The sequence below is a fragment of the Oncorhynchus tshawytscha genome, linkage group LG18, assembly GCF_018296145.1.
Source record: "Oncorhynchus tshawytscha isolate Ot180627B linkage group LG18, Otsh_v2.0, whole genome shotgun sequence".
NCBI lineage: Eukaryota > Metazoa > Chordata > Actinopteri > Salmoniformes > Salmonidae > Oncorhynchus > Oncorhynchus tshawytscha.
The window spans coordinates 21,609,794-21,753,135 of NC_056446.1; the positions used below are offsets into that span (position 1 = coordinate 21,609,794).

Consider the following 143,342-nt stretch of genomic DNA (forward strand, 5'->3'; position numbering starts at 1 on the left):
AAACCAAGATTGAGCTCTTGGGCCTGAATGCAAAGTACTGAGACAACCTTGTTGAAAACCTGCTCCATAGTGCTCAGAACCTCAGACTGGGGTTCACCTTCCAACAGAACGAGCCTGGACTTGAACATCTCTGGAGAGACCTGAAAATAGCTATGCAGCGACGCTGTGCTTCAACACAGTACTGAGTAAAGGGTCTGAATACTTATATAAATGCCATAGTTCCGTTTTTATATATATATATAGATATATATATATATATACACACACACACATTTGCAAAAATGTCTAAATCCGTTTTTGCCTTGTCATTATGGGGTATTGAGTGTAGATTGATGGGGAATGAAAAACAATTTTTTAAATAATTTTAGAACAAGGCTGTAACATAACAAAATGTGGAAAAAGAGAAGGGGACTGAATACTTTCCGAATGCACTGTATGTTCCCTTAGTGGGCAGTTGTTTTGGAAAGCGAGGGTCATGAAATGCAACATTCTCATTCAGTCTATATAGGACTAGAGACATGAGAACAATACAACCTTCAGTGAATGCAAACCTCTTCTCTTTGTAAACAATTACTCCTATATTTAAAGTGGGTTTGGGGCAAATGTGTGTGTTAGAGAAATGAGTCTCAAAAGCACTACCTAAAACTTCTTCCCTTTCACATCAGTTCCTAATATCTCAGGGAAATCAGATTATTCTGGTTGATAACAAAAAGGAGCAATCTGATTGGCGAGAATTGATGGTTGTTTATTCAATTCACCAGATGCCTTATTCCCTTTTGATGGGCATTGTACCCACTATTAGACACTTCCCTAATACAAAAATCTCACAATGAATTGTTTTAGTATTGTGGTTTACAGTCACCTATGACGGATTTCATTAGCAAGGACAATTGCATCAGAATCGCCTCTGATCCTCCAGGAACTTGAGTCACTCTACTTCTCCCCTTCCGAGTGGGTAGAAGTTGAGTTGTGCAGGCAGGCTGCATGCTGGGATAGCTGTGGCGTGGTAGGTATAAAAAGGTGCCTGCATACTAGATTCGGTTTGCTCCTAGCAGAACTCAGCTAGACGCACATCTGTGCCTCACATACTCCCTTAAATGACTGCTTGAAAATGAAGAAAAAAAGCGGCAATATTATGTTTTGTCCCTCTTGAGACGCCGTAGCAACATAGTCAATAAACACTTCCTCAAAATAGTTTGAATAAATCAGCGAAATTAACAAATGTGTAGTTATTTTTAGTTTTTGTCGAGGTCTTCGTCACGCAATTTTACATCTAGCTAAGATGTTTGGTGCAGTATTTTAAGTGAATAAATGTGCATGAAAAGTTGTCGTCTCTCGTTGAATGACAAACACTTCATTGAAGAATCCCTACTTTTGACCAATCACTGACAAAGGCGAGTAGACTTCGGCTAGTGAACTTAAAAACTTGTCTCAAGAAAACAAATGTGTGTGAACAGCTGGAAAAAACCCTGCCAAACACCAAAAAATCTTGTCATAATAAATGCGTAAACCAGCGCGCCACATTTCGACTAGGAAGCATGCGAGAACCTTAAGGCAGCAAATAGAGAGAAAGGGAAATACACCAGCCACAGCTTTTCACACCTCCGCCACACTCAGGACAAACCAGGTTCCAACCACATCAAACCGGCTGGCATAAACCATGACATACACCATCTGAAATCGTCAGCTCCGCATTCTGATAAAGGGGTGGGCGTTGAAGCTAGGTCTAGGTTCCCATAAGTGTGGGTGGGGTTTGGCGGAGACTGGAGGTGGAGGGAAGCTACTCGAAGGCCCAGACCTCCACACTGTGGATGGTGAAGTCCTTCTGGGTGGCGAGGGGCTGGTTGTGGAAGGTGGCACAGCTGGAGGTGGTGCCGTGGTACAGGTCAGCGTCCACCCACAGCCCTATCTGACCTCTAGGGAGAGAGACAGGAAAAAAGGTCAGACAAACTCATAACGACATGGCAACTACAAGTTGACTTCAACAGAGAGCAGGTCACACAAAGACGCTTACATGGCTTTTTGTCAAGCAAAGCATGACAGCGAGGGTACAACGCTGCGTACAGAAATATGAGGCAGAGATGGGCTACATCATCATGGTTCAGAAGAGGGTGAGTAAAGATGGAAACGTAAAGGGAGGTGGAGTGTGAGCAGTAGCTACATAGTGTGCATAAAATAACACATGCGCAGAACATGATCTGGATCCTTAGCTTTCAGAAAGAGGTTTCCGTAGGGGCGGGGGCTAAAACTTAGTAGCCACAGCCTATAATTTAATAGGCTAGCTATTTCAGGTGATACACAGACATCAAAATATCTGTCATGCCATTTCCTAACCTGATCACCAGAGCTTTTGTGTATATAAGCTGCCATTTGTTGTCATTCTTATAAGGCCCAGTGCAGTCAAAAACGAGTTTTGTATGAACAAAAATAAACGCAACAATTCCAAAGATTTTACTGAATTACAATTCATATAAGGAAATCAGTCAATTGAAATAAATTGATTAGGCCCTAATCGATTGATTGCACATGACTGGGAAAACATATGTATCTGTTAGTCACAGATGCATTTTTTTGTTTCTAAAAAGGTAGTGGCGTGGATCAGAACACCAGTCAGTATCTGGTATGACCCCCATTTGCCTCATGCAGCATCTCCTTCACATAGAGTTGATCAGGCTGTTGATTGTGGCCTGTGGAATGTTGTCCCACTCCTCTTCAATGGCTGTGCGAAGTTTCTGGATATTGAGTTTCTGGATATTGACAGGAACTGGAACACGCTGTTGTTTATGTCAAAATATGTGATGGCAGCGGATGAACGGCATGACAATGGGCCTCAGGATCTCGTCATGGTATCTCTGTGCATTCAAATTGCAATTGTGTTCGTTTACCGTAGCTTACTCCTGCCAATACCGTAACCCCACCGCTACCATGGGTCACTGCAGACCGCTCGCCCACACGAAGCCAAACATGTGGTCTGCAGTTGTGAGGCCGGTTGGACGTACTGCCAAATTCTCAAAAACAAATGAGGTGGCTTATGGTAATGAAATGAACATTGAATTATCTGCCAACAGTCTGGTGGACATTTCTGCAGTCAGCATGCCAGTTGCACGCTTCCTCACATTGCTCAAATACACTCACCCTCCTCCTCCCATCTGAAGAGAATCTATGTTGCCTTTAACAAAGTAGGAGTTCTCCCCAGTCCAGCAGTACATCTGAGCAAAGGAAAAGCAACACATTGGAAGTCCGGGAGCAAAGCAATGGCATTCAGCTCATATAAAGCATTAAACTTGAACATGGCTATAAGGATAACACACAGAGTATAATATGACTATGTCTGACCTTGATCTCAGGGCAGAAGCTGAAGAGGAAGGTCTCTCCCGTGCCATAGCAATGCTCACTTACTCTGAAAGGATGGGTAGAGTATCCCCCAAACAACTAATGGGAGGGAGAGAATTTTTAAAAACTCAAGGTTCCAATACAAATTGGGCACCATTGTCAGTGTTTGTGTACCTGGTTGTCCATGTCTTTGATGACCAGTAGCACAGGGCTGTCCACATCCAATAAGCTCCTGTACAGGGTCTTTAAGCTGGTCCCGTGTTCTGCCGTACTGTAAACCAGTCTCCATGGATACCCCTGCACCCGCGCCGGCAGCCGACACGCAAGCTGTGGGGAGAGAGAAAACCAAATTCTGGGAAGTGTGTGTCGATGTGCATTTCTGCATAGGTTGTGTAGGTGAAGTCACATGTTTGTTTTCTTGATTGAAAGTGTTGTGAGTCATGGCGTGTGTGTACCTTCTCTATGTGTGTGTCCTGTAACAGAGTGCTAGGGTCACTGAGCATGGGCAGTAGATCCCCCGAAGGCTCCTCCCCTTCGTAACTGCCAAAAGTCTGCCTGCGCGTCGCCTCGTTGATGGTGATGATCTACGAACACAACCATGTACTGTTAGATACCTTAACCGTACAGTCAAAACATACTTAACCAATAAAACTCATAGTCCAAACATACTTAACCAATAAAACTCATAGTCCAAACATTGAAGACAGCTTGGTCCACACACAACCACACAATACTTGACCACAATGTTAACATAACATCACAGTCAAAATGCACTCATCCGAGGGATCATGCCGTTTGAACTCACCTCCCAGCTGTGAGGGGTCACGGGGTCACTGAAGAAGTTATCGATCATGTTGAGCTCGTCCTTCTCCACGACCACGAAGCCCTGCTCCCTGGCCACCTTACCGTACACGTCAGGAGACCATTGGACAAAAAACGCATATAGGTGGTCCACCCTGAAACACACCACACTTTTATGTTTCAGAATATTTATTGAAAGTTAATAAAATTGTGAACACACACCAGTTGTCATCGTTCTGGCTGTGGTCTCATTGGTTGACCTCTCACCTCTCCTGGGGCACAGCAAACCAGTATTCCGGCTGCTTTCCTCTCGTGTGAGCGGGGCTGGATGACCGGCTAAAGACGAAGGACTTCCTCATGGGCTTGCCCACCTTGAGGCAAAGGAACATGGGAGGGGTCTTACTCTTCCTCTCCGTGGACAGAAGCGTGTCTGCAGAGATTTTTGAAAAATTTGAAACAATGCAATACAAGAAATGACACAAAATGCTTGAAGTGTTTGTGAACACTCACTTTGGATGGGCGCCTGCATCCGCTCCAGCAGCCAGGACTTCACCTCCGCTTTGTTGCTCCTCTTCCGCTTCTCTTCTTCACTCAGCCCCTCTATCATTGGTCCGTTCTGCAGCTCGCCTGCAGGGCTGGGTTCCCAATAAATACATTTTCCCGGAGCCTCAGCGGTCTCACTGAAGCTCAGCTTCCTGTTTTGGTCCATTGCGGATTCTGATTGTTCTCTAATGCTAATAACACTGTTCACTAGTTGCCCTGTAGAGTTGTCGTCTTGGCCTTGGCCTGTGGCTAGGCTAGCAGGCTTCTCCTTCAAGAGTTCACCGTCTTTCTCAGTCTCTGATGAGACGGGCAGTGATTCTGTCATGTCCTCAATGGATCTGTTCTGTACCAGTCCTTCATCCTCCTCCTCCCCTCTCTGCGAGGTCAGTGGGACTGAGTCAGAGGGGGACTGGTCCCGGGACTTTGCCCGTTTAGGGGTATTAGATCCTGGAGGCTCTCCTTGCTGGTCCGAGCTTGTAGCACTGGCAGGTGGTCTGGATCCGCTCTTCGGTTCCTCTGCGCTCCATTTCAATGGAAGCTCCAGCTCTGTGAAACACTCATCTGATGGAGACTTGTCCGCTGGATCACACTCTGCTCTCGCTATGACTGGGATATAAGAAACCATGCTGTTTTATTAAATTGACCACATGGATCAAAATATTGCTAAATTATTATTATGCACAAGCTAATTTGTTTTTAACTTGATGTGTATAATGATTCATTTTGATTTGCCATGATTCACCCTGATCCAATACAAGTCATTATGTGTTATCTCCCAGTCATACCAGTCTCTGACAGGGCAGAGTTGATGTCGTCCAGGACGATGGGTCGTTTGGGGTCCAGCGCCTCGTAGCGGCTAAAGGGGTTAAGGTCGCGCTCTGAAGGCAGCTCCTCCCACTCCCCGGGCCTGTACAGAGGACACAGATCCTGGGGTGGGTCTCTGTATAGTGTCAGGGGGCACACCACAAAGCAGGATGGGAAAATAAAAATAATTAAATAAACAAAAAGAAAATGCAACTGAAAAACAGAACAGAAATAAAAAGGGATTTCAAAAGGCAAAATAATACTACAAATAATAGTAACCGAGACAATGAACCAGTTCAAAATAAAATATAATAGATTATTCAAAAACTAAAGACAAAAACGAATCCGAGTCGTCTGCCCTTAGAATCTGGTACCGGAAATCAGTTTCCACCTCAGAGAGGGAGGAGAAAGAGCAAGTGAGAGAGAGAGGAGTGCAGAAAGAGGTAGAAATAACAAGAAGAAAAAGTGTGACGCTTGAAGAGTCAGTAAGAAAAGCAAGGTTAAGATAAGACCAAGAAAGAGCTAAAAGGGCTAGTTTAAATAGGGAAAGATGGACAGTGTGAAAGAGCTTCTCAAGATGGCAGGGTGGGTTCTTACAACGGCAACGCGTCCTTGAGCTTCATGTGGGAGATGTCGTCGTAGAGGGCCACAGACACCACCTCCTCCATGGGGCAGAGCAGGCCGTACTCCTCACAGCCGTGCTCAATCACCAGGGGGTCAGACTTGTGAGGGTCAAACATGATGTTGTTGGGCGTCACGATCATCACCCCTCCCACCACACCCTGGGAGACAATAAAATACATCAGTTTGAGTCTGCTGTGGTGGTCTTTAATGCAAAATGGCCTACGGTTTGGCCACTTACCATTCCATCAGTAAAGTACTTGCAGCTCATCTTAATGAACTTGACCGTGGCAGGGCTCTTGTCCTCGGACGGGGGTGACAGCACCCGTCGTAATGGTCTTACTGACCTGCCGCTGGAGTCTCCATCCTGAAACATATCGCCAGGCAGCAGGGACAAGCACAGAACCAGGATCAAACATTACTCTAGTATGGGTCATCTTAAAAAGGAGAACTGACTTACCTGTAACACCTTCTCTGATAGGCCGCTGGGGAAGGCGGGGTCAGAAGAACCCACAGACTGAGAGTCGGCACCCGATTGGCCCACGTCAGGAACAAACAGCTTCTGCAAGGGTGAAATACAGGCATGTTAGCCAGGATTTACAGCATGAAGTGGTGTGTAATGTGCTAAAACCTCACCTGTCCAGGATAGATACTACGGCAGAAGAGACGGTTGAGCTGCACCAGTTTGTTCGGGGTGATGTTAAACTTCAGAGCAATGCTGCTTAGAGATTCCTGGAGTCCCACCTGTAACATGAAGTTAAATCCTTGGTTATTTTTGATTACCAAAAGTATGAACCTACCCAAAGCAAAATGGAGCATGAGACTAAATCTACAGAAATCTTGCAAAGCATACAACTGGGGTGTCTTCATTAAGCCGATTTTGTCGCAAAACGTTTTGCAACAGAAACTGTTTACTCCAAAACGGAAAACATTTTGCCATGAAAATTAGTTTCTATTGGACAAATTCAGGTAGGTCCCTCTGTTCGTTCATTCAGTTTGCTTCCATTTGGCTCTTTAAAAAATGGAAAACGGTTTCCATTGCTAGACGTAATGAATACACCCCTGTATTTTCTGAAGAAAATGTTTGAGGTTTATTGTCCACATTGCTTTCCTAAGCTAGAGTCTTTGAAGTCAGAACCCCATGGGTTTATGGGAGTTGTAGTGTGAGAGAGTGGAGTTAGTGAGGCATCACGGAGGCAGCCTGTACTAACGGTATACTCCACTGTCCCGGGGGGCCTCTTCTCTCTCTTGGCCTGGCTGCTCCTGTTGCCATCTGAAAGACAGCCACAGGTCACTGACACGGTATAGAGAGATGACCGCCTTAGAGCAGCTCAATCAGAAACAAAAGCATGTATGCACAAACACAATAGTGCTTTAAAATTGAGCTATATTGGAATCTCTCACTAATTGCCAGACAGTTTATTAAAAACACCCTCCCACTATGTCCTCTACTCCAGCTCCTACAGAAACAGTGGAGGGATGACTCAGCATTGTACAGCTGTGAGGAGTCCAGCCGTGGGTCACTGTACATTCAGAGATCACCTTTGGTACAGAGCTGTCACTTATTCACTACTGCATAGTGACTGGTAGCTTTATCAGATCAAGAAATAGTCATAAGATATGTTTGTTTTCTTTCTGTGTCCTGTTGTAGCTCTGAGTGAATGCCGTATAGGACTGAATAGACTCATTGGTCAGTAACTGCATACCTAGGATTATGGGGATATCTGTTCTGATTGAATTTCATTGTTTGTAAAGCCAATATGCAACAACCTTCTAAATTAAAAGGCTGCACACGGTAAAAGGCCTTAGCTTGAATCCTTTATAACCAGGCTTGGAGAAGACAGACAGACACAGCAATAACACAGATATCCGTCTGTCCTTCAGTGAGTTGTCTGTCAGGGTTATGTGGGTTCTTTTGTCTAGATGCCCACACTGGGCTGGAGAGAAAAATTACCGGGTTTAATTAGATTACTGACAGCAGTTTACACAGCTGGCCTGGTACTGACAGTACTGTGGCTAGTAGATTAACACGGGGTTAATGAAAGGTCTCTAAGCTTTACAGACTACAGGCCTCGACAACAACGCTCGTCTGGGACAAGAAAGAAAATTGTTCTGACAAAAATAGATTTACAGTAAATTGTCCGAAAAACTATATCAAACCATTACTCCAATCAGAATTGGATCAACATTGGCGTAATATTAAAATCTATTTTTCATGTACACAAATAAAAAAAATCCTACATGTCAAAGTGTAGGTGATATGCATATTGGCTACAGCCTCATGTCCAAACATGATGACATGAGGAAGGTGAAGTATATGTAGTCAAACTTTAATGAGACTTTTAATTACATCAATATAGTGCATTTGGAAAGTATTCAGACCTTCACTTTTTCCACTTTGTTACATTACTACCGTATTTAAAATTGACTACACCCCTCCCTCCCACACTAAAACAGCAAATTTATTCAACAAAAAAATATCTAAAATATTACATTTACATAAGCATTCAGACCATTTACTTAGTACTTTGTTGAACCACCTTTGGCAGCGATTGCAGCCTCGAGTCTTCTTGGGTTTGACGCTGCAAGCGTGGCACACCTGTATTTGGGGGGGTTTCTCCTACTCTTCTCTGTAGATCGACTCAAGCTCTGTCAGGTTGGATGGGAAGTGTCGCTGCAAAGCCATCTTCAGGTCTCTCCAGATATGTTCGATTGGGTTCAAGTTCTGGCTGGGCCACTCAAGGTGCCTCCAAACTCCAAGCAGGCTGCCATGTGCCTTTTACTTTAGAGTGGCTTCAGTCTGGCCACTACCATAAAGGCCTGATTGGTGGAGTGCTGCAGAGATGGGAGAACCTTCCAGAAGGACAACCATCTCCACAGAGGAACCCTGGAGCTCTGTCAGAGTGATCTTAGGATTCTTGGTCACCTCCCTGACCCTGGCCCTTCCCCCCAGAGTGCTCAGTTTGGCCGGGCGGCCAGCTCTAGGAAGAGTCGTCCAAACTTCTTCCATTTAAGAATGATGGAGGCCACTGTTCTTTGGGACCTTCCATGCTGCAGAAATGTTTTGGTACCCTTCCCCAGATCTGTGCCACGACAGAATCCTGTCTCGGAGCTCTACAGACAATTCTGTCGACCTCATGGCTTAGTTATTGCTCTGACAATCTCTGTCAACTGTGGGACCTTATATAGACAGGTGTGTGCCTTTCCAAATCATGTCCAATCAATTGAATTTACAACAGGTGGACTCCAATCAAGTTGTAGAATTAACAAGGATGATCAATGGAAACAGGATGCACTTGAGCTCAATTTCGAGTCCCAAAGCAAAGAGATTGAATACTTATGTAAATATGTTTTAGTTTTAATAAAATGTGCAAACATTTTCAAAACCTGTTTGCAATTCGTCATTATGGGGTATTGTGTGTAGATTGATGAAGACATGTTTTTATTTAATCCATTTTAGAATAAGGCTGTAACGTAACAAAGTGTGGGAAAAGTGAAGGGGTCTGAATACTTTCCCAATGCATTAAATAGGCTAAATCCAGTAATGTTTGACAAATAAAAGGAAGTATAATTAACATTCATGTCTAAAGGTTTGATTCTGTCAACATACGAGACACTGGCTTGTTCAGATCAAATTGTCACAAGACCGGACAGGACAGTGCCTGTTGCGCACCGCACATCACTAGAGGTCGACCGAATATGATTTTTCAACGCCGATACCGATTATTGGAGGACCAAAAAGAGCCGATACCGATTAAAATCGGCTGATTATTTTTTTTTAAGTATTTGTAAAAATGACAATTACAACAATACTGAATGAACACTTATTTTAACTTAATATAATACAGCAATACAAATCCATTTAGCCTCAAATAATGAAACATGTTCAATTTGGTTTAAATAATGCAAAATCAAGTGCAATATGTGCCATGTAAAAAAAGCTAACGTTTAAGTTCCTTGCTCAGAACATATGAAAGTTGGTTCCTTTTAACATGAGACTTCAATATTCCAAGGTAAAAGGTTTTAGGTTGTAGTTAACATAGTCCTATAAATACTATTTCTCTCTATACCATTTGTATTTCATATAACTTTGACTATTGGATGTTCTTATAGGCACTTTAGTATTGCCAGTGTAACAGTATAGCATCCGTCCCTCTCCTCGCTCCTACCTGGGCTCGAACCAGGAACACGTCGACAACAGCTACCCTCGAAGCAGCGTTACCCATGCAGAGCAAGGGGAACAACTACTCCAAGTCTCAGAGCGAGTGACGTTTGAAACGCTAATAGCGCGAATCCGGAAACTGTTTATTATTTCAGTGAAATACGGAACCGTTCCGTATTTTATCTAACGGGTGGCATCCATAAGTCTACATATTCCCGTTACGTTGCACAACCTTCATGTTGTGTCATAATTACGTAAAATTTTGGCAAATTAGTTCGCAACGAGCCAGGCGGCCCAAGCTAAAAAGGTCTGATCGGTTGCATCAGACTCACTGCTTATACAATATATACAGTTGAAGTTCACATACACCTTAGCCAAATACATTTCAACTCTGGTTTCACAATTCCTGACATTGAATCCTAGTAAAAATTCCCTGTCTTAGGTCAGTTAGAATCAACAACTTATTTTAAGAATGTGAAATGTCAAACAAAAGGAGAGAGAATGATTTCAGCTTTTATTTCCTTCATCACATACCCAGTGGGTCAGAAGTTTACATACACTCAATTAGTATTTGGTAACATTGCCTTAAAATGTTTAACTTGGATCAAACTTTTTGGGTAGCCTTCCACAAGCTTCCCACAACAAGTTGGGCAAATTTTGGCTCATTCCTCCTGACAGAGCTGGTGTAACTGAATCAGGATTGTAGGCCTACTTGCTCACACACGCTTTCTCAGTTCTGCCCACAAATATTCTATAGGATTGAGGTCAGGGCTTTGTGAAGGCCACTCCAATACCTTGACTGTTGTCCTTAAGCCATTTTGCCACAAGTTTGGAAGTATGCTTGGGGTCAGTGTCCATTTGGAAGACTCCATTTGCGACCAAGCTTTAACTTCCTGACTGATGTCTTGAGATGTTGCTTCAATATATCCACATAATTTTCCATCCTCATGATGCCATCTATTTTGTGATGTGCACCAGTCCCTCCTGCAGCAAAGCACCCCCACAACATGATGCTGCCAGCCCTGTGCTTCACAGTTGGGATGGTGTTCTTCTGCTTGCAAGCCTCCCCCCTTTTCCTCCATAATGGGTAAACAGTTCCATTTTTGTTTCATCAGACCAAAGGACTTATCGCCAAAAAGTACAATCTTTGTCCCCATGTGCAGTTGCAAACCGTTGTCTGGCTTTATTATGGCGGTTTTGGAGCAGTGGCTTCTTTCTTGCTGAACGGCCTTTCAGGTTGTGTCGATACAGGACTCGTTATACTGTGGATATAGATACTTTTGTACCTGTTTCCTCCAGCATCTTCACAAGGTCCTATGCTGTTGTTCTGGGATGGATTTGCACTTTTCGCACCAAAGTATGTTCATCTCTAGGAGACAGAACGAGTCTCCTTCCTGAGCGGTATGACGGCTACGTGGTCCCATGGTGTTTATACTTGCGTACTATTGTTTGTACAGATGAACGTGGTACATTCAGGCATTTGGAAATTGCTCCCAAGGATGAACCAGACCTGTGGAGGTCTACATTTCCCCCCCCCCTGAGGTCTTGCCTGATTTATTTTGATTTTCCCATGATGTCAAGCAAAGATGCAGTGAGTTTGAAGGTAGGCCTTGAAATACATACACAGGTATACATCCAATTGACTCATATTAGGCTAATTGACATATCAGAAGCTTCTAAAGCCATTACATAATTTTCTGGAATTTTCCAAGCTGTTAAAGGCACAGTCAACTTGGTGTATGTAAACTTCTGAGCCACTGGAATTGTGATACAGTGAATTATAAATTAAATAATCTGTCTGTAAACAATTGTTGGGAAAATGACTTGTGTCATGCGCAAAGAAGATGTCCTAACCGACTTGTCAAAACTATAGTTTGTTAACAAGAAATTTGGGGAGTGGTTGAAAAATGAGTTTTAATGACTCCGACCTAAGTGTATGTAAACTTCCGACTTCAACTATATACAGTGGGGCAAAAAAGTATTTAGTCAGCCACCAATTGTGCAAGTTCTCCCACTTAAAAAGATGACGCCTGTAATTTTCATCATAGGTACACTTCAACTATGACAGACAAAATGAGAAAAAAAATCCAGAAAATCCCATTGTAGGATTTTATGAATTTATTTGCAAATTATGGTGGAAAATAAGTATTTGGTCACCTACAAACAAGCAAGATTTCTGGCTCTCACAGACCTGTAACTTCTTCTTTAAGAGGCTCCTCTGTCCTCCACTCGTTACCTGTATTAATGGCACCTGTTTGAACTTGTTATCAGTATAAATGACACCTGTCCACAACCTCAAACAGTCACACTCCAAACTCCACTATGGCCAAGACCAAAGAGCTGTCAAAGTACACCAGAAACTAAATTGTAGACCTGCACCAGGCTGGGAAGACTGAATCTGCAATAGGTAAGCAGCTTGGTTTGAAGAAATCAACTGTGGGAGCAATTATTAGGAAATGGAAGACATACAAGACCACTGATAATCTCCCTCGATCTGGGGCTCCACGCAAGATCTCACCCTGTGGGGTCAAAATGATCACAAGAACGGTGGGCAAAAATCCCAGAACCACACGGAGGGACCTAGTGAATGACCTGCAGAGAGCTGGGACCAAAGTAACAAAGCCTACCATCAGTAACACACTACGCCGCCAGGGACTCAAATCCTGCAGTGCCAGACGTGTTCCCCTGCTTAAGCCAGTACATGTCCAGGCCCGTCTGAAGTTTGCAAGAGAGCATTTGGATGATCCAGAAGAAGATTGGGAGAATGTCATATGGTCAGATGAAACCAAAATAGAACCTTTTGGTAAAAACTCAACTCGTCATGTTTGGAGGACAAAGAATGCTGAGTTGCATCCAAATAACACCATACCTACTGTGAAGCATGGGGGTGGAAACATCATGCTTTGGGGCTGTTTTTCTGCAAAAGGACCAGGATGACTGATCCGTGTAAAGGAAAGAATTTATGGGGCCATGTATCGTGATATTTTGAGTTGAAAACCTCCTTCCATCAGCAAGGGCATTGAAGATGAAACGTGGCTGGGTCTTTCAGCATTTTAATGATCCTAAACACACCGCCCGAGCAACGAAGGAGTGGCTGCGTAAGAAGCATTTCAAGGTCCTGGGTTGGCCTAGCCAGTCTCCAGATCTCAACCCCATAAAAAAATCTTTGGAGGGAGTTGAAAGTCAGTGTTGCCCAGCAACAGCCCCAAAACATCACTGCTCTAGAGGAGATCTGCATGGAGGAATGGGCCAAAATACCAGCAACAGTGTGTGAAAACAATGTGAAGACTTACAGAAAACGTTTGACCTCTGTCATTGCCAACAAAGGGTATATAACAAAGTATTGAGATAAAATAAGTATTTGGTCAATAACAAAAGTTTCCACCATAATTTGCAAATAAATTCATTAAAAATCCTACAATGTGATTTTCTGGAGAAAAAAAATGCTCAGTTTGTCTGGCATAGTTGAAGTGTACCTATGATGAAAATTACAGGCCTCTCATCTTTTTAAGTGGGAGAACTTGCACAATTGGTGGCTGACTAAACACTTTTTTGCCCCACTGTATATGCAGTCTATGAATTTTGACTGTCGTCACAGTCCCAGAGTGTTTTGAACTGTCCTAGATATTTTTTACGCCCTTCATTATTTAATAAAAAAAAAAAAAGTATTTGGTTGTAATTGTAATATTTTACAGGCTACCAAGGGTGGCCAGCCATCCTTCAGGATAGCTTTAAAGGGGCAGTGTTATATTTTGAGACAGGCTTGAATATGCAAAGAGTGGAGCCTACATGTTGGTCTGATTCTCTATGGTAAAAATGATCGTAATGCATTGTAAAGTGGTTCCTTGCATCATACAATGATTTATTTATTTTTTGACTGGTGACTTGAGCTTTCAGAGTTAGTTTTTTTTACGCTTTTTAAAAAATGTGGCTAACAAGTGGCAAAAAAGTTACAGGTCAAGGCCTAGACTAGCTATAGAAGACCTGTTGGCCATTGAAGGAGACTGCCATTTTAGTTCAAAAACAACACTGACAGAAATACTGTTAGATTAAAACAACATTCGATTAGATATATTAGTGTTGAATAAAGACACTAATTAGGCTACTTGTGACAGTAATATAGGTTCAAAAATGATTGATGTATGTTAGTTACTCCTTCTTATGCAGCACACTTCTAATGTTATCATGATAATGTGGTATGCCATATTGCAAAACATGGAAAATTCCACCTGCCAACTGGCTATTCCTCCATCCAACCACAGGAATCTGAAGGGAGAGCTGAGGATATTCATCACATTGTCCTAAAAGCTGCCAAAAACAACTGCCAAAACTAAAAACAGAAGAGAATCTAGTCAGTTATGAAACTTCCTTGATAAGATGATCATTCTGACCCTCTGTTCATAACAGGGGGTCATGTGCCTCAGTGCCTAGGGAAATATCCTGTGTGTGACTGAGTTTTACCTGAGACTCCAGGCAGGTTAGGTTTAATCCTCTCCAGGGGTTCAGAAAAAGCAGGGTCTGGGCAGGAGATGACGGGCATCTTTGCGGACAAATCCAACCGGTTCTGCTCAGCCACTGCCTTCCCTGATTGGCTCTGCTTGAGCTGTCTCCGCCTCTTCAGCCTGAGGTTATGGACAAAGAGGGCAATTTGTTTACTCAGGCTTATAAACATTTGATTTATTTTGCTTGCTCACTCTCTCTACTTCCCTCTGCTCTCCTTTTCCCTGATTAACCATTGATAGGTCAGGCGATGACGTCATGGCATCTTCCACCCCCGCCTAGGTTCATTAACAGGTGAAGCTAGAACAAAGCTAGTCACCCAGTGTACACAGGGATAGTGCTAGGCCTATGGGACTGACTGAAACAGGTTGTAAACAAGGCCCAGGCAGTGTAGGCACAGTATAGAAAGTTGGAAAGAGAGAGATGATAGGGAAGTCAACATTCAAGGAAAACCAATGCTGTACAGACAAAGGATGTGTGAAAATGAAGAAGCTGAGAGATAGAGAGCATCTCTAATGGAGGAGCACTTGGCAGTGGATCAATACATTTGGAGACACGAGACAAACGGATACAGCGCTGGTCTTTTATTAATAGCTTCTCTGCAATACGGATACTGCAGAGCAACCGACATCTAGTAAACGTTTCAGGATTTCACCAGCAAAATGCCAGACCACCATCCTGTTTCACAGAGACATTTCCACAAGCGGAATGTATAGATTTCCTTCGGCGCTCTACCATTTTGTCCCACTCTTCCTTTTTCTCTATCCTGGTTACAGAGAAATGTTTGGCCTGCCGGTGTACCAACTCAAGCACAACCACAGATAATGCAAAACAAACAACTCTTCCAAAAACAACAGCGACAGGACAGACAGAGCCAGGCTCTCGTGCTTCCATTATTACTACTGGGTTGCTCGTGCTTCCATTATTACTACTGGGTTCCTCGTGCTTCCATTATTACTACTGGGTTGCTCGTGCTTCCATTATTACTACTGGGTTCCTCGTGCTTCCATTATTACTACTGGGTTCCTCGTGCTTCCATTATTACTACTGGGTTCCTCGTGCTTCCATTATTACTACTGGGTTCCTCGTGCTTCCATTATTACTACTGGGTTCCTCGTGCTTCCATTATTACTACTGGGTTCCTCCTGCTTCCATTATTACTACTGGGTTGCTCGTGCTTCCATTATTACTACTGGGTTGCTCGTGCTTCCATTATTACTACTGGGTTGCTCGTGCTTCCATTATTACTACTGGGTTGCTCGTGCTTCCATTATTACTACTGGGTTGCTCGTGCTTCCATTATTACTACTGGGTTACTCGTGCTTCCATTATTACTACTGGGTTGCTCGTGCTTCCATTATTACTACTGGGTTGCTCGTGCTTCCATTATTACTACTGGGTTCCTCGTGCTTCCATTATTATTACTACTGGGTTCCTCGTGCTTCCATTATTATTACTACTGGGTTCCTCGTGCTTCCATTATTATTACTACTGGGTTCCTCGTGCTTCCATTATTACTACTGGGTTCCTCCTGCTTCCATTATTACTACTGGGTTCCTCCTGCTTCCATTATTACTACTGGGTTCCTCCTGCTTCCATTATTACTACTGGGTTCCTCCTGCTTCCATTATTACTACTGGGTTCCTCCTGCTTCCATTATTACTACTGGGTTCCTCCTGCTTCCATTATTACTACTGCGTTCCTCCTGCTTCCATTATTACTACTGCGTTCCTCCTGCTTCCATTATTACTACTGGGTTCCTCCTGCTTCCATTATTACTACTGGGTTCCTCCTGCTTCCATTATTACTACTGGGTTCCTCCTGCTTCCATTATTACTACTGGGTTCCTCGTGCTTCAGCTACTTACAGGGATAAAAAAAAACACGTTATAAACAATAGTAATAATGTCAAATAAACCGGGACCGGCTTTTGGGCCATCATGTGACTGTCCAAGTCCTGGAGGCCATATGACATAACAGGCAGCCATTTCACAGTGCCTCTTACAATCGCAAGCACTCCGCAATCCTGAATGGCCTTTGCACCCTGCTCAGTCGACAGGAAGAGAGGGAGAGCAGGAGATGCTAGCTGAGGCAGTGTGGTCAAAAGAAACAAGAGGTCCTTCCTCCCTTCCTCCCTGTTCCCGCTCCTCAGGCTATACAGTCTCCTCTCCATGCAATACTGAGGTTATTAGCCTAGCTCTAGTCTAAAAGGTATGGGATGCATCTCGGAGACACAGCAGAGGGATGTAACGAGTGCACCTATCAACGTGTTGTCAGCCTGCACTTGAGACTATGTACAGTTGAAGTCAGAAGTATATATACACACACATACCTTAGCCAAATACATTTAAACCCAGTTTCACAATTCCTGACGTTTAATCAGAGTAAAAATTCCCCGTCTTAGGTCAGTTAGGATCACCACTTTATTTCAAGAATGTGAAATGTCAGAATAATAGAGAATAATTTATTTCAGCTTTTATTTCTTTCATCACATTCCCAGTGGGTCAGACGTTTACATTAGAGGTCGACCGATTATGATTTTTCAACGCCGATACGGATTATTGAAGGGCCAAAAAAAGCCGATACCGATCAATCAGCCGATTTTTGAAATGTATTTATTTATTTGTAATAATGACAATTACAACAATACTGAATGAACACTTATAGTTTAACATAATACATCAATAAAATCAATTTAGCCTCAAATAAATAATCAAACATGTTCAATTTGGTTTAAATAATGCAAAAACAAAGTGTTGGAGAAGTAAAAGTGCAATATGTACCATGTAAGAAAGCTAACATTTAAATTCCTTGCTCAGAACATCAGAACATATGAAAGCTGGTGGTTCCTTTTAACATGAGTCTTCAATATTCCCAGGTAAGAAGTTTTAGGTTGTAGTTATTATAGGAATTATAGTACTATTTCTCTCTATACCATTTGTATTTCATATACCTTTGACTATTCTTATAGGCACTTTAGTATTGCCAGTGTAACAGTATCGCTTCTGTACCTCTCCTCGCCCCTACCTGGGCTCGAACCAGGAACACATCGACAACAGCTACCCTCGAAGCATCGTCATCCATCGCTCCACAAAAGCAGCGGCCATTGCAGAACAAGGGGAACAACTACTTCAAGGTCTCAGAACGAGTGACGTCACCGATTGAAACGCTTTTAGCGCGCACCCCGCTAACTAGCTCGGGAGTTGATAGGCTTTAAGTCATAAACAGCTCAATGCACAGCGAAGAGATGCTGGCAAACGCACAAAAGTGCTGTTTGAATGAATGCTTAAGAGCCTGCTGCTGCCTACCACCGCTCAGTCAGACTGCTCTATTGAATATTATAATTAAGTATATGATTTAACACAGAAATACGAGCCTTAGGTCATTAATATGGTCAAATCCGGAAACTATCATTTCAAAAACTAAACGTTTATTCTTTCAGTGAAATACGGAACCGTTCCGTATTTTATCTAACAGGTGGCATCCATCAGTCTACATATTCCTGTTACATTGCACAACCTTCAATGTTATAATTACGTAAAATTCTGGCAAATTAGTTCGCAATGAGCCAGGCGGCCCAAACTGTTGCATATACCCTGACTCTGCGTGCAATGAACGCAAGAGAAGTGACACAATTTCCCCAGTTTAATATTGCCTGCTAACCTGGATTTCTTTTAACTAAATATGCAGGTTTAATAATATATACAGTATATCACAAAAGCGAGTACATCCCTCACATTTTTGTAAATCTGAGTATATCTTTTCATGTGACAACACTGAAGAAATGGCACTTTGCTACATTGTAAAGTAGTGCGTGTACAGCTTGTATAACAGTGTAAATTTGCTGTCCCCTCAAAATAACTCAACACAACCATTAATGTCTAAACCGCTGGCAACAAGTGAGTACACCCCTAAGTGAAAATAGAGCAGTCGGTCTGTAAACAATTGTTGGGAAAATTACTTGTATCATGCACAAAGTAGATGTCCTAACCGACTTGCCAAAACTATAGTTTGTTAACAAGAAATTTGTGGAGGGGTTGAAAAACCGAGTTAATGACTCCAACCTAAGTGTATGTAAACCTCCGACTTAAACTGTGTGTATGGGTGTCATATTTCACCATGGTGCAGAAATCCAATTTGAATGTGCACAGCATCCCAGTCCGCTTGTCTGTGTGTGAGCGTTGACGGATGACTCCACTGCATCAGTGCAAGTATCAGGTGTACCCAGTGTAATGAGGGCCAGATGGCTACAGAGCACTACTCCGTGTTCACAACATCAGTCAGAGTACGCAGACAGAGAACAAGTAGACAGTGCGCAAGATAAGGAGAGGTCTGATTTCCGATTGTTATGAAAACTTGAAATCGGCCCTAATTATTTGGCCAATCGAAGTAAATCGGTTGACCTCTAGTGTGTGTACAGTACCAGTCAAAGGTTTGGACACACACTCATTCACTCATTCTTTATTTTTACTATTTTCTACCTACATTGTAGAATAATAGTGAAGACATCAAAACTATGAAATAACACATATTGTATCATGTAGTAACCAAAAATAGTGTTAAACACATCAAAATATATTTTAGGTTTTTCAAAGTAGCCACCCTTCGCCTTGACAGCTTTGCACACTCTTGGCATTCGCTCAACCAGATTAATGAGGTAGTCACCTGGAATACATGTCAATTAACAGGTGTGCCTTGTTAAAAGTTCATTTGTGGAATTTCTTTCCTTCAAAATGCGTTTGAGCCAATCAGTTGTGTTGTGACAAGGTAGAAGTGGAATACAGAAAATAGCCCCATTTGGTAAAATACCAAGTCCATATAATGGCAAGAACAGCTCAAATAAGCAAAGAGAAACGACAGTCCATCATTACTTTAAGACAATCCGGAACATTTCAAGAACTTTGAAAGTTTCAAGTGCAGCCGTAAAAACAATCATGCACTATGATGAAACTGGCTCTCATTAGGACCGCCACAGGATAGGAAGACCCAGAGTTACCTCTGCTGCAGAGGATAAATTCATTAGAGAGTTACCAGCTTCAGAAATTGCAGCCCAAATAAATTCTTCACAGAGTTCAAATAACAGACATCTCAACATCAACTGTTCAGAGGAGACTGCGTCAATCAGGCCTTCATGGTCGAATTGCTACAAAGAAACCACTACTAAAGGACACCGATAAAAAGAAACTTGCTTGGGCCAAGAAACACAAGCAATGGACATTAGACCGGTGTTAATCTGTCTTTTGGTCTGTCTTTTTGGTACAAATTAGATGTTTGGTTCCAACCGCTCTGTCTTTGTGAGATGGAGAGCAGGTGAACGGATGATCTCCGCATGTGTGGTTCCCACCGTGAAGCATGGAGGAGGTGTGATGGTGCTTTGCCTGTGACACTGCTGGTGATTGATTTAGAATTCAAGGCACACTTAACCAGCATTGTAACCACAGCATTCTGCAGCGATATGCCATTCCACCTGGTTTGCGCTTAGTGGGACTATCATTTGTTTTACAACAGGAACATGACCCAACACACCTCCAGGCTATGTAAGGGCTATTTGACCAAGAATGAAAGTGATGAAGTGCTGCATTAGATGACCTGGCCTCCATAATCACCAGACCTCAACCCAATTGAGATGGTTTGGGATGCGTTGGACCGCAGAGTGACGGAAAAGCAGCCAACAAGTGCTCAGCATATGTTGAAACTCCTTTAAGACTGTTGGAAAAGCATTCCAGGTGAAGCTGGTTGAGAGAATGCCAAGAGTGTGCAAAGCTGTCATCAAGGCAAAGGGTGGCTACTTCAAATAATCAAAAATATATTCTGATTTATTTAACACTGTCTATTTCATAGTGTTGCTGTCATCACTATTATTCTACAATGTAGAAAATAGTACAAATAAAGAAAAACGCTTGAATGGGGTAGGTGTCCAAACATTTGACGGGTACTATGTGTAATAATATATATAATACACACACAATTCTATCCTATGTATTCTACAGATATACTGCCCTATGTACATAGATATGGAACTCAGGTCACTTTAATAATGCTTACACTGTTTTACCCATTTCATATACTGTATTATAGGCCTATCCTAATCAACTATCCTACATATTTTTAAGATATACATATTCTATCCACATACTGTCTATACCTACCATTAAATACATACAGTTATACTCCGGACTCTGACATTGCTCATCCTAATATTTATATATTCCTTAATTCAATTATTTTACTTTTACGTGTGTGTACTGTTATGAATTGCTAGATATAACTGCACTGTTGGAGCTAGGAACACAAACATTTCTCTACACAAGCAAAAACATCTGCTAAATGTGTTTGCGACTAATACAAATGTAATCGAACACAACGTGACAAACAATGGCATAATGGGAGGTCAGTCAGTGCGGTCACGCTGTGCACACAGTGAAGGAAAACATAGTTGCCGCATCCTGGTAACACAGGCCGTCTCGGAAAACACAACGCTAAAAGAATTTGGCCTAAACACTGAAACAACTTTCACTTACCTGGAAAAGTATCCAGGCTTCCTCTCCCTCTTCTCCATCAGTGCAGTGGTCTACAGCTTCATGCACCCCAACATACACACACTGAGCAGAACTTGAAGACTATCCCTTCTCCGCTCCTTTCCTCTTCCTTATCCTAAGGGAGGAGAGAAATGAATGAAGAGAATTATCTGAGTTACTGCGTTGGCTGCAGCAGTGTACCAAATAGCAAGCAAACGACTCCCCCAGACTGTTAGAACAAGCTGAGTGATAGCTAATGCCACAAGCCCATCAGCTTAAGTGTAGAGCTGAAAGCATATCGAATGAGCATTTGGCAAATGAGCGCATGTGCCAATTGGATCTCTGATTACGTAGGCCTACATATCCAAATACTTATAAAGTATGGATTTCAGCAGACAAAAAGCGTACAAACAAGTACACGATAAGGGTTTAAGAATTTTTTAAGCATCGCCTGCGTAGTGACTTGGAGTCAGAGGTTTATTTCAAAAACGGGTCTGCGCTCTATTCCATGGAGGAGTTTAGGTACGGGCAGCAGGTAGCCTAGTGGTTTGAGCGTTGGACTAGTAACCGAAAGGTTGCAAGATCGAATCCCTGAGCTGGCAAGGTAAAACATCTGTCGTTCTGCTCCTGAATACGGCAGTTAACCCACTGTTCCTAGGCCATCATTGAAAATAAGAATTTGTTCTTAACTGACTTGCCTAGTAAAATAAAAAAATAACTTGACTTGGGTGAATCACTGCAACAGCTCACAATTACAACCTTGGCAAATGGCTTGTAGTAACTCTGAGCAACTGCATTTCTAAAACGGGCATCTCTGAATTATTCTGTAACCAACAATCCACTCCTTATGTCAAAGGTAAGGAGTGGCATGTAACGTTAACAGAATAGCAACTGAGAAAATCAGGTTGAGGGGTTGATGGAAAATGGCATCCCTTGAGAGGGCAAGAACAAGATGCAAGTCAGTAGAATTGTGGTATTATCATAAGGAGACATGTACTTGGATTACGGAGGAGGAATGGAGGGAGAAAGACAGGAGGTCAGAGGGAGGAAGAGGGTGAGATTGAATTGGTAAAAAATGGCAGAAAAAAAGGGAGATTGTGTAATAAAGAAGAAATGTCTGAAAGTATAAGCAGAGTGGGCTGTACACCGGCTCAAAGACAGGAGGAAACATTTGAGTGAGTGAGGGCGAAGTATCAGAGGTGGTAGGTGTAGTGAAGTTCTCGAAGCCCAAGGCTTGCACCGAGCATTGGTCACAAGCATTTCGCTACACTCGCATTAACATTGCTATGTGACCAATCAAATTTGATTTGAGATAAAAATGAGTCTGTGACAAGTGAAGTGGACTCTTGCCTTTTGGCTGATCCATTTGAGGTTTCAGTGTGGGTGAAACCAGAGTTGGGTGCTGTGGAATCGGTGAAAATAACCAGAAGTGGTCTTGTGATAATTGTTTGTGTTTCTGCTGGTCAGATGGAGCAGGTTCTCCGTGTTAAAACAAACGGGGACAAGAGCTGTGAATTGTTTTGCTCTCAAGAAGTGATTACTGGGGTAGCAGTAAATGTGAAAGTTGACCAACTGAAGGGGAAGATTCTCTGTTTGTGATGCTCGTCGTTTGGTGTGACGCAGACAGGGTGGCGTGAGCGGTGAACCAGAAGAGTCATTGTCTGTTCTTTTGAGTTTTGATGTTGAGTCTTTGCCTGACAAAAGTGATGTTTTGACTGCAAAGCTGTCATCAAGGCAAAGGGTGGCTACTTTGAAGAATCTCAAATATAAGATATATTTAGATTTGTTTAACACTTTTTTGGTTACTACATGATGATTCCATGTGTTATTTCATAGTTTGATGTCTTTACTTTTATTCCACAATGTAGAAAACAGAACAAAGAGAGAAAAACCCTGGAATGAGTAGGAGTGTCCAAACTTTGACTGGTACTGTATATGTTATCCCATACAAGCTTTTGTGCAGAATACATTTCGTTGTTACAGGTGTCAAGCACATGGGCATGTGGCAGCAGTGTGTATGAGGGAGGTTCCTAGATGTGAGAAGTGTGCAGAAGGGCATGAGACAAAGAAATGTGTAGCATTGGGGAAAGTAGTGGTATGTGTTAATTGTAGGCTTGCCCATGGCGTCCGTACGAGAGAGGCAGGTTGGGGTTTCCAGGGTTAGAGTAGTGCAGAAGTTGTCGTATGCTACAGTAAGATGGGATTGTTAGTGTTTATAGCAATGGTTATCAACTGTACTGCAGGGATGGAACTTAGGTCGCAGAATATTGAGGTTGTGGTGGCAACTGCAGAGAGGTATTTGGGTGTAGGAGACTTGAGGTCAAAAGAGTTATAGGGTGTGCTGAGTGGGTGTGTCTGTCCTTTCAGGCTTTTGGACTGAGGTAGGACTAGACCGATTGAAATAGTAGAGTAGGGTGGTGGAGTTAAGTAAGTGTAGGGTTAGGTGATGGGGTGTTTGTTTATTTACTCTCTTTTTTTTTGAGGGGGGGAGAAAGTATAAGGGAGGTATACTCCAGTCTAGTAGGTGGCGGTAATGCAACATTTATGCCAACTGCCGTTAAACCTCATCAACTGGGTACTGGACTTCTTGACGGGCCGCCCCCAGGTGGTGAGGGTAGGTAACAACATCTCCAACCCGCTGATCCTCAACACTGGGGGCCCCACAAGGGTGGCATTTCTAGTTGTGGAATTACTCGTTAGATTACTCGTTGGTTATTACTGCATTGTCGGAACTAGAAGCACAAGCATTTCGCTACACTCGCATTAACACCTGCTAACCACGTGTATGTGACAAATAAAATTTGATTTGAAGAACAGATTCGATTAACAGAGAAGGCAACCAGGGAATCTCTGAAAACCTTGAACTTTTATGTTATTTAACTAGGCAAGTCAGTTAAGAACAAATTATAATTTACAACGACGGTCAACACCGGCCAAAACTAGTTAACGTTAGGGACTTTACAATAACTGCATATCGATGTCTGTAACAGGTGCAGCAGAAATTAAACAGCCAACATTGATCCTTTCGATATCGGTAGACAAAAGAGATCTAACGTAAGACAAAGTTAAACAGCAACACAACAACAAAAAAGAGCTAGCTAATTTAGCTCTAATCTACCTTTCAATTAACCGTTAGCTAGCTTGTTGGGTTTATAATGAGAGCTAGTTATGTAGCTAGTCAATATATTTCGTAGTTAGTTCAGGCATGCTAAAGCTAGCTACTTAACGTTACCCACCTTTCTGAATCCTGCTTTTCTTGATTAACGTGTTCCTGGCAGTGATGCAGCAAAACTGAGATTTCCCGATGACTGGATGCAACCGGAGTCTGTGGTCTGTCTGCATGAACGTATGCTGTCTGCAAACCTGGAGAGTTATCTACGGAGACGGGACAAGGTCCACACAAGACAACACTGACAGCTGATGTCATTACAGACAGTTTGTTTATAGTGACAAAGGCGGAGGAAAAAAAAGATGGATTCAGTAGCGTGGTTGACAATGTTTACTTTTTTAACGTTAGTTACGACTTGCAAATAGTGGACATGCATAACACCATTAAAATATATTATCTAAGCTAACTATGTGCAACCATGCATTTTCATAATTCTAAATAACGCAAATACGACCAGTCCTGACAAATATGTTCTATAACAAAGGAAACGCACGTCCTCAGATGGGAGGCAGGTGAGCCCATGCTAGCCAATAAGACAGTAGATGTGTGTTACAACTTCGACTTAGTCGTTTATTTTCCTTCTCCATATTTGCCGAAATGCCACGTGCATCCACTTATGTCAGCGCATTAGTAACAACCTAACCAAATGAGGCTCACGTAGAAAATGAGCAATTACATTTTTGGGTACAAACCCTCTTCGATGAAGTTTAACCGCGGTTGGCATCCAAAACATGTTGTATTATCGCCACCTACTAGACTGGAGTATCTCCCTTATACTTTGCTATTTTTTATCAACAAAAAAAACACAGCCATTACCCAATCATCTAACACTACACTCAAATTATAATACATATCATACTCCACTATTTTAATCTATTTAGGCCTACTTCAGGCCAGCAGCCTGAAAGGATGGGACACCACTACTTTTTTACATGTATTTATTTATTATTTATTGAATATTCGAAAAACATACAATATACTTGCAGTGAAGCCGCTCAATAACTACATCATACCAGTCATCCAACAGATTCCCATTCAGAGCGACACACAGAAGCATCCAGGGTCAATGCCCTGCTCAAGGGCACGTTGACCAATATACCACCAGGCCAAAACCCGTGAACCAATAGCTGTCCCTCAATCATTCGAGATCTTTCAACTATGCTGTGAAGTTTAACATACACCTATCTAATCGAATAGAATCCACAGATTGCGAGTTGAAGATAAATACTTTTACTAAAAGTATTAGTATATTAGTAATTGACTGACCTGGTCTCTTCAGATCTCCTAACAGTACTATTCCTAGGGTCAATTTTAGATCAATGCTATGCATTTTCAGCCCTTCCTGAACCTGAGACCAGAAACAGGCTACCTGAGGGCAATACCAAAATAAATGGTCTATTGATTCTCTACCCTCACAACAAAATCTGCAGAGCTTTGATGATTTTATGCCCCAAATATTCAACATTTTGTTGGTGGCAAGAAATCTATATAATAATTTTTGCTGAAAAGCACAAAGTCTTGAATCTTGTGTTTTATTTATCAACTCATACAGCCTCTACCATGGAATCGGTACATCAAAAATATCAATATTAAACTGGTATACTTTCCTATTTATGCTATCTTCATTCCTCTGACAGTTTTGATCCTTTATATTGGGCAGACAGACCAGTTCCCTACCTCCTCCCGCTGCCACCTGCCTCCTCCAGTCATGATCCTTTATATTGGGCAGACAGACCAGTTCCCTACCTCCTCTATTTTGGGGGCAATGCTGTAATCAATTAGTTGTACTCTTGGATTGAGCAGACCTTTCCGTACAATTCTGATAACTCCATGAAGGACATAACTCTACCATGCCAATTTACAATATCATTTAAGAACAAAATACCCTTTTCAAACATCTTTCCCATAAATACAGGTATTTTATCAACCTGCACATTTGAGTTCAGCCATAATATTTGTTCTATCTTTTCAGGGGGATGAAATTGAAATTGTAGCCAGCTCTGCAATGCTTGCTTGAAAAAGAGAGTATCAAAGTATCATTTTCAATTAATCGAAAATGAGAAGTGGCAATCTGCACAAAGGCAAAAAGGCCATTTTAAACAATGAGCTTTTCTTAGTAATCTACTTGAGAACCATTTAGGGTTCAAATTAAACTTTTGAATGAATGAAGCTTTTAGAGAGAGAGGTTTAGTGCTTTTATATTTAATCATCTCAACCCACCCAATTCATATTCATTATATAGATAGGCACGTTTTATTTTGTCTGGTTTAAGCGTCCCAGATAAAGCTAAATATTTTTTGCTCAAATAATTTGAAAAACGAATCATTAGGAGTTGTGATTTTGTGATATGAATACCAGGTATGTCTACGTCACCATCAGCCCATTTTATAGGTTAACTGTAGGGTAATGTAAAAGTTGTAATGTTCAAGGATATTGTACACTTATAATAATTATTAACACCACTATTTAACTAATCTAAAGTTGCAGTTGTAAGTATCTTTCCCTGGTGGTCTAGTGGTTAGGATTCGGCGCTCTCACCGCCGCGGCCCGGGTTCGATTCCCGGTCAGGGAATATACGTTTTGGTAGTGCTGCTTATTGTAGAATTTCTCATCTTATCTTTTGACAGTGCTAGTACCATAACTAACACATACTTGAACATTGAAAAACGCGTACGATCCCCTTTACCCAGCGATGGATTTGGGTTCATTTTTTTGTCTCCTTTTCAGATTTCACCGTTAGATGGCGGTCTAATCACAGCAATTGCTACTCGGCTGAAATCAAAAGGCGTGGCGCTTGATGAGCTCATGAATTCAGTCATTATAAATGTCCCCTTGCTGTTATTCACAAACAGAAAGTTGCACAGTTGATATAATATGAAATATGACCCAGCTTTTGATGACAATGAGCGCCATGCTTTTACATTGGATTGTTGATTTTAAAACCCTGGAATATCTAGGCCAGGGATGGGCAACTGGCAGCCAGCAGGCTGCAAGTCCCCATTTAAGGCCGAATGATCAATCGCCCCCGACCCCAATTTTCTTTTTTATAATAATACATATAAAGTACCAGTCAGAAGTTTGGAAACACCTACTCATTCCAGGGTTTTCCTTTATTTTGACTATTTTCTACAGTGTAGAATAATAGTTAAGACATCACAACTATGAAATAACCCATATGGATTCATGTTGTAACCAAAAAAGTGTTAAACACATCAAAATATATTTTATATTTGAGATTCTTCAAAGTAGCCATCCTTTGCCTTGATGACAGCTTTGCACGCTCTTGGAATTCTCCCAACAAGCTGCACCTTGAATGCTTTTCCAACAGTCTTGAAGGAGTTGCCACATATTCTAAGCACTTGATGGCTGCTTTTCCTTCAATCTGCGGTTCATCTCATCCCAATCCATCTCAATTCGGTTGAGGTCAGGTGCTTATGGAGGCCAGCAAACCAGATGGGATGGCGTATTGCTGCAGAATGCTGTGGTAGCCATGCTGGTTAAGTGTTCCTTGAATTCTAAATAAATCACTGACAGTGTTAGGAAGTGAACCAAAGCTCGACAGAATCAATCCATATAAAGTGTATAGGTTAATTGACCATGATGACGAACTGAAAAATACTGATCTAACTGGTTTAGCGTCTGGATTTACACTGCTATGCTGCCCAAATGACAAAGATGGAAGATGGAGTGGTCCTGTGGACGCGGTTGGGCCATCATCAATAATACATGCCAAATTACAAGCAAAGCACCCCCACACCATTACACCTCCTCCTCCATGTTTCACAGTGGAAACCACACATGCGTAGATCATCCGTTCACATACAGTTCTCTGCGTCTCACAAAGACATGGCAGTTGGAACCAAAAATCTCAAATTTGGACTCATCAGACCAAAGGACAGATTTACACCGGTCTAATGTCCATTGCTTGTGTTTCTTGGCTCATGCAAGTCTCTTATTCTTATTGGTGTCCTTTAGTAGTGGTTTCTTGACAGCAATTCGACCATGAAGGCCTGATTCACGCAGTCTCCTCTGAACAGTTGATGTTGAGATTTGTCTGTTACCTGTGAAGCATTCATTTGGGCTGCAATTTCTGAGGCTGGTAACTCTAATGAACTTATCCTCTGCAGCAGAGGTAACTCTGGGTCTTCCTAGAGTTTCATCGTAGCGCTTGATGGTTTTTGCGACAACACTTGATGAAACTTTCAAAGTTCTTGACATTTGACTGACCTTCATGTCCTAAAGTAATGATGGACTGTTGTATCTCTTTGCTTATTTGAGTTGATCTTACCATAATATGGGCTTGGTCTATCTTCTGTATACCACCCCTACCTTTTCACAACACCACTGACTGGCTCAAATGCATTAACTTTTAACAAGGCACACCTGTTAATTGAAATGTATTCCAGGTGACTACCTTGTGAAGCTGGTTGAGAGAATTTCAACAGTGTACAAAGCTGTCATCAAGGCAAAGGGTGGATTTGATTTGTTTAACACTTTTTTGTTTACTACATGATTCCATATGTGTTATTTCGTAGTTGTGATGTCTTAACTATTACAGTTTTTCTCAATTGCTTAAACACTAAAACCCATTGGCTAAACAAAGTTCTCAGTTGCCTGGACTCATTTAGCTAATTATGCAGTCTGTTGTCAATACCTTAAACCATTTCACATGATAAAACACAATTTGCAGATCTCACTTAGACTTTTTAGCAAAACTCTGAACACATTCTCATTCTCAAAACACATTCTGCACTCTAATGCACATGTCATCCATACTGGTAAACACAAGTGGCAACAATCAAATACAAATAGAGAACATATGTCATTGATTGAACACAACCACTCAAAATTGATTTAACCTGTTTCAAATGATGCAACACAACCAATATAAGCCAGTTCAGAGAGCAAACAGGTTGTTGAAGGTGGGAAGGAGAAAGTCTGAGTATGGATACTGTAGTACAGTGCATTGTAGGCTGTATACTGTACAATGGATGAATTGTAAGGCCCTGAACATTGTTGTTTCCAATTATTAACAGTACTGACTGCTCAATAGATTTTGACTGGTTGCAGGTTCATATCAACAAAGAACAAGAATGACAGTGTCACAGAGACAAAGGACACGTTTGTGAGATGCAGGGTACAGTACTGTGAAAATAGGGGTACAAGGAGGAGGAAGAACAAAAAACAGAATTGCAAAGAGCAAAGCAGAGTAGTAATTTCTGATCAATTTTGAGCTACTATGATAGAACATGTTTTCGTTCATCAAAGGACAATGAGGGAAAAATTTGAATATTTTTTTTGATTAAAAATGTAATTCTCCCTGAGAATTGTGTGTTTTGAACAATGTGTTTTCCATTTTTCGGTGTATTGTTTACTGACTGCTTGAGAGTGTATATCATTTTGATCACTTTGTTTATGATTTGAGAGCAGTGTTTGATTTTGAACACAGGTAAAACTGTCAGTCAGAGGTTATGTAAATAGTGCTTGAAGATGAGGTTTTGTGTTTAATGTTTTCAGGAAATGGAGCAAGGTTTCAGAAATTGTGTTTTAGCAATTGAGAAAAACTGTAATCTACTATGTAGAAAATAGTACAAATAAAGAAAAACCTTTGAATGAGTAGGTGTGTCCAAACTTTAGATTGGTAAATGTATATTGTCATTTTTTGGGGAACTTAGTTGGTGTCTCAACTTACTGTTGAGAGTTACAATAGTACAATACAAAAGGTGTGATTTCAAAATGTGTTTGTGCATCAGCAGTTTTTATCTTGTTTACGTCAGTCACTGCCAGTCACACAATTAGCCCATGTCAGCTACATTTTTTTAGATTGGTAAATTAGTCTAGCCAGCTATCTAAACTTGTATCATGATCGAATTACCGAACTTTGTGGGATCCACTGAATTTGTTAGTCACTCTCAGCAAGATAAAATGGGGCTGACAAAGAGGGCTGCCTTGCTTCTAGTCCTTAGGAAACTTTGCAGTATTTTGTTTTTTAGTGTATTATTTATTACATTGTTGTCCCAGAAAATCTTAAGTGTTATTACATACACATACACAGTAAAGACTATTGGATATCAGAGCGGTGTCAATTTACCAGCGCTACGACCAGTATAGAGCAGCTGGTAGCCTAGCAGTTAACAGCATTGGGTCAGTAATTTAAAAAACTTCAAATATTTCTCTCCACCCTTTGGCAAGATTTGTAGAAGTGCAGGAAAAAAGCTGTACAACTTGACATTTTTCTCTCCGCCCCATGGCAAAATGATTAGAATTGCATGAAATTAGTTAAAAAGTCAAACAATGACAAACTCCTAAATCACTTCAATCTCTGAGTTTGAAATCATTGCCACAGCAGCAGTGTCTTCATTAGAGAGAGAGAGAGAGAGAGACCTAGGCCACAGTCAGTGAGAGAGTAGCCTTGAGACAGAGATTCCCTGTGTTTGTGGAACTTGGGTCTCAGAGCCCTCAGATTCTGGAGAGAGACAGAGACAGACAGTCGGCTGGCCATGCAGGTTTTAACCAGTTCCTGACTGCTATGTATCTTGGCAGTTATTTTGACAGCACTATCACAGAGGGGGGTGGGGGGGAGATAAGCTGTCTAAGGAATCGCCATGGCGCCGATGTGTCCCTTCCCCTTGCCGCTCAGACGGCCAGCCCCCTGACTGCAGTGGAGGTTTGTGGGGGATCGTGGTAGGGAGCAGGGTTTGTGTTGGCAAGACCCTAGGGCTCTGGGACTTTCTCTTCAAAAATCATACCATACACCCCTACCTCCCTTGCCTGTCCACACCCTACAATAACCCCACCCCCGCCACCCGCCACCCACACACACCACACCCCCAAAACCTCTCTATCCCTGCCACCTTGTCAAGATTTAATTAATAAATTAACTCTTGAAATGATCTCTCTCTGGCTGTTTATCTCATGGCTCCAAACATTTGAGCACCTTAGGGGCAATTGAACCATAGTTTGTCTGCATGGAGATAAAGATGAGAAGTAGGGAGAAAGAGAGAGCGAAAGCCAAACCAGAACATAGCCCAACTGCATTGTAAGCAAACAGTACTAAAAAGACAAGGATGAGCTCCTGTAAACTTTTGACTCTTTGCTGAGTAATGCCTTCAAGATGTGGCCCCTACAGATGTAGGATCTTAATTTGACCCAATTTGCTAAAGCATGAAAGAATCCTGCAACAACAGGAAATGTTAATCATTATGTGGACTATAATGAATGGATATGATACATTTTAGCTTAGGGCAAATCAAGTCTGACATTTTTAAGTGGAAATTACAAACTTACAAGCCTTTTTAAACCTTGAATACACTACAATTTTTAATTTCCTGCTTAGCAGAAAAATTCTCATCAACAAAAGAGTGTTCAAATTAAGATCCTACATCTGTATTCCGTTCAATAGTCCAAGCCCATCTCCCCTATAATCTCTCTCTGCCTCCCTAGTCTACACATGTCCACACACGGGTCATAAGAACAGTATACATACAGCTGGTCCTGTTGTGGGCTCTGATATTTGAATTTTACGGTACCATCCCACCAGGGCTCACAAACAGCTTGGTACCATTACAGAGCTAGCGTTTTAGGATTATTGCTTCGAAGGGAATACAGTATGAGATCAAAGCCATACATACACACACAGGAATTTATGTTGCAGGAGAGGAGTGGAGTTGAGTAAGGGGAGACAGGGGGACAAAAGGGCAAACGTAGCATCTTTTTAGAACTGAAAACAACGTTCTTTTATCATCTGGAATGATAGTTGATTGATAGAGGCATGTGATAATATAAAGGCACATTATGTTCTTTGGGGATTTTATTATGAAGCCATCACATTTCTTCAATAAAGGATAGACAGAGAGAGATAAATGATGGAGAGGATGGGAAGAGAGGAAGACTTCAAAGCTTCTGTGCTGCTGTACATGGTTTTGAGACAGTGGAAAACTACCCCTGACATCTAGGTCTCAATTCTGAAAATGACCTTTCTGCGAAGCATTATGTTATAGACACCAAGGTCTGGCCCAGGGAAGACAGACAGAAATGTTAACCTTGACAATCTTTAAAATAATTTTCCTCAGACGTCACACTCACAGAGCTTAGACTACAGCCACTGATAACTTCAAGTACATTGTGGCAACAAGAGGCCAAAAAAACCTAAACAGACCAAAAAGACATGTCACAAAGAGGACTGAGGTCACAATGTTACCATAATCATTCATACTCATAACCTCATTGCCAGTAGAGATTGTAGTAAAATGATTTAGTCTATGCATATTTCATAATATGCTTACAATCAGTATGTTGTGAATTGCTGTGAAATTATGTTTGTGTGAAATAAATCTATGAAAAAATTGCGTACTGATATGTATAATTAGTGTACTTTGTTTCTTGTACTTCTCCTAGGTAACACGCTACCCTAGTCAAGAGGGGATCAGGGAGAACCAATGATAAGGGTTTCTATTAAGACTGTTTGTGTGGCCCCACTTATCAACATAAACATACAACTGTGACAGATTTACTAGCGGTGTGTTCAGAGGTAATGAGATGTGATAGAGAGAGATGGAGTGAGATAAGAAGTCAAATACACAATATTGTAGACCCTCAGTGAGAAAGAGAGAACACACTGCTAGTAAATATGGCATTAGAGCTAGAAAGAGAGGGAGGGATAAATGGCTTGAATAGATCAGATAAAACATAGTGGAAGCACAGGCCTGAGTGACACATGTGGAAGCCCTCATGGTGGGTGGTGGGCCTTAGTGGTCTGTAGGGAGCCACAGTGGTTTGTGGTGGGTCAGAGTAGTGTGAGAGGTAGTCTGTGATTGACCATAGTGGTCTTTTTCCCCCGGTGGTCTGGGAGTGTCCTGTCTGATGTGCCTCTGACTGATAAAGAGGGGCATCTCCTGGGTCAGCAGGGGGTCAATGACCCCCCCCCCCCCACCACCACCACCAGACAGTCAGACTACCCACATAGATGTATAGAGAGAGAAGAACGAGGTGGGGAATATAGGCGGGTAAAGAGAGGGATGGCATAGATGGAGTGCATGGTAAAAGATAGAGATAGATAGGGAGATACCTAATCATAACAGATACAGATACAGCCTACTGTATCCTGACATGTGACACGACCCCAAACGTCAATCTGCCAATCAGCTGAAGCATTGCAGCATGTGACCTTTGACCCAGGAAGTAAACAATATTAATATATTAAATGTATATTGAATTCTACGCTGTACAGATTCCTTCCAGAGTGTAGTTTTTGAAGTCTACCACAGGTGAGTGAGACATATTGTAGGAACTGTTGTGATGGTTCCCCCCCTCTCAAATACAAAACATCAATATGAGGCGGAATTGTGGACTGTTGTGTTTAACTCTGGGTTCCGCTTCTAGTATTATTTGCTGAGTCATGTCTTGTATTTGTCTTGTATGATAACTGGCAATTCCCCGCCTGCACTTGAAAATATCCAGCCAAACACAGAGACAAAATAGGCACCCATAGGTAGACACACACACTCTCACACACCCATTGTCTCTGTATGTGTGTCAAGGCGTCTCGACGTGTCCCTCTGTGTTCTTGGTCACATGACGGTGGTGAAGCAATCAGAGCCATGCTGTTTACCCGGCTTATCAATGGTGTTGTAACAAGCATATGACACACAGACTCTGACCCCAGGATACACACACACACATACTTACCACAGTGCACGCAAGCGCATAGGCATGTACACACACTTGTGGTGTTGTTCGGTTTGTTTCATATTTGACTGGACTAAGTTGCCTACAGGTCAATGATTTTTTTTCAGTAGCTGGTTATGAAAATACCATATTTTCCAGTGTGACAAATACAGCCTGTAAACTCTGATGGCCCTAACCGTACAAACATCCTCAGGATCACGCTAGCTATCTGGCTAATGTGAATGATCTAAAGCTACCAGACCTCCGCATGTCACTAATGATGCGTAACCTCATCCCCCATTAAAAAAAAAGGACCCAGTTCCACGTTCACTTTCCAGGAGAAAAAGTCCTGTACATCTGAATTCAGGTGTAAAACTACAGACTTGTCAACTGCTGGCTAGTAAAATCACAGTCATAAATCCCTGCAGAGAAAATGAATTATCACTGGGTTTTGAATTTACTGCAGTACAATAATTAGTCTTTCCATGTAATGTAAAAGTAGTAGTTCAGGATTTGCAGGTAACATAAGTGTGTACTTACTGTTTGTCTGAGTGTCTACATGTGTGTATACCTGCGTATGTCTGTCAACTCCTTGTGTTTGTGTGTGTGTTTGTGTGTACCCCCCACTCACACACTCAGACTCTGGCTAGTCAATCCTAGCGCCACATCACTCCATCATCACAGATATGCTTTGTGGGTAGATAGCAGGTCTGCCGGCTTACAAGATGTTTTGTCCAGCCTGTCATGTTTACTTACAATGATAAGCTATGATGGATCCCCCGCTAGCTATAGACGCCACAGCCCCACAGGCACACACGGACCGCTAAAACACACACACACACATTACATATTGCAAGTCACCTCGTAGCCCAGAAGACACATTCAGAGAGGAATGTCTTTGACAATGTTACATAATCCACTATACATTTCAGAGAGACACCATGCACCACACACACTCGCACACACACCTTTGTTATAGTGGTTATGATGTTTGGATGTTGTACTCTGTGATCTGTTAGTTGGCCTGCGTAATGTCAGTTTACTTTAGATTGGCGTGAGGCCAGGCGGGTCCAGGATCTGGCCACAGACAGCCCATTCTAAATAAACCGACCAATTAAAAAGCCTAATGAGGCCCCTGCTTATCCTATCACACAGAGTGCATTGAGGGGGCACTTCAACAGGCCGAAAGAGGGTCTTAGAGGGTGGTGGATTCAGAGGTGACATCTTTATTCTTGTAATGCACACGTATCCCACGGATACCAAGTCGAGTTTATAAACATCTACTTGAGGATTTTGGGCAAAAGGAGACAAAAGGAGACAAAAGCAATGCACGTGTAAATACAATACCATGTAAGCCCTGTCAAATCGAAACGGATCCTTTAGATGTCTGTTGCTAGTCATCGCAACAGATACAGTAGAAATTGAGGCCCAACGCCTAGAAAAATGTCAGAAACAGAACAAGAGAAGAAAAGGAGGCTATTCTGCTCCTCCAGTTCACCTCTTCTCTCCTCCCTTGCTTCCTCTCCTATGGTTCCCTCCTCTCTTTCTCTCACTTCTTCTACAATTATTTACACCCAAGGCCGCGGTGGCCGCTGACAAAGAGAGTGAGAGAACAAGGTGGAGGTGGAGAAGAGGAAATGAGCAGCTCTGAGACACAACTCCTTCCCTCTCTCCCCCTCTCTTTCTCTACCTCCCTGTTACCTCTTTCCACCTCCACCCCCTTTCTGTTTCTTTATCAATTGCTGCCTTTCCTCTCTTTTACTCTGTATTTTGACCTTCCCTCCCTCCTTCTGCCTCCCCCTCTGTATATTCTCTCCCTCTCTCCGGCTAGCTGTTCAAGGCCACACTTCTCTTCCTCCTCCCTGTTTGTCTGAAAAGGTCAGAGGGACTGATACAGTACCAGGGCAACCGTTACAAATCTTCCCCCTTATCGAGGACAACACACAGATAACATTGTCTCCGTTCGCTCATCCGACAGATCCATCTCCGAAAACTTCTCCCGGACCCGAAGACCCGGACGGAGCTGGGCCTGAACATATGGAGAGACTGAGAGATTGATGTTCTCACTCCTTTCACTGAGGAGAAAGGAGTGTAATGATGGGAGACAGAAAATACTGTGAGGATTTGTAGAAGACTGTTTCAGTGTTCAGGTGATTAGGACTTGTGAGATAGTCACTGAAAAGATTAAGGACAGTGCATAAGTTGTTAATTGCAAGCACCTCCTTGTGTGAAAGTGTGTATTTGGGGAGGATTGCACCTGCAAGTAATGACGTGAGATTTTGCCACTTTCACCTTAACCTCCCACTACCCGTCTCTCTTTGCAACTTGCAGCTGTTAACCCCGCTCCCAACAAACACACACACAGTCTCTCTCCGTTCTTCAACATTTCTAACGTGACAATAGCCATACCCCAGCTCAGGGCTAAGTACCTCCTTAACCCAGCAGTCTCCAACGATTTATATCCCAGTATAATTTATGTGTGTATAACGACACAAGGCGAGACCCAGATGCAGACACGGGAGGCAGTTGGCTTGAGCTCTGATATTTATTATAGTCCAAGGGGTAGGCAAAAGACAGGTCGGGGACAGGCAAGAGTTCAAAACGAAGTCAGAGTCCAAAACGGTACAGAGCGGCAGGCAGGCTCGAGGGCAGGGGCAGGCAGAATGGTCAGGCAGGCGGGCTCAGAGTCAGGACAGGCAAGTGTCAGAACCAGGAGGACGAGAAAAAGAGAGACGGGGAAAAAACAGGGCCAGGAGAAAACCTCTGGTTGACTTGGCAACAAGACGAACTGGCACAGACAGACAGAAAACACAGGTATAAATACCCAGGGGATAATGGGGAAGATGGGCGACACCTGGAGGGGGGTGGAGACAAGCACAAGGACAGGTATGTGACAGTATGTCTGTGCTGTCAGGGTATGACAGTCTGTGCACGGTGAAGATAGCTAGCCCTAGAACTGCACAGGCAGAACTGCACCTCCACGGCCCATGGCCCAGGCCACACAGGCATTTACAGAGATGCATGGGCTGAGCCCTGACAGAATAAGTACCCTTTCTTTTTTATCACTCTAAATGATGACACGTTTAATAGTTAAGACATTGCTAGTTATGTAATAAAAGTATTCATCATTGCTTTTTGTTTTCGTGTGTGTGTGATTTTTGATAACACTGCAGAGAGTGTGTGTTGAGAGGTTCAGACGGAGAGCATAGAACTCGAAGTGACATGTTCAAAGGATTTTGCTATGCAGGGAGCTTGTATATTTTTGTACGTGGTTAGTTCAGTAATGTTCAAAGGTCCTAACTTGGAAAATGACAGTCATAAGAATTTCTATCATTATCTGGATTCTGTCGCTGGTTTTAGGATGCACAGGCACACACACACACACACACACACACACACACACACACTGGACCAGCCCATACCCTGGTACTGGCTCTATTGACAGACACACTGGACCAGCCCATACCCTGGTACTGGTTATATTGACAGACACACTGGATCAGCCCATACCCTGGTACTGGCTCTATTGACAGACACACTGGACCAGTCCATACCCTGGTACTGGCTCTATTGACAGACACACGGGACCAGCCCATACCCTGGTACTGGTTATATTGACAGACACACTGGACCAGCCCATTCCCTGGTACTGGCTCTATTGACAGACACACACTGGGCCAGCCCATACTCTGGTACTGGCTCTATTGACAGACACACTGGACCAGCCCATACCCTGGTACTGGCTCTACTGACAGACATACATTGGGCCAGCCCATACTCTGGTACTGGTGTGTGTGTTGTATGTGGTGGACGTGCAGGGTCAGTGGGTCGGGGAGGGCCCAGCCTCCTGGTTCCCACAGCCCAGAGGAGGCTGTCTCTCTCCCACTATCAGGGTCCGTCTCCGGCCCCCCTGTCTCCCCTGCTCTCCCTGTCCCCCCCCATCCCCCTTGCTCCCTAGCCCCTGCCTGACGTCAGCCCTGGCCTGATAAGGGTGTCCAGTGGCCCGCAAGGAGAGGGGGATGGAGGGAGGTTACACTAACAGAGCCAGCCCTCTGGATAAGGCCCCAGACAGATAAGAAAGAGCAGTATGGAGCCCTATTGTTTCCACTGCTCCTCCTGTGGCTTCCATCTCTTCTCTCCTACTCCGTCTCTGTGCCTCACCTTCTCTATCGCTCTCTATTGCTTTCTATCACTCAATGTCTCTCTCTCACTCGCTCTCTCCGTCTCTCTCTCTGTCCTGTATACGCTCATCCTTTCACAACAGGAATATTCCCTCTCTTATCGTGACGTACTTCCTATCTATCTCTGGATTGAAACACTTCTCTCCTCTCACTTCCTTGTTCTGTTTTTGTTGTCTTTTTCACTGTTTCGACATTAGGAGGAACAGCACTATAAGTGACAGGGGTGAACAGTTTTTCATTTAATAAACTTTAATAAAGTGTCATGAAAAGTGAGAGGGCTTGCATTGCCAAAGCAAATATGTTCAACAAAAACAACAGTGACAACCATAAAAGTACACAACCTCTCTCTGTGTATCTCTACCACTCTCTCCTCTTACTCATCTCTCTGTCTTTAACCTGGTATCTGAACCCTACATGAACCCACCGTCTCATTGTCGTGAATCGATTGTTGTGCCTACGTCAACCTCACCTCCACCTAACCCCATCACACTCTTACCCATACTTTGCCTCTCTCTACACCCAACACACATACACACACTTCTGTCCCCGCCGCCTACCACGCAGTGTCGCCACTGAGGCCTACACTATCAGCATCTTATCTCTATGTGTGTGTGTGTGTGTGTGTGTGTGTGTGTGTGTGTGTGTGTGTGTGTGTGTGTGTGTGTGTGTGTGTGTGTGTGTGTGTGTGTGTGTGTGTGTGTGTGTGTGTGTGTGTGTGTGTATGTGTATGTGTGTGTGTGTGTGTGCTGTTCACTCTCCAGGCCCAGGCTAGCGAACTTTGGCCATTGCTTATCACTGGGAGAGGTCCTGGGGTCTGCCTGGGATCCCTGTGCCTCAACCACTAAAAATACACCTTTGATAAACCACACACATACGCAGAAGGCAGGGCAACTCCCCTCGATACATAGGTTTATGGAGTGGCTGTGATGGGCTGTCAATCAGCAGCTAGATTCATACGATTGGCCACCATGTGAATGGTGGGTTGGCCCAGCAGTGTGCGGTGAAAGTGATCATGAGGCACATCATGGTATTGTATCATAAACAGGCAATCAAATCTGAAGTGGTATTTCAACTATTACTCACACCAAAGACAGCATTATAAAATTCATTATTGTGCTGTATAAAAAGCTTTAAAACAAGGGAGGTTATTCCAACGGGGAAAAGGACTCCTCTAGAATTCAGCAGTGTAGTATTGTAATTAATTATCCGGTGTCTGAAGTGTGTTTACATAGCTCTTATAATGGTGTGACTAAACTCCTATTCAGCGCAATTTATCACACATGAGAAGCTACAGCTGGAGGACTAAGTTAATTATTTAGTCAAAGACAAACTCCGGGGTAACAGAGTATGCGCAGACCTATGTCTCTCCCTCCCGACTCCCTAGCCCAAATTGAACAAACAAAGTTAATCCACAAACACAACACAGATACCTAAAAATAACACACACCCGCTCATGCTCACTCATACACACACACACACACACACACACACACACACACGCATCATAGTGAACGATTTTATGTTTTATTTGTCCAACAGAACTCCAATGTATTAGGATAGGGGTAGGAGAGAAAAATATTTTTAAAACGTGAGGCAGAGTGAGAGAGGGAGGGAGAGAGAGAGAGAGAGAGAGAGAGAGAGAGAGAGAGAGAGAGAGAGAGAGAGAGAGAGAGAGAGAGAGAGAGAGAGAGAGAGCGAGAGCAAGAGAGAGAGAGAACCATATAGGACACATAGATACAACCTAGCTAGGTATCTGCATTAGCATTGATTAAAGGCCCACTCAAAATATTATTTTTTATATATGTTGGCAGACACAAGTACCTGTCCACTCCAGTCATCTTTGGCCAATTGATTTGAATAGATAGCCCTGTGTTAAGACAAGCCCAGAGAATGAGTGGTGTGAGTGAACTGTCCTCAGGACAAACAACCTCTCTGTAACCTGACATTGATTACCGTTGGTCACACACCCTCACACAAACACTCAAATCAATGAGGCTCATCAAAAAAAGGTAAATATGCTTAGCAAAAAACAGATGAGTTCAATAAAGTTCAGGATGCTCAAATTTGACTTGGCAGGGCAACCAAACCATGGTTGCATCACAGACATTGGGCAACATGCATTAATTCCAGTCCTGCAGGGAAAGGTCAGTGCTCTTATGAATGGCCTCTGCTCCAGGTCCTCTGTTACAGAGTTCCCTGGCCCGGCTATTCCTGCTCCCTCATTTGAAGTGTTCTTCCTGGAGCCAGGGGGATCCGCCGGGGGTCTATCCAGAGGAAGAAGGGCTGCAGTGTGCCACTGACCTCCCCAGTGACAAGGTCTCTGCCCCAGCCCAGACGGGGACAGGCTTTCCTGGAGTCCGGACTCATTCGAGACTGGATGGAGACACACACACACACACACGCACACACACATTCACACAAGCGTGCGCATGCACACACACACACACACACACACATATAAAATACTTTATTTGAATCCACAAATCACATTATAGTTGAGAATGATTCAAACATTTCAAAGGACATGGATATCTGGATACTTATGGATACGGAAAGCAGTTTCTTCTTAACACAGCCAGGCTGCCTATGACACGCACGCACACACAAAATACACCTCCCACATAACAGTCCCCTCCAGCTTCGTCTATCCCCCCACACACACCAACATCTCTATCTGGTCCTTCACCCAACACCTAATTCATACACACACACTGCAGTAGACATACATAGAGATCTGGCCTCCGTCTCAGATCCAGCCTCTGTGAGATCTGGCCTCCGTCTCAGATCCAGCCTCTGTGAGATCTGGCCCCTTGTCACATTCTGTCAGTGATATTACGGCCAAGGCATGTACAAGTACACAACTCAGACAGCCCCACCTATTGTACACACTCATGCACAAGAGACATCCAACTATACTCAAACCAATATGTTCATTTCCATACAAAGTAATCAATGAAGTGTCAGTCAGAACCGATCGTGTAATGCACAGTGTCAAACCTACACATCAGCTAAAGTTGCCACAAAACACCTTGTCCCGCTTCCCTATAGATTCCCTTATAGATCCCCTTCTACTGTATATACCCCAGGCAAGTTGATGACGCATCGGGGAAACGCATCACAGAGTGTTTCCCCACGTAGCGAGGCTCTGTGGGTTAATAGCTGCAGACTTAGTTATTAGCTGCTTTATCAGCCCGCCAGTTACACATTGATGATGCCCTGTTCCTTTCCAATGCAGCAATACTGGGCTATTTGCCTTGACTCTCCAGGGGCCAAGAACAGGAGAATCAATATTGTAATGGGCTGCCCTGCCCAGGGCTGGCCAGGCTGGACTGGACTGAAGTGGGCTGGCTGCGCTGGGCACACCCTGTCATCTACACAAACAGATAGGAGAAGGGAGACAGAGAGAAAGAGGTAGAGAGGGAGAAAATTTGATATTTTAGAGAAAAGTTATACCTGCTGTAGCAGTATACATCAAACAGGTATGGCTGTCTAGATGTGGAAACATTCTGCACTCTAAAAAATACTAAGTTAAAAACAACCCAATTTGGGTTATTTGATAACTCAGCGCTGGGTAAATATTGAACAGAACGCACGCTGGGTTATTTGGGTTGTGTGAATAACCTAACAAGTTGGGTTATTGGGATTACCCAAACATAGGTTAAATGTTGTTTTTGCATATTTTACATTCGGTTTTGTACACCAGCTTCAAAAAGCTGAAAATGCAATATATTTAGTTATTGAAAGGATATTTCACAGTGGTTCAGATGGTTTAATGATTCTCTACATTATACATGACTTGTTTGGTCACAAACTGAAATTAGGAAAACTATACGAATTTTAGCAACCAGGAAATTGCGTAGTGTTTTCTGCATATTGCACATTTAAGATAATTTTTTACATATTATAATAAGGTATACCCCCTTATTGCATAATAAGGTATACCTCCTTATCGTATCCCAACAATGGGATTTACATAGGTTTTTGGGGAATTTATACAGTTCTAGAAACCTCATTGAACCTTAACCTTAACATATGAAAACTATACAACAGAACAGATGAACAGGAATTACATTTACTCTAATCGGTGGCTAGAAATAACTACTGAAAAGCCACATGCCTACTAAACTATGCCTCCAGTCTTCTGATCAGACCTGCTGGGTCATATTTTAATAACCCATCACCAATAACCCAGCACCCAGCATCAATAACCCAGCAGTTTGTAAAGAAAACAACCCAACTAAGTGACCCAAGGCCTGCAAGCCAGCAGTTTGGTCAACCAAACAAACCCTACATTGTTTTGAGTGTGCTCAGGCAGCAGGCCAGGCAGGCAGGACGAAGTCAGCCCTCACCAGAACCAGGCCTACGGGTGAACAGGGCCCCTGGGGAGAGGGCCCCTGGGGAGAGGCGTAGGAAGCTCTGTGAGATACAGAGGGTGGTGTCTTGTTATTTTCGCTGATCCACAAAGACTGGTCACCCCTCACTGTAGCCACAACGACGGCCAAGAGCATCCTGTTTGATCCTGTAGAGGTTCTATCTATTTAAGCACATTTTTACTCCTGAACTTATGTAGGCTTGCCAAAGCAAAGGGGTTGAATACTTGTTGGCTCAAAACATTTCATCCTTTCAGAATTCCACTTTGACATTATTGGGTATTGTGTATAGGCAAGTGACACAAAACCTAAATTGTCATATATTCACCCACAGAAGTCATACATACACACACTGAAGTCATACATACAGACACTGAAGTCTTACGACTCCCACTACACATTGCCACCGTATCACAGTTTATGTCATAGTGACATTGAAAGACTGAAACTGGAGTATTCAAGCATATGCATATCACACACATACACACACCAACACATAGGCTATGTTCTAACTGTATGCACACACACACACACACACACACACACACACACACACACACACACACACACACACACACAAACACAGAGAGAGACACACACACTCCAACAGGCCTTTTAGCTATCAATCCCTATTATTACATAACCTATTATTACATAACATCATTTTTCATTGCTCATTATTCATTAATTTACATTTAGTTAACACACAGCGATAATATTGGTATGTTTTTTGAGAACATCAATTTATATTCGTTTATAATTTATATTCGTTTAAGAAATACTTAAAATAACCCAATTTATATTCGTTTAAGAAATACGAAATTTGACAGAAATTAGACTGACTTAACCGACAAAACGTTGCTCCTGATCTACACGCACGCACACACACAAGTGCAGGCATTGACTTGGCAGCAGGCATAGTGCGTTGAACCACATCATTCAAAGTATGACTGTCAAGGGGAAGAGCGGGACAATGAAGTGGCCTCGTGTGTTTACATTCACAAGTGTTGATGACAGGTATAAATCTGTCTACGAGAGAACAACAACGCTCGACACATCCGACGAAGAGGACTAAAGACTTGTCTGGCGTCGACCATCGGCCCGGTCCGTGACTCTATAGGTTACCAACCGACCCAGCACTCAGTCTCCATCATCTCTAACAATGGTAGAAACATTCGTTAGGTCAAGAAAAATGGCATTATATTTAACGTTGTGTTTATGCTATTTTATTGATGGATTATTATTTGTGTTATTATTATGACTAATTGTTTTGTTGTATTTGTGTTGTTTATTGCGTTTCTATTATTAATAATAGTGTTATTATCTGGTAAGCCCTAGTGTTGTTGTTGTTATAATTATTATTATTGACTGGCTAACACCACAATTTACAATAATAAAGGTCTTCATCGTAAAGGTCTTCATTATTCAGCAAGTGAAACATATTATTGAATGTCCAGGCTCATTCAATCAAATTAAAGAAAATGTTTTATTAATATCTCATATTTTTGTTTTTATTTTCTTGGGCGGTAAATGTCATAAACCATTTTGAAATGTGAGAGTCATACAAATACAATCACGCGCAACGAGTTGATTTGTAATAGGCTTTGTAAAAAGCTTTTTGTCATAAAATGTTTACATCATTTGACACGTTTTTTAAGATACACTGTGTTCCATAATTTGACAAATTGTGACAATCAATGAAAAAGTGAAAGTGATAGTCTGAGCAAAAATGATCATACATGAACTGCCACATTGACTTTGCTAAAGGGGGAAATAAATAGGTGGAAAATCTATATATTATATTATATATAATAAAGATATTATATATATATATATATTTCTCATGTGCTTCACAAAAAAATTACAGCCCTACGTATGTTACATTGTAGGCCTACTTGTATATTTTATTGTTTTGGGTGACATATTTAATCTCATCTGAGAAATATGCCGTTGATCTTCTGGTATTTACAAAGACAATCTCTTTAATCGTATGATCTTCTTCAGGAAACAATTCAAACTAAAGCTGGGGTAGAGTAGGCTTCAGTAGTCACGGTGAAGGGTGGGTCGAGAGAGAGAGAAAGGTAGAGAGAGAGCGAGTGAGAGAGAGAGCGCGCGAGAGAGATGATAACGTGAGAGCAGGAATCTTGTCCATTACTGTGCCTCGGCTTCCCACTCCTCTCCTCTCTGGAGAGATGGTTATTCTTTTATTGTAGCCTACACTAGGCTATAGTCTATTCAGCGAAGAAGGGAAAAAAATCATTTGAAATGGTAGCCTATGTTTGACTACATGACGAGTGTCCGTTTACAGAAGAAGTTGGACAGAATTTCTGTTGGATTACCAGCAATCATTCACACGTTAGCGAGGAGCCTGTGGACACAGCTGCTATCATAACCAACTATCAACGCTGATGGTCACCCCAGAGGAGCAGATATGTACCAGGGTTTAGCCATGACAACCAACCACGGACCCTCGACGTACGAGCCCAGTTTCCTCCACAATGCCTCCCCCACAACCTCACCGGTGTACGTGCCCACGACCCGGGTCACCCCCATGATCCCCACGCTGCCTTACCTCCAGACACACGGGTCATCGCAGCAGAGCAACCCCGTGTCAGGCCACTCGGCCTGGGCGCAGCCGGGTTCCGAGTCGGTGCCCCCCTACAACACCGGCAATGCGCACCACCCTCCGGTTTCCCCGCGGTTCTCCTTCTCCACCAGCCCACCTCTCTCATCCGGTGTCGCCGTAGCTCGGGAGACGAACACGTTTACTAGTCCGCTCAACATCTCCACCAACGGGAGGGATCATTACGGGACGCGAAGCCTCGGCGGGTCCTACCACAGTCCGTACCCGGCCTATATGAGTCCAAACATGGGTGGGACGTGGGCCACGTCTCCATTCGACAGCTCCGTCCTGCATAGCCTGCAGTCCGGGGGCCAGACACGGCACCCCAACCTAGGTAAGACAGGTGAAAACATGGTCAGAAATATCCACCATTAACATTTTCGTGTCAGGTTTTCCATTATCAACAAATGTTTTGCTAAAAAAAATAGCTTTCAAATTCAGATTAAGACATTGCCAAGAGTAGGCCTATATTTCAGTTGTTTCATTACTAGAATTAAAGCTATTGGTAAACGTCATACTTGATTCAGTTGGTTATTAGGCCTATCCAAAGGTCAACACTGAACAACCGTTCGTTTAACTGTGCGTAACAATATAGGTTATATATCTCCACATTTGTATCCAACTTTGAACATGTATATCTTTCCAAGTCTTCCGGACATAATGTTATTTATTTAACATGGTTTCCATCAAATGAAAGCCATACAAATAATACAACCCTATATCACGGAAACACTTGTATAGGTCTCATTCATGATAACGTTAATCAATGGTTTGAAATAAACAGAGTCAATGCATTGCTTGAACACGTTCGGAGGGTTATATCGTATGAGTAGCCTATCCTACGATATTTCCATCATTTGTTATCATTTTTCATTTGTGATATTAAAGAATACTAATAGGCCAACGGGGTAGATAGAGATAGGCCTAGGGCTCGACAATATTGCACATTGGGGCATGCATTGAAAAAAAATCCAACTGCATAGCCAGCCCAAGACATTGCATTTTATGGATTTTTTGTTGAAGAAAAAATGTTTTATTCCTGTTAATTGTAGGTTTTAGGTCTCAGACTGAGCAAAGCATTTTAATGGTCAAGTTATGGGCATTTTTGCCTTGTCAAACCAAGGAAATGAAAGAGAAAAAAAACGATCATAACACAGTTTAACTGTATAATAAACCATTTAAGAAGCTGGAAATAGACTAGCCTACCTAGGGCAGGTGTAAGAAATAGTTTAGGATATAGGCTATAGTATGAGTCTTTACCATTAATAAATTATAAAGTGTTTATATATATTTCCCCACTATGAGATTTAAATAATACTGTGAAATTGTGAAACTTGTGATATTTCCCTGTTATTCTACGAGCTGTTTGAAAAGAGCCTGATATTTCAGCCTGTTTTGGTGGAAGTTTGCCTTCCATGGTGATATCACCATGTGGTAAACTAGTTAATAGACCAATAAGAAAGAGATTTCCAAACATCTCTGCCAATAACAGCACCTTTTCAGTTTTCCCCTCCCCACTCAGACCACTCCCAGACAGTCCTCGCAAAATTCTTGCTTGAGAAATAGTTCTTTGCTAAGAAGTTTTTTTTTTTTTTTTTTTTACAATTTTAATTGAAAACAATCACAGTAAGGTACTTCATTGTTACCCAGAAATGATTTGATATTGAGATAAAAACGGCTGCATTGGACCTTCAAAAAAATCCACATTTGTAGAACTACAAATATTCAGGGAATTCAAATCTTATTTTGTCAATCCCCGCGTTTCTCAGAATAAGTGTTATTTATTTACTCCCTTCTGTCCTACAGATTATTTATCGTTCACAGACGCATTCGTTCCATTCGGAATTTCTGCATCCTATGTCGATGGCAGATTAAAATAGGCCTACATAAATCAAATTTAACATTTTAAAAGAAGCAAAGGGAAATGTTATTACATTATAAATCAAAGCAGGCTAATTCCACCCAGTTATTATCAACATAAATTAGAGATTGCAAATTTAGAAGTCATTCACTTCGAATAATACATGAATACATTCCAAAACTATGATCCCTATTTAGCCTACCACTTTGTTCAAATTAAATGTATATGAATTTGATATCTCTTTTTTTTAAATGTAGCCTAGGATATATTTATTTTATTTCAGTCATCTACCACAAACGACTCAAAATGAAAACCTAATGCACTTTTAATTCTACCTAAACTGATATCGCAATTCAACAGATAAGATTTTCAATAGCAGACCACAAGATGAATGGATGTCTCCTACATTATGCATGGTACATCAATCAGAAATATCAAATAGTTTTTAGTTTGGTCTCATGTTCATCATCTAAAAACGCTTGCTTACGCACGATTTCACAACTGCATATAGGCCTATAAAGCTTAACGTCTCATGTTATTGATAATACAATAATGGTATAATTATATATCACTCTTGTGGTGCCGATTATTCTGTTTAAGAATGGATATAACCCTATCATCACAAATTAAAACTGAAGCAAGAGGCGAAGCTCAATGAAAAACCGTGGGACAGAACGCCTCCTGTTCATCTCAGAGAGAATAAAAAAGGTTCAAATAACAAATATGAAACACGATTCAACTTATAGATAAAATATCAGAAGAAAACAATTTCACCATTACCATTTCTAATTTAGAGTGCCGGTATATTTACAAACATTTACAACCATTGACTGCCCAAAACTACCATTTAGTTATAAGATATTCATAAGCCTACTTTAATCGGGATATTGTGATCCTAGAGAAAATGAAGGTTGATTCTCCCTCCTGACTAGTTCGGTATGATTGCTGCAGGTGGTTGGGGGACTTTAGTTCACACTGAATGATAAGACTGAATTCCACAAATTGCAGCTGGAATGGAAATCGCTCTGGTTACCATGTGTGTCAGAAACTAGGCCATATTTACATGTCAAATAAAGTCTAGGTAAAAACTGCTTACTGGTCTGGTGGTGGGAGTACACAGCGTAGACCTACATTCAGTACTGATCTAAACTCTTCCAAAAGGGTTCTTTGTCTGTCCCAATAGAAGAAACCTTTTTGCTTCCATATTGAATCCTTTCAGGATCCATGTAGAAACCTCTCTGGAAAGGGTTCTACATGGAACCAAATTTTTTTTTAAGGGGTTCTCCTATGGGGACAGTCAAATAACCCTTTTAAAGTCCAGATAGCTACTTTTTTTTCTAAGAGTGTACTGAATGTTAGATGTATAGAATATTACTATACACTGAACAAAAATATAAACGCAACATGTAAAGTGTTGGTCCCATGTTTCACGAGCTGAAATAAAAGATCCCAGAAATGTTCCATTCGCACCAAAATATTATTTCTCTAAAACTGAGTGCATAAATGTGTTTCCATCCCTGTTAGTGAGAATTTTTCCATTGCCAAGATAATCCATCCACCTGACTCAAGAAGATGATTAAACAGCATGGTCATTACACAGGTGCACCTTGTGCTGGGGGCAATAAAAGGCCACTTAAAATGTGCTGTTTTGTCACACAACACAATGCCACAGATGTCCCAAGTTTTGAGGGAGTGTGCAATTGGCATGCTGACTGCAGGAATGTCCACCAGAGCTGTTGCCAGAGAATTGCTCTACCATAAGTTGCCTCCAACATTGTTTTAGAACATTTGGCAGTACGTCTAACTGGCCTCACAACCGCAGACCACGTGTAGTCACGCTACCCCGGGACCTCCACATCTGGCTTCTTCACCTTCGGGATCGTCTGAGGGGGAGCTATGCCCTCCAAGGCCCACCCATGGCTGCACCCATGCACAGTCATGTGAAATCCATAGATTAGGGCCTAATGAATTTATTTAAATTGACTGATTACCTTATATGATCTGTAACTTAGTCAAATCGTTTAAATTGTTGCATTTTGCATATATATTTTTGTTCAGTATATTTGGAAAATGTCTTCCATCTCAAAAGGGCTTTAGCCGGTAGGCTACGGCTAATGCTGATGCCGTCTACAGTTGGTGCATATGAATTGGCTGATTCTGGATCTGCTTCTGAATAGGAACCTCTGGGACATGGATCTGCCTCAGTATGTCGTTTTGGTGAACTCCAGACACAGTGATCAACAATTAATCACAATAGTATTGTAGTTTGACCACAAGCACTGGTTTGGATTGTGTCATCATCACCTTTGTCTGATTACATGTTACTTAGTCTGTGATGGGTTTCTTGCTTTGGACCTTATGTGATCTAGTAAGACCATCTCTTTTTCTATGGAGCTGTCCACATATGCACTGATCTATGGCTGAGATAATGTCTTTGCTCCAATCCACATTTTTACAATCACTGCCATTGGAAAATCTTTCCTACACAGACAACCACGGATAGAAGTAGACATCAAACCTGGATTTAGATTTCAACACAGGAACAATAACATTGCAAGGTACCATGATCATATCAAAACAAACTGCTATCCTATGAGATCTCCAGTGTAGATACTTCAGTTTTTCAGATAACACATCGATTTAATGCAACCCTCTCCCCTCTCTGGGTGCTGTTGTACTTCAATCCAAACCCATTACTTTAGACTGAGTTTATCAGGGCTCTACTGTGGAAGAGAGAGTGAAAGTCGCTATTGTTCCAGAGGTGGACTGAGTGAGAGGAAGGGAGAGAGGAAAACTCCCATAGCTATATTAAATCCTTATACTCCCCAAGCTATATTAAATCCTTACACTCCCCAAGCTATATTAAATCCTTACACATTACATTTTGGAATATATTATACATGAAAAACATCCCATTATCAGATTAGATCAGCTATATTAAATCCCTATACATTACATTCTGGAATATATTATACTTGAAAAACATCTAAATATCAGATTAGATCAGCTATATTAAATCCTTACACGTTACATTCTGGAATATATTGTACATCTACGTGTAAGGATTTAATATAGTTGATCTAATCTGATATTTGGATGTTTTTCATGTACAGTAAAGATGCTTATTAGTGTAACTTGCAGTATTTGAGCGAAAGGCCTATCATTGCGGCCTGTGCTTGATTTTACTCTGTGTTTTGAATGTAAACACATCAGCAATTTACAATGATAAAATCACATTAATTCTAAACATAATAGTAAGCCCTTCAGTTATGCTCTTGAGGCATATTTCTTGTCTACAGTGGTAAAAAACAATCTGGTGCCAATCTGGTGCCAATCTGGTGCCAATCTGGCCCATCAGGGGAAGCAGAGTAGCACATGGGGTCATACTATGTGTTGCAAATTGAGATCCGCACACAACGCTCATTGACATCAATGCATGATTTACCCAAAAGCTTGAGGTACATCTGTGGAACTGAAGTTAAGATTCTGCCCCAGGGAGACTGTTTTCACGACCATTGAATTCCATTCTAATTGAAAGGTGTTTTTCTTATAGACTTAAGACTGATAAACTTCAGGAAATTGAAAGAACCAACAGCAATATGTAAATGCTACATTCTGTTATTATGAAGACTTCATGGGACAGGGTTATATTGTGTTCAGATGGAACATTGAAATAGACACTTTACAAAATGTTTTACTCTTGACCTTATAACACAGACTGCCGGTGCTGACATTGCTCAACAATAGACCCACAGAGATAACAATACTTAGTGACATTCTGTGAGATTTATACACATGGATGTGCATATATGATTTTCATTTGATCACTCTTTTTTTGAAAATCTTCCAGAATCTCAGAAGCTTTGTGACTTACATAAATTAACTGAAAACCCACACTAACACACATATTATATTAACAGTATTGCACTTTTCAGTGGTGTAAAGTACTTAAGTAAAAATACTTTAAAGTACTACTTAAGTCATTTTTTGTCTGTACTATACTTTACTATTCATATTTTTGATAACTTTTACATATACTTCACTACATTCCTAAAGAAAATAATATACTTTTTACTCCATACATTTTCCCTGACACCCAAAAGTACTTGTTACATTTTGAATGCTTAGCAGGACAGGAAAATGGTCCAATCTACGGATTTATCAAGAGAACATCCCTGGTCATCCCTACTGCCTCTAATCTGGAGGACTCACTAAACACAAATGCTTCGTTTGTAAATTATGTCTGCGCATTGTAGTGTGCCCCTGGCTATCTATAAATAAAAAAAGCAAGAAAATTGTGCCATCTGGTTTGCTTCACACAAGCAATTTGAAATTATTTATACATGTACTTTTACTTTTCATACTTAGGTATATTTAAAACCAAATACTTTTAGACTTTTACTCAAGTAGTATTTTACTGGGTGACTTTGACTTTTACTTGAGTCATTTTCATTAACAGCCTAACCACCAATCAAGCAGGATTATGGACTAAACTTTCAAATCCTGTCAATGCGGGATTATTTTGCTGTGACAATATAGGTCAAATTTAGATGCTACATCTGTTCCTTAGCAGTTCTTTTGTCTATTGTCTTGTGTTTCTGCCATGTGTCGGCTAGCTTCTACCCGGCCCAAGGTTGCCCTTCCCTGCACTGCTGTAGCTCTGCTTTGTTGTCAACCTTGAAAGAAGTCTGCCTCTACCTCCAGATATCAGCCTACACACATTCCTCAGAAACAACCCACTGAATCAGATAATACATCTATAGTTTTAAACACGGTTTAATTTCAATTGACCCATACATTCATGTTTTCCAAATACCAAATGCTGTGTGATTATATGAAGTATATAGACAATATAGTTAGATACTGCATCTGACTGGAGATACCCTGTATGTGTGAGAGAGGAGGGGGGAGAGAGAGAGAGAGAGAGAGAGAGAGAGAGAGAGAGAAGATTGTATTTATCAAACGTCATAGTATCTCTATAGAGATTGTCCATTTGTATAAGATGAAGCTCTATTCCATCTCTATTTCCAGCCTAGCCCTTTATCAAGGGAGGAGCTGTCAGATAAGGAAGAATTCCAGACCTCTATGGAGTAGTGTGTTAGAGTCATAGAGAATGATAGAGGCCTCTAGTGGCCAAAAGGCTGTTTTAGCATGTTGAGCACCATTAAGGGCTTCCACCATGTTTCCGCCATTTTAAAGTAGTCAAAGTAGTCAACTGGATGAGGATTCTATGGTTTGTAGCCTTAATGGCCCTGCTCATGCTGTCACAGACGCTAATAAGAGCACAGATATAAAGATTAGTCTTCTATCTAGTTCTATGTTTAGTATGGCCAGGAGGGAGAGAGCACCGTCTTCTGGTCAGGAGTTGTCACTGCTTCTGCCCTGCTTCTGCAGTGACACACTAGCATCCTCTGAGTTGATTTTCAAGACTGGATAAACTGTTTGATGTTATTCTGTGATTTTAGGTTGTTATGTAATGTTTAGGTAAGTAGTGTTTGCATTTACTTCCCAATAGCTCTCTGTCTCTCTCTCAACTCTCTCCCCCCACCCCTCTCATCTCCTTCCCTCCAACAGAGCTGTATGATGACTTTGCTGAGGGGCGTGAGTGTGTGAACTGTGGGGCGATGTCCACCCCACTGTGGAGACGGGATGGTACGGGCCACTACCTGTGTAACGCCTGTGGACTTTACCATAAGGTGAACGGTATAAACAGACCCCTCATCAAACCCCAAAGACGGCTGGTAGGTGACAAGACAAGAGTTCATCTTCAACATATAGTACACACAAAAAGCATGACAGTAGCATTGTCTGGCTTTCTGTAGTTCTCTCTCTTTCCTTCTCTCCCAATCTTTCTACTCCACTTTTTCTCTCCCACCCACTCTTCTTTCTCATTCTGTATGTGTGTAAATACAGACTTTTTGTAAATTGGTGCTATTCTCTGTTTATTATCTATGCATACCTACTTTAACTCTACCTACAGTTGAAGTCGAAAGTTTACATACACCTTAGCCAAATACATTTAAACTCAGTTTTTCACAATTCATGATATTTAACCCTAGTATAAATTCCCTTTCTTGGGTCAGTTAGGATCACCACTTTATATTAAGAATGTGAAATGTCAGAATAATAGTAGAGAGAATTATATATTTCAGCTTTTATTTCTTTCATCACATTCCCAGTGGGTCAGAAGTTTACATACACTCAATTAGTATTTGGTAGCATTGCCTTAAATGGTTTAACTTGGGTCAAACGTTTCAGGTAGCCTTCCACAAGCTACCCACAATGTGTTGGGTGAATTTTGGCCCATTCCTCCTCACAGAGCTAGTGTAACCGAGTCAGATTTGTAGGCCTCCTTGCTCACACACGCTTTTTCAGTTCTGCCCACAAATGTTCTATAGGATTGAGGTCAGGGCTTTGTGATGGCCACTCTAATACCTTGACTTTGATGTCCTTAAGCCATTTTGCCACAACTTTGGAAGTATGCTTGGGGTCAATGTCCATTTGGAAGACCAATTTGCAACCAAGCTGTAACTTGATGTAAGCTGTAACACCACTGATGTCTTGAGATGTTGCTTCAATGTATCCACATAATTTTCCACCCTCATGATGCCATCTATTTTGTGAAGTGCACCAGTTCATCCTGCAGCAAAGCACCCCCACAACATGATGCTGCCACCCCCGTGCTTCATGGTTGGGAGGGTGTTCTTCAGCTTGCAAGCCTCCCCTTTTTCCTCCAAACATAACGATGGTCATTATGGCCAAACAGTTCAGAGGACATTTCTCCAAAAAGTACGATCTTTGTCCCCATGTACAGTTGCAAACCGTAGTCTGGGTTTTTATGGCGGTTTTGGAGCAGTGGCTTGCTGAGCGGCCTTTCAGATTATGTCGATATAGGACTCGTTTTACTGTGACTATAGATACTTTTGTACCTGTTTCCTCCAGCATCTTCACAAGGTCCTTTGCTGTTGATTGATTTGCAGATTTCGCACCAAAATACGTTCATCTCTAGGACACAGAACGCGTCTCCTTCCTGAGCGGTATGATGGCTGCGTGGTCCCATTGTGTTTATACTTGCGTACTATTGTTTGTACAGATGAACGTGGTACCTTCAGGCGTTGCCAATGAGTTTGAAGGTAGGCCTTGAAATATATCCACAGGTACACCACTAATTGACCCAAATTATGTCAATTAGCCTATCAGAAGCTTCTAAAGCCATGCCATCATTTTCTGGAATTTTCCAAGCTGTTTAAAGGCACAGTCAACTTAGTGTATGTACATTTCTGACCCACTGGAATTGTGATACAGTGTAAACAATTGTCGAAAAATAGTAGATGTCCTAACCGACTTGCCAAAACTATCGTTTGTTAACAAGAAATTTGTGGAGTGGTTGAAAAACGAGTTTTAATGACTCCAACCTAACCTACAAACTTCCGACTTTAACTATACATGTACATATTACCTCAATTACATTGACTCTGTACTCCCCGTATACAGCCTCGCTATTGTTATTCTACTGCTGCTCTTTAATAATTTGTTACTTTTATTTCTTATTTTTTACTTAACACATATTTTTCTTAAAACTGCATTGTTGGTTAAGGGCTTGTAAGTCAGCATTTCACTGTAAGGTCTGTTGTATTCTGCGCATGTGACAAATAACATTTGATTTGATTTTATGTGGTGGATTTCATCTGATTCACCCTCTCTCTGTCTCTCTCTCTCTATGTCTGTCTTTTTCTCTCTCTCTTTCTTTCTCTCTCTCTCTATCTCGCTCTCTTTCTCTCTGTTTCTCTCTGTTTCTCTCTCTGTCTCTCTCCATCTCTATATCTCGCTCTCTCGCTGTTGCTCTCTCTCTCTTTCTTTCTCTCCCCCTCTCTTTCTCTCTCTCTCACTCTCTCTGTGTGTTTCAGTCTGCGTCTCGAAGAGTGGGTCTGTTGTGCACTAACTGCCACACCACCACCACCACACTGTGGAGACGCAACGCAGAGGGAGAGCCTGTCTGCAACGCCTGTGGTCTCTACATGAAACTACATGGGGTTCCTCGCCCCCTAGCCATGAAGAAGGAGGGGATTCAGACCCGCAAACGCAAACCCAAGAACCTCAACAAGTCCAAACCTGGTCCGTTTGTGTGTGTGTGTGTGTGTGTGTGTGTGTGTGTGTGTGTGTGTGTGTGTGTGTGTGTGTGTGTGTGTGTGTGTGTCTGTGTGTGTGTGTGTGTGTGTGTTTGTGTGTGTGTGTGTGTGTGTGTGAATGTGTGTGTGTGTGTTTGTGTGAGTGTGTGTCTGTGTGTGTAAAGTAACCCTGGTCTCTGTGTTGTAGGGACTCCAGGCATGGATGGCCACACTCCCAGCAGCACTCCCAGTGCTCCTTGTAACTCAGAGGAGCCTCGCCAGATAAAGACAGAACCAGAGGCACTCAGCCTGTACTCACACCACCACAACACACACACACAGGTTAGTCAATGAACTCTCACACACACACACACACACACACACACACACACACACACACACACACACACACACACACACACACACACACACACACACACACACACACACACACACAAACACACAAACACACAAACACACACACAAAGCTCTTAGCCCACCTGTCTTCCTGTCCCTCCAGGTTTCGGGCATCCCAGCGTATATAAATGCCCAGGGTGGGGCCCTGCCCCTCAAGCTGTCCCCTGGGGGGCCTGGTGGGTCCTCTGGCTCCAAGAACGAGCCCTGGAACAGCCTGATCCTGGCCTAAGACAGAGAGGACCACCGCTGACTTCTCACACCGAGCTACACACAGCACAGCTACTGTACCTGCCTTTCTGAGCTCCGGCACTAAGTTAGGTCTGGAGCACAGACATACAGAACCAGCCGGCATAGAAAGATGGGAATTAAACACATAAGGAGAACTGTTCAGGTGGAGAAATCTATATCTAGAGAACCAATGACAAAAAGAAGAGTGAAAAAGTGAAGCACACATAGCAGGCCTTGATCGCACTCCCTCAATTACCCTGTGCTTACAGGAACCTCCAATGTGCGAGGGATAATATAGGACAAGACAAAAACAATCCTCTGTTTATTCAAAGTGATTTGATTTCCTTTTACCCACTCGCCGGACGTCACTGTTGAATGAACTCCATGGACTTCATCACTCTGTATAGTGTGATTGCCTACTGCAAAAACAATGCTGTCAATTATTTTCACCTTTTCCTAATGTATTATTACTAGCTACTATGACATTTGCATCCTAGTCATCTTTACTGTGACTTTTTGCATTGATCTTGTGTATGACAAAACTATTATTTGATTTAAAAAAATATACTGTCATCTCTTACTGATAAACTACCTAGCCTGGCTACTAAGCTGCTTGTGATGAATGGGACATGGATTTAGTGGCACATACCACCCTCTGTAGATCATAGTGAAATTGTGCACCCATGAAAGGGGCAGAGTGTGTTCCTACAAGCAAGAACTCTAAAAGATGATCCTTCCCCAAAATAATTGTAGTAATCTCTGATATTTCCATGTCTGTTTATTTCAGTGTAATTGGGTAGGTTCTACACCCTGGTATTTGTTCTACTGAAAACAAAAACAATATTTCATTCAAGAAACAAGCATTTGGAAGCAAATACTGATCACAAAACATATACTTTAACTATAAAATGTTATGCCTTGATTTGCTTGTAAATTGCAGGGGGTAAACACACATTTGGTATGGAAATAGAGGAGCATTGTCACATGTAATTGACCGTGAAAATATGAACATACATTTCTATGTAAAGACTTCACTCCAGTATAATTGTATAATACACCATTGTGATATACTGTAAGTTACCCTTGAGAAGCCCTACTACACAGTGAGAGATGGCACCTGTATCTCCATGAGCTCGATGTGCACTAACTAACACTGTACTTGATGCCCTTCCTTAGTGTGCACCTGTAGCTATACTGAGGAATGTAATAAAGACAAGCAATTTTGACACATCAGTGTTATTATACATATTACATTCAAAAAGAAAATCACTCTTTCTCAGCAAAATGACGAGAGGACAAATAGGCAGACAGATAGAATGTGTTGTGCATTGTGTTTCAACAAGTCAAGGGCCAATATCCCTGCTGAAGCAAAGAGCAATTCAAGGGACAATGGCGAAAACTTCTCAAGCCTGATCTGGAAACTTTATCTGACCAATCTGTATGTAGTCTTTGGTAAGAGCGGTGACATCCTTGATGAAAAGCTGGACAACCCCCCTGTTGAAGCTTTTGATTAATCTCTCCCTGAGAAGATCAGCATATTGGTCCTGTACCATGACTCTCCAGCACTGCTCAAATGACAGTCTAAGTTTAGTACGATCCGTGTCACATATTTCTGGGTCGAAACTGTAATCAAGGGCAAATGCCTTCCCTTTCTCTAGATACTCCTCTAAACACTCTTTTTCATCTACAAGAGAGGAGTGCACAGCCTCAAGCATAGTGGTTATTTCCTGTGTCAAGACCTCACTCTCGTCTTGCAAACCTGATGTTGAAATTACACAGATCTTTTTGAAATAGGTTTTTCTGCCCTTTTGTGGAGTAGTGTTATCTACATGGAATTTAAAATTCCTGTTTTCCTGGCTCAGCCATCTTTTGATAGTCAAGAACAGAATTTCACATAATGGGACTAGATTATTTCCAGGATTTTTAAAAATCCTATTCAGGTAGTTTTCATAATCATGACTTCCAAATAATAGCTCGAACTGGGCATAACTGACATCTTTGAATACATTCTCTTTGGTTCCCTTGAAGCCCCAACACTTTCTGTAGCCAATAGAAGTCCTAACCCCATGGTGGGTGTACCATTCAAAAGCCTTCCGTGTTAGATTTAGCATACATGGCTCAATGGTTCTTGCCAAACAGGGGCTGTTCAAGGTGAATAGATACACATTCCAGTCTTCAGAAACATCCTCAGATTCAAGGAGTTCTTGAGTTTGTTTGATGATAATATCTTCGCTGTGTTGTCCATTGTTATAATTGGGGTAGTAGGGTCCATACATGATGACCTCCTCTGGTTTCTCTAGAACCGCCCATGAATGCTGCTTATCCTCTGGTCCACATTCCTCTGTGATGTCATTATAAAATCCCACAAACTTCTTGTTGATGGAATCTTCGAGGAAAACGTCATTGACATCATCTCCAGACCTGATATGCTCTAAAACCCTGTTGACAGAGTTCTGTGGGTCGGCCCAGGAATGTAGCCTGTTTAAAGATGATTTGCCATTGGATTTCAAGTCCTCGGTCTCTCCATTTAAATAAATGTCAGCCCCTCCCAGCTCCTCTCCAACACCATCCAAATGAGAACATTTACGCTTCATTCTTTAAAAAAGGGGGGGGGGGGAATTAGTCCAAAAAGCATTAAAGCAAGTCTTCTTCTGCTTGAGATGTGTAAAACATTGATGCGAGGAGCAAGTAAGGTGAATACTGTATCATTATGTTTACATACAAAAGCTACATACAAAAACAAGCTACATACAAGAAAAAGCTACACACAAAAAAAGCTACATATAGTACTGGAAAACATGGCAACTCCCAACTTTGAAGCGTTTGTATAAAGATTAGTACAATTCTTTAGTATAACCCCATAAACCCCAGTGAATAGGGCTGTGTGAGGCTGCTGTATACGGCCATAAGTATATTAAATGTACAGTCAAGTCAAAATAATGTCAAAGCAAACACTTATTCATCTGAATGGAATGTCAGAGGATACATCAGTGACATGTAAAGTTGAAGTCGGAAGTTTACATACACCTTAGCCAAATACATTTAACTCAGTTTTTCACAATTCCTGACATTTAACCCCAGTAAAAATTCCCTGTCTTAGGTCAGTTAGGATCACCACTTTATTTTAAGAATGTGAAATGTCAGAATAATAGTAGAGAGAATGATTTATTTAAGCATTTCTTTCTTTCATCACATTCCCAGTGGGTCAGAAGTTCACATACACTCAATTAGTATTTAGTAGCATTGTCTTTAAATTGTTTAACTTCGGTCAAACGTTTCAGGTAGCCTTCCACAAGCTTCCCACAATAAGTTGGGTGAATTTTGTGTCACGCCCTGGCCTTAGTATTTTGTGTTTTCTTTATTATTTTGGTCAGGCCAGGGTGTGACATGGGTATTTATGTGGTGTGTTTTGTCTAGGGGTTTTTGTAGGTTATGGGATTGTGGTTAGTGAAGTAGACTAGGAAAGTCTATGGTTGCCTGGAGTAGTTCTCAATCAGAGGCAGGTGTTTATTGTTGTCTCTGATTGGGAACCATATTTAGGCAGCCATATTCTTTGAGTGTTTCGTGGGTGATTGTTCCTGTCTCTGTGTTTCTTGCACCAGATAGGGCTGTTTCGGTTTTTCACGTTTATTGTTTTTCTATATTGTTCGTATTTTCATCTTTTTTAAAGATGTTTATGAATAACCACGCTGCATTTTGGTCCTCCTCTCCTTCACCGGAAGAAAACCGTAACAGAATCACCCACCACAACAGGACCAAGCGGCGTGGTGACAGGCAGCGGCAGCAGGAGCAGCGAAGTCAGGACTATACGACTTGGGAGGAAATACACAGGTGGGCGGTCGACCCAGGGAGAGTGAAGGAGCCCGCCTGGGATTCGCTGGAGCAGTGCGAGGAGGGTTATAGGAGAATGGAGTTGTAGAGACGAACACGGCGGTGTGGATGGAAGCCCGAGAGTCAGCCCCCCCAAAAATTATTGGGGGGGGGCACACAGGGAGTATGGCGAAGCCAGGTAGGAGACTTGCGCCAACTTCCTGTGCTTACCGGGGGGCTAGAGAGACCGGGCAGGCACCGTGTTATGCTGTGGTGCGCACGGTGTCTCCAGTGCGGGTGCATAGCCCGGTGCGGTACATACCAGCTCCTCGTATCGGCCGGGCTAGAGTGGGCATCGAGCCAAGTGTCATGAAGCCGGCTCTACGCATCTGGTCTCCAGTGAGTCTCCTCGGGCTGGCTTACATGGCACCAGCCTTGCGCACGGTGTCCCCGGTTTGCCTGCATAGCCCAGTGCGGGCTATTCCACCTCGCCGCACTGGCAGGGTGACCGGGAGCATTCAACCAGGTAAGGTTGGGCAGGCTCGGTGCTCAAGAGCTCCAGTGCGCCTGCACGGTCCGGTCTATCCAGGACCACCTCCACGCACCAGCCCTCCGGTGGCAGCTCCCCGCACCAGGCTTCCTGTGTGTGTCCTCGGCCCAGTACCACCAGTGCCAGCACCACGCATCAGGCCTACAGTGCGCCTCGCCTGTCCAGCGCTGCCAGAGCCTTCCTCCTCTCCAGCGCTGCCGGAGCCTCTCGCCTGTCCAGCGCTGCCAGAGCCTTCCTCCTCTCCAGCGCCGCCAGAGTCTCCCGTCTGTCATGAGCCGCCAGAGTCTCCCGTCTGTCATGAGCCGCCAGAGTCTCCCGTCTGTCATGAGCCGCCAGAGTCTCCCGTCTGTCATGAGCCGTCAGAGTCTCCCGTCTGTCATGATGAGCTGTCATGAGCCGCCAGAGTCTCCCGTCTGTCATGAGCCGTCAGAGTCTCCCGTCTCCCGTCGTTTGTTGCACCAGATAGGGCTGTTTCGGTTTTTCACGTTATTGTTTTTGTATATTGTTCGTATTTTTATCTTTATTAAAGATGTTTATGAATAACCACGTTGCATTTTGGTCCTCCTCTCCTTCACCGGAAGAAAACCGTAACATTTTGGCCCATTCCTCCTGACAGAGCTGGTGCAACTGAGTCAGGTTTGTAGGCCTACTTGCTCGCACACACTTTTTCAGCTCTACCCATACATTTTCTATAGGATTGAGGTCAAAGCTTTGTGATGGCCACTCCAATACCTTGACTTTGTTGTCCTTAAGCCATTTTGCTTCAACTTTGGAAGTATGCTTGGTGTCAATGTCCATTTGGAAGACCCATTTGCGACCAAGCTTTAACTTCCTGACTGATGTCTTGAGATGTTGCTTCAATGTATCCACACAATTTTTCATCCTCATCATGCCATCTATTTTGTGAAGTGCACCAGTCCCTCCTGCAGCAAAGCACCCCCACAACATGATGCTGCCACGCCCGTGCTTCATGGTTGGAATGGTGTTCTTCGGCTTGCAAGCCTTCCCCTTTCTCCTCCGAACATAAGGATGGTCATTATGGCCAAACAGTTCTATTTTTGTTTCATCGGACCAGAGGACATTTCTCCAAAAAGTACGATCTTCGTCCCCATGTGCAGTTGCAAACCGTAGTCTGGCTTTTTTATGGAAGTTTTGGAGCAGTGGCTTCTTCCTTGCTGAGCGGCCTTTCAGCTTATGTCGATATAGGACTCATTTTTACTGTGGATATAGATACTTTTGTACCAGTTTCCTCCAGCATCTTCACAAGGTCCTTTGCTGTTGTTCTGGTATTGATTTGCACATTTCGCACCAAAGTATGTTAATCTCTAGAAGACAGAACGCGTCTCCTTCCTGAGCGGTATGACGGCTGCGTGGTCCCATGGTGTTTATACTTGCGTACTATTGTTTGTACAGATGAACGTGGTACATTCAGGTAATTGCTCCCAAGGATGAACCATTGTGGAGGTCTACAATTCTTTTTCTGAGGTCTTGGCTGATTTCTTTTGATTTTCCCATGATGTCAAGCAAAGAGGCAGTGAGTTTGAAGGTAGGCCTTGAAATACATCCACAGGTACACCTCCAATTGACTCAAATTATGTCAATTAGCCTATCAAAAGCTTCTAAATCCATGACATCATTTTCTGGAATTTTCCAAGCTGTTTAATAAAGGCACAGTCAACTTGGTGTATGTAAACTTCTCACCAACTGGAACTGTGATACAGTGAATTATAAGTGAAATAATCTGTCTGTAAACAATTGTTGGAAAAATGACTTGTGTCATGCACAAAGTAGATGTCCTAACTGACTTGCCAAAACTATAGTTTGTTAACAAGAAATTTGTGGAGTGGTTGAAAAACGAGTTTAAACAAGTTTTAATGACTCCAACCTAAGTGTATGTAAACTTCCCGACTTCAACTGTATCTCATGATAAGAACATGATTACTTAAAATAATGATATTATTATAAACGATTGTTACAAGAATAGAAAGTATCTCTTTACCTTCTGGGGAAAATCCGTTGTATTATTGACTTCTTGACTTCTTGCCTCAGGCAACTCAGAAAACACTGAAACCAATTTCAGTTTACTTGTGCTTCAGTTAGCTGATCAAATGTATTTGACTATAGTCCAGTGTTTCAAGTATCTGTCGTCCAACACATGAGTCAGAGTAGACTTGTGTATTAGACACAGGCAGAGCCATGGATCGCTAAGAAGATCCTTCTTTGCTTGTCAAGGCTCCTGTATGAAAAGTAACCATATAATGTATAGCATGAGTCCGTATTTATGCTCCTCCTTGTGTTGGCCTTAAATGCAAAGCAGTGATGAATTCCTTTTGCCAGCCAATCATTGTGTGTGTAGCCAATGCATAAACAGTAGTTCCGCAACAGTAAAAGGATCTCACGGATGGCTACTAGGCCCATATCCAGTCTGGCAAGTTCATCCATGGTTGTAAATACCTTCTTGACATGTACATGTAGCTTTTCGACACACAGTATGGGTTCATGTCTATAGGCCTCTTCTATTTTCTGGGATGCATCATACTCTTTCACCCTTGACTATTACTCAAATGATATCCTATCGTTATAGCCCTGGTTATGTTCATGTCAATACCTGTAAGGGAGTATGGGAATTAAAGGAACAAATCTTTAGGAAGAGGAGTAATTACTGCTCATAATATCTCTATTACCCTTTTCTCCACTGCTGTTTGGGCTTGACACAAAATGTCTGTGTTGAATCTGTGCTCCAGGTGTGATGCTTGCCTCAGGTTTCATTCTAATTTAAACATGAAGTAGTTCCTCTGGGGCTCAGATCCCTGCAGATGGTAGGCCTACAATAGCTGTTTATAACTGGATTTATTTCAGGTTTATTTCTGTTCCTGTTCTCTAAATGAAAAGTACAGACAGAGGATTGGATTGTATAGATAGGCTTCCTCAAAAACAGCACAAGTAGTCAAAGAGCCTTGATGAATAAAATGTTGGACAGGCTTAGCGCGGCACTGTGTTACTTAAATAATATTTCATGATCAGAACTGCCTGTGTGGACTGGGCTTAGGCGGGTACTTACCCACATTTCCACAGTGAAACAGAGAGAGAGAGAAACAGAGAGAGAGAGAAACAGAGAGAGAGAGCGGGAGAGTGAAAGAGAGAGAGAAACAGAGAGAGAAAGAGAAACAGAGAGAGAGAGCGAGAGAGAGAATGAGAGAAAAGGAGAGTTAGAGAGAGAGGGAGAGGGAGAGAGGGGGGGAAGAAATTTGGAGACAGAGAGAAATAGAGAGTGAGAGAGAGAGAGAGATTTCTATTTATTTATTTTTTATAATTACTTTTATTATCACTTCATATTACTATTATGTATTATTTTAATACAATGTATATCGTATACAGTGATGCTTTACTGACGAAACATTTTGAATTTGAGAAAGAGAGAGCAAGAGAGAAGAAGAAGAGAAAGAGAGGGGGAGGTGAGAGAGAGAGTGAGCCAAGGAGGGCCTACAGCAGCACCTAGATCTTCTGCACAGATGTCAGACCTGAGCCCTGACAGTAAATCTCAGTAAGACAAAAATAATGGTGTTACAAAAAAGGTCTAGTTGCCAGGACCACAAATAAAAATTCCATCTAAACACCGTTGCCCTAGAGCAAAAAAAACGATACATACCTCAGCCTCAACATCACAGCTAACTTCCACAGCAAATTGAGACAGCATGCAGAATTCTGCAAAAATATCCTCAATGTACTATTTTTTATTTTACCTTTATTTAACCAGGTAGGCAAGTTGAGAACAAGTTCTCATTTACAATTGCGACCTGGCAATACAATGTAAAACACCAAATAATGCATGCAGAGCAAACCCCGCAAAGCCACGGGACAGCAAAACAATTAAACCCAACCAAATCATGAGAAAACAAAAAGATAATTACTTGACACATTGGAAAGAATTAACAAAAATAACAGCAAACAATAATGTTATTTGGCCCTAAACAGAGAGTACACAGTGGCAGAATACCTGACTACTGTGACTGACCCAAAATTAAGGAAAGTTTTGACTATGTGCAGACTCGGTGAGCTCAGCCTTGCTATTGAGAAAGGTCGCCGAAGGCAGACCTGGCTCTAAAGGGAAGACAAGCTATGTGGGGTAGCAGGGTAGCCTAGTGGTTAGAGCGTTGGACTAGTAACCGGAAGGTTGCAAGTTCAAACCCCTGAGCTGACAAGGTACAAATCTGTCGTTCTGCCCCTGAACAGGCCGTTAACCCACTGTTCCTAGACTGTCGTTGAAAATAAGAATTTGTTCTTAACTGACTAGTTAAATAAATGTAAAAAAATTAATAAAAATGTGGACACTGTGAGGTGAGGTGAGGTGGAGGTGGAAAAGTGAGGTGGAAACTGAGCTGCCAAATGTATGATGATATTAGAGACACATATTTCCCTCAGATTACACAGACCCCACAAATAATTTGAAAACAAATCCAACTTTGATAAACTCACATATCTATTGGATGAAATACCACAGTGGGCAATCACAGCAACAAGACTTGTGACCTGAAAAGGGCAACCAGTGAAGAACACCACCAGTGTAAATACTAATCATATTGAGGTTAATTTGTTTTTCCTTTTGTACTTGAACTATTTGCGCTGTCACAACTTCCGCCGAAGTCGGTCCCTCTTCTAGTTCAGGCTGCGTTCGACGTCACCGGCCTTCTAGCCATCGCCGATCCACCTTTCATTTTCCATTGATTTTGTCTTGTCTTCCCTCACACCTGGTTTCAATTCCATCCAATACATGTTGTGTATTTAACCCTCTGTTTCCCCCATGTCCTTGTCCGGAATTGTTTCATGTAGTGCTTGTGTATGTTATGCTGGTGGATACCGGCTTTTGTTTCACCCATTCATTGATTGTTCTGTTTACGATGTTTTTTATGTTTATGAAACGACACCGTTGTAAATCAGTTTTCGCTCTCCTGCACCTGACTTCTCTGCTGCCAGTACGCACTCCGTTACATGCGCATCATTACAACACTGTATATTATCAAGTTTCAGGAAAAGTTCCAGATGCAGACGGTGTCAAAGAAACAAACGTTTCTTACAATCACAGGGGGCAGGCAAAATGACAGGTCAAGTGCAGGCAGCAGTCAGTAATCAAGATCAGAGTCCGTAAGGTACAGAACAGCAGGCAGTCTCGGGGTCAGGGCAGGCAGAGGTCAGTAATCAAGATCAGAGTCCGTAAGGTACAGAACAGCAGGCAGTCTCGGGGTCAGGGCAGGCAGAGGTCAATAATCAAGATCAGAGTCCGTAAGGTACAGAACGGCAGGCAGTCTCGGGGTCAGGGCAGGCAGAGGTCAATAATCCAGGATGGGGTGAAAAAATACAGAATGGCAGGCAGTCTCGGGGTCAGGGCAGGCAGGGGTCAATAATCCAGGATGGGGTGAAAAATACAGAATGGCAGGCAGTCTCGGGGTCAGGGCAGGCAGGGGTCAATAATCCAGGATGGGGTGAAAAAATACAGAATGGCAGGCAGTCTCGGGGTCAGGGCAGGCAGGGGTCAATAATCCAGGATGGGGTGAAAAGCTACAGAACGGCAGGCAGGCTCAGGTTCAAGGCAGGCAGAATGGTCAAAATGGGAAAGACGGGCGACACCTGGAGGGGGGTGGAGACAAGCACAAAGACATGTGAAACAGTTCAGGGTGTGACAATATATAGACAAAATATGACATGTGGAATGTCTTCATTCTTTTGATACTTGTGTGTGTGTAATATTTACTGTTCACTTTGTATTGTTTATTTCACTTTTGTTAATCCATTTCACTATCCTTGGCAATGTTAACATATCTTTCACATGCCAGTAAAGCCCCTTGAATTGAATCGAGAGAGGGAGAGAAGAAGAAGACGAGAGAAGAGAAAGAGGGGGAGGAGAGAGAGAGACAGGGAGGGGGATTCAAGTCCTTCAGGTGAAAGGTATATTTCAGGTTGATCCACTAAATTGCAGTGAATCTGCTGGTGTAGGTCACTAATCTGTAGGCTATTTAGAAAAGCAGAGTTTAGCCAGTCCCCTGCCCCAGTTACAGGTTCAGTAGGCTTTACTGTACAAGTGTAAATCTGAAAAAAAAACAAGTTTTCTGTTTTCTTTTAATGTAAAAATGTGCAACACATATACAGTAGCTTTATTATTCACACACACACACACACACACACACACACACACACACACACACACACACACACACGCACGCACACAAATGCACAACTTCACAAGCATACACACAGGTCATGCCAGTCTATTGTATGAAAACTATCCTATTATACCTAGTGCACAAAAAGGGAATGTTGATAAATTCATTATAATAAATAAATTAGCCTAAAATGTAGGACATGGGCAGCTGTTGACTTGGTCTCAGAATAACAGAATATTTTTTGGTTATTAAAACTGGTGATGTACAGTGTGACATAACAACAGTATCTGTCACACTCCGTCCGGATGGTCTCTCGCGTTAAACAACGTATCATCCAATCAGATGCCTCAGTTTGGAGAAACACGGCCGGGGCGGGACGTCACACCAGCCGCTCTAGTCATCCACTGGTCGACGGTCACTGAGCCCATGATTTTCTGACCAATCACAGGCGTCATTCGATCTGACGACTTTTTTTCGGTAGAAAGGGGCCGGCTGCTCTATAGCTCAGCGGCTCAACGTTTGAATGGAGAAAATATTGCCAAGGTTTTAAACGCACTTGGGTGGAATAAGCACACGATACAAGAACGCATCATCGGCGTACGTGTGGTCAAAAGATAAAACATGGATATCGTAAAATCGTTAGGACACCCGGAGGAAATATTCAACCTGTTCAAGTTTAAAATGGGGGGCTGTCGCACTGTGATGCCCAAATTGGACTATGTGAGTAGCTATCTGCTCTAAACCCCCAGATTATTGCCTACCTGTAACCTAGGCTACGGCACGACTCGCTATTGTCGTTTCTTATACATTTTGGAATAGCATAGACCTACACAACACAATGTGCGCGCTAACAGTGCCAGTCTGTATCCATGCATCTCTTCAACATTGGCCCACTTGCATTTTCTTCACAACAATGCTTCTGGCTTCATCAAATCCGTAGACACATTCTACAGGAGCAATGGCACAGTAGTAACAGTAATAGGTTACCTAGTCAACTAACTACCTGAATGAACTAGAAGGGTAGCCTATTCTAACTCTATTTCTCACAGCAATGTTTGTATTGTGTAGGCCTAGAATAAATAATAGATGCGCAGTTCAGGCTAGAGAGAAGGATAACCATTGACTTAATGGCTGGGATTTGCGTTATATAATAGCCTTTGTGGGTTCATTCCGGGAGCAGATGCTGTGCGCGTGTTTGTTTGACGGCGCAGGTAATGCCTGATTTCCGACACTTTAAACACCGCTTTGACCTGGAATGATGATAGTTGAATGTCCAGTGGTGAAGATCCCTTAATAGAAAATGACTCAAAAGTCACCCAGTAAAATAGTACTTGAGTAAAAATCTAAAAGTATTTGGTTTTAAATATACTTAAGTATCAAAAGTAAAAGTATGAATAATAAAAATTCCTTATATTAAGCAAACCAAAAAATATACGGATATCCAGGGTCACACTGCAACACTCAAGACATAATTTACAAACAAAGCATTTGTGTTTCGTGAGTCTGCTAGATCAGAGGCAGTAGGGATGACCAGGGATGTTCTCTTTATAAGTGTGTGAATTGGACCATTTTCTGTCCTGCTAAGCATTCAAAATGTAACGAGTACTTTTGGGTTTCAGGGAAAATGTACATAAAAAGTACAGCATTTTCTGTATTGAAGTAAAAGTTATACCCCCCAAAAACGTTATTTATTTTATCTAACCTTTATTTAACTAGGCAAGTCAGTTAAGAACACATTCTTATTGACAATGACGGTCTACCCCGGTCAAACCTAACCCGGACTTTAAAGTATTTTTACGTAAGTACTTTACACCACTGTGAATGTCCAGTAGGATTTCCCTTTATGATGGATGAATGACACTATAATAACGTTATAGCCAAATAGAGAGTATTTTATGACGAGAGCTAGCTTTGAAATAAGACACTTCAGGTGTCAATTAAAGGGGGGCGATGTTCTTGAATCAAGAGTCCAGTTACATGCGAAAATCTGAAAGCGCGTGGTGGCTTCCCCTGGCTAGTGCACAATGGTGTGCGTCTTGAGTTCAGAGCAGCCAGCCAGTCCACGATGGGCATAATGCAGGGATTATCAACTAGATTCGGCCGCTGGACGATGTTTTATTGAGTGGATGGTCAGGGTCCAGAACATAATTACAAATCATTTGCAAACTGCAAATTGACCGCAAGACGCCCAAACGGATATAATATTGAACTAAAACACAATAATTTCAAACCTTGCTTACATTTCTATATGATCCCATACTGTTTATCTCTCCATTATGCGTGGGAATACGGACAAATAAAACCAGGCCCGCGGGCCGCAAGTTGGAGACCACTGGCATAATATAACCACTTTGTTTTTGCTACTGTCTGCCACTAGATGACAGTACAGCATCATCTGTCAGTCAGCTCAACATTTCCCCATATTCATGCGTTTTGCAATGTTGAGAAAATTGTTAGAGGAAATTGTAGGCAAGCAACTTCTTATGCGTCACTGGGTTGGCCAAATAAGCCTACCTAATTCAAATTACGATTGCAAAGAAACACATAGACTTACACAATAAAACCTTAATGTGTGAATAATGATGTGCATGATCATTATTTTGGGGAATTGATAGGTCTGTGTCCAATGTTTAGCAAACATGGCGTATAGTGTGTTACATGTTGTTCGGGGGGTACTGCTTACTCTTGCAGAAAACACTGTTGTGTTATGACTGAAGTGGGAGGGGCTCCGATGTCAAACTGCATCACAGCCTACTGCTGCGCTCAATGGGTGCGCCCGTGGACAAATTCTTCGAGGTATGTGGATGGATTTATTACTCTGGTCTGGAGACTGTATAGGCCGTGAGACTTGTTTAAAGATCACCGACTGACCCCGCCCTGCAAAGTCTATAACTTCCTAAAGTTTTCACCCCGCTACAGAGTAACACCCCATGTCCTCTGCTGAACTGCGCGCACGAATGAATACCACGGATATTAATAACTGGATAGCCAACAATGTTGTCTAAATTGCTCATGGAAGGCTGAGCGTCCATTTTCCTCATATGGCCGGAGCTTGCTGCAAGTGTCCGGTTTCTCTCACGGTGTTCAAGCGCTCTCTCTGCGTCACCCCGCGGAGCCCTGGACCCGCTTCACGGTCCCTTCTTTCCGGGGGACGGCTGGGCGAGAGGGGCGTGCAGGAGGGATGTTGGGCCGCCCGCCCCAGTGCTTTGCGGACAGTAGGCTCTTACAGACACCCCGTGTTTCTCTGTTTCTCTTGCCAGGAATCCATGAGTGAGAGCCTGCGGACATGCTACCTCTATCTGAACCAGACCAGTCGCAGTTTCGCCGCTGTTATCCAGGCGCTAGACGGAGAGTTACGGTAAGTTTGCATAACCTTGCCAACTTTGCTCTCCAACCATGCAGGTAAGGGGTGTGTCTCCAGCATGTCGAAGTAAACAAGGAACCATGACAGCTGAATGCCAGCACTTTGGCAAATACACGACAAGAATGTGATCGGCTATTGGAACTTGGGAGGATTTTAGGGTATTATTATTGACCCTGGAACAATGGTCAGTTTTGACCTTGAGTTCGCTTATTTACCCATTTTAAATCTGGAAAAGAAACAGATTTTAATATGACAGAAAAGTAGTCTAAACTAGCCTACAAAGTGGCAAATGTATAGCCAAGTGCACACGCTGTAGGCAAGTTGTAGGGCACTACTGTAACTGAACTGATTTGCTTGCGGGGGAATTCAATGTAACTGCTTATAATTATATTACATCCAGCCATATTCCCCTGCTGCAGCACTGTGTCTATTTCCCACCATTCAGTTTACAGAAGTGCTGGTTTTAAGTACACATTGTGTGTGTTTGTGCGTGTTCCTGATAGGATGCTTACATGTTTTTACAGCTGTCATTCAAATGGCATGACGTTTCCCTACACATAGGCCCTACAGTAGCTAGTTCCCACTTTGTTGAGACATGAGTCCCTGCAGTAAAATGAAGCTTCATACCATACTGTACATCACATGTCAGGTGTTACATTAAAGTTCTATATTGGTGTCAGCCCTTTCCCGAATGCCAGGATTGGTGTCAGCCCTTTCCCGAATGCCGGGATTGGTGTCAGCCCTTTCCCGAATGCCGGGATTGGTGTCAGCCCTTTCCCGAATGCCGGGATTGGTGTCAGCCCTTTCCCGAATGCCGGGATTGGTGTCAGCCTTTGCCTGCTCAGTCTGTAACCGTTGGGTTTTCAGTGTGCCGGTCCTAACATTTCAACACAAATGAATCACTCGCATCTATTTGTATTGAAATCAATGGAACCACGACGATGAGAAACAATTCTGGGGCTCTTCCTGCAAACGTCTCTTGCCTTAATACCACACACAGATTTGAAAGTCAAATGACCACTGTTGCTATTTAGAAATCGATGTGAGAATGATTTTTCGAAGTGAACTAGTAGGAAAAGTCTTAACCTGTTAAAGTGTTGTATTTCCTTCTGTAATCCTTTCTCACATCAATTTCTAAATAGTGACAGGGTTTGGCACACATTTCTGTGATCGTGTGACCCTCAAATCTGTGTGGCAATTGAGGCCCTAGATGTTTTTTTTGTAGGAGGAGCCCCCACATTTTTCTTCCCACCGTGGTCTGGAAAATGACAGGCTCGTTCTAATGCTGCGTTCATAACCAAGTGGAAGGGAGATATTGTTAGTTGTGAAGTCATGAATACCAGTTGGATGCATTCACATGTTTTGATCTCGTTGAGAAACAGCGATTGGCTAATGGCCAACAAACTGCATCAACTATAAATAAAATTACAGCTATCATGCTCCTATTATAGTGTTCAAAAACCATATTAATAGATTGCCTTTTATAAATAATGTTTATTGTTGCATTGAACTGACGAAAGTGCTGTAATCGAGGTCATTTCCTTAGTAGATGACGTCAGAGGTCAGCATGTGAGAGAAGTCAAAGTTCAGGGATGATAGTCGAGTTTCCCACCAGTAATTACCAGTTGGAGTGGCATTGAAGTTGTAAATTCGACCTTCCCAATTGGTTACCAACAGGCGCATATGACAAAAACACTGGTACTAAAGCAAAGATATTGGTCTCTTTTAAGCAATCAATTTTGCGTAATTGTGATTACTATAAACATTTACACTATCATCACCAATCTGAGGTGAAAAGGATGTGTATTTCCTGTAAATATTGTGTGGTGAAAATGTTTGTCTGTGTAACGTAGTAACACGTTCTGTCCACCATAGGGAAATTAGCGTAATATAAAATAATTCAACATGTCAAACTAATTTAATATTTTAATTTAGGATGATAGTAAATTAAGCACAGTCATAGATTTTTTACAATAATTACATATATTTCTTACTACTTTAACCATAGAGCGAGTTTAAAAATGCTCCTAAACATAATTTTAATGGGCGCTCTAGACTAGAGCTTCGAATCAAATACATTTTTATTTGTCACATGCTCTGAATACAACAGGTAGACAGGTAGACCTTACCATGAAATTCTTATTTACAAGCCCTTAACCAACAATGCAGTTAAGAAAATATTTACTAAATAAAATGTTTTTAAAAAGTAACACTAACAATAAGGGGGTACTGGTAGCGAGTCAATGTGCAGGGGTACAGCTTAGTCAAGGTAATTGAGGTAATGTGTACATGTAGGTAGGGGTAAAGTGACTATGCGTAGATAATAAACAGCGAGTAGCAGGGTTAAAACTAAAGGGGAGACTGTGCAGCAACCTGAACCTTTGACGTTCCCTAGTAAGAGGTGTCTCTGCAGCCTGACCAAGTAAGGAACCATGGCAGCTGAATGGCAGCACTTTGGCACATGCCAGACAAAATTAGATATTGGAACTTGGAGGATTTTAGATTATTTTTTATTATTGACCCTGGAACATATGGTCAGTAATCAGTTTTGACCTTTAGTTCACTTCTTTACCTCTTTAGGGTTTAAGAACAAACATATTTTGATATGACAGTAAAATAGCCTAAACTTCAAGTGACAAACATACAGTATGGACTGCAAGTGCACAAGCTGTAGGCAAGTTGTAGCGTAGGCCTGCGGTAACTTAACTGATTTTTTGGCAGTGGAATTCAATGTAAACGGCTTCTATTGCAGCCAGTTGTACATTGTGTCTAATCCCACGGTTCAGTGTACAGAAGTGACACAGCTGGTTTTAAGAGCAAAGTGTGTTCCGGAAGGTTGATTAGTTTTTTTTTTTTTACATCATTCAAATGGCATGCAGTTTCCCTAAACAGATGACCGACAGTATTTCGTTTACACACGAGTCCCTGCAGTAAAATGTATTAAGCTTCATACCAAACATCACATGTCAAGTGTTACATTAAAGTTAAATATTGGTGTCTGTCAGCTCCTTCCTGAATACCCAGGGTTGGTGTCAGCCCTTGCCGGCTCACTCTGTAACAGTTAGGTTTTCAGTGAGCAGGTCCTAACCTTCTCAAATCAATGAATTCTTCCCCTGTCACTTCTTTTTGTCCAGGCATGCGGTGTGTATCTTCTACCTGGTCCTACGTGCCCTTGACACGGTGGAAGATGATATGACCATCCCCCTGGAGAAGAAGGTGCCCATGCTGAATGACTTCCACACGTACCTTTACCAGGCCAACTGGTGCTTCACTGAGAGCCACGAGAAGGACAGGCGGGTCCTGGAGGACTTCCCTACGGTCAGTGGAACCGCTGGCACTACTGTGTACTATATAACCCTACATAAAGTGTAAAAATCTGTTGGTCTCTAAATCCGTCGAGAACTAGGAACATGTCAAAATTATCGCTCGTCTGTGTGGTTGGCTTCTGACTCCTCACCCGCTAGTTATTTCAAACGGATTCAGTTAGATCTGCCCACTATAGTGTTGTCGGGTAAGAATATTATGTTGAGGCCCATTACCGTACACTTTGTCACCACCACATACATGTGGACACATCTGCTTCCATTTGAGGTATTTTACGTGATTCTAAAAAGGGAGGAACAATACAATCATGAGGACCTATTACAAGATACTAAGATAAACACGTGCAATAATATAGAAATCTACTAGCAACGTAGAGAGAATGTCAACATTACATGTTATATATATAAATAAAATGTAACCTATATATATATATATATATATATATACTGCTCAAAAAAATTAAGGGAACACTAAAATAACACATCCTAGATCTGAATGAATGAAATATTCTTATTAAATACTTTTTTCTTTACATAGTTGAATGTGCTGACAACAAAATCACACAAAATTATCAATGGAAATCAAATTTATCAACCCATGGAGGTCTGGATTTGGAGTCACTCTCAAAATTAAAGTGGAAAACTACACTACAGGCTGATCCAACTTTGATGTAATGTCCTTAAAACAAGTCAAAATGAGGCTCAGTAGTGTGTGTGGCCTCCACGTACCTGTATGACCTCCCTACAACGCCTGGGCATGCTCCTGATGAGGTGGCAGATGGTCTCCTGAGGGATCTCTTCCCAGACCTGGACTAAAGCATCTGCCAACTCCTGGACAGTCTGTGGTGCAACGGGACGTTGGTGGATGGAGCGAGACATGATGTCCCAGATGTGCTCAATTGGATTCAGGTCTGGGGAACGGGCGGGCCAGTCCATAGCATCAATGCCTTCCTCTTGCAGGAACTGCTGACACACTCCAGCCACATGAGGTCTAGCATTGTCTTGCATTAGGAGGAACCCAGGGCCAACCGCACCAGCATTTGGTCTCACAAGGGGTCTGGGGATCTCGTCTCGGTACCTAATGGCAGTCAGGCTACCTCTGGCGAGCACATGGAGGGCTGTGTGGCCCCCCCAAAGAAATGCCACCCCACACCATGACTGACCCACCGCCAAACAGGTCATGCTGGAGGATGTTGCAGGCAGCAGAACGTTCTCCACGGCGTCTCCAGACTGTCACGTCTGTCACATGTGCTCAGTGTGAACCTGCTTTCATCTGTGAAGAGCACAGGTCGCCAGTGGCGAATTTGCCAATCTTGGTGTTCTCTGGCAAATGAAAAACGTCCTGCACGGTGTTGGGCTATAAGCACAACCCCCACCTGTGGACGTCGGGCCCTCATACCACCCTCATGGAGTCTGTTTCTGACCGTTTGAGCAGACACATACACATTTGTGGCCTGCTGGAGGTCATTTTGCAGGGCTCTGGCAGTGCTCCTCCTGCTCCTCCTTGCACAAAGGCGGAGGTATCGGTCCTGCTGCTGGGTTGTTGCCCTCCTACGGCCTCCTCCACGTCTCCTGATGTATTGGCCTGTCTCCTGGTAGCACCTCCATGCTCTGGACACTACGCTGACAGACACAGCAAACCTTCTTGCCACAGCTCGCATTGATGTGTCATCCTGGATGAGCTGCACTACCTGAGCCACTTGTGTGGGTTGTAGACTCCGTCTCATGCTACCACTAGAGTGAAAGCACCGCCAGCATTCAAAAGTGACCAAAACATCAGCCAGGAAGCATAGGAACTGAGAAGTGGTCTGTGTTCCCCACCTGTAGAACCACTCCTTTATTGGGGGTGTCTTGCTAATTGCCTATAATTTCCACCTGTTGTCTATTCCATTTGCACAACAGCATGTGAAATTTATTGTCAATCAGTGTTGCTTCCTAAGTGGACAGTTTGACTTCACAGAAGTGTGATTGACTTGGAGTTACATTGTGTTGTTTAAGTGTTCCCTTTTATTTTTTTGAGCAGTGTATTTATTATATATATATATATATATATATATAACTAGGCAAGTCATTTAAGAACAAATTCTTATTTACAATGAAGACCTACCCGGGCCAAACCTGGACAATGCTGGGCCAATTGTGCGCTGCCCTATGGGACTCGACAGGGCATGGACTCTACAAGGTGTCTAGAGCGTTCCACAGGGATGCTGGCCCATGTTGACTCCAATCCTTCGCACAGTTATGTCAAGATGGCTGGATGTCCTTTGGGTGGTGGACCATTCTTGATACACATTCTTGGAACTGTGGAGTGTGAAAACTCCAGCAGCGTTGCAGACCTTGACACACTCAAACCGGTGTGGCTGGCACATACTACCATACTCTGTTCAAAGGCACTTAAATATTTTGTCTTGTCCATTATCCCTCTTAATGGCACACACACACAATCCATGTCTTAATTGTCTGAAGTCTCAAAAATCCTTCTTTAACCTGTCTCCTCCCCTTCATCTACACTGACTAAAGTGAATTTAAGTAACATCACTAAGGGTTCCTAGACTGACCAGGTGAATCCGGGCGAAAGCTATGTCATGGAAAGAGCAGTTGTTCTTAATGTTTTGTATAATCAGTGTATATTACACCCAATAGCATTTCCAACACTTACTTGTCAATGGATGGACAACACTTCAGTTAGGAACAGCATGTCACAGTCTGTCAGCAACACAACTATTTGCTTCTTCTTTTGCAATGGAAAAACATGCACTAACTAGAGGTGAGCAGAGCTGTTTTCCTGCAGTGCATCGAAGCTCCCTGATTGGTTGGATGAACAGAGGTCTGAAGGGTGATTGACAGGGCTACATGCCCGTCAGGTGGAATGAGCCTGCCTTTTTTTTACCTAAGGATTGCATAACACTGTCATGACAATGAAATATGTAGCAGACATCATTCAATGGGCATCTGTCATCATGCTATGTGTGTGTGTGTGTGTGTGTGTATTTAAATTAATCTCTTTTCTGTTCAGATTTCCTTGGAGTTCAGGAACCTGGGTCAGGCATACCAGGATGTGATCTCGGACATCTGCCACCGCATGGGAGTTGGAATGGCTGAGTTTCTGGAGAAGAAAGTGGGCTCCATGAAGGAGTGGGACCAGGTAAATGTCACCTTAATGTTAGGCAAGCATTATACACGTGTTAGACTAACAGCTTCACATTTGCTGGTTAATAGTAGAGCTGGGAATTGCCAGGGACTTCACGATACAATATTATTACGGTACGTAGGTGGTGATGCGATATGTATTGCAATTCGATACTGTGATTAATTGCGATGTTCCAAACATTGCTCACCACATGTCTGCTGCAGAGACGAGGGAGGATTAGAAAACAAGTTTTGATCAGTCATGGAAATAAGTGCTAAAACCGATTTGCTCCCTATTGAAAAAGAAGATGGAGAACAAACTATGAAGGAACAATACTGGAGTTTTGGTGCAGGTACAGCCAACAAGCGCAAAAATAATATTGTGATATTGTCAAAACGATAGGATACGATATATTGTCAAAAATAATGTCCTGATATGTATCTGTATTACCTAGTGGTAGCCTGACGTGTGTCACTATTACCTAGTGGTAGCCTGATGTGTGTCACTATTACCTAGTGGTAGCCTGATGTGTGTCACTATAACCTAGTGGTAGCCTGATGTGTGTCACTATAACCTAGTGGAAGCCTGATGTGTGTCACTATAACCTAGTGGTAGCCTGACGTGCGTCACTATAACCTAGCGGTAGCCTGACGTGTGTCGCTATAACCTAGTGGTAGCCTGATGTGCGTCACTATAACCTAGTGGTAGCCTGACGTGCGTCACTATAACCTAGCTGTAGCCTGACGTGCGTCACTATAACCTAGCGGTGGCCTGACGTGCGTCACTGTAACCTAGCGGTAGCCTGACGTGCGTCACTATAACCTAGCGGTAGCCTGACGTGCGTCACTACAATCTAGCGGTAGCCTGGCGTGCGTCACTACAACCTAGCGGTAGCCTGACGTGCGTCACTACAACCTAGCGGTAGCCTGACGTGCGTCACTACAACCTAGTGGTAGCCTGACGTGCGTCACTACAACCTAGTGGTAGCCTGACGTGTATCAAATGACAAATAGCTTGATGCTACATGAAAGTCACTTAAACCCACTGATTTCTACACTTCACACCAGTCTGTAATAGATTTGAGTGTTAAATACATGTGTATTAACATTACCCCCTGTGCAGTACTGTCACTATGTGGCAGGGCTGGTGGGTATAGGCCTGTCCCAGCTGTTCTCTGCCTCCCAGCTGGAGGACCCCGAGGTGGGCAAAGACACAGAGCTGGCCAACTCCATGGGTCTGTTCCTCCAGAAGACCAACATCATCAGAGACTACCTGGAGGATATACAGGTGGCGAGGGCCTTCTGGCCACAAGAGGTAACTACACTGTGTGTGTGTGTGTGTGCACTGTATGTGTCATTAATGGGGTGTGTGTAGTTAATGTGTGTGTTGCATGTCCCTCTGTAGGCATGGAGTCAGTTTGCGTGTCGTCTGGAGGACCTGGCAGAGTCTGACCAGCTGACCTCAGCCCTGTCCTGTCTCAACCTGCTGGTGACAGACGCCCTGCGCCACGTCCCTGATGTCATCACCTATCTGGCACGCCTACGCAACCAGAGCGTCTTCAACTTCTGCGCCATACCACAGGTAAATGCTACCATTGAAATGTTACATTTCAAAGTACATTCCCACTGGAGGAAGCTGCTAGTTGCATTTCCATTCAGCACATTTTCACTTTTCATTCCTGGTTGTTTGAGTCAGGATCCTCAGGAAGCATTTCATTTTGCTGTACTGTATGTCTCAATAATGTCCAGGTGATGGCGATAGCGACCCTCTCAGCCTGTTACAACAACCCTCAAGTATTCCAGGGCGTGGTGAAAATCAGGAAGGGTCAGGCCGTCACCCTCATGATGCAAGCCACCAACATGGGTGCTGTGCAAAGCATCATGGCCCAATACAGCCAGGAGGTGTGTGTATCTTTGGGTGTGTCATGTATTCAATTGTGTTTGTTTGTGTTTGTGCATCTGAGTGTGTGTTCTTACTTTATGTTTGAGTTTTCTGATCTCTCTCGCTCTTTCTTTTTCTCTCTCTTTCTCCAGATGCTACAGAGGGTGTCCTTGACAGATCCATCCCGTGACAAAACCCTGTTTATCCTGGGTGTGATCCAGGAGAGGACTCTCTCCCAAGCCACCCTGGCCTCCCGGACTGCCCACCTCTCCCCCATGTACCTCTCCGCTGCCATGATCCTCGCCGCCCTCAGCTGGCAGTACCTAAGCACTACAGCCGGACAACCTCCCGGCACTGCTGACATGCAGGGCCATTGAGCCCACTCAACCCCCACTAACCCTCACCCTGCATGGGGTGCACGACTGAGATGCTCCCCTCTCTCCTGAGGCCTGGTTCTCCCTCTCCCCTGGAGGAATCTTACCCTCCCATTCACCTGTCCTGTTTAACTCACCTGTGATGGTCCGTAGAGGCCTGTACTATGGGAGTCACTGGTAGCAGGGTTGTCGTATTGTGTTTGATAGTGATTTGTAGTCTTACTTTCCGTAACATTATTTTCTAACACATTGGTCATACTCACGTCAGATACACACGGCACCTGGCACATCTCTCATTTGTTTTTTTGGTTTGTTTTTATGTTGATTTGAGTTATTTTGTAACCACAACCCTGGTTTTGTTTGTTACATCATTTGAAAGGGAGAATTTCAATAGAGCTGTAATGGATTGGTAATTTCACTTTTTTTTCAACATTAATTTGAAATGTGAATAGGATTTAGTAAAGTCTTGGACCCATCACACAAACCTAAAGCACACAGCTCACACACATACAGGACATTGCGATTTAAGAAACATCAACTAAACCATTGTGCATTTCTTATAGTTGTTTTTTTTTGGGGGGGGGGGTTGTAATGTTATTTTCAATAGCAACTAATGACAACACAATGGTTCTGTTTGATGTGTTTTATAAGTGTCTGTATATCTCCATAGCAAGAACTAACATGATTGTTTATGTACAGTATAGCTACATGTTGTCACATTCAATCATAGTAAACTGGACACATCTCAATAGTCTAAAGTTGCCTCCTCTCCTTGTATTCTCTACCTCAACTGCACTGATCTGAAAAGACGTAATAGCAAATATGAAACAATATGACAGAAGCCTAGCTTAGCTTTCATCTATATGTCTGTGTCTTTCTCATTGTGGACAAAGGAAAGGGGACAAGGAGCGGAAGCCACATTTGTCTTTTGAGACATGCCCAGTGTAAGATGATACAGAGACTGGTAGAAGCGGGATTGCAGCAGAGCACATAGTAGCAGGCTGCTAAGTGTCCTTAAGACAGAGCTTTGGTGAGTAGGAAGGCTACAATAGTGTGGTGTATCCTTGTACACAACCAAAGAAGACATGAATATTGCTATGTGATATTTTAATTTGTATATCATTGAAAAAATAATAAAAGACAATAGTGTTTCTGAATGTTTATTTTTTTATTTGTTCTGCCTCATCAGTGTCCTTTGTAAGATAACCCAGTTTTTTTTGGAGATTGACTCTTCCTACAAGACAATGGATGATAGTTTTATAGTTTACAGACAGTAAAATTGTACATTCATTAAAGATGAGTTCAAGTCATGCTAGTTCTGGGGTCCTGGGGGAAAACACTCAACCTGTTGTCATTTATGTAAGGCTGTATATTTTATTTCAAACATTTCATAACTCAAATTGATTGGAAGGTGAATTTTTTTTCTTAGTTTTCTAACATTGGTTCAATGCAGACATAATTCCAGTGAGTATCTGATGCTCATTAACTTTGACTTAAATAAATTGTATCAATCCAAGGAAAACGTTTTACAGTTAAAATAATAAAAAACATTTCACCTTTAATTAACCAGGTGGGCCAGTTGAGAATAAGTTCTCATTTACAACTGCGACCTGGCCAGTAACTTTCAGGGCACTTGTTATCAACCTTCGGAAAGAGCCCTGTTACAGAGGGTGTCCCTGACAGACCCGTCCCGGGACAAAACCCCTGTGTGGAATATGTGGACAACTACAAATACCTAGGTGTCTGGTTAGAATATAAACTCTCCTTCCAGACTCACATTAAACATCTCCAAATCAAAATTAAATCTAGAATCGGCTACCTATTTCGCAACAAAGCATCCTTCACTCATGCTGCCAAACACCGTCTTAAAACTGACCATCCTACCGATCCTCGACTTCGGCGATGTCATTTACAAAATAGCCTCCAACACTCTACTCAACAAATTGGATGCAGTCTATCACAGTGCCATCAGTTTTGCCACCAAAGCCCCATATATTACCCACCACTGCGACCTGCTGTATGCTCTCATTGGCTGGCCATCGCTTCATACTTATTGCCAAACTCACTGGCTCCAGGTCATCTACAAGTCTTTGCTAGGTAAAGCCCCGCCTTATCTCAGGTCACTGGTCACCATAGCAGCACCCACCCGTAGCATGCACTCCACCAGGTATATCTCACTGGTCACCCCCAAAGCCAATTCCTCCTTTGGCCGCCTTTCCTTCCAGTTCTCTGCTGCCAATGACTGGAACGAACTGCAAAAATCGCTGAAGCTGGAGACCCATATCTCCCTCACTAGCTTTAAGCACCAGCTGTCAGAGCAGCTCACAGATCACTGCACCTGTACATAGCCCATCCAACTACCTCATACCCATACTGTATTTATTTATTCATCTTGCTCCTTTGCACCCCAGTATCTCTACTTGCACATTAATCTTCAGCACATCCTACCATTCCAGTGTCTAATTGCTATATTGGAATTACTTCACCACCATGGCCTATTTATTGCCTTACCTCCCTTATCTTACCTCATTTGCACTCACTGCATATAGACTTCTTTTTTTCTACTGTATGTTGGTTCTGCCCCTGAACAGGCAGTAAACCCCACTGTTCCTAGGCTGTCATTGAAAATAAGAATTTGTTCTTAACTGACTTGCCTAGTTAAATAAAGGTAAAATACATTTCATGTGTAACTAAGTGTTATAAGTGTCGAACTGCTGTCCTTTATGTTGGCCAGGTTGCAGTTGTAAATGAGAACTTATTCTCAACTAGCCTATCTGGTTAAATAAAGTTGAAATAAAATAAAATAAATACAGGAGAGGACTCTCCCCCATATTGTTATCCGCTACCATGATCCTCGCCGCCCTCAGCTGGCGGTACCTAAGCACTACAGCTGGACAACCTCCCGGCACCGCAGACATGCCGGGCCATTGAGCCCACTCAATCCCGACTAACCCTCACCCTGCATGGGGTGCACGACTGAGATGCTCCCCTCTCTCCTGAGGCCTGGTTCTCCCTCTCCCCTGGAGGAATCTTACCCTCCCATTCACCTGTCCTGTTTAACTCACATGTGATGGTCCGTAGAGGCCTGTACTATGGGAGTCACTGGTAGCAGGGTTGTCGTATTGTGTTTGATAGTGATTTGCAGTAGTCTTACGTTCCGTTACACTTGTCATACTCACGTCAGATACACACGGTATCCGGCACATCTCTTTTCCTAATTTAGTGTTTTGGTTTAGTTTTATGTAGATTGTTATTTTGTAACCACAGCCCTTGTTCTGTTTGTCAATTTTTTTTCAACATGTTTTGAAAGTGAGAATACCAATAGAGCTATAATGGATTGCAATTATCAAATGAAACTTTAATTTGAAATGTGAATAGGATTGAGTAAAGTCTTAGACACATCACACACATTTAAAGCACACAGCTCGCACACACATACAGGACATTGAGATTAACAAACATACATATGTAGTCTGTTGTTTCTTTTGGCTTGGTTTGTAATGTTATTTTTTAATCTCATGTCAGAGTCAATAGCAATTGTAATGACAACACAATGGTTCTGTTTGATGTGTTTTATAAGTGTATGTCTATCTCCATAGCAAGAACTAAGATGGCTGTACTGTGTTTATGTACAGTATAGCTACATATTGACACTGTTGTCACATTCAACCATAGTAAACTGGGCACATCTCAACAGTCTAAAGTTGCCTCCTCCCCTCGTATTCTCTACCTCAACTGCACTGATCTGAAAAGACGTAATAGCAAATACTAAACAATATGACAGAAGCCTAGCTTAGCTTTCATCTATATGTCTGTGTCTTTCTCATTGTGGACAAAGTTAAGGGGACAAGGAGCGGAAGTCACATTTGTCTTTTGAGACATGCCCAGTGTAAGATGATACAGTGACACGAGCCAACCAAACGAGCTAAGTGACTTCTATGAGCGCTTCGAGGAAAGCAACACTGAAGCATGCATGAGAGCACCAGCTGTTTCAGACGACTGTGTGATCACACTCTCCGTAGCTCATGTGAGTAAGACCTTTAAACAGGTCAACATTCACAAGGCCGCAAGGCCAGACGGATTCACAGGACGTGTACTCCGAGCATGCGCTGACCAACAAGCAAGTGTCTTCACTGACATTTTCAACCTCTGTAATACCAACATGTTTCAAGCAGACCACCATAGGCGTTATGTGTAAGAACACTAAGGTAACCTGCCTAAATGACTACTGACAGGTAGCACTCACTTCAGTAGCCATGAAGTGCTTTGAAAGGCTGGTCATGGCTCACATCAACACCATTATCCCAGGAACCCTAGACCCACTCCAATTTGCATACCGGCCCAACAGATCCACAGATGCACAATCTCTATTGCACTTCACACTGCCCTTTCCCACCTGAACAAAAGGAACACCTACGTGAGAATGCTATTCATTAACTACAGCTCAGCGTTCGAACACCATAGTGCCCTCAAAGCTCATCACTAAGCTAAGGACCCTGGGAGTAAACACCTCCCTCTGCAACTGGATCCTGGACTTCTTGACGGGCCACCCCCAGGTGGTAAAGGTAGGTAACAACACATCTGCCACACTGATCCTCAACACGGGGGCCCCTCAGGGCTGCGTGCTCAGTCCCCTTCTGTACTCCACATCACCAACGAACTATCATGGTCCAAACACACCAAGACAGCCGTGAAGAGGGCACGACAACGCCTTTTCCCCCTCAGGAGACTGAAAAGATTTGGCATGGGTCCTCAGATCCTCAAAAAGTTCTACAGCTGCACCATCGAGAGCATGGTTGCATCACCGCCTGGAATGGTAACTGCTCGGCCTCCGAACAAAAGGCACTACAGAGGGTAGTACGTACGGCCCAAGCTTCCTGCCATCCAGGACCTCTACACCAGTTGTAGTCAGAGGAAGGCCCTAAAAATTGCCAAAGAATCCAGCCACCCTAGTCATAGACTGTTCTCTCTGCTACCACATGGCAAGAGGTACCGGTGTGCCAAGTCTAGGTCCAAAAGGCTTACCCCCTAGCCATAAGACTCCTGAACAGCTAATCAAATGCCTCAACCACCCGAGCCACTGCCTGTTCCCCCCTCCCCACATGCAGGACCAGTCAAAGGTTTGGACACACCTACTTATTCTAGGGATTTTCTTTATTTGTACTATTTTCTACATTGTAGAATAATAGTGAAGACATCAACACTATGCAATAACACATATCATATGGAATCATGTAGTAACCAAAAAAGTGTGAAACAAATCTTACATATATTTTATATTTGAGATTCCTCAAAGTAGCCACCCTTTGCCCTGATGACAGTTTTACACACTCTTGGCATTCTCTCAACCAGCTTCACCTGGAATACTTTTCAACAGTCTTGAAGGAGTTCCCACATATGCAGCAGGGATGCAAACTAGTCACCTTTCGGGGGAAATTCGTCGTTTTGAATCGAAAATAGATGTCCCAAGTGATTCGTGTAGATCTAATGAGAAAAATTTGGGCGTGGGGGCTTGGCATCGAATCACACTACTGGCTGTAAGCGAACGAGTGATGCGCATTTGGAGCAATTCTGGCTGTATCCAAAGCTCAGCCAACCATTCACATAACAACAGATTGCAGCACGCTACTGAAGAGAGAAGAGACAACCAATTTGCTAGTTACAGCATCAACGTGAAAAACAACTGCCATTTGGATAGTTTGAGGTGAGAGGACAAAGTGTGGTGGAACAAGTATTGTTAGAGTTAAGTAACGTTATCTTGCTAGCTGGATCAAATTCTCCGTTAGCTAGCCAGAGAAATGTTGATCAACATTAGCCATCTTAACTGATCAAATAATTTAGTTTATAGTGTGAAAATTAGCTAACGTTACAACATCAGATGAGCTAACATTAGTAACTTAACCTATTTGCCGTAGTATTAACTGGTATACGACTCCTTGCCGTTATAACGCGTTAGTTGCTTACTGGACCCTGGCAATCTGTGTGAATTGTTGTCTAGTTAACTAGCTAGCAAACTATCTACTATCTGTGAACTAATGTTTAACCTCTACAGTTTGTGGTTCATTTTCAGAAAGAGAGAATTAAGTGAAAATGAGGCGTTGCTTGTTAAACAAGTGGATTCAGTGATGAAGTGTAGCTGGAGCTGGGCCTGGCTTAAGCTGGATGCCACTATAGAGGTGAAAGGAACACCACACACGTCCCTCTTTCTCACTTTTTCAATACAGCAGATTAAAAGGGGTATGCCAGATGTACCATCTGCCTGAAGGAGATCAATTATGCCAACAAAGGGTATCTTGCTCTGCTGGCACATTGTAGAACAGATGTCCACAGGCAGAAAGTGTACACTGTAATAATGTTGTGTAGCCCAAAAACATGGCTTTTGTTGTGTTGAACTTGGCAGTAACACTGTGAGGGGTGATTATTAAATTTTTTTAACATTATTTTTGCACACTTGTAGCCTTGTGCACTTGATCGATGTCTACTATAGAGGCCACTATAATAGAGAAAAAATATAATGCCTTTATGTTTCATTCTATTTCTACTTTAAGATGTTTTTTTCCCAAGTGCAATATTTAGATGTGTGTGTGTGGTCACACGCGTTCTATTATAAAGGCGGTCTTGGCTAACTGCAATATTAGTGTATTGTTTTTTTTTCAAGACTTGTAGTGTAATTCGCTGTAAAGTCAAGGCAACTGATAACATTGGATTGCTTTCTTTAAATTTTTTAGCTGTGAGTTAGGTTCACATTAACAACTTTTTATTTTACACACAGACTGAGCATGTAGATCATATTCTTTGTTGTTTAATTGTTAAAACCTCCATTTCCCCCCTAACAGGGATTTTTTTTGCATGTTTCGGTGCAAAGAAAAGTGTCACCTTTTTGGGCCCTCACCAGTTAGCATCCCTGATGCTGAGCACTTGTTGGCTGCTTTTCCTTCACTCTGCAGCCTAACTCATCCCAAACCATCTCAATTGGGTTGAGGTCGGGTGATTGTGGAGGCCAGGTCATCTGATGCAGCACTCCATCACTCTTCTTCTTGGTCAAATAGCCCATACACAGCCTGGAGGTGTGTTGGGTCATTGTCCTGTTGAAAAACAAATGATAGTGGGACTAAGCGTAAACCAAATGTGATGTCGTATCGCTGAAGACTGCCGTGGTAGCCATGCTGGTTAAGTGTGCCTTGAATTCTCAATAAAATCACAGACAGTGTCACCAGCAGAGCACCCGCACACAATCATACCTTCTCCTCCTCCATGCTTCACGGTGGAAACCACATATGTGGAGATCATTTGTTCATCTACTCTGCGTGTCACAAAGACACGGCGGTTGAAACCAAAAATCTCAAATTTGGTCTCATCAGACCAAAGGACAGATTTCCACCATTCTAATGTCCATTGCTTGTGTTTCTTGGCCCAAGCAAGTCTCTTCTTATTATTAGTATCCTTTAGTGGTGGTTTCTTTGCAGCAATTCAATCATGAAGGCCTGATTCCCACAGTCTCCTCTGAACAGTTGATGTTGAGATGTTACTTGAACTCCGTGAAGCATTTATTTGGGCTGCAATCTGGGGTGCAGTTAACTCTAATGAACTTATACTCTGCAGCAGAGGTAACTCTGGGTCTTCCATTCCTGTGGCGGTCCTCATGAGAGCCAGTTTCATCATTGCACGTGATGGTTTTTGCGATTGCACTTGAAGAAACCTCTCACTCAAAGTCAAGTTATTGAAGATAACCTCTCACTCAAAGTCAACCTAGCAAAGGAGATGATCGTGGACTTCAGGAAACAGCAGAGGGAGCACCCACCATCCACATCAACGGGACAGTAGTGGAGAACGTGGAAAGTTTTAAGTTCATCGCGGTACACATCACGGACAAACTGAAATTGTCCACCCACACAGACAGCGTGGTGAAGAATGCGCAACAGCGCCTCTTCAACCTCAGGAGGGTGAAGAAATTTGTCTTGAAATTTGGCATCTCAAACACTGACAAACTTTTACAGATGCACAATCGAGAGCATCCTGTCGGGCTGTATCACCGCCTGGTAAAGCAATTGCACCGCCCTCAACCGCAACACTCTCCAGAGGGTAGTGTGGTCTGCCCAACGCATCACCGGGGGCATACTACCTGCCCTCCAGGACACCTACAGCACCCGATGTCACAGGAAGGCCAAAAAGATCATCAAGGACAACAACCACCCAAGCCACTGCCTGTTCACCCCGCTATCATCCAGAAGGTGAGGTCAGTACAGGTGCATCAAAGCTGGGACCGAGAGACTGAAAAACAGCTTCTATCTCAAGGCCAGACTGTTAAACAGACTGTTAAACAGCTATCACTAACATAGAGAGGCTGCTGCCAACATCCACACTCAAATCTCTGGCCATTTAAATAAATTGACTTAATAAAGGCATCACAAGTCACTTCAAATAACGCCACTTTAATAATGTTTACATTATCATACATTATTCATCTCATATAAATTAACCCTGTATTCTACAACATCTACTGCATCTTGCCTATGCCGCACGCCATTGCTCATCCATATATTTATATGTACATATTCTTATTCATCCCGTTACATTTGTGTGTATAAGGTAGTTGCTTGATTTGATTTGAGAGAATGCCAAGTGTGCAAAGCTGTCATCAAGGAAAAGGGTGGCTACTTTGAAGAATCTCTTGACTTTATTTTATTAAATACTTTCTAACACTTATTTTTCTTAGAACTGCATTGCTGGTTAAGGGCTTGTAAGAGAGCATTTCACTGTAAGGTCTACACCTGTTGTATTTGGCTCATGTGACAAATAACATTTGATTAGATTTTTGATACAGAGACTGGTGGAAGCGGGACTGTAGCAGAACACATAGTAGCAGGCTGCTAAGTGTCCTTAACACAGAGCTTTGGTGAGTAGGAAGGCTGCAGTAGTGTGGTATATCCTTGTTCACAACTAAAGAAGACATGACTATTTCCATATAATGTGAGCTTTTCATTTGTACATAATTGAACAAATAATAAAAGACTCCAAATAAAGTGTTTCTGAATGTTTTCTTTTCTGCCTCATCAGTGTCACAAAGGTCAACGTTGGTCCTTTGTAAATGAACCCTGTTTTTTTGGACATTGACTTTGCTGACAAGACAATGGATGATAGTTTTATAGTTTACAGACAGTAAAATTGTACACTCATTTAAGACGAGCTCAAGTCATGCTAGTTCAAAGTCCTGGGGGAAAAGACTGCAAAAACAGTGATTTTCATTTATGTAAGACTGTACATTCTATTTCAAACATTTCATAACTCAAATTGAATGGAAGAAAGGGAATGCTTTTTTCCTTACAGTTTTCTAACATTGTTGCAGACATAAGAGCACCTGATCCTCATTTAACTTTGACTTTCATAAATGGTATCAATCCAAGGAAAACATTTTACAATAACTTTCAGGGCACTTGTTATCAGTGCCCTCGGAAATAGCCTTTGCCACAATCATGTGATATTTATGCTAGGGCAAAAGACTGGACTGGTCATGTGACAGTAATCCAGGTTCCTTTAAAACAGGAGAGTCTATAGAGATTCAGAATAAGAGAAGAACTGACAGACTGACTGATTAACTGTCTGAGGATCTTCTACCACACAAACCATACAGGTAGATATAAGGATTTCTTCTGGTTTGTTATTTTAACTGGGTATTTCTCTCTAGATGCCAGTATTTGTGAGGTAGACTTGTAATGGTATGAAAGAACGAGCCACAGTTTATTTGCCAGAGTCACTGTAAGAAGAGGGAGGGTTTTTGAATTGATTGTGCTATTATCAACTCTAGTATTTGCAATAGCAAAACGTTAATGTGTTAAAGAGTGTTCATTTTACGTCAGAGGAATGACACAGTTTATTTGTAGTATCTGACAAGTGTATAATTACTAATAAATACTGTGTATAGTTGAACCAGCAATTTTGGGGTTTGGGTCCTGGATGCTGATTGAATGAAACAGCATTTAAGCCATGTCTATATATCAGACAATATATCACGGGTATGAAGGAAAGCAACTTGTTTACTGTTCTATTGCCGTTGGTAACCAGTGTATAATAACAATAAGGCACCTCAGGGGTTTGTGGTATATGGCCAATATATCAAGGCTAAGTGTAATGATGTGCGCTGAGAATCGGGATGCAAGTTCAGGGAGTGTTTTAATGAAAGAAACAATCAACACAAACAACGCACTGACGTGAAAACAGAGTCAATAACACCTGAGGAAAGAACCAAGGGGAGGGACAGATTTAGGGAAGATAATCAAGGAGGTGATGGAGTCCAGGTGAGTTGTCATGAGGCGCAGGTGAGCAAGACGATGGTGACAGGTGTGCGGGATAATCAGCAGCCTGATGACGTAGAGGCCGGCGAGGGAGTATACGTGACACTATGGGCTGTAAACTAGTCGCTTTTGATAGCAAATGTATGGAATTGCAGAACATTTGCTATATAACTGCAACATTTTCTCTCACCCTCATGGGTAAACAAAAGCATGAGATGAGCTAAAAAAACAGCATTTGTCTCTGTGCACCATGGCAAAATGTGTTGAAATACAGTAATACAATTATTTTTTTTCTCCCCCCCAAAATAAAAATAGGGCCCCATATGCGGTTGTCCAGCCCTGCCCCCTTCAGTCCTTATTTCTTAAATAGCCTGCAGTAAGGCCACTTATTTAAAGCTCTCGTTAATAAGTAACCATAGAACTCAAGGTACAGTTTCATTCTCACTTCCACCTCTGCAGCTCTAGTGGTCTACTGGGAGGAGGCTGCATTGTGACAGGTGCTGAGCTGCAACCTCAAACTCTATTCTTACACTCAGTAGACAAAGAGTAGCCTATATCACGGTTTGAAATACAAAAGTTAAGTCATATTGTCTCCTGTCCACCTCCAGGATGTGTCGTCTGGCCCTTCTGTGTCTTCTCTCGGCCCTGTCTGTTAGCTGGGCTAAGCCCCGCCTCCCTCTACTGTCTCCTGAGATGGTTCAGTACATCAACACCGCAGACACCACATGGACGGTAAGTGCTACCAGGTCTTCCTGTTATAGCAGATTAGATAATTTTATAATTATAGATAGATTATTATCTAACTCATTCAAATATAATAAATAAACCCAGTCTATGCAAATGTTATCTTTGAAATCTTTCCACCGATCTTCATCTCTCCATATTCTCTCACTCCTATCTCCCTCTTGACTCTTTCCTTTCCTTTGACACTTTCCTTTTTTTTTTTTTATACATCTCCCCAGGCTGGCCAGAACTTCCACAATGTTGACATCAGTTATGTGAAGAGTTTGTGTGGAACCCTGCTGAAGGGACCCAGGCTGCCAGAGCTGTGAGTGTGTGTGTTTGTCTGCATGGATTGACCAAAATGGACCCAATTCATACTGCTCTCATATTAATGCCACCCTACACATGCAGGCCAACGTAAGTTATCAAAGCCCAAGCTTGTTCCTCTTCTCCCTCCACAGGGTGCAGTCTGATGAGGACATGAGTCTGCCAGACAGCTTTGACGCACGGCTGCAGTGGCCCAACTGTCCCACCATCAAAGAGATCAGAGACCAGGGATCCTGTGGCTCCTGCTGGGTAAGACGGTGGATGGATGGAGAGAGGAATGGAGGAAAATATTAGGGAAAAATAGGAGTAAGGAGGAGATAGTAGCCTTTAAAAGGGGCCTAATCACTGTGTTAATGGGATAGGAGATGGCGATAGAGGACAATAACTCATCTGAAATCTTAGTAGCTATGACTGAGTAGCTGTGCCTCCTAAACCATCTCTCCCATGCATTTCCAACCCACAGGCCTTTGGGGCAGCTGAGGCCATCTCCGACAGGTATTGTATCCATAGCAATGGCAAGGTCTCCGTGGAGATCTCAGCTGAGGACCTGTTGTCATGCTGTGATGCCTGTGGCATGGGGTGAGTGTGTGTTTGGCTTTAAGTATAGCAGGTTTAGCTTATTCACATTATATACTGAGTGTACAAAACATTAAGGAAACCTTCCTAATATTTAGTTGCAGCCTCTCCTTTTGCCCTCAGCCTCAATTCGTTGGGGCATGTACTCTACAAGGTGTCGCAAGCATTCCACCGAGATACTGGCCCATGTTGACGGCAATGCTTCAGAAAGTTGTGTCAAGTTGGCCAGATGGCTATCAATAAGGGATCATAACTTTCACCTGTTCAGTCTGTCATGGAAAGAGTAGGTGTTCTTAATGTTTGTACACACAGTGTATATTACAGCCAATAGCAGTGTATGTGATAGCTCATGACACCATGACATTGTAAGCAAGCTCACATGGCATGACTGAGGGGTGTGTGTAGGTGTATGGGGGGCTTCCCATCAGCTGCCTGGGACTACTGGGCTGAGTCTGGGCTGGTTACAGGAGGGCTCTACGGATCCAATATAGGTGAGTTATGGATGGCTCTGGCACTGGCATTGTGAAACCTACAATATGGATGTAATATAAATGTCAGCAGTGGACTATATTGTTGGCTTTCTAGAGGATAAAATGACATCCTTAGTGACTGTGTCTCATACAGGCTGTAGACCTTACAGCATCGCTCCGTGTGAGCATCACGTGAACGGAACACGCCCCCCCTGCACAGGTGAGGGTGACACGCCTAAGTGTGTGTCCGAGTGCACCGCTGGATACACCCCCTCCTACAAGAAGGACAAACGCTTCGGTAAGAGACCTCACTGTGTACTAATGTTGAATATAACCTCAGACTTAATGTTGTACGAGTGTATCTAAATGACTTCCAAGCTAAATCTGGTGTCACATTATCGCGTTTTAAAGTATTCCGTCTTAAATATACTTCAATATCAAAAGAAAATAATTCCCACAAATATATTTAAGTATCAAAAATAAAAGTATAAATGTTCCTTATATTAAGCAAATCAGATGGCAGCATTTTTTAAATCTTAAAAAAATAAATAAATACTGATAACCTGGGGCACAGTTCAACACTCAGATATTATTTACAAATGAAGCATTTGTGTTTAGTGAGTGAGTCTACCAGATCAGAGGCATGACCAAGGATGTTATCTTAATAAGTGTGTGAATTGGACCATTTTCATTTCCTGATAAGCATTCAAAATGTAACAAGTACTTTTCGGTGTCAGGGAAAATGTAGAGTAAAAAGTACATTATTTTCTTTAGGAATGTAGTAAAGTAAAAGTTGCCAAAAATATAAATAGTAATGCACATATACCCGCAAAAAAACTACTTCAGTAGTACTTTGAAGTATTTTTTACTTTACTTTACACCACTTCTCAACTGTGTACCTCAGTGTGTTGACCACTGTCGCCCCCTGTAGGAAAGCAGACGTACAGCGTTCCCCCGAAGGAACAGCAGATCATGACTGAGCTCTATAAGAATGGCCCAGTGGAGGCAGCCTTCTCTGTCTATGAGGACTTCCTCCTTTACAAGACCGGTGAGACTTATATGTATTTTTCCTCTCTCACACACACATCCACACAGAGGCACAAGCACAGACAAACACACAACCACTCCATAGACTAAGCATGCACTCACAGATCTGACATGTTCTGACAGGTTGTAGACTCAAGGGGTCACTTTATCTCTGTTCTATGTTGCCAGGTGTGTACCAGCATGTGACTGGACAGATGCTGGGGGGTCATGCCATCAAGATCCTGGGCTGGGGAAAGGAGAATAACACCCCCTACTGGCTGGTTGCCAACTCCTGGAACACAGACTGGGGTGACAATGGTGAGGGTGGCTAACAGCAGACACCATTGCATACCACTGTCACTGACTCGATACTCTTATTTTGCTTTGTATAGATGGACATTTCAATATCTTCATGTGTAATACTGTTGATGTGACATGCAGTATAATGGTGTGATATGATACCTTCGGCCTAATGTATGACTCATCTGTATTGGTTCTCTTTGAAGGGTTCTTCAAGATCCTGCGGGGAAAGGATGAGTGTGGCATTGAATCCGAGATAGTGGCGGGGATACCGAGGCTTTAGATGAATATTTTAAGGCTGTGTTCAGAGGGTGCTCTCGATGGCCTATCCACCACCCTGCCTCCTAATTCAAAGCGAGGGTGTCCTGCATAATCCTCAGTATGGATGTCTGGGTTTCATAACTGATCCGTTTTAAATTGTAGATTCATTCTATGCTCTTCGGGTTGGTTTCCCAGACTCAGTTTAAGCCTAGTCCTGTACTAAAGGCTAGTTCAATGGAGATTCTATATTTACCATGCTTTTTACTAGGCTTAATGTGTGTATATGAAACCGGCCTTTTACGATCGTAATATTTAAAAGCTCCTCATAAACTGCTTATGTTGTTGAATTCTGCTTTAGTCATAATTCTCTACTTTCTCCATATTGACTGGTGCAATATTCAACTTGGGTATTTCTTCATTGATAAGCATTCACAAAAAGTGTAAGAAGACACAACAATTTAATATGTTGTTCATGTTATTAACACAGGAAATACTAATTAGTTCCTCAAATCCTATACCCATTCAATTGCCAGGGTCAGAGGATCCAAGCCTGTTCTATTCATTATATTGCTATGATCACTTGCACATAAGGCAGACGGATCAACAAAAATGAATGGAAATACACATTTCCAAGATAACGATGTCTGGAGTGTGAATATAACATGTATTGGGCCATATACAGTGGGGCAAAAAAGTATTTAGTCAGCCACCAATTGTGCAAGTTCTCCCACTTAAAAAGATGACGCCTGTAATTTTCATCATAGGTACACTTCAACTATGACAGACAAAATGAGAAGAAAAAAAATCCAGAAAATCACATTGTAGGATTTTTAATGAATGCATTTGCAAATTATGGTGGAAAATAAGTATTTGGTCAATAACAAAAGTTTCTCAATACAATGTTATATACCCTTTGTTGGCAATGACAGAGGTCAAACGTTTTCTGTAAGTCTTCAAGGTTTTCACACACTGTTGCTGGTATTTTGGCCCATTACTCCATGCAGATCTCCTCTAGAGCAGTGATGTTTTGGGGCTGTTGCTGGGCAACACGGACTTTCAACTCCCTCCAAAGATTTTTTTATGGGGTTGATATCTGGAGACTTGCTAGGCCACTCCAGGACCTTGAAATGAATCTTACGAAGCCACTCCTTCTTTGCCCGGGTGGTGTGTTTGGGATCATTGTCATGCTGAAAGACCCAGCCACGTTTCATCTTCAATGCCCTTGCTGATGGAAGGAGGTTTTCACTCAAAATCTCACGATACATGGCCCCATTCATTATTTCCTTTACACAGATCAGTTGTCCTGGTCCCTTTGCAGAAAAACAGCCCCAACGCATGATGTTTCCACCCCCATGCTTCACAGTAGGTATGGTGTTCTTTGGATGCAACTCAGCATTCTTTGTCCTCCAAACATGACGAGTTGAGTTTTTACCAAAAAGTTATATTTTGGTTTCATCTGACCATGTGACATTCTCCCAATCTTCTTCTGGATCATCCAAATGCTCTCTAGCAAACTTCAGATGGGCCTGGACATGTACTGGCTTAAGCAGGGGGACACGTCTGGCACTGCAGGATTTGAGTCCCTGGCGGCGTAGTGTGTTACTGATGGTGTGCTTTGTTACTTTTGTCCCAGCTCTCTGCAGGTCATTCACTAGGTCCCCCCGTGTGGTTCTGGGATTTTTGCCCACCGTTCTTGTGATCATTTTGACCCCACGGGGTGAGATCTCGCGTGGAGCCCCAGATCGAGGGAGATTATCAGTGGTCTTGTATGTCTTCCATTTCCTAATAATTGCTCCCACAGTTGATTTCTTCAAACCAAGCTGCTTACCTATTGCATATTCAGTCTTCCCAGCCTGGTGCAGGTCTACAATTTTGTTTCTGGTGTCCTTTGACAGCTCTTTGGTCTTGGCCATAGTGGAGTTTGGAGTGTGACTGAGGTTGTGGACAGGTGTATTTTATACTGATAACAAGTTCAAACAGGTGCCATTAATACAGGTAACGAGTGGAGGACAGAGGAGCCTCTTAAAGAAGAAGTTACAGGTCTGCGAGAGCCAGAAATCTTGCTTGTTTGTAGGTGACCAAATACTTATTTTCCACCATAATTTGCAAATTAATTAATAAAAAATCCGACAATGTGATTTTCTGGATTTTTTTTCTCTCATTTTGTCTGTCATAGTTGAAGTGTACCTATGATGAAAATTACAGGCCTCTCATCTTTTTAAGTGGGAGAACCTGCACAATTGGTGGCTGACTAAATACTTTTTTGCCCCACTGTATGTATGTATGCATGCATGTATGTATGCATGTATGTATGTATGTATACCTTGTGTCGATCGGGGGCGTGCCCGTTGATGACAGCCAGTGCGTCTGGGAGGGTCAGGCCAGTCGTCTCACCGTCCCCCAGAGCCAACACATCACACAGGGTCAGAGCTGTGGGCTTCTCCCCTTTCTCTGACCGGATTTCATAGCATTTGAGCTGCATGAAGGGGAGCAGGAAGGGTCAAATCAGATGTACAGTAGATCACCATCTAAAATATAAATGGATTGGTCTTGTATAAAAGGTAGATTTTCCTTATTAATAAAAGCTTGAAATGGTTTGTAGGCTACTCAAGCTGTCATTAGGTGGAAAATAGGTCATCATAACATGATAACAAAACTAGATGAAGAAATGGGACTTGGATGACAGATATACTAATAAGCCTACCCTCTTGGTAAAGCCCTCAGCAGAAATGACAATATTGGGCAGCAGAACAATTTGCCCAAACATCACAGATCTGATAGAGCTAATAAAGTTGGATTTTCCTGACCCAGCAACAGAACCCTTGACCCACTTCAGAGATTGGCAGGCTGGTTTGAAGGAGACCAGATTCTCCTTCAGAGCATCCCTGCCCCTAGTGATATGAGTTTGAGAGAAGTGATAAATATCATGAAATATTATTTAGTCATCAGATGCGTTTGCCTTGTTATAGCAAGAAGGCTACAACCAATTTCTTGATTTTGGTGGGGTAAATATTTGGTAATTGAAAATGTGACCTTGCTAATAAGTTGACTGTATAAATGACCATATCAACCTTGTTCTCTAAAATATTAGAAATAATGATATGCATAGCCTACTTCTCAGTCCACGCCAGGATCCTCCAAGGGCCGGTAAGCAGCACACTCCCAGCATCTTAGGACAGTGAACAGTAGGCTACATCAGCGACATCTTAGTCCACGTATGGTACAGTAGTTACTGGCTATAATTAAGCCATCGGTTACCTTCAAAATTCCCTTTATAAACTCATTAAATTAAAAACAGTAGGGTAGGGGGATTGAAGTAGTGTTGGCTGAGAACAAAATAACAGTGATCACCGACGTACCTAGCCCTTGATCATGACTTAGTTCCTAGCCCTTGATCATGACTTAGTTCCATTACATTACACATATGGGTAATTGGAGGATGGCATCTTCAGTAGGGGGTGGTTTCCCTCGATCCCCGACGCTCAATCTGAACACGGAACTCAAACCGGCTGCGCGCGTGCGCCATCGTGCATATATTTATTTTGTCCCCCTTCACCAAACGCGATCACGACACGCAGGTTAAAATATCAAAACAAACTCTGAACCAATGACATTAATTTGGGCACAGGTCGAAAATCATTAAATATGTATGGCAATTTAGCTAGTTAGCTTGCACTTGCTAGCTAATTTGTCCTATTTAGCTAGCTTATTGTTGCCTGCAAATTTGTCCTGGGATATAAACATTAGGTTGTTATTTTACCTGAAATGCACAAGGACCTCTACTCCGACAATTAATCCACACATAAAACGACCAACCGAATCGTTTCTAGTCATCTCTCCTCCTTCCAGGCTTTTTCATCGTTTAATTTGTATTCTGGCTTCACAAATGTTGCCTTTATGGCTCAAAGTAGACTGGAGCGCAAGGTAGTTGTGGAAAATGTATGTCCCAAAGCACTGACTATGAAACGAAACTTCTTCTTCTTTGATGAGGTTTAACGGCAGTTGGCATCCAATAAATGTTGCATTACCGCCACCTACTAGACTGGAGTATACTTATTCTTTGCATTAAACAAATATTTAAAAAAATACAACAAATACACCATACTCACACACAAAAAAAATCAAAATAAATACCATTCTCCAATATTTAAATATATTTAGTCCTACTTCAGGCCAACAGCCTGAAAGGATGGGACACAACCACTTAACACACATTGTAACTCTTCTGATGTAGTCTCACACACGCAAATACCTCTCTGCAGCTGCCCCCACAACCTGTATTTTCTGCAACTTAAGATTCATCCCTACAGTACCGTTGATAAGAATTGCTATAAATACAATCTTGCTTAAACATATATCACTTGTTGCCCTATCCCTCTGTACTGGCACAGATCTTCTATTCACACCACTCTTCTCAGGACCCCCCTTGACCCATCTTACTCTATTTTCTTCACTGCCTCAGCACATGACAACTTCTGCACTACTCTAACTCTGAAAACCTCAACCTGCCTTTCTTGCACGGGACATTTCGGATCCCCAGCCCCATGGGCACCCCTACAATTAACAAATACCACTACTTTCCCCAATGCTACACATTCCTTTGTCTCATGCCCTTCTGCACACTTCTCACATCTAGGAACTTCCCTCCTACACACTGGTGCCACATGCCCATAAGCTTGACACATGTAATAAAAGCTCGTACAGGATAAATTATATATCCTAACATCAATTTGTCGGGCAAAGACTCAACATCAAAACTCATAAGAACAGACAATGACTATTCTGTTTCTCCACTCACGCCACCCTGCCTGCGTCACACCAAACGACGAGCATCAAACACCGGGAATCTTCTGCTTCAGTTTGTCAGCTTTCACATTTACCTCTACCCCAGTAATCTCTCCTTTCAATGGTGCCCTTCACATCTCTTACCCCATTTGTTTAACACGGAGCGCCTGCTCCCTCTGACCAGCAGAAACACAAACAATTATCACAAGACCACTTCTGGTTCCCCTCACTGATTCCACAGCACCCAACTCTGTTTTCACCCACCCTGAAACATCAAATGGATCAGCCAAAATGCAAGGGTCCACTTTTTCCCAAAACTTCACTCCTACTGTCACAGATTCATCTTTATCTTGACCCTCGGTGCAAGCCTTGGGCTCCGAGAACTTCACCACACCTACACTTCCAATACTTTTCCCTCATTCACTTCCATTTCTCTTCCTGTCTTCAACTCACTCTGCTTACATTGTCCACCATTTTTCTTTAACAAACCATCTCCCCTTTTCCCTCCTTTTTTAACAGACTCAAGCTCAACCTGTTCCTCCCTCTCTCTCTTAGACCTCCTCTGTCTCTCTTTTCCCCTCCATTCCTCCTCCATTTTCCAAGTATAACTCTCCTTATGATAATACTGTACTTCTCCTTACATACATCTTGTTCTTGCCTTGTCAAGAGACGCCATTTAACTGACTGTCACAATCAACGTACCATCAGCACAAACCCCTCGGGATGTAGCGCTCATCAGTGCATCCCACTTGTTCACCTGGAAAACTAAACTTATTTATTTCACTGATTATAAGGGTGGACTTAAATGTGGTCAGGGCCAAAGGTTAGTATCGCCAGTGAGATTTGGTCTATTAGCCTATAACCTGCTTTAGAGAACTGTAATCATCAAATATTGTAAGAGCTTTCATTGTCTGCTTAGATGCCCCATTTATTTATCCTATGGTTCTAACTTGGTGTACAGGGAGAGCACTATAAGATTGGCCCATGTTCTGAATTCTGTCGCTGTACATTTCAAAAGTGCTAAACAAATGGTTATATTGACTAACGTTACGTCCGTCGTAGGTCACTCATTGTCTTAATCTATATTACGGATTGCCTCTTATCCACTTGTCGTCCCCTTATGTCGTAGTTAGTACATCTCAATTGTCATTAGAACCCACATTTGTTTAATCAAGTCAGCCATATCAGCTATGTTTTGTTAAAAAGCAGTAAATGAGACTGAATGAACTGTTTCGCTGCCAGACAAGGCTCCGCTGATAGCCAGGTGTAGCAGTGGTAATAAGTTAGGGCCCACAAAAAGCTGTCCTAACAGTTTGTGGGCAACGTTTGTCACCTTTATAGTGCAAGGAATGTATTGTTTAGTGTTGTGTGTTGTGGCTTTGCTGGCATGTATTCCACTTGTTTATTTTTTGCTCCACCAAGATTTACATGCTAAAATCACCACTGTTAAGGGCTAATAGTACACACCACTGTTAAGGGCTAATAGTACACACCACTGTTAAGGGCTAATAGTACACACCACTGTTAAGGGCTAATAGTACACACCACTGTTAAGGGCTAATAGTACACACCACTGTTAAGGGCTAATAGTACACACCACTGTTAAGGGCTAATAGTACACACCACTGTTAAGGGCTAATAGTACACACCAATGTTAAGGGCTAATAGTACACACCACTGTTAAGGGCTAATAGTACACACCACTGTTAAGGGCTAATAGTACACACCACTGTTAAGGGCTAATAGTACACACCACTGTTAAGGGCTAATAGTACACACCACTGTTAAGGGCTAATAGTACACACCACTGTTAAGGGCTAATAGTACACACCACTGTTAAGGGCTAATAGTACACACCACTGTTAAGGGCTAATAGTACACACCACTGTTAAGGGCTAATAGTACACACCACTGTTAAGGGCTAATAGTACACACCACTGTTAAGGGCTAATAGTACACACCACTGTTAAGGGCTAATAGTACACACCACTGTTAAGGGCTAATAGTACACACCACTGTGGTCCATCATTGGAAACCTACATGTCAAAGTGGCCACTTATTGAAGGGTCATACTGTTAAATGGTATTGCTCCATTTATAGTAGCACCAACTGTGTTACTACGCAGCCTACAAGGAAACATTGTAAGTCCTGTAAAAAAACTTGTCAACCCACTTGCTCTTACTGATCTGTGTTCTCTTTTGAAGGTTTCTTCAAGATCCTGCAGGGAAAGGATGAGTGTGGCATCGAATCAGAGATAGTGGCTGGGATCCCACGACTTAAGAGTCCAGGCTTATCCCCAGGACTGGGGTCGACTCAAAACGGTGGTCCATTTAAAATAAAATTGTCTTCAGTTTATGAAGTGGAAATAATAAAACATTCAGTATTTTTTACTCTTGTGTGTAAAACCTATGAATATCTTTGGAACAAGTAGACATTTTATTGAAATACATATTTTTTTTTACATTTTCATATTCCCAATGATCAGAAGCACGTTGATGGCTAGCTGTTAAGTACAAAACAATAGTTTGTTCTACATTTTTATATTGCAATGACTATTATGTTGACTGTACTCCAATGGCAAGTTGTTTAAAATAACCTAAGAGGCATTAGGAGGTTTCAACAAAAACTGAGTTAATGACATTTGAAACAGAGCAGAAAAAAACAACAATGGTGAAAGACAGTATCTTGAAAAATAACCAACCTATGAACCCCATTTAAATCCATGAGAAAGCTCACAGTACCATTTAAAGACATACATAGACATTACAAACATATTCTAATGACCGATGTTGGCGTTACTTATTCAGAAAATATTTCCCCACCGTTTCCATGATCTGATCTGGACTTGTTTCGTCATTTGGTCCTCCATTTGGCACCTCTGATATTTGCCATTGATCGCTTCTGTGATAGCAAATCCAGTAGAGGGCTTCACCGTTTCGTGGCAAGTGTGCGCTCTATGCAATGGTCGCACTGGCGGCATATTGCGAATGAAAAGGAAAGACAGAGGTTTTGCTTATATAATAGGCTCGGTTGTGCAACAACATCCATTTCATTGGATGACATAAATAGTCAATTCCTATTTTTCTACCTTTATTTTTTCATTAGTTTAACTTTCCCAATGCGAGGGAATTTATCTGACAGCAGACTCTCTTAAAATGATTTCCCTGTTCCAAATTATACATCTTCATGAAATGATTCAGCAAATAGCATGGTCTGCTCGTAGTTCTGTATGTATGCCTATTGCCTATGCATATAGACTATAAATTACCATTGCGCATTGTTTAGACAGACTTTCAATTTTATGATCAGTGCGCTGGAATATGGCTGCAGTTTGTGGATTATCAATTTGTACAATTAGTTTTATATCAAGCCAAAGGAGGACACATGGAATGATTGATTTAGATGGTTGAATTTACAGAACAGTAGGGCGATATTTTCTTGATTTTAAAATGGATGAAAACAACAATGCTTAGCCTACATCTCACCAGTGGAGGCTGCGGAGGGGAGGACTCTTCCTTATAATGGCTGGAACCGAAGGAATGAAATGGCATCAAATGCATGGAACCATGTGTTTGATGTATTTGATACCATTGCACTTACTCCGCTCCAGCCATTACCACAAGCCCGTCCTCCCCAATTAAGGTGCCAACAACCTCCTGTGCATCTCACAGTGCATAAAAAGGTTGTCTTGTGTGAGAGGCTACCTATACTTTGGTATAAATCTTCAATGCAAACATAAATACATCAGTGAATATATCAGACTACACCACTTAGGAAATAGTTGTGACCAAGATGTTCCTGATTGGGTTGAAGGAGAGAATATTTTTTTTTAGATGAACCTATCTTTTGTAGAGTGTGCGTGGCTTACCTCCCTCCCTCTGAGGCTCAGAAAGTTAAACAAACTATAAGGTTTTGAGATTTATTTTCATGAAAGCAACACAAAGTAATATAACAAGAAATGCGTTACTTTCATGTAATATTACTTTTTCAAGTAACTACTCCCAACACTGCTAATGACACATGCATTGCAGCACAACACCTTTCTACCCAGTTACTTATCAAACATTAAACCATCACTGGACTGGCATCTGCAGGGGTTGAAGGTCAGTAATCCTCAAATGTGTCGTCCACAGCTTGGAGAATGTGATGAACTGCACTCAGCAGCAGGATGTCAGTGTTGCAGCTCACAGACAACTCACTGGAATAGTTCTTCACTGGAAGCACATAGGACACTGGCAAACCCACCACCTCTGCTGGTTTCTGCATCTGTGGCACAGCAAAACATAAGATCGAAGATGGATTGCAGATATAATGGTTTTACAACACATTATGCTACACCTAATCTTCAACTTTTGAAGTAGGCCTACCTTCTCCTGTAGGATCCGGCTGGAGTAGACAAACTTCACATCCTCTTGGACGGCATGACACACCTGGTCCACATGGGTCAACAGAACCACCTGGGGGATGTCTGGAGAGGATGGTGTCATATAGATGTAGGATCTTAATTGTATCACTCTTTTGCTGCTGAGAATGTTCCTGCACAGCAGGAAATGCTAAATTGTAGTGCATTTGAGTTTTAAAAAGTCTTCGGAAGTTTGTAATTTCCACGTTGACATTTCAGACTGATTTGCCTTTATGTAAATTGTATCAACCTCTGCAAAATTGTGCATTAATTATAATCCACATAATAATTCACATTTCCTGCTGTAGCAAACTGGCTCAAATTAAGATCCTACATCTGGATACAGTAGTCAATGTGTGTGTGTTTCTGAAATCTCACCTAGGTCTGAGATTTCAGCTTGAAGTGTCCTCAGTGTCTCTGTAAGGTCATCACTGGTGGTCATGACTTGGCAGGCATTCAAAACAAACACCGCACAATGGATTTGGTCATTTACCGATGGAACAGGTCTGTAACCTGAAGTCTCAGCTTTGATGGGCGATTCACTTTGAAACTATTGTGTTGGACAATGTCATTGTGTTGCCATAAAAAGCAAACAGAACAAATTAATTAATATTGTTGCCATCCAGTAATGAGCCATGTTATAATTCCCACAAAGTGGGTTAACCCTATTGACACAATTCAACCCCGTCGCCTGGGTTCACGGCCCTGTCCCTATGTTAGCTATAATGTGTGTATGTTGGTTACAAAGTGAATAATATGCATAACATGTTACTAATATAACATCTTCAGTAAAATATTACATGGAGGTTCCTTTGATCTTTATCCCAAGCAAGGCTAGGAATCATCATGAAGACATTGCTACTCCCAGAAAGAAAACAAATGCTACCTACCTTGTGTCGATTGGGGGCGTGCCCGTTGATGACAGCCAGTGCGTCTCGGACGGTCAGGTCAGTCGTCTCACCGTCCCCCAGAGCCAACACATCACACAGGGTCAGAGCTGTGGGCTTCCCTCCTCTCTCTGACCGGATGTCATATGACTTCAGCTGGGTAGATAGAGAGAGGACAGACAATGTTGTCAGTCTTTTGTAAGAGACAAACTCAGACAACTTTCTATCTCTGTCAAGGCATTATCAATCTTATATGCTAAAAACAGACACTATACCTTCTTGATGAAGCCCTTTGTTGCAGTGCCAATAAAAGGCAGGAGAAGGACTCTTCCGAACATCACAGATCTGACAGAGTTGATGAAGCTGGATTTTCCTGACCCAGGAGGACCCATCAGCAGAACCCTGATTTGGTTCAGAGACTGGCAGGCCGGTTTGAAGGAGACCAGATTCTTCCTCAGTGACCCCCTCTCTCTGGTAAAATGGGACATCATAGAAAGAGTCGTAATATTACATCAGACAGGCTGCAGATGGCTTTTAGACCACCAATACTAAGCCACAGACTAGCCTCTACTGGTGTAGAACAGATTACTTTGTTATTGATAGATTCAGGAAATTAATTTCCAATGTGACCTACTTCTCAGTCCACGACAGCTCCCTCCAAGGGTTCAGCAGCACATCTCCAACACCTTGAACATAAAAATAACAAACAATTACAGTAGGCCTAGACTACATTTTCAGAGAGTACATTTAATTCATCACATTGAATTGGGGCAGAATTACTTTGAATGCGATGCAACTCCACAACCATGAAGGACACCTCAAACTCGTCACTCCAATCGGTGGGTGTGTAGGTATCATCGAACCCCACATCAACACAGAGTGTGTTGTCCTTATTGCTGTAAATGTTTAGCCAACCCCCAAAGCCTATTTTTTCTCTATTAAAAATGATTGAATTATGGTGCTTCACGACAGGAAATACGTTTGCTTTTTGATGGTCTATTTCAAAGACAAATGCCCCTCTGTCCTCTTGGCAATAAAAACCAGGTCGTTTACTCATATATCCCCCCTTCATCGTGCCGGATTCCAAATAAACGATTACGACGAATCTTCCCTCTTGATCGAATTTAGAAATCAAATCGCTTATCTTAAATCCACGGTGGGGCACCTTGTAGAGCAGGTGAAGTCGGACAGGTTCGTGAAAAAACTGTAACAACTGTTTCTCGCCCCCCAAATCCAGTGCAGATACCTGGGCCATGGAGAAATCAAGCGGAGATAACTAGCCTGCTAGTTAGTTAACAGGAAACAGCAGAGGGAACACCCCCCTATCCACATCGATGGAACAGTAGTGGAGAGGGTAGCAAGTTTTAAGTTCCTCGGCGTACACATCACAGACAAACTGAATTGGTCCACTCACACAGACAGCATCGTGAAGAAGGCGCAGCAGCGCCTCTTCAACCTCAGGAGGCTGAAGAAATTCGGCTTGTCACCAAAAGCACTCACAAACTTCTACAGATGCACAATCGAGAGCATCCTGGTGGGCTGTATCACCGCCTGGTACGGCAACTGCTCCGCCCTCAACCGCAAGGCTCTCCAGAGGGTAGTGAGGTCTGCACAACGCATAACCGGGGGCAAACTACCTGCCCTCCAGGACACCTACACCACCCGATGTTACAGGAAGGCCATAAAGATCATCAAGGACATCAACCACCCGAGCCACTGCCTGTTCACCCCGCTATCATCCAGAAGGCGAGGTCAGTACAGGTGCATCAAAGCTGGGACCGAGAGACTGAAAAACAGCTTCTATCTCAAGGCCATCAGACTGTTAAACAGCCACCACTAACATTGAGTGGCTGCTGCCAACACACTGACAATGACACTGACTCAACTCCAGCCACTTTAATAATGGGAATTGATGGGAAATTATGTAAATATATAAACAATGCTACCTTATATAATGTTACTTACCCTACATTATTCATCTCATATGCATACGTATATACTGTACTCTATATCATCGACTGCATCCTTATGTAATACATGTATCACTAGCCACTTTAACTATGCCACTTTGTTTACATACTCATGACAGGTTTCATTTCTCTGAAACACTCTAGGCCTACTATTGATTTGGTGCGGGTTCGTAGGCTATCCATTAAACCGGCTCAGAAATAAGACTTGGAATTATTTTATTTGCATAGCTGTAGTAGATTCCATCGTGACATCACGTTTTTTAATGGCTTCAGTAGTAGCTGCATTGAGTTTGGAGCAAGAGACGCATTTGTTGAAGCTCCTTCCCGAACCTGCCCAACTTCACCTGCTCTACAAGGGAAGCCACCATGGGTTCTACATGCATACGTTGAGATCTAAATTTGACAAAGAAGGAAGATTTGTTGTAATAGTGTATTTCAATTCTGGGGATGTAAAGGGGGGTTACCTGAGTAAATCGTCTAATGAGAGTGAGGACCAAGACGCATTTGTCTTCGAAATAAACCATCAATAAGTTACACACTTCCCTGTTCTGGATGACTCTAAGGCGACGCATTTTTCAACCTCTATGTCAAATGGTTGTTTGGAGATTATCTAAAGTTGTACACCGAGAATAGATCCATTTGCGTGGAATCGTGGGATATTATGTGTCACCAGGGTAGGTGGATGGAGACGGAGTACCTGGATGTTGAGCTGTATCGAGTTGGAAGTAAATTTAACTACTCGTCACCCAAATTCGTTTTTAATTTCTGTCATTATTGTACTGTTATTTGTAGTGATTATGCTCTTATTCATTTTATATTCAAGGTGCACGGAGGGAGCTGCCATGGACTGAGGAGTAGGTCACATTGTGAATTAATTTACGGAGTCCAACATTCATTAACTTTAAGCAGTCTGCTTCTGCTATGACAACTAGAAACACTATTTGAAGCCTGATGCAGACCTGGGTACAAATACTATCTAAGGTTTTTCAATTACTTTCACATAGACTACATTTCAAAGTAAGTTTTAGAATATATTTTCTTAGAAAATACAAGCTGTTGAATATTTGGAAATGTATTTGAAAATACTCATACATTGACAAGTGTATTTTCAAAGACATTTGTATTTGAACCCAGGTCTGTTTGGTGCTATGTGTATTTTAAATATATTTGGAAACAAGTAGCCTATTTGAAAATAGTTTCAAATAGTCATCATAGGAAACATTATTTGCAAATACATAGAAAATAAGTAATTAAAATACAAATACTTAAGCATGTCTTTGAACTTGGTCTGTCAAACAAGAACATTGTTTTATTGAGTTATTTGCAGGATTTGCTTTGATTTAATTGCGATTAATGGTAAATTCCGTATTTGCTCAAATTGAGCTGTTATTTACAATTTTCCATGCAAAAAAACATTTCAAGTATATTGACATCTGATGTTGTCTAAAGTAACTACCAAATTAGGTACATTTAAAAGCACATTTTCTTTAACCTCAGTGTCAACTAGTTTTTACATGGCATTGTAAATGTTAGCTGTATAGATCTATTTGGATGTTTAGAGTATTTCCAACGCTTTCAGACAATGCGATTAATCACAATAAAAAAGTGTGTGCACTAAATGGCAAAATGTTAACTTGAGTTATCTGATTAACTCTGACAGCACTTATTTCAACCCAGGTCTGATCTGATGTAATATTATGACTATTTCTGTGCAATTCCATTTCACCAGAGGGAGGGGGTCACTGAGGAAGAATCTGGTCTCCTTCAAACCGGCCTGCCGGTCTTTAAACCGGGTCAGAGTTCTGCTGATGGGTCCTGCTGGGTCAGGAAAATCCAGCTTCATCAACTCTGTCAGATCTGTGATGTTCGGAAGAGTCCTTCTCCTGCCTTTTATTGGCACTGCAACAAAGGGCTTCATCAAGAAGGTATAAAGTAAATAATCTGTAACAAGGAGTATTTTGCATGATACAAACAGTGACTAGTGAAGGTCTACACACCCATTGCACAGTCTTCACATTTTGCTGCCTTAAAATGTAATCTGAAAAGGGATCCACTTATTTATTTTCCTGTCGATCTACACAACCTAATCTACATTATTTTGTATACAACAAAAATATAAACACAACATGTAAAAAGATCCCAGAAATTTTCTGTAAGTAGAAAAAGCTGATTTCTCATAAATTTTGTGCACAAATTTGTTTGCATCCCTGTTAGTGAGCATTTCTCCTTTGACAAGTTAATCCATCAACCTGAAATATGTGGCATATCAAGAAGCTGATTAAACAGAATGATCATTACACAGGTGCAACTTGTGCTTGGGACAATTAAAGGCCACTCTAAAATGTGCAGTTTTGTCACACAACACAATGCCACAGATGTCTCATGTTTTGAGAGAGCGTGCAATTGGAATGCTGACTGCATGAATGTCCACCAGAGCTGTTGGCAGAGAATTAAATGTTAATTTCTCTACCATAAGTATCCATCGTCATTTTAGAGAATTTGGCAGTGTGTCCAACTAGCCTCACAACTGCAGACCACGTGTAACCACGCCAACAGGAAATGTGAATTATGTGGATTATAATTTATAGACATTTTTTGTAGGGGTAGATACATTTAGTAAAATCATTGAAATTGTTGCACGTTGAGTATATATTTTTGTTCAGTATAATTTTCCAAACTACTAAGAAATACAAAATGAGGATGCATTGATTGCTTTTGTCGCGACTTGACTTTAAAATTCATCTGAAGACTGTTATTTATCTAATTAACTAAGTATGTTTAAATTGTTACCTGATTAACTTAATCATGTAACAATGAACTCATTAGGATTTGGGGCACCACAAGAGCAGTTTTTTAAAGAGTTACCATCTCCCGAATGAAACTCTAAAAGGTGTTTACCTATCACATCATATAAAGAGTCAACTTATTAATCATAACCTCGTCTCATATCATCATTCTGAACAGTCCTAACCTCCTTGCATCTGTAATAACCCAAGCCTTATTTATGATTCAGTACTACACAAATTGGTTTAATTATTTATTTACTAGCTAATTAACTGAGAATACAGGATAAACATACACACTCTGCACCTGTTATTGACTGGAGACGTAATACGCTGAAAACAGGTCCCTAGTGGAATGACAACAATGTTGATGCTTGTTATTAAAGAGATGGAGAGAGAGGGACAGAGACACTTAACATTGGTACATTCAGAAAGTACTCTCACCTACAGTAACCATATAATTTGCACACAAACCGCCACCCGCTTTGAGTAAGAAATGATGAATGTATTTACGTGAAATGCCTGGGTTCGCCGGGGGTCTCTTGGTGAACAGGGCAGCCTTGGAAAGGGGTTTGGGCCTTTTCGCGGCACACTCGTAAGGCTCTGATAGTCCGAAATGGTTCCAACAAGTCTTCTATGGTTGTCCTTCTTTGTCGCTGTCCGGTATCCGGTGACTTGTCGTGAAGTCCTGAACAGAACTACAGAGTTGACTTTCGTTCCATTCACTCTTGAAGAGGCTTCTTTGAAGATAGGCTAGCCAGCCGTATCGATGGTTTGAGCTGAGTAATAGGATAGTCCTACTTCAATTCACTTTGGAAGAGGACAGCTTCACGTTTTTCTGTTCTGATGTGTTTTTTCTTAACCCATCATTTATATAGTTTGCTCAAAAGGGTCGGTTCTGGCAGGCTGGCACGCTCCCTGACCTCACTCCAGGCGGTAACTACTCAGTATGTAAATATTATGGAAAACAATTCTCTTATAGCTTGTCAAAATACATCCCTCTCTTAACAAAAACACTTTCATCATTTTCATATTACATGCACAACGCATAGTATGGAAACTTTGTATATGTAGTTAGTATACTTTCCAAGTTACAGTATTTCCTTTATAACATTTTTAATATGACATTTTAAGGCAGAAAAATGGGAAGACTGCAAGTGGTGTAGACTCACTAGCATCTTTAAGATACTGTAGATAGTGCCTTGACTGAGATAGAAACCCAATGAGTATAATTGTAGCAGACAGAGACATGCTTGATGTTTGGGAACATCTGGACTTCCATATCAATGTGTTCATGAGTGTGAGGACTCGCCCTGTGGTTGGGAGGGATGAGGAAATGTGTGTTAGGTATGTCTGTCTCTTTAGCAGTCGTCAGAGTTTGTCTAAAAAAACGTGCTCTCAAAACACTGTCCGCTCTCCATATCTACCCAGCTGAAGTCATATGACATCCGGTCAGAGAGAGGGGGGAAGCCCACAGCTCTGACCCTTTGTGATGTGTTGGCTCTGGGGGACGGCGAGAGGACTGGCCTGACTCTCACAGACGCACTGGCTGTTATCAAGGGATATGCCCCCGAGGGACATGATGTATGGTATTACCTATCTAAATGTAACAATACAATCAAGATTTTAAAAACCCTTAGTCTTACTGAGGATAAATATCAGAAAAGATGGGCCTATATTGCTTGCTATGGTTTGTCCACATTGGACACATGTAAACTTGGAAGGCCTACTTTTTAAATGTTTTATTGTTGATGCTGTTATAACCAACTTTGATAAATACACTAAATGTACAGTATCTGTTTTGTTTGCTTCTCATCAATAAAATGATTCTCCCACACAATAGTTTCAAGGTGAAGCGCCCATCAAAGCTGAGACTCCAGGTTACAGACCTGTTCCATCGATAAATGACCAAATCCATTGTGCGGTGTTCGTTCTGAATGCCTGCCAAATCATGTACACCAGTGATGACCTTACAGAGACACTGAGGACACTTCAAGCTGAGATTGCAGATCTGGGTGAGCTCATCCCAAAACTTCAGAGGGCAATTTTGATATCAGTTGATGTTATGTTTAACTGCATATCATAGCTACAACTGATTCCTCTCTCTCACTCTCTCCCTCACACACATGACACCGTCCTCTCCAGACATCCCCCAGGTGGTTCTGTTGACCCATGTGGACCAGGTGTGTCATGCCGTCCAAGAGGATGTGAAGTTTGTCTACTCCAGCCGCATCCTACAGGAGAAGGTAGGTTAAGTAATTCAAACGTTTTAATCAATTTAGATTCACTCAATAATATGATGGAACAGTATTTTTAAAGTTTTATTTGCAATCTATCATATGTTTTGCTGTGCCACAGATGCAGAAGGCAGCAGAGGTGGTGGGTTTGCCAGTGTCCTATGTGCTTCCAGTTAAGAACTACTCCAGTGAGTTGTCTGTGAGCTACAACACTGACATCCTGCTGCTGAGTGCAGTTCATCACATTCTCCAAGCTGTGGACGACACATATGAGGAAAACCACCCTCCCACCCCTGCAGACGCATCTGCAGAACCTCCATCTGCAGAATTTCACAACAAGCCCAGTAACCTTTTAATATTTGACTAGTAACCGAAATCATGTGCAGTTGTTTATTGTGATTGGATAATGTTTTCTTTGTTTTCTTTTGGGTGTAATTTTTTTCTCTCTAGATGTTGGAACCTACCTATGTTTATTAGGTTTAAAAAATAACAAGTTAATTCAAGGGAGACAAAGTATGTTGTACAATAAACCAATGAGAAGATGACAATGTCTGTTAGATTTTATGTTGGCCTATTGTATACTTTGAAACAGTGACGTGGATGCCAGTGGATGGATACCAGTGGTTCCCTACAAAATGTACAAATAACATACACTATTTTTTTCCCCTTCAATTTGCAAGAGTCTGCATCTATCTCACTGGAGAAAGCATCCGAGCGAGTTAAACAGTGCCCCTCTGTCTCTGTAGCCCATCTAGCTGATGCTGTCTGGTCAAAAAGATTGATATTGTTGCCACCCGTAGCATTGAATGCAAGGGAATCCAGTGAGAATTTGGCCTCCCTTGATATTTTTTGTTGTTGACAATAACAGCCAAATGTTGAGCTAAACTGAGTGAGCTCAACTGTGAATGGTTCTGGCACACCAAAGAAAAGTGTCAAGGGAAGCCAGTTTGGATTTGGCTTCACACCCATCACATCAAGCCAAATGTCATTGACAGAATTGAATTGTTGCAACTTGTGTTGTCCTCCGGTCAGATAAAATTGGCCCTTTCCTAAATTAGCCATGGACAGAGATAAGAATTTGGACTTGTGGTTTTACTTAATTCTAAGTACTGGCCAATGATTATAACAGCGATTCTGATCCAAACATAAATTCATACATTGTGCCTCCGGCCTGAGAGGATATAAGTTCAATATGTAGGTAGATTTAGTAGGCTAAAGTTAGGAAAAGGATTAGGGTGAGTACATTTTTTTTTTTTTTTTGCTAAGTACATTTTACAAAAGCTGGGGGGGTGTATGTTTGGACCGGGATAATTCCTTATTGATGTGGATAGCGAGGATTTTGAAGCTCTCGGGCTGCTTTGGAGTGCAGAGGGGCCTGAGCCCCTGATCCTGCCAGGATACAGATGGATGATGTAGATAGCCCACATAGGGGATTCACATTTGGTATTTCAATAGAGCTTCAGTTGAGTAACATTACTCAAAATGTCAGTTGTAATTGCACCTGCATGAAAAATCTTCATATTTGTTTTCTTAGTGCTGCCTGAGTTAGAATATCCCACGATAAGCTGCAGACCATACTATTTACCAAGAGAGATTTCATCTATATTTTTCCTAGCTGTCTATTTACCGCTACAAACCGATGCTGGCACTGACTGCACTCGAACTGTGTTGGGCCATAAGCAAACAAGAAAATGCATATCCATAGTCAGCGCTCCTAGTGGTCAGTGATTTTAATGCAGGGAAACTGAACTCCTTACCTCATTTTTACCAGCATGTCACCTGTGGATCTAGAGGCGAAGAAAAACTCAAAATCACCCTTATTACAGACACAGAAATACAAAGCCATGTATTTGCCAAATCTGACCATAACTCTATCCTCCTGACTCCTGCTAACAAGCAAAAACTGAAACAGGAAGTACCAGTGACTCTCTCTACATTTAAAGTGCATGCTGCCACCTACAGTGATGGAATGTATGATCAATCATGATCTTCTCAATTCTGTACTACCATGAAAATAAAATTCTAAACCAAATTAATTGCTAATTTCACCCAGAAGCACCAGCCCCGACAGTAGGTCTACTTACTACAGGTACATCCATGTAAGCTCCATCAGTCCACACTGTATTTCTAACAATCTGTTTTACGGCATCTGCATATGATACATCATGACTGATCCTATATCGCTGAACCTCTAGCCTCTCTCTGTACCTGGCATCCACCAAATGCTGCAGTGTTCTCCCCCACAATTCAGCATTTAACCTTCACATTGCTCCCACATTCACTGTAATCATGCGCTCCTTCACACATCTTTTCTTTCCTTTACACTGAGTAGCTACATGTCCCATTCTTTGGCATTTAAAACACTGCAGTGCATATGGGACAAATTATATACCATTGCAACTAAGGAATCCTATCTGACTTTCTCAGACCTCAACATCACTAATAAGCTTTCAATTATTTTACCCTCTTTCCTACTGATCAATCTTTTGGCCTCAATCACTCTGCCTCCCTTCACATTTTCTTCAATATCATCTGTGGACATAGATATTGAGACCCCAGTGATGACTCTCCTCAATCTAGCATATGCACCAGGAACATGGCTTTTAATCACCTTCCCATTTTCCATTTTCAGATTCTTCTCTTGCTGAGCCTGGCTACCACACAATATTAACACTCTACCATTTCCAATGAACCAAGCTAATTTCACTTCACCCACATTTCTCTACGACATTAGTTAGTCAGATAAGGTGTAAGTGAGGCCCTCTTGTCTCGTCAAACACTATCACCACTTTCCACCAACACATCATTACTCTTGCTTCCTACCTTGACCCTTATGCTTTCTTTACTAGATGCGCCAATGCTTTCTGTATCATGATCTCTCTTCTTCCTGTTTTTCAACTACCGACCATTCACGTCCTTGAACCTCATCCTACCGCTCCATACCATCAACACTGACACCCATATTGTTCTCAATCCAGCACAGCTGTTGCTTCACTAACTTTTCCTCCATTCCGTCCTCACTACTCGCTGCCATTTCCAACCTCTCGTCCCAATCGCCTCCTCTCTTCAATTATCTTGGACCTTTTTCAAAAGGAGGCGAGAGAGGACTGAGGAGAGAAAGCGCAGAAGTTGAGTAGTCTAATTGAGAAAAGGCCTGTCTCTCAATCCCCATCCCACCCCAGCCCAACAGTTGGAGATATTGCATTATCTAGCTAACTGCTGAGCTGCAACATAATTCCAAAGAAGAAGAACGGATGAGTCGACAAGGGCAGAGAAATATAATAACGGTTCCGACCCGGAACTGAGTTGTTGCTTTTTATTCGATTGATTCAATTTCAATTAAAACGAATTCGTTGCAGAATTACCAAGTTTGACACGAATAGAGGAGAAGATAACACCCGAAAGGCGCATCTTTAGATGTTTCTTGTCAAGGCAGGTTTACGGACAGCTGTATTACTTGGAGGGTGCCCTAGTGACATTAGCTAGCTAGGCTATGTAACTGTTTCTGTGACGCCGACTGACTTATATGTTATTGTTATCGTTTAATGTTTTTTTTTGTGTATTCGTCCACGATTTGCGTTTACTGGGAGTAGTGAGCGAGTTTCTCTGGATGTAGGCTATACCGACGAGGTTTTCTCCCAGGATCATCTTGCCAAAGCAGGCCAGAGTTGCTACTTTGTTTCAACATTTTTTTGCAGTCAGTAGGCTGTCAGTGTTTGAGAATCTCCACCTAACTTCCCCACTTTTGATTGACGCTTGAAACATTGTTGACCTTCTGTCACAAGCTGCTAAAACGCGGACCCGGTTACGTTGTAACCTGAAGGGCATCTCATTGATAAGAAACAGTACGTATCTGTTCTGTAACTGCTGTGACAACGTTTCGGTTTGATATATATATTTTTTTACTAGGCTTAACTCTTTATTAATAGGCACTCTGTAGCTAGTAAGAGTCTAAACGCCCTCGGACCTCTGTACGTTGACATTCTGCCTCCGCAAATACCCCCTGACGAGTGTGTTTGCATTCGTGTGTCATCACAGCACTGTCATGCTGCTGTCTCACTCCGACCTATGGAAAGTGTGTTTGGAGAACATCTACAGACCCTACACGGTGGTCCTCGCCACCATCACCGCTGCCCTGTACTACCTCTGGGGCCGTGAGGGCCAGGTCAGTCGCTCGGCCAGAGACTAGCTGCCTTCGGGGTACTGTCTTCTGGCTTTGAGAGCATGTGCATTTGAGCTCCGTCTCATTTAACCTCTAGTATTTTACTCTTGAGTGCTTCATAACTCTATCTGCAGGCACTTGCATTATGTCCATCCCTCACCTTAGTTTTTAGACCAGGTTGTAAGAACCAAATAAGTTAGCACCCAATATTGTATAGATATTGGACTTGATACCGCTATCGGATATAAATTAGGCCTGCACCCTGTAAGATATGCTTTCATCCACTGTTCCTCAGCACCTTTTACTCATATGCAGATGTTGTTCCATTGCCCAACCACTACATCTCGCAGAATATATGTCCCACAGTGTGTGATTATCTGTTTGGTTGTCTCTGCTTATTCCACACTGTTTTCACCCATTTCCATCTTCTCTTTCATTCTCCCTCTGTCTCTCTCTCACTTACTCCTGTACACATCTTTGATTAGTACCTTTTGCTTAAACACACACATGCTCACATACCCATGTCCTCTCTCTCACCCTCAGACACCAGTCCTGGTGTGTAGCGATGCATTCCGTGTGTTCCTACAGAGGCACTGTCCCGTGGTGGCTGAGCCCTTCAGCCCTACTCCCTGGTGCTGGGGAGGCCGGCTGCAGACACTGGTCAGAGTGCTCATCAAGTCCAGCCCCCAGGTCGACTACAGGAAGTAAAACAACCCAGAACCCACAACTTCCTTCCTTCCTCTCTACCCATAACCTCTCTAGTCATCTGCATATTGGGCCAACCTACTGTATACCATTTGAAACGGTATTCAGTTAAAAGACTAACCCTCCTGTCTCCTCCACTATCCTCAGTGAGTTGATCAGGACGGCTGACGGAGGTCAGATCTCTCTGGACTGGGTAGATAACGGGGACAGCGCTGCCTACCCAGAATGCTACTCTCGTCCCACAGTGCTCATCCTGCCGGGCCTCACAGGGAACAGTCGTCAGACCTACGTCCTCCACGCCGTCTGCCAAGCCACCCGCCGCGGATACAGGTCAGCCTGAGAGGCCATGACCATTCACTTTACCTGTCATGCTATATGGAATCCTTGGTTTAATCTCAAATACATTCTTGTTGGTTCTGGATTGGACTAGATTGGTTTTACAGTGCAGTATGGTAGCTTGACTGTCATCTGGAGTTGAGAAACACCGACATGGGCTCTTTGTCACTGTGCTGAGGTTTGGAATCTGAGATTAGATCTTTGTCTCTCTGTTTCCCCAGATGTGTAGTCTTCAACAATAGAGGGTTTGGAGGAGAAGAACTACTGGTAAATTTAGGGAATGCCTTTTTAAGTGCACTATTTTGCAAGCAGTTTGATAAGACATTATACTTCTGTTCAAAGGTTACATTGCACACAAACATCAATAATGTAACATAAGGTCTGTGCAGTGCTTCAGACTCGTAGTCTCATCCACATGTCAGCCCATGTCTTCTCTCCCAGTAGACTGATGATCCTAGTCCTGCCCCAGTAACCTACCCCCCCTCTCCCCCAGACCCCAATGACCTTCTGTGCGGCGGACACCTCGGACCTGGAGCGAGTGGTCCTCCATGTCAGGGAACTCTTCCCACAAGCCCCTCTGCTGGGCACCGGCGTGTCTCTGGGAGGGTAAGTGCTTAGAAAGGAAGAAAATGCATAGAGGTTATAACTGCTTAAGTCTGTTCATATCGTTTTTTTCTCCCTCTCTATACACTCTTCTGTCCCCCATCTTCTATCCTTCTCTTGTCTTTCTCTACCGCTTCTCCTGTCTTCTCCCTCACCCCTCCTATTCCTGACTGTATCACAGCATGCTCTTGTTGAACTACCTGGCTCGTAAGGGTAGTGAGGCAGGGCTTGTTGCCGGCCTCACAATGTCTGTCAGCTGGGACACCCTGGAGTCCTGTGCCTCGCTGGAACAACCAATCAACCGCCTGATCTTCAACCGACACCTCGCCAGCAACCTGTGCCAAGCCATTAACAGGTAAGACTGACTTGTCGTCTAGTTGTTGTGCTATCCATGTACGTGTTGCTGTGAATGTTGTTGCCATGGTTATTGGCCTTTCAAAATGAAACAAGACCTGTCATTACTAGCCTTTGTGTGATTACAACCCAAATATATGTCTGTCTCTCGCTTTCTCTCAGACACAGGAAGATGTTGGAGACTGTGGTGGATGTGGACCATGTACTAAAGGTAAGAACCAGTTTCATATGGTTTATGAGGTTCCATATCATTGTGTGTAGAATGAGTGTATTAGTTGTGCGCCGGTGCCCTAACTCTCCCTACGCTCCTGTGTGTTTACCCTCTCAGGCACGTACTATCCGGGAGTTTGACGAGCGCTACACGTCAGTCTTGTTTGGCTATAAGTCCTGTCTGGACTACTACCAGGAGGCCAGCCCAAACTACAAGCTTCCCAGGACGACAGTGCCCATTCTCTGCCTCAATGCGGCCGATGACCCCTTCTCCCCCAAACATGGTGGGTACTGCCTGGGTCAGAGGGAGACAGGATTGGGCCTGGGGTATAGATGGTTCTTAATTAGATTTTGGAAGCAACCCTCAAAGTTTATCATATATACAAAAGTATGTGGACACCCCTTCAAATGAGTGGATTTGGCTATTTCAGCCACACCCGTTACTGACAGGTGTATAAAATCGAGAACACAACCTTGCAATCTCCATAGACAAACATTGGCAGTAGAATGGCCTTACTGAAGAGCTCAGTGACTTTCAACGTGGTACCGCCATAGGATGCCACCTTTCCAATAAGTCAGTTTGTAAAATTTCTGCCCTGCTAGAGCTGCCCCGGTCAACTGTAAGTGCTGTTATTGTGTAGTGGAAACGTCTAGGAGCAACAACGGCTCAGCCGCAAAGTGGTAGGCCACACAAGCTCACAGAACGGGACCGCCAAGTGCTGAAGCGCGTAGTGTGTAAAAATCTTCTGTCCTCGGTTACAACACTCACTACCTCTGGAAGCAATGTCAGCATGAGCTGTTTGTTAGGAGCTTCATGAAATGAGTTTTCCCGTGCACAAAGCGAGTTCCATACAGAAATTATTTGTCAAGATCAGTGTGAAAGAACTTGACTGGCCTCCACAGAGCCCTGACCTCAACCCCATCGAACACCTTTGGGATGAATTGGAATTCCGACTGCGAGCCAGGCCTAATCACCCAACATCAGTGCCCGACCTCACTAATGCTTTTGTGACTGAATGAGTAAGTGTCCGCATACTTTTGGTCATGTAGTGTATATACTGAACAAATACATAATCACAACATTCAACAATTTATTCAATTTTACTGAGCTACAGTTCATATGGGGAAATCAGTCAATTGATATAAAGTCATTAGGCCTTAATTGATGGATTTCACAGGACTGAGAATACAGATATGCATCTGTTAGTCACAGATACCTTAAAAGAAATCTCATCACAGTATTTCTGTGCATTCAAATTGCCATTGATAAAATGCAATTGTGTTCGTTGTCCGTACCTTTATGTCTGCCCATACCATAACCCCCCGCCACCATGGGGCACTCTTTTCACAACGTTGATATCAGCAAACCGCTCGCCCACACAACGCCATACACGTGGTCTGCGGTTGTGAGGCCGATTGGATGTACGGCGGCTTATGGTATAGAAATGATGTCAAGAACAGCTCAAAAAAGCAAAGAGAAACGACAGTCCATCATTACTTTTAAGACATGAAGGCCAGTCAATCTGGAACATTTCAAGAACTTTGAAAGTGTCTTCAAGTGCAGTCGTAAAAACCATCAAGTGCTATGATGAAACGGCTCTCATGAGGACCGCCACAGGAAAGGAAGACCAGATTACCTCTGCTGCTGCGGATTATAAGTTCATTAGAGTTAACTGTACCTCAGATTGCAGCCCAAATAAATGCTTCACAGCGTTCAAGTAACAGACACATCTCAACATCAACTGTTCAAAGGGGGCTGCGTGAATCAGGCCTTCATGGTCAAATTGCTGCAAAGAAGCCACTACTAAAAGACACTAATAAGAACAAACTTGATTGGGCCAAGAAACACAAGCAATGGTAGAAGGTGGAATTCTGTCCTTTGGTCTGGAGTCCATATTTGAGATTTTTGGTTTCAACCACCGTGTCTTTGTGAGATGCAGAGTTTGTAAATGGATGATCTCCGCATGTATGGTTCCCACCGTGAAGCATGGAGGAGGAGGTGCAGGGGTGCTTTGCTGGTGACACTGTTTGTGATTTATTTAGAATTCAAGGCACACTTAACCAGCATGGCTACCACAGCCATATGTGGCAACTCCTTCAAGACTGTTGGAAAAGCATTCCAGTTGAAGCTGGTTGAGAGAATGCCAAGATTGCAAAGCTGTCATCAATGCAAATGGTGGCTAATTTGAAGAATCTCAAATATATATATTTTTGGTTACTACATGATGATTCCACATGTTTATTTAATAGTTTTGATGTCTTCACTATCATTCTACAAAGTAGAAAGTAGTACAAATGTAAGAAAAACCCTTGAATATGAGTAGGCTGTGTCCAAACTTTTGACTGGTGTGTGTGTGTGTGTGTGATCAATTGTTGGTCTTCATCTAAATGCTTCAAACTGAAATTCTCCTCCTGCTGTCTCACTCCCTTTCTCTTCTCTCTCTTCAGCTCTCCCGGTGGCCCTAGCCAAGCGCCTGCCTAACGTAGCGCTGTTGGTGACGTCCCACGGCGGACATATAGGCTACCTGGAGGGCCTTTACCCGCGTGGGGAGGGCTACATGGACCGCCTGTTCGGCCAGTTCATTCAGGCAGCCTTCGATCACCCAGGGGACCTCAAAGGGGCCTGCAGCATCAAGGAAGAGCTTCTGGATTGACCTCAGACACCCTGGTCATGTGATTCGGTCCTGATTGTTCTGGGACTGACCGATTAACTTCACCGGCATTACCACCCTCTCTTCTTTTTCATCTCAGGTGCTTATCCGTCGACCAATCAGACAGAGCTTAATGCAATAGACACTCTGACATCATGTAGGTAGGGACTTACAGACGGATGCCTTATATTACTACACACAGAATGAGAATATCTGGTCTTAAACCCGGTAACTCTTCATAAGTTTAGTGTTTCAAATGACTTACTGTTGAAATTAATCTGGCACACAAGCCGTCACCCTACTCTCCGACGGTGTCTCGGGGTGAATGGGATATGCAAAATGACACATCCATTCACCACACACTGTACAGGTTACACACTTGTACATGTGTGAAACAAGACAAATATAAGCACCCCCCCTATTTGACTTTTTGAATTTCACCCTTACTATTTCCTGTCATAATAAATCACATTGGCTTAGACGATGTAAACAAGGACATGAATAGATCACTCGCATTCAGTCTTCAAAAAGACAAGAAAGGGAAACGTTAATTTAAAATATTTCCCCTTGAACTGATGTTTAATTATGACTAAAGCAACGGATTATGTTAGAAGAATATACTTAGCTTATCACACAACACACAAATACTGGAAAAACTTGAATGAAAAGTTTATTTTAATCTTGTTTTTAAGCAACTTGGGTTTTATTCTCATATATATATATATATATATATATGGTTATGTGATTGTAATAGTGGTTAGCATACACAATAAAATACATGGAAATGTCTATGTACTGCAGTTAATACTTTATCATGTTGGTCAAGTAAATTTAAATTTAGGAGATCATTGAAATTTCAGTTAAGTGGAAATGCAATTTATTTTCAATTAGGATTTTTTTCATTGAATTGGAATTTTGATTCACATCCAGATTTGACTGAACTGAAATTGAATTTTGACCTCATCTGATTCCACCACAAAGAGGACAGATAAAATATTTTGAACATGAAGGAATGTTGTTATAAAATATACACAGTATGTATTACGTATCTGTGTAAAGGCTATATCGGAGAATGTATCAAATGCAAGCTATCTAAGACTTGCCTTACCGTTGGTCGTATCTCAGCCCGAACAGTGTGTTTGACAAAGTAGTATTTTTATCATCAAAAGTGTTGGAGATTGTTTTTGACTTTCTTGCAACATCCAAACCCAAGTTGGGAGGTCTATGATGAAGTTTTTCACAATTCCATTTCAAAACAATCTGGGATTTGCCACACATTCCACAACATAGCTTAGTCCTGTATACGTTCATGCGCATGATTTGACACAGAATCATAAAATCTATATCTTTATTTGCCTATAAAGTACTGTACACATTAGGCTAGACATGCTAAAGTAAAGGAGAGCAAATTGTTATCAGAAATGTCTGCTGGCTTTCCTCTCTTAGTTTACAAATACAAGTGTAAAATCCCCGATTGTTTCATTTGGACCAGTACCACTATACTAGCTATGCTATTTTAAATACAGCCTATGTTTGATAATTATTCTTGTGATTTTTGGTTGTTTATTTGATTTGCAGTATTTTTTTAAACTGAGGATGCACACATAAAGCTCTGAGATTGTCTAAATTATAATCAAATTTAAGATGCCGTGTAAGCTCTGACCTTTCCCAAGGACTAAACTATTTAATTCAGTGTGGGTACAAGGGTGAGTGACAACTCAGTGGTTTAAACCTAGGGAAAGCTCACGTTTGACTTTATTTCTTAGTTCTGGACAATTGTCTCACGCTTTGACTTGTTTGAAATTTGCACACAATTGTAAAAGTTTGAGTAAATCTGTTTTATGATTATGGACTATACTATACAGAATGTCTTGTGGTTATGTAACAGTTATTGGTAATATTGCACAATGTGTGTCATGACAATGGATCAACTATGTCTGTGTTTGTCTATCTTGCACTGAGTCACTGACTAAAGTAGTTACGGTAAAACAGGAAGATGGTGTAATGTTGTTTTTATGACGCTGCCATGACGATCACCAGCAGTACCCTCCTCTCCCATCACCACCCTATTAACTCTTATACATGTGTTATTACTCAGTAATAACAGCCGCTGGGACAAGACTGCCTGGACCTTGGGGGGAAGGCCCAACACACCACTATACCTGCTGCACTGCAATGATAATATGATTGCAATAATAATCTATTGTAACTTTTTTGTGACCTTCCATTGTTCTTTTCTGTTGTTACCATGCCACTAATTTAAATATTTGATCTGTATTCCTTAATAAAAACACAAACAGTTGTTATTTCTGTCGATATTCAGTTATAAGGGGCTTTCCCAGGTAAAGAGGATGTTAATTATTAATTTCCTAGACATATCTGACTTTATCTTAATCACTGCTGTAATTATCTCAAATGAGAGCAGCAATTCACCTTAGTTTGTTTGGTTGTCTTTATTATACCACTGTGTTGATCTCAGTGGTAAAACTAATAACAGTTATTGTTGGTGTTCCAGGTCTAAACCTCTCATCTTGGCGCCATACTCAGGTCATTAATGTAGTTACACGTAGAAATTGATTAACAGGATGGGTATCAATAATTAACTTAAGACAATAAAAATCCCCAGTCACAATGTGAACCCTTCAGCCTCGTTTAGATGACTTTAATGATGCTGGGCTGGAAAAGATCCAATGGCTGCCCGGTGGCTTTGTGTGGAAACAGCACCTGATAAAGTAGGGGGAGATTTTCCCACCTCTTGTTTTCCCCTCGGCATAAATCTAATCTGTTTATTGTACGATAAACGCACATTTCTGCTAGTTGAAACTGGTGGTTGAAAGTCACTTGTGGTGTTTTTCGTAATGTGCTGTTATGGTTTTCCCTAACTTTGACTCTTTTCTATCACTCCCATCTTTAAAACCTGCTATGACACATTTTAGTGCTAATACAATGTGGGTATTAATCTCTGTTTTAGCACACATGAAAAAGCAATTTACTCTAGGACAGTACAGTGCTTACTATAGAATTGTATAGTAAACTGTACAGTGGTATACTGTAGAATAATATACTACACACCATAGGTTTCCACGGGGGATGGGGGACATTTATTAATTAAATAAAAAGTCCCTGGAGGTCAGGGATCTCCCAGATAGCATTAGAACAGGTCATAGGCATTGGTAAAATGTGTAGAATTGCAAGAAATTAGCTTTAAAGGTCGAATTTGGAAACAAACATCTTTCCATATCTTTTGATATTTGTTTCATTAGTCCATTGTTGATATAGTCCTTAAATGTTTTACCTGTCAGCAATCAAGTTTTCAAGATGTATAACTTTCAAAATACAGAAATACAGCTGGTATGATGCATTTTGCATCACATAAGGGTGCGTTTTGCATCATACCGGCTCTATTTCTTTACTGTGAAAGTTATACAGTGCCTTGCGAAAGTATTCGGCCCCCTTGAACTTTGCGACCTTTTGCCACATTTCAGGCTTCAAACATAAAGATATAAAACTGTATTTTTTTGTGAAGAATCAACAACAAGTGGGACACAATCATGAAGTGGAACGACATTTATTGGATATTTCAAACTTTTTTAACAAATCAAAAACTGAAAAATTGGGCGTGCAAAATTATTCAGCCCCTTTACTTTCAGTGCAGCAAACTCTCTCCAGAAGTTCAGTGAGGATCTCTGAATGATCCAATGTTGACCTAAATGACTAATGATGATAAATGCAATCCACCTGTGTGTAATCAAGTCTCCGTATAAATGCACCTGCACTGTGATAGTGTCAGAGGTCCGTTAAAAGCGCAGAGAGCATCATGAAGAACAAGGAACACACCAGGCAGGTCCGAGATACTGTTGTGAAGAAGTTTAAAGCCGGATTTGGATACAAAAAGATTTCCCAAGCTTTAAACATCCCAAGGAGCACTGTGCAAGCGATAATATTGAAATGGAAGGAGTATCAGACCACTGCAAACCTACAAGACCTGGCCGTCCCTCTAAACTTTCAGCTCATACAAGGAGAAGACTGATCAGAGATGCAGCCAAGAGGCCCATGATCACTCTGGATGAACTGCAGAGATCTACAGCTGAGTTGGGAGACTCTGTCCATAGGACAACAATCAGTCGTATATTGCACAAATCTGGCCTTTATGGAAGAGTGGCAAGAAGAAAGCCATTTCTTAAAGATATCCATAAAAAGTGTTGTTTAAAGTTTGCCACAAGCCACCTGGGAGACACACCAAACATGTGGAAGAAGGTGCTCTGGTCAGATGAAACCAAAATTGAACTTTTTGGCAACAATGCAAAACGTTATGTTTGGCGTAAAAGCAACACAGCTCATCACCCTGAACACACTATCCCCACTGTCAAACATGGTGGTGGCAGCATCATGGTTTGGGCCTGCTTTTCTTCAGCAGGGACAGGGAAGATGGTTAAAATTGATGGGAAGAGGGATGGAGCCAAATACAGGACCATTCTGGAAGAAAACCTGATGGAGTCTGCAACAGACCTGAGACTGGGATGGAGATTTGTCTTCCAACAAGACAATGATCCAAAACATAAAGCAAAATCTACAATGGAATGGTTCAAAAATAAACATATCCAGGTGTTAGAATGGCCAAGTCAAAGTCCAGACCTGAATCCAATCGAGAATCTGTGGAAAGAACTGAAAACTGCTGTTCACAAATGCTCTCCATCCAACCTCACTGAGCTCGAGCTGTTTTGCAAGGAGGAATGGGAAAAAATGTCAGTCTCTCGATGTGCAAAACTGATAGAGACATACCCCAAGCGACTTACAGCTGTAATCGCAGCAAAAGGTGGCGCTACAAAGTATTAACTTAAGGGGGCTGAATAATTTTGCACGCCCAATTTTTCAGTTTTTGATTTGTTAAAAAAGTTTGAAATATCCAATAAATGTCGTTCCACTTCATGATTGTGTCCCACTTGTTGTTGATTCTTCACAAAAAAATACATTTTTATATCTTTATGTTTGAAGCCTGAAATGTGGCACAAGGTCGCAAAGTTCAAGGGGGCCGAATACAGTGCCTTGCGAAAGTATATCTTGAAAACTTGATTGCTGACATGCAAAAAGATGCGGAACTACTGTATATCTGCAATGGACCAATTATACAAACACCAAGTATATTTTTAGTGTAAAGTACTTAAGGATAAATACTTTTTGGGGTATCTGTACTTTACTATTTTTCTTTTTGACAACTTTTACCTTTACTTCACTACATTCCTAAAGAAAATCATATACTTTTTACTCCATACATTTTCCCTGACACCCAAAAGTACTAGTTACATTTTGAATGCTTAGCAGGTCAAGAAAAAGGTTCAATTCACACACTTATCAAGAGAACATCCCTGGTCCTCCCTACTGCACCTGATCTGGTGGACTCGCTAAACACAAACGCTTCATTTGTCAGTTATGGCTATCCGTAAATAAATTAAAAAACAAGAATAGTGCCATCTGGTTTTCTTAATATAAGGAATTTTTAATTATTTACACTTTTAATTTGACTTTTAATACTTAAGTAAGTTTTAGCAATTACATTTACTTTTGATACTTAAGTATATTTAAAAACAAATAATTTTTAACTATAGTTACACAGGTAGAAATGTATTTGGTGACTTTCAATTTTACTTGAGTCATTTTCAGTTAAGATATCTTTACTTTTACTCAAATATGACAATTGGGTACTTTTTTCACCACTGGTTGGAGGTCATTCCACTTATCCTTCCACTTACATTGTGTTTTCAAAATATCCCTCCATATACAGTAGAAGTCGGAAGTTTCCATACACCTTAGCCAAATACATTTAAACTCAGTTTTTCACAGTTCCTGACATTTAATCCTGGTAAAAACTCCCTGTCTTAGGTCAGTTAGGATCACCACTTTATTTTAAGAATGTGAAATGTCAGAATAATAGTAAAGAGAACGATTTATTTCAGCTTTTATTTCATTCATCAAATTCCCAGTGGGTCAGAAGTGTATATACTGTACACTCAATTAGTATTTGTTATATTTGTTAGCATTGCCTTTAAATTGTTTAATTTGGGTTAAACATTTTGGGAAGCCTTCCACAAGCTTCCCACAATATGATGGGTGAATTTTGCCCCATTCCTCCTGACAGAGCTGGTGTAACTGAGTCAGGTTTTTAGGCCTCCTTGCTCACACACACTTTTTCAGTCCTGCCCACATATTTTCTATAGGATTGAGGTGAGGGCTTTGTGATGGCCACCCCAATACCTTGACTTTGTTGTCCTTAAGCCATTTTGCGACAACTTTGTAAGCATGCTTGGGGTCATTGTCCATTTGGAAGACCCATTTGCGACCAAGCTTTAACTTCCTGACTGATGAGATGAGATGTTGCTTCAATATATACACATAATTTTCCTCCCTCATGATGCCATCTATTTTGTGAAGTGCACCAGTCCCTCTTGCAGCAAAGCAAAGCCTCCCCCTTTTTCCTCCAAACATAATGATGGTCACTATGGCCAAACAGTTCTAATTTTGTTTCATCAGACCAGAGGACATTTCTCCAAAAAGTACGATCTTTGTCCCCATGTGCAGTTGCAAACCATAGTCTGACTTTTTTATGGCGGTTTTGGAGCAGTGGCTTCTTCCTTGCTGAGTGGCCTTTCAAATTATGTTGATATAGGACTCGTTTTCCTGTGTTTATAGATACTTTTGTACCAGTTTCCTCCAGCATCTTCAAAAGGTCCGGGATTGATTTTCACTTTTTGCACCAAAGAACGTTCATCTCTAGGAGACAGAACATGTCTCCTTCCTGAGCGATATGATGGCTGCATGGTCCCATGGTGTTTATACCTGGTTACTATTGTTTGTTCAGATGAACATGGTACCTTCAGGCATTTGGAAATTGCTCCCAAGGATGAAACAGACTTGTGGAGGTCTACAATTTTACAGTATTTATACTATAGTTACCTGTAAATACTACAGTATTCTACAGTAAAGTCCACAAAACCACTACAGTAATTACTATAGTATTTATACCATAGTATACCAGAGTATTTTCTTCTTGTGGGAACCGCTCTCCCTTCCCCAGCCTGTGTATTTATGGGTGTTTTGAAGGAGTATGAGGAGTATCCCTTTCTCTTACCACTCCTTCATCCCCCTGTTCCACACTCCTCTGCCCTCCCTAATTTCTCCCCTTCGCCTCCATCTCTTCTTTTTCCCTGGCCCTCTTTACATCCACCTCCCTGAGTCTCTGCCCTCTCAAACACCCCCCTCCCCACCCATCCCTACTCCCCCCCCGTCACTCCTCCTCCTCTTCCTCCTCCTCCTCGGTTCCCCCGTCTTCCTCTACCTGGTGTAATAGGAGGAGCATCGGGGGTCTGGTTAATGATCCAACACTCTGGAGCTGTTGAGCAGATGGATAAGGAGAGAGAGGGAGAGGAGTAAAAGGAGAGAGAGAGAGAAAGGGAAAGAGAGAGGGAAAGAGAGAGAGAGAGAGAGAGAGAGAGAGAGAGAGGAGTATGAGTAGAGGCATAGAGGGACCTAGGTGAGGTCAGAAAGAGGGGAGTGAGAGAGAGGAAAGATACAGGATTAGGTAAATGTAGTGTGTTTGTGTCTGTACAAATGAGTGGACTCTGCATGGGGCCTAGGAGCATTTAGATCAAGTTACCCCTTCAGATGGAGACAACCTGATACAGGACCTACAATACTTTACCGTATCAGTGGATTTATGGAGTGCTGGAGGAAGGTCCTGAGCCTCATATGAAGATCCATGTAGGAACTGTAGCAGCTACACAGACTCACGCTCCTTCCTACCCCACCTCTCTACACAACCTACAGGTGAGTCTGACCGAAGTCTTTTCCCTTGTAGAATCAATGTCTCTGAGCCAAAATGAGACCGGTTGGAGCTACATCAGAGCTCAGTTGCAGTAACATGCATTTCATTTTAATGGGTCGAGTTGTGATTGTTGTGACTGGCTTGGGGGCCAGTAGATTTTTATGTGAGGTAATCATTTCTCAATTGTTAACCCAGGTAATGGAGGTCATTATCCCAATCCGTCCCATTTGAGTGTTTTTGTAGAATGGCTGCACTCCTAGAAAGCTAAATTATTGACAATTGCCTTACCTTAATTGTCATGGGTAAGAAGAGCCTGAAGTGAAAATAAGCAAGTAGTTTGTTGCAACATGACTGACATGCACTTTACATTTAACCAATAACATTTAGAAATGAAATAGTTTTGTCTTTAATTACAGAGTGGAAAATGTCTCTTTATCTCCTATATTGTTGTAAGTTGTTTGCTGGGTGACTTTACAATCTGTAACACCACGCCTAATCTCTGTCCTGTCCAATGTTCAGGGTGAAGGAAAGGTAATTGGGGTCACGTGAAGTGAGGGCGCTAGGCTAACCCTGGCTCAGTTTGTATTGATGTGGATGTGTGTGCTAGGCTAATTGCTAGGCTAACCTTGTGCTTTGTTTGCTCTGTCAACAAATGTATGCTCTGTCAACAGAGACCAAAACAGTTTTTAAATGACCACGAAATTAAGATGGCGAAGCATCTCACAATCAGTGCTATTGTAAACTGGTCAATGGAAACATCAGTTGGGTTGTATTTGTTCTTCACAGGTGTGTGTGTGTTTGTCCAAGTGTGTGTGCCTGCGTGTGTGTGCGTGTCTGTATGCTCATGCACATGCAAGCAATGATCTGTGTCCCCCAGGCCCAGTGAGATTATTGACATTGGAGGGGGTCGCTACATGTATATGCACAGACACACACGTTCAAGAAAACACAAACATTTTGTGCTACCATGAGAGAGTGGATGTCTTAAGATACACACCAGTTTTAATTCATGCCTGCACACACACACTAAAGGTAGCTTCGAATCCCCAAATAATTGTCTGACCTGTGAGACTACCAGGGGTACGAATATAATAGAGTCACAAAATACTGGCAGGTGGTAGTGACCATCAATAAATGACCAACAAGGCTTGGGTTAGTGATACCAGGTTCTATATGAGATGTCTTCCCAGGGTGGTACAGTATTCACAGTGCCCCTAGCTGGCAGCCCATCATTAGTGTCCATTATTCATGATCACAGTGTAGACCTCTCACTGAGAACTGACTGTGTGCCAATTTAATGACAGATACTGGGCATACTGTTTGTGTGTGCATGCATGTTTCGTGCAGCTTTTATGAGTGTGAATTAATGTGCAAATGTGCTTATATTTCATGTGTATGCTTTCATGTCCATGTGGTTACCTTCGTTTGACACCTCTCACATGCCTCCACCCCTCCCTTCAGCCATGGAGGGCCACGTAGATGAGCTGAGGCAGCAGCTGGAGAAACAGACCCTGATCAACCAGGAGCTGCAGAACCACAACAAGGACCTAGGTACGATCACGACCATGACTACCATGACCGCAAGCATAACTTAGATCAAGACCATATAAACATGATTGACCACAACAAAGACTGCAGCCATGAAATAAACCATGACTTAAAACACATTTATCCCAACCAATACAATGCTCTCCTGTCACCTCCAGAGAGAAGACTGCAGGAGAAGGAGAAGTTGCTGCAGGACCTTCACAGTCATTATCATGACCTGGGTAAGGGGATTCATGTGACTATGGCAACCCCCTGGGTGACGAATGGCAGCCATTTTGTGTCAGATCACTAACCATAGAACATCATGTATCTTAACCCTAATTTCCTGTGTGTGGTGTCTATATATCCCAGAGTTCCCTGCTCACGGGAGCAGTAATGAAGGGGAACCGGAGGTCAGGAAGAGCAGAGCGGCTGTCATGGCCCCTGAGCCAATCCCAGAAGAGCAGCTGGAGATCTTGAAGACCAAAGTCAAGAAGACCGTCAGGTGATTGGTTAGGGCTATGCATGATTGGCAAGGGCTATGCATGAGTTATGTGACACCAGTACTGTATGGTGGTGTGATGCCTCCTTCCGCAGCGAGACAAGTCTGATCGTCATGGCCATCCAGAAGAACGACTTCCTGAGTCGCCTTGACGATGAGCAGATTACCATGATGGTGGAGCTCCTGGTGGCCATCGACTTCAAACCAGGAAATGATGTCATCAAGGAGGGTAGTGAGGGAGACAGTATGTACATCGTTGCAGGTATGTGTGAATTTCTCTAAAACATTGCTCGGTGTTGCTACTGTACGTCTGATTATTATTCCCAATTAAACAATAACCCTCACCCCTCAAACCCCTCACCCCTCCTTCTCCACATTCAGAGGGTGAGCTCTATGTCAGTCAAGCAGGTCGTAACCTTCGAACCCTGACCTGCGGGGATGTCTTTGGAGAGTTGGCTATTCTGTATAACTGCAAACGCACTGCCACAGTCAAAGGTGAGATGCATTAGAACTTGACTATTGAGTGGTACACAATAACTAACTACGTGTAATTTCCTACTGTCTGTACTGTGCGTGTGCACTGAAATGAATATTGCTTGTTGTCATGAATAAATTGTCCGCCTCACTCCCCATCGTAGCTAAAACAGTGGTGAGTCTGTGGTGTATGGAGAGACAGACGTACAGAACCATCATGACCAATAAGTCCAAGAAGAAACGTGAACAGATAATGGGCTTCTTGAAGACGTGAGTTTACACACTTAACCTCATGACTTACATACTTGGTCATAGTCTCTTGGTCACACACACAAGCACACTGCTAATTCTGCTCTTATATGCTTACCTATCAGGTCTCGGACTCTGAACACCCTGAATGACGTTCAGCTCTCTAAGATCATTGACTCCATGGAGGAGGTTTGTGCTCAGCCATTTTACACACCTCTCCCATGCTAGATCGTTTTTTCCAGATAATTAACATATAAACCCCATATAAAATGTGTTGTTTCTTTTAGGTGAAGTACCAGAACAATGACGTCATTGTGCGTGAGGGAGCAGAGGGCAACACATTCTACATCATCCTTAAAGGAGAGGTACAGTAACGGGGACATGTTTGGTGGCTCTGTGATCCAAAACACTCTGTTTCTGTACATCCTTTGTTTGATGATCACAGGGAACAACAACTAACTACGCTAGTGGAGGATTGGCGTCTACAATACTCTTACCTGTGCTTACCAACCGATTTGTTTATTGCCAAACTCAACCTTTTGACCCGTCTGTGTCAATTTAACTTTATTTGCACTGCTCTCTTTTCAATGTCATAATGGTGCTGAATTGCCTATCAAATAAATCTGGCCTCGAGGACAAAAACGAGTGTGTGTGCATGTGTCTGCCCTCAGGTCCAGGTGACTAAAAAGGTGAACAGGCAGCAGAAACAGATTCGCAGGATGGGCAAAGGGGAGCATTTCGGGGAATTGGCCCTCATACGGTAACCATGGATACATTAGTACCTACAGTAAAGCTATAAAGAAACTTGCTGTTGTACAATAAAGGGACCTTGGTGTGCAGTATTAGCCAGTGTGGCTGCTCATTATGTGTGGATCTGTATATAACCTACAGTGAGATCCTGAGGACTGCAACCTGCACTGCTCTGGGCCCTGTTACCTGCTTCTCCATCGATAAGGAGTGAGTCTGAACAATTCAAATTGGATTTCTTGATCGGTTAGTTTCTTGGAATGATTGATGGTCTGTTATGTTCCCCCTCCAGGGTGTTTGAGGAGACGATCCCCATTGAACACCTGGAGCTCCATGATGAGTGAGTACAAAGACATTCTTAGTCCGTTTAGTTCTATATTTACCACTCTAGTCAGGCAGTCTAACTGTAGTCTGTGGTCCACCATCAGCTCTATGTTCCTGGAGGAGCCAGATGCTCCAGAGAAGACCAGTCCTAGTTCCTCTCTGAGGCTGAAGGACCTGATCCCTGTGCTGTACCAGGAGGGGCGCTACCAGGGAGAACCTGTCACCCTCGGAGTGGGAGGATTTGGTCGCGTTGAACTGGTACAAGTGTTTGGTGTTGTTGTGGTGTTTGGCTATTTATAGGTATAGTTAGTGGCTGAAACTAACTAATGAAAGTTTACTGCCCCCTTTAAGGTGCTTGAAAGCCAAATTCAAAGTGAAACGGCTCTTTTTAGATCAAAAGTTTATAACTGTTTTTGTTGTTTTCCCCAGGTGACCACGCTGCACCATGGGAAGTACTTTGCCATGAAGCGGGTCAGTAAGAAGCACATTGTTGCTAAGCAACAGGAGGAGCACGTCCTGTTTGAGAAGAGGATCCTCAAAGCCATCCAGAGTGACTTCATCGTCAGGTAACTGTGGGGCTAGGTGGCAGGTACTGTAGCCTAGTGGTTAATATTGCTCTTTCAAATCCCTGAGCCGGCAACGTGAACAAATCTGCCGTTGAGCAAGGCAGTTAACAACAACTGCACCGATAATGTCGATTAAAGCAGGCCACTGCACCTCATTAATTCAGAGGGGTTGGGTTAAATGTGGAAGACACATTTCGGTTGAATGCATTCACTTGTGCAACTGACTAGGTATCCCCTTAACCTTCAACCATCATCATCTACAATAACACTTTAACCCTCTTTGTCCCCTTGTCAATTGATGGTATTCATTAAGACTGTGGGGGTAGGCGACCTCTGACCTCTAACCTTTAATGTCCAACCATCATCATCTAAGTTAACATGTTAACCCTCTTTGTCCCCTTATCAATCGATGGTATTCATTAATCACTAAATTACTAAGGGAGAAGGGAAAACCATCAGACACTGCTGTGGCCCTCAAGGTCCAGGAGGACTGAGGAAACTGTACCATATTTAACCCTGTGTTATCTCTTGCTCACTGTTCAGGCTCCATTTTGCCTTCAAAGACACTCGCTACATCTACATGATTATGGAGTTCTGTGCAGGAGGGGAGATCTGGACCAAGCTCAAAGAAGTGTGAGGAAACATTGCTGACTAAGTCTACTTTTAAGTGATCATGCACGAAAAGCTGGAGTTTTGGAGGATTTGTCGGCATGGGTGTTGTTAGGCCCGAGATGAAATCGAGCCAATATATCCTCCAAACACTGGCTTCAAGGGCATCCCTTTTATAGAAAGGGTTACCAACATATTCAAATAATGATTGACATACTTTCATTAAAACTTTATTTTGCTTAATTTATTCATACTATTTCATCTTTCCACAAGATATAGTCCCGACACAAAACTATGGTTGCTACACAAACCGGCTCGTCGTTCGTTCTATCGGTTCGGTTGACAGAGACGCAACCCAGTAGTTCCGTCTTTTTTATCTATATCTATGGATGCGACCCAGTCGTTTGTTCTAAATGTTCCATTGCCATACTGGCTGGCAACATTATTATCCCTTGCTTGCTAGCTAGCCAACAACGTCAAACAGTGTAGCCAGAATAACAACAGTAGCTGCCTTTGCATTTGTTTAAGCAGTTTTCTAGTGACATTTATTTGAATACATCCATAACAATAAGTTAATGAGGCTAAATTTCACCTGGCATAGAAAATGTGCTCTCTCATCAGGAAAGTGTTGTTCAGAGCAGCTAGCCAACATCACAGCTAACACAAACACTTCAAACTGAAGCTGGAAAGACTGCAAACTAGCTGCGTTTCATTTAGTTTGACCTTTTTCAATTGACATTTCTTTGTATATATCCATAAATATGATGCCAGCTTATTCATGATTTCGACTGGCTGAGAAACGTTGCCTGCCTGTCTGTCTCGTTCCTTCTCCCGACACGTTCATTACTATGGGACAGCTGGAGATTGAATTTGAATGTGGAAACAATGTTGCAAATGTCGGAGAGACAAACAGCAAGGTTTATACAAATCTCCGCTGTTGACAACTAAATGTTAGTCGAAAAGAAATGTGAGATAATGTCTAGACACTTTTTATAGTGGAAATCAAGTTTATAAATTGCCTGGCTGGGCTGATGAGACAGTGGATTGCGCAGTTAGATGGAAGAGTAAATAGGAATTTGAAAGTCATAGATTTAGCCAGTGGTAACTTGTGGAATAGACACTGTCTGGAATGCGGTTTTAACCAATCAGCATTCAGTATTAGAACCCCCCCCCCGTTGTATAAATTCAGATATACACAACTGAGGTTGAAGATTTATCTGCTTTGTCTCTGTGTTTGGCAGTGGTCGCTTCGATGAGCCCATTGCTGTGTTCTGCACTGCCTGTGTAGTAGAGGCCTATGCCTACCTCCATAAGAAGGGCATCATGTACAGAGACCTCAAGCCTGAGAATCTGATGCTGGATGCCAAGGGCTACGTCAAACTGGTGGGTGATATGTTAATGATAACATCAGGCTCTCCCTCTTTCATTGCTTCAACTCTTCAATCGCTTGCGATGCTAAAGAGTTCATGCATTCAGATAAGTCTCTGTGTGTGTATTTGTGCATGTTTGAATGTGTGTGTTTTTACATGTAGGTGGACTTTGGTTTTGCTAAGGAGTTAGTTCACGGTGATAAGACCTACTCATTCTGTGGTACTCCTGAGTACATGGCCCCAGAGATCATCCAGAACCAGGGACACGACTTCGCTGCTGACTTCTGGTCCCTGGGCATCCTGGTCTATGAGCTGCTGGTGGGGAGGTACTGTACAGATCAGCACGGAAAGGGTTAAAGCAGCTTGATATTTCAGTGAACAAGAAAGGTGACTGACAGAATGATTTACTGTATAGTGTATAGTACAACATTTACAACAGCTCCAACAACAACATACACACACCGGATTATCTAAAATACTGTTTTACCACCGGACTGTTTTACCTTTCAGCCCCCCATTTTCCAGTTCCGAGCCCGCAAAGATCTACCCTAAAATTTTGGATGGGTTGCTCAAGTTCCCCCCTTACATGGGCGAGGGGGCCAAGTCCCTCATCAGTAAACTGTGCAGGTTAGAGATGATGTGTTAGGTGCAGGATATAGTGTGATGTTATAACTCTTTTTCATACTTGTTTTGATTGGTTATTGATGGTTTGTGTTGTGTTGTGGCCCACAGACCTCGGCCGGGTCAGAGGCTGGGAAACACCAAGAATGGGATCAAAGATGTCCGCCATCACAGGTAACCATGAGGATCCCAACCGTCTGGTGTGGGTTTGTTGGTGTTGGAACTGTTGTAAATGTTGTACTATACACTGTACAGTACATTTTTCTGTCAGTCACCTTTCTTTTATGAGGATTCCTCCCCCTCTCCTGTATTCCCCTCCAGGTGGTTCAGTAGTATGAATTGGCACAAGCTTCGTGTGGGCCAGGTGGAGGCTCCTACAATCAGACTCATACACAAGGTCAGTCTAGCCTCAGAACACATCTTTAAAAAAAAAATCTATGTGAAGCTCAACAGGTAACTCTTTACATTTAAGGTATACTTCTAAGGATTTATAAACGGGTTGATAAGTAGTTTACAAATGGTAAATTATTAGTTTATAGTATATGTGGTCTATAACGAAGTTCCCCACCATTGCGAGAAAACCTACTGCGAGAGGTTCTGATGCATCGACATAATACCACAGCGCAACGAATCAAACCAAATTTCTCTGCAACAGCTGTTAGTGAACACAATTTCCTTTATAAAGCTTTTCACACTTTATAAAGATCAAATACAAGTTCAAGGTACGGATTGAGTGGTAAGTAGTTGTCATTTAGTCACTGTGTCATATCCAGTGTCAACGTCCTTCCCAGACAGCCACTGATCTGAGCTCTTCCCCTCCCCTTTTCCTCCAGGGTCCATGCTACATCAACTTTGACCGCTTCCCCTTCGACCAGGCTAAGGCCGACGAGGAGTTCTCCGGCTGGGACAAACACTTCTGACTCCAACCAGAACCAGAACCTGAACCAGAAACAGTCCAAGAGGGTCAGAGTTCAGAGGTCACACCGGGGCTCACTGATAGGTGGATCCAGACCAGATTACTTCTTGGTGACCTCAATGGTCCCGTTACCTTTTAGACTCTGAAAGACCAATGCACCGTAGGGGCAGGAATAGGACTATGCCCAGAGCCATAGATACACATGGATAGGTTCTGACTACTTTGTAATAAGGCTCTAATTTCACCATGCTGGCTTCACAGAACCCTCTGGTAAAAGATACTGTACAACACTGAGAGGTATGAAGTCAAATGTGTGAATAAGAACAGCCACTCATGCATACATACTTTCTAATCTTTGTGGATGCCATCTTAACTTGACATGTGCTCACTGAAAGCTGTATGTGTGTGTTGTGCTCAAAAGAAAGATGAGTAAATATAAATGGCTGGATGTAATGTCTCATGTTGGACAAAATTTATGAATTTACCCTTGACACTCATAGTACTGTGTAACTCTGGATGGCATTGTCATTGTATTTACTGTGTTAGTGTCTATGCCTTGTAGCATATACTGTCTGTAAAGAATACTAAATGTATGTGTTTCACTTTCAAATAAACATAATGACCCCTTAATAAACATAGAGAATAGGTGTTGTAGTACAACATGTCAACACTAGGGGGCTGAATAGGAAGGAACACCATCTGCTCTCAGTACAGCATAGTGTGTTCTCAATGTCTGTTCTCTGAGTCCTGTAATGTAATTTAGTACAGACAGCAGGTTTTGTATGGAGTGATGTACTATGTATTATTCAAACATCATTACAGTGTCTGTTAGATTGACTAAAGCTCTTTTAAGTCATCAGTCCACTCACGACAAACAACTCTTATCAGGAAGGAAATACAAAACAACAAATCAATCTCCTGGGGCTATGCCTAATCTGTGATGGTGGGCTGAAGTACAACGGTTTCCTATTGGATTAAAAAGGCGCTGAATGATTGATCAATATGATTGTTCCGAGGGCAGTATACATTGTCATTGACAATAATACTATTATGATAAATCATATTTTTGATAAGCTGCCAACAACAGCTTTCAGTGTTTGTTACTATTGTTTTTCCTTTCTGTGTATCTGCCAGGCTGTCATTGTAAATAAGAATTTGTTCTTAACTGGCTCGCCTGGTTCAATAAAGGTTAAAGAAATAATAAGCTAGATAACATACATCTGTATGGATCCTGACTTTTTGTGAAGAGTATTATAACCACTGTTCCACATCCTGATTAAGGTATCCCGTGTGGCTTAAATCGACTTAATAAACATGTTTCTTGTTATATGTCTTACTGACAGTCTGTTTCACCCCAGGGAAACCTGTTCTCCTCACTCACTGTGCTACGGATTTCAACGCACTTTATGAATGTGATCTTATTTAGAGGTTTTCTACCACTACTGATTTTGAATTGAAGTCACAGAGAGGTAGAGCTCTGTCATGGCAGGCTTTTGAGGAGGAGGAAGAAGAAAACAACATTGTTTCCTTCTGTAAGGCATGGTTTGAAATGTACATCATTAGGACCTGGAGGAAAATTGGGGAGGGTCATGCTTTTTGCATTTCTGTCAGGGTGAGGGTTTAGATTTAAAAAAAATCTAGTCCAGGGGAGGTTAATGTCATTTGTAATTGATGAAATGTCAATATTTCTCAGTGTTTTAGAATTAGTTGCTTATTAGGCTAAACACTGAGTGTAGAAAAAAACATTAAGAACACCTGTTCTTTCCATGACATAGACTGACCAGGTGAATCCAGGTGAAAGCTATGATCCCTTATTGATGTCACTTGTTAAATCCACTTAAAAGCTGTGTAGATAAGGGGTTGGGGACAGGTTAAAGAATGATTCTCAAGCCTTGAAACAATTGAGACATGGATTGTGTATGTGTGCCATTCAAAGAGTGAATGGGCAAGACAAAAGATTTAAGTGCCTTTGAACGGAGTATGGTAGTAGTCGCCAGGTGCACCGGTTTGTGTCAAGAACTGCAACGCTGCTGGGTTTTTCACACTCAACCGTTTCCAAAATGTATCAAGAATGGTCCATCACTCAAAGGACATCCAACCAACTTGACACAACTGGGAGAAGCATTAGAGTCAACATGGGCCAGCATTCCTGTGGAACGCTTTCGACTCCCTATGGGGTCCATGTCCTGACGAATTGAGGCTGTGCTGAGGGCAAAAGGGTAGGGGGACGCAACACAATATTAGGAAGGTGTTCTTTTTTTTCTTTAAGGGGTGGATCAGTTTAATATTGCGGAAAGATTGTTGCTTCCATCAATGTAATTGTCTGCATCACTTCCATTCCCCCATATATTTTTGGGGAAAATATATATATCCATATGCATACAAGTATACATACATATATCATACATATATTCATATACTGTATATATACACATACCTATATAGATATACATACTTTTTAAAGAAAAAAATGTTTTTTTTTTAAGAGGAAGGTGTTGTTGTGTGTGTATCGATGTGTGCCTGATGCCACCCCTCATCTCTGATTAGCTACTGAGCGCACAATATCAAGTGCGCCTATAGTCTATTTAGCGTGGTCTCAATCAAATGATCCATAGCCTATATGAAGTGCATGCTCGAGAGCAAAGTTATATTTCCAAGAAAATGTACATCCTTCCTGAGTCTTTTGCACTGCTGGGATGGTGGAAATAAATACTGTCTGATTAGGCCTAGTCTCAAAAATGCAATATTGCACTCGCGGACGAGCCTATATGTTCTGTTCAGTTCAAAAAGGAGAGCGTGAATATGAGAAGAAGGACCGGAGGTCAACTTTGATAGCTTGCTACCACTATTATTGATTTGAATAAAACAATATGTTTCTTGCCATGATGTATTTATCAGAGGTATTGACGTCACAATAAGCCAGATTCAAGTAACTTGGTGCTGAAACTTGAAGCAGGACAATCAATCTGAGCAATCATGGTGCTGGCTCCTAACCAATTCTGCTATTTTGTCAGTTTTTTCGCAATATTTGTAAATGATTTTGTACATAATGTTTCTGCTACCGTCTCTTATAACTAAAACCAGTTTCTGGATATCAGAACAGTGATTACTCACCTCGAACTGGATGAAGATTTTTTCTTTAATGAGTCTGACGCAAAGGATATACTGTTTCTCCCAGACCAGGCCCAAATCCCCAGTCATTCACATGAAGAAAAGAAGGAGATACAGGGGGCGCAGAGCAGGGTGCCTTGTGAGGATTCATCTAGGCCTTCCTCTGACACTAGGCGGTGTCAGAGGAAGGCCCAAAGAATTGTCAAAGATTCTAGTCACCCAAGTCATAGACTGTTCTTTCTACTACCGTATGGCAAGCACTGCTGCTACTCGCTGTTTATTATCTATGTATAATCACTTTACCCCTACATACATGTACAAATTACCTCAATTACCTCGACTAACCTGTATCTCCACACATTGACTTGGTACCAGTACCCCCTGTATATAGCCTCGTTATTGTTATTTCATTACTTTAAATTTTTTTAAAGTTTATTTAGTAAATCTTTTCTTAACTATATTTTCTGAAAACTATATTGTTGGTTAAGGGCTTGTAAGTAAGCATTTCACGGTAATGCTGTTGTATTTGGCGCATGTGACAAATAACATTTGTTTTGATTTTAAATGTAGGCCTAACTTTTGAAAGTAATATGCTTAGATTCATCATGACGTCTCAGATTTAATTATTTGCAAACAGGGACAGTTTTGTTGTAAACAAGACACACTGATTTGGCATTGGAAAAATATGATAAGATGAATGCATAGGCCTTTCTCTCTGTCAATTCTTATCCTGTAATTTTTGTGGTATTAAAAAAGATTGTAAAATTAAGTAGAATTTGTCTTCAAATATGATGATCGATTCATGCAAAGCTTTTACTATTAAGGCTATCTCTCCACACCTACTCTTGTCCACCGTGGTATGCTAACCCATAACCTTCTGGCTCGCAGGCCTGTGCACTATAAAAATGCATGCGTTGCCATGTAATGGACAAATAACACTTTCTAAAACTACATATCTAATTCTGGTAAGTGGTAGCCATGTTTTCTGCTATCCTCTTTGTGTTTTCATTTTGACATATTTAAAATATATGTTTTATTTCAGAGGTCAGACTTTCTCCAGGTAACCCTTATTATAAATAACATACACTCTGTAAGGTGAAGTGATCCGTAACCTAGAAAGCTCTGGGTTCTGTTTGTCAGGACAGAAGGTAGTTTCAGATATCCTCCTTCACTTCAGACAGACAGTCTGCCTCAGAAGGGCAAGGCTGACAGGGCTGAGGCCCTGACTTCCCAACTGTGGGCCCCTGGAGTAAAGCTTTCTGTGTATAATAATAATAATAACTTATTCAACTTTTATAGTGCTATTCATTACATAAAGAATCTCAAAGCGCTTTTAAGCAACACAAAAAAGTCAAGCAATTTAGAAAACAACACCAATATCATTCATGAGATGGAAGGTCATGTGGAGGGTCCGTAAAGTGTATGGCTCAAGTGGTCATCGGAGGGAGGTGGTTAAAGGGGAAGAGCAAGCAAAGATGGTCAGCTGGAGCAAGTCCCGGGGCAGGCAGCACAGTGTCATCAAGGTGTATCAGAGTCCTGATGAAGTTTGAGCTCAGCACTTGCAGTTCATGGACTCCCCAGTTGGTGTAGCTAGATACAGTAGATACTACTGCTTCACTTCTACCAAAATCAAGAACCCACTTGGGCACAGATCAAATTCAAATAAAATGTTATTGGTCACGTGCGCTGAATACAACAGGTGTAGATTAACAGTGAAATGCTTACGTACGAGCCCATTCCCAACAATGCAGAGTTTAAAAAAGTAAGACAAATATTTGCTAAGTAAAAAGGAAATAGGAACACAATAAAAGCAATAAGGGGTATACCAGTACCGAGTCAATGTGCAGGGGTACGAGGTAGTTGAGGTATTGAGGTAATACAGTACGTACATGTGGGTATTGGTAAAAGTGACTAGGCAATCAGGATATATAATAAAGAGAGTAGCAGCAGCGTATGTGTGAGTGTGAAAGTATGTCTGTGTGAGTGTGTGTGGCGTCAATATGCATGTGTGTGCGTTTTTTGTGTGTGAGTGTATGTAGTGTCTGTGTGTGTATGTGTGTGTCACGACTTCTGCCAAAGTCGGCTCCCCTCCTTGTTCGGGCGGCGTTCGGCAGTCGACGTCACCATAATTTGCAAATAAATTCATTAAAAATCCTACAATGTGATTTTCTGGATTTTTTCCCCTCATTTTGTCTGTCATAGTTGAAGTGTATCTATGTTGAAAATTACAGGCCTCTCTCATCTTTTTAAGTGGGAGAACTTGCACAATTGGTGGCTGACTAAATACTTTTTTGCCCCACTGTATGCTGCTGTTGCCCTCTTTCCATAAAGGCTAAGTCTGATTTACTCAGCTGTGAAGTGAATACTGATTCAGCTCTGTCCTCTGGCAGCTGCTATGCAAATCAGAACAAGAGGAAGGTTCAGTCAAATAAGTAAAAAAAGAAAAAAGGTCTATTTGAGTGTAAATCAGCACATAGAGTTGTCCCTAGCGAATCATTTGAGGTAGGATAATGGTGTGTGGAGACATAGATTTCTTTGGAATTCTGGTTGGAACCCTTAGGGAAGCCGTGTAAAACGTTTTGTGAGCACCCACACTCTGTAAGGCAGTGCCATAAAAGCACTCACATAGGTCTACAACCCCCTAGATACATTTGTTTACAGATGAGTATGAAACATATACCCAGTGGTACTCCCACACAACATCTGTACCACACCTCAGCAAATGCTTTCCGCCAATTGGGGTTCTTTCACAGTTACCAAAACACTCACTATTCACTAAAACAGTTTAACTCCTGAGACAGACACAATTCCATTTCATGGGCCCATAGCCACGGGAAATAGGGGTGCTGGGGGTGCTGCATGAAATATTTTGGCCAAAATTAGGCTACAGTATATTTTATTACTCCTGTCTGAACGTTAGAGAACATAATGTATAGCATAAAATACTACACCAAAGAGCCTAATTTAGCTACAGAGGATCAATAGCTTCTAAATAAATTGCTATGGATTATGTTTACTCATTTTAATTTTAAAAATGACTCACTCCAGAAATAAGTCTCTCACTGTTGCCGCCTGCTACCGACCCTCCTCAGCTCCCAGCTGTGCCCTGGACACCATTTGTGAATTGATCGCCCCCCATCTAGCCTCAGAGTTTGTTCTGTTAGATGACCTAAACTGGGATATGCTTAACACCCCAGCAGTCCTACAATCTAAGCTAGATGCTCTCAAACTCACACAAATCATCAAGGAACCAACCAGGTACAACCCTAAATCTGTAAACAATGGCACCCTCATAGACGTTATCCTGACCAACTGGCCCTCCAAATACACCTCCGCTGTCTTCAACCAGGATCTCAGCGATCACTGCCTCATTGCCTGCATCCGCTACGGGTCCGCAGTCAAACGACCACCCCTCATCATTGTCAAACGCTCCCTAAAACACTTCTGCGAGCAGGCCTTTCTAATCGACCTGGCCTGGGTATGCTGGAAGGATATTGACCTCATCCCGTCAGTTGAGGATGCCTGGTCATTCTTTAAAAGTAACTTCCTCACCATCTTAGATAAGCATGCTCGGTTCAAAAAATGCAGAACTAAGAACAGATATAGCCCTTGGTTCACTCAAGACCTGACTGCCCTCGACCAGCATAAAAACATCCTGTGGTGGACTGCAATAGCGTTGAATAGTCCCCGCGATATGCAACTGTTCCAGGAAGTCAGGAACCAATACACACAGTCAGTCAGGAAAGCAAAGGCCAGATTTTTCAAGCAGAAATTTGCATCCTGTAGCTCTAACTCAAAAAAGTTCTGGGACACTGTAAAGTCCATGGAGAACAAGAGCACCTCCTCCCAGCTACCCACTGCACTGAGGCTAGGTAACACGGGCACGACTGATAAATCCATGATAATCGATAACTTCAACAAGCATTTCTCAACGGCTGGTCATGCCTTCCTCCTGGCTACTCCTACCTCGGCCAACAGCTCCGCCCCCCCGCAGCTACTCGCCCAAGCCTCCCCAGCTTCTCCTTTACCCAAATCCAGATAGCAGATGTTCTGAAAGAGCTGGAAAACCTGGACTTGTACAAATCAGCTGGTCTTGACAATCTGGACCTTCTATTTCTGAAACTATCCGCCGCCATTGTCGCAACCCCTATTACCAGCCTGTTCAACCTCTCTTTCATATCGTCTGAGATCCCCAAGGATTGGAAAGCTGCCGTAGTCATCCCCCTCTTCAAAGGGGGAGACACCCTGGACCCAAACTGCTACAGACCTATATCCATCCTGCCCTGCCTATCTAAGGTCTTCGAAAGCCTAGTCAACAAACAGATCACTGACCATCTCAAATCCCACCGTACCTTCTCCGCTGTGCAATCTGGTTTCCGAGCCGGTCACGGGTGCACCTCAGCCACGCTCAAGGTACTAAACGATATCATAACCGCCGTCGATAAAAGACAGTACTGTGCAGCCGTCTTCATCGACCTGGCCAAGGCTTTCGACTCTGTCAATCACCATATTCTTATCGGCAGACTCAGTAGCCTCGGTTTTTCTAATGACTTCCTTGCCTGGTTCACCAACTACTTTGCAGACAGAGTTCAGTGTGTCAAATCGGAGGGCATGTTGTCCGGTCCTCTGGCAGTCTCTTTGGGGGTGCCACAGGGTTCAATTCTTGGGCCGACTCTTTTCTCTGTATATATCAATGATGTTGCTCTTGCTGCGGGCGATTCCCTGATCCACCTCTACGCAGACGACACCATTCTGTATACTTCTAGCCCTTCCTTGGACACTGTGCTATCTAACCTCCAAACGAGCTTCAATGGCATACAACACTCCTTCTGTGGCCTCCAACTGCTCTTAAACGCTAGTAAAACCGAATGCATGCTTTTCAACCGTTCGCTGCCTGAACCCGCACGCCCGACTAGCATCACCACCCTGGATGGTTCCGACCTAGAATATGTGGACATCTATAAGTACCTAGGTGTCTGGCTAGACTGTAAACTCTCCTTCCAGACTCATATCAAACATCTCCAATCTAAAATCAAATCTAGAGTCGGCTTTCTATTCCGCAACAAAGCCTCCTTCACTCACGCCGCCAAACATACCCTAGTAAAACTGACTATCCTACCGATCCTCGACTTCGGCGATGTCATCTACAAAATAGCTTCCAATACTCTACTCAGCAAACTGGATGCAGTTTATCACAGTGCCATCCGTTTTGTTACTAAAGCACCTTATACCACCCACCACTGCGACTTGTATGCTCTAGTCGGCTGGTCCTCACTACATATTCGTCGCCAGACCCACTGGCTCCAGGTCATCTACAAGTCCATGCTAGGTAAAGCTCCGCCTTATCTCAGTTCAATGGTCACGATGGCAACACCCACCCGTAGCACGCGCTCCAGCAGGTGTATCTCACTGACCATCCCTAAAGCCAACACCTCATTTGGCCGCCTTTCCTTCCAGATCTCTGCTGACTGTGACTGGAACGAATTGCAAAAATTGCTGAAGTTAGAGACTTTTACCTACTTCATCTCCCTCACCAACTTTAAACATCTGCTATCTGAGCAGCTAACCGATCGCTGCAGCTGTACATAGTCCATCGGTAAATAGCCCACCCAATTTACCTACCTCATCCCCATACTGTTTTTATTTATTTACTTTTCTGCTCTTTTGCACACCAGTATCTCTACCTGCACATGACCATTTGATCATTTCTCACTCCCGTGTTAATCTGCCAAATTGTAATTATTCGCCTACCTCCTCATGCCTTTTGCACACAATGTATATAGACTCTTTAAAAAAAAATTCTACTGTGTTATTGACTTGTTAATTGTTTACTCTATGTGTAACTCCGTATTGTTGTCTGTTCACACTGCTATGCTTTATCTTGGCCAAGTCGCAGTTGTAAATGAGAACTTGTTCTCAACTAGCCTACCTGGTTAAATAAAGGTTAAATAAA

The 143,342-nt window shown here is 42.3% G+C and overlaps 7 protein-coding genes, 1 long non-coding RNA gene and 1 other non-coding gene across 17 annotated transcripts; 6 read left to right on the forward strand and 3 right to left on the reverse strand.

Moving 5' to 3' along the window:
- Positions 1–315: 315 nt before the first annotated feature.
- LOC112217674 (nuclear receptor coactivator 7) lies at positions 316–24,952 on the reverse strand. 2 transcript variants are annotated; one of them, XM_024378134.2, is made up of 17 exons: positions 24,518–24,952; positions 21,285–21,417; positions 14,726–14,886; positions 7,314–7,375; positions 6,739–6,846; positions 6,563–6,664; positions 6,344–6,469; positions 6,079–6,263; positions 5,463–5,584; positions 4,645–5,283; positions 4,402–4,564; positions 4,139–4,289; positions 3,789–3,917; positions 3,508–3,660; positions 3,337–3,432; positions 3,136–3,209; positions 316–1,916 (listed from the first exon to the last, which is right to left on the reverse strand). In XM_024378134.2, the coding sequence occupies exons 2-17, from the start codon at positions 21,320–21,322 to the stop codon at positions 1,781–1,783; spliced, it is 2,445 nt and encodes an 814-aa protein (XP_024233902.1). In that variant the 5' UTR covers positions 21,323–21,417; positions 24,518–24,952; the 3' UTR covers positions 316–1,780. The 2 variants fall into 2 exon arrangements, with proteins under 2 accessions (XP_024233902.1, XP_024233901.1); XM_024378133.2 differs by having other exon boundaries at positions 5,463–5,617; positions 24,518–24,951.
- A 1,998-nt stretch (positions 24,953–26,950) lies between these two features.
- Positions 26,951–27,022, forward strand: trnae-cuc. Its single transcript has one exon. It is a non-coding gene; the product is annotated as a tRNA-Glu (tRNA).
- Positions 27,023–44,793: 17,771 nt separating this feature from the next.
- Positions 44,794–57,132, forward strand: gata4 (GATA binding protein 4). Its single transcript, XM_042300829.1, has 5 exons — positions 44,794–45,624; positions 52,726–52,892; positions 55,059–55,266; positions 55,468–55,601; positions 55,780–57,132. Exons 1-5 carry the CDS (start codon positions 45,099–45,101, stop codon positions 55,903–55,905), a joined length of 1,161 nt encoding a protein of 386 aa, XP_042156763.1. The 5' UTR covers positions 44,794–45,098; the 3' UTR covers positions 55,906–57,132.
- Positions 57,133–66,921: 9,789 nt separating this feature from the next.
- fdft1 (farnesyl-diphosphate farnesyltransferase 1) lies at positions 66,922–79,651 on the forward strand. 2 transcript variants are annotated; one of them, XM_024378141.2, is made up of 8 exons: positions 66,922–67,142; positions 69,683–69,780; positions 72,921–73,104; positions 76,126–76,254; positions 77,362–77,553; positions 77,644–77,820; positions 77,988–78,140; positions 78,273–79,651. In XM_024378141.2, the coding sequence occupies exons 1-8, from the start codon at positions 67,044–67,046 to the stop codon at positions 78,495–78,497; spliced, it is 1,257 nt and encodes a 418-aa protein (XP_024233909.1). In that variant the 5' UTR covers positions 66,922–67,043; the 3' UTR covers positions 78,498–79,651. The 2 variants fall into 2 exon arrangements, with proteins under 2 accessions (XP_024233909.1, XP_024233908.1); XM_024378140.2 differs by lacking the exon at positions 66,922–67,142 and having other exon boundaries at positions 68,233–69,780.
- Positions 79,652–88,012: 8,361 nt separating this feature from the next.
- ctsbb (cathepsin Bb) lies at positions 88,013–92,816 on the forward strand. The gene is made up of 10 exons (XM_024378157.2): positions 88,013–88,125; positions 89,395–89,518; positions 89,749–89,834; positions 89,971–90,085; positions 90,300–90,415; positions 90,818–90,903; positions 91,037–91,180; positions 91,814–91,930; positions 92,098–92,226; positions 92,415–92,816. The coding sequence occupies exons 2-10, from the start codon at positions 89,396–89,398 to the stop codon at positions 92,489–92,491; spliced, it is 993 nt and encodes a 330-aa protein (XP_024233925.1). The 5' UTR covers positions 88,013–88,125; position 89,395; the 3' UTR covers positions 92,492–92,816.
- On the reverse strand, positions 89,697–96,470 carry LOC112217697. 3 transcript variants are annotated; one of them, XR_006079275.1, is made up of 4 exons: positions 96,230–96,470; positions 95,584–95,638; positions 94,793–94,945; positions 89,697–90,081 (listed from the first exon to the last, which is right to left on the reverse strand). It is a non-coding gene; the product is annotated as an uncharacterized LOC112217697 (long non-coding RNA). The 3 variants fall into 3 exon arrangements; XR_002948495.2 differs by lacking the exon at positions 95,584–95,638 and having other exon boundaries at positions 96,230–96,467; XR_002948496.2 differs by lacking the exon at positions 96,230–96,470 and having other exon boundaries at positions 95,584–96,209.
- Positions 96,471–100,647: 4,177 nt separating this feature from the next.
- Positions 100,648–103,814, reverse strand: LOC121839934 (interferon-induced protein 44-like). Its single transcript, XM_042300520.1, has 6 exons — positions 103,178–103,814; positions 102,819–103,014; positions 102,547–102,699; positions 102,035–102,206; positions 101,622–101,722; positions 100,648–101,520 (listed from the first exon to the last, which is right to left on the reverse strand). The coding sequence occupies exons 2-6, from the start codon at positions 102,933–102,935 to the stop codon at positions 101,359–101,361; spliced, it is 705 nt and encodes a 234-aa protein (XP_042156454.1). The 5' UTR covers positions 102,936–103,014; positions 103,178–103,814; the 3' UTR covers positions 100,648–101,358.
- Positions 103,815–112,761: 8,947 nt separating this feature from the next.
- On the forward strand, positions 112,762–120,856 carry LOC112217698 (phospholipase ABHD3). 4 transcript variants are annotated; one of them, XM_024378160.2, is made up of 10 exons: positions 112,762–113,378; positions 113,572–113,698; positions 114,239–114,399; positions 114,548–114,730; positions 114,958–115,003; positions 115,230–115,342; positions 115,521–115,694; positions 115,856–115,904; positions 116,022–116,187; positions 118,352–120,856. In XM_024378160.2, exons 2-10 carry the CDS (start codon positions 113,579–113,581, stop codon positions 118,555–118,557), a joined length of 1,218 nt encoding a protein of 405 aa, XP_024233928.1. In that variant the 5' UTR covers positions 112,762–113,378; positions 113,572–113,578; the 3' UTR covers positions 118,558–120,856. The 4 variants fall into 4 exon arrangements, with proteins under 4 accessions (XP_024233928.1, XP_042156764.1, XP_024233927.1 ...); XM_042300830.1 differs by having other exon boundaries at positions 112,762–112,965; XM_024378159.2 differs by having other exon boundaries at positions 112,762–113,698.
- Positions 120,857–125,967: 5,111 nt separating this feature from the next.
- LOC112217699 (cGMP-dependent protein kinase 1-like) lies at positions 125,968–135,495 on the forward strand. 2 transcript variants are annotated; one of them, XM_024378162.2, is made up of 21 exons: positions 125,969–126,375; positions 127,835–127,924; positions 128,080–128,142; positions 128,273–128,405; positions 128,498–128,664; positions 128,784–128,897; positions 129,041–129,146; positions 129,251–129,314; positions 129,413–129,490; positions 129,797–129,885; positions 130,017–130,082; positions 130,165–130,212; positions 130,301–130,454; positions 130,626–130,762; positions 131,306–131,395; positions 132,613–132,754; positions 132,904–133,067; positions 133,252–133,368; positions 133,474–133,536; positions 133,684–133,759; positions 134,196–135,495. In XM_024378162.2, exons 2-21 carry the CDS (start codon positions 127,837–127,839, stop codon positions 134,280–134,282), a joined length of 2,046 nt encoding a protein of 681 aa, XP_024233930.1. In that variant the 5' UTR covers positions 125,969–126,375; positions 127,835–127,836; the 3' UTR covers positions 134,283–135,495. The 2 variants fall into 2 exon arrangements, with proteins under 2 accessions (XP_024233931.1, XP_024233930.1); XM_024378163.2 differs by lacking the exons at positions 133,474–133,536; positions 133,684–133,759; positions 134,196–135,495 and having other exon boundaries at positions 125,968–126,375; positions 132,904–133,128; positions 133,252–133,343.
- Positions 135,496–143,342: the final 7,847 nt, after the last annotated feature.

Excerpts from the sequence above, each read along its gene's own strand:
- LOC112217674 (XM_024378133.2), bottom strand. The coding sequence starts at position 21,322 with ATGGAGAAGAGGGAGAGGAAGCCTGGATACTTTTCCAG. Across the intron at positions 4,565-4,644 it reads GATGCAGGCGCCCATCCAAA|ACACGCTTCTGTCCACGGAG; the intron begins GTGAGTGTTCAC and ends AAATCTCTGCAG. Across the intron at positions 3,661-3,788 it reads AGGACACACACATAGAGAAG|CTTGCGTGTCGGCTGCCGGC; the intron begins GTACACACACGC and ends CTCTCCCCACAG.
- gata4 (XM_042300829.1), top strand. The coding sequence starts at position 45,099 with ATGTACCAGGGTTTAGCCATGACAACCAACCACGGACCCTCGACGTAC. Across the intron at positions 45,625-52,725 it reads GACACGGCACCCCAACCTAG|AGCTGTATGATGACTTTGCT; the intron begins GTAAGACAGGTG and ends TCCCTCCAACAG. Across the intron at positions 52,893-55,058 it reads TCAAACCCCAAAGACGGCTG|TCTGCGTCTCGAAGAGTGGG; the intron begins GTAGGTGACAAG and ends TGTGTGTTTCAG.
- fdft1 (XM_024378140.2), top strand. The coding sequence starts at position 69,464 with ATGGCCGGAGCTTGCTGCAAGTGTCCGGTTTCTCTCACGGTGTTCAAG. Across the intron at positions 73,105-76,125 it reads TCCTGGAGGACTTCCCTACG|ATTTCCTTGGAGTTCAGGAA; the intron begins GTCAGTGGAACC and ends TTTTCTGTTCAG. Across the intron at positions 77,821-77,987 it reads ACTTCTGCGCCATACCACAG|GTGATGGCGATAGCGACCCT; the intron begins GTAAATGCTACC and ends AATAATGTCCAG.
- ctsbb (XM_024378157.2), top strand. The coding sequence starts at position 89,396 with ATGTGTCGTCTGGCCCTTCTGTGTCTTCTCTCGGCCCTGTCTGTTAGC. Across the intron at positions 89,519-89,748 it reads CCGCAGACACCACATGGACG|GCTGGCCAGAACTTCCACAA; the intron begins GTAAGTGCTACC and ends ACATCTCCCCAG. Across the intron at positions 90,416-90,817 it reads TGTGATGCCTGTGGCATGGG|GTGTATGGGGGGCTTCCCAT; the intron begins GTGAGTGTGTGT and ends GGGTGTGTGTAG.
- LOC121839934 (XM_042300520.1), bottom strand. The coding sequence starts at position 102,935 with ATGGGTCCTCCTGGGTCAGGAAAATCCAGCTTCATCAACTCTGTCAGA. Across the intron at positions 102,207-102,546 it reads ACGCCCCCAATCGACACAAG|TTTCAAAGTGAATCGCCCAT; the intron begins GTAGGTAGCATT and ends CCAACACAATAG. Across the intron at positions 101,521-101,621 it reads GCCGGATCCTACAGGAGAAG|ATGCAGAAACCAGCAGAGGT; the intron begins GTAGGCCTACTT and ends GCTGTGCCACAG.
- LOC112217698 (XM_024378159.2), top strand. The coding sequence starts at position 113,579 with ATGCTGCTGTCTCACTCCGACCTATGGAAAGTGTGTTTGGAGAACATC. Across the intron at positions 114,731-114,957 it reads GCCACCCGCCGCGGATACAG|ATGTGTAGTCTTCAACAATA; the intron begins GTCAGCCTGAGA and ends CTGTTTCCCCAG. Across the intron at positions 116,188-118,351 it reads CCCCTTCTCCCCCAAACATG|CTCTCCCGGTGGCCCTAGCC; the intron begins GTGGGTACTGCC and ends CTCTCTCTTCAG.
- LOC112217699 (XM_024378162.2), top strand. The coding sequence starts at position 127,837 with ATGGAGGGCCACGTAGATGAGCTGAGGCAGCAGCTGGAGAAACAGACC. Across the intron at positions 127,925-128,079 it reads GAACCACAACAAGGACCTAG|AGAGAAGACTGCAGGAGAAG; the intron begins GTACGATCACGA and ends TGTCACCTCCAG. Across the intron at positions 128,898-129,040 it reads ACGCACTGCCACAGTCAAAG|CTAAAACAGTGGTGAGTCTG; the intron begins GTGAGATGCATT and ends TCCCCATCGTAG.